Source organism: Lissotriton helveticus, chromosome 10, assembly GCF_964261635.1.
Source record: "Lissotriton helveticus chromosome 10, aLisHel1.1, whole genome shotgun sequence".
NCBI lineage: Eukaryota > Metazoa > Chordata > Amphibia > Caudata > Salamandridae > Lissotriton > Lissotriton helveticus.
Genome location: NC_136071.1, coordinates 236,516,155 through 236,660,333, shown reverse-complemented (window position 1 = coordinate 236,660,333; position 144,179 = coordinate 236,516,155).

Sequence of the window (144,179 nt, the reverse complement as noted above, 5' to 3'; positions counted from 1 at the left end):
CTGTGACCCGCACCTGATCTCCAATCACCATGTTATATTTGTCCAGTAATATTTACCCAATTCCCTAACATCATCCACCTAATTACTTGAAGTGTATAGCTCTTGCTTATCTATTTTGATTTGTATATTTCACATGTTATTTCATTATCTTTCTTTTTTTCTACTTGTATGCCATATTTGCTTTATATTATCTTCTCATGTAAAGCGCTCTGATACCTCTGGGTCTAGCCAGCGCTATATAAAACTTTTAAAATAAATAAATAAAAATAATTAAAAATAAATAAATACCTGGGCTCTAGATACTCCAGAGTATGAGCATTAAGGAATGAGATGTCTCCATTGGGATCTCACTGGCAAGTCCTAACAATCAATGTCAGAGTGGCAGAATAGGTTAGTAATAACCTGGCTGCTATAACACTCATGTTCAGAAAAGGTTAATCCTCCATAAATTGCAAGGTTGCATTCGTGGTAAGGCACCACTCCAGGTTCGTGGAGAAAGGTGATGGTGGTGGTTCAGATCAATGCCTGCCCCCCACATGAGCTCCGTGCCTCCAGTAGTGCAGTTCATTTCCCCGTTGATCTCCAAGAAGTGCGGCAGTTGAGTCTGCTCAAGTCTTTTATTAGCATCAAAGTTAAGGCAGGGTCTGCCACCAACAACCATTCCCGTCCACTTCCCGTCTCCAACCATCTCCCAGAATCCCTGCAACCAAAGTTCTACCAGTGACTCTATCACATGCTGTATGACCTCACTGGCCGCAGTGCATGACCGGAAGAAGCCATAACCAAAATCCAGCTGAAAGCCACCCAGAAGACAGAGCTGGATAATATACTGTTGGAGTTACACTGCAGCCTCCCGTTCATGAAAAAATCTGTCTGCTTTGATAAAAAAGGTACCATCCCATTAACTAAGGAGGTTTTTTAACCTGTTTCAGAATTTTGGGGTCCAAATATTTTGATAGGCTCCAGATGTATTATCTACAAGTATTCAAATGGGAGTTAGAGATTCCTGTGACCTGAAAAAGCACTGCTGTAGCTTCATCAGGAAAGCCTGATGCTCTGCCCATTTGATCTTCATGATTAATGCCCGAGGATGAATGTCATGCAGAAGGTTTGCTAAGTGGTTGGGCTGCGGGATCTGGGATGGCAATGGGTACGGAAGTTGGTTAGCGGGATGACAACAAACATGACGTCCGTGCTGCAAATCGGCCTGAAGGGGACGTGGCTCTTTTGCTTGGTACATGTTCTCAGAAGATGTGGTGGACACAATCACTTTTGATACATGTGTAAAAACCGAGGGGCATATTTAAAATCCCCTTGCGCCACGAGTACAACACTTTTTCCCATATTAAAAGTGACGCACCAAGGCAGAACCCACTCATCCGTGGCTGGGCCTGGGACTTGAGTCAGGTTGATAAGATAGCCCTCTATGCGGCTGATGTCCTGCTTTATCTGGCGGACCCAGACAGTTCTGGCCCCAGATGCCTGGAGGTCCTTTCCGCTTTCGAGCGGGTCTCTGGACTCCGACTCAACCCGGCAAAATCAACTTTGGTCCCTTTACATCCCTCCCGGGCTTGCTTTGACTGGCAGACGAATATCCCCCTTCGGAGGCAATCGTTCAAATATCTAGGCATCTGAGTTACCCTTCTGCCAGAACTCGAATGGGCTTTGAATGTCGCGCCTTTGGTCACCAGGATGAAGTCAGACCTCAAGAAATGGCAGACCCTCCCCCTTAACCCCCTGGGCAGAAGTACGCTCTTTAAAATGATGATCCTTCCCCGTTTTCTTTACATTTTGCAAAACATCACCATCCACCTCCCAGGGAGTTGGTTCTGGGAACTAGACGTCATTCTTACCCGGTTTCTCTGGTGAAGGGGGAGGTCGCGTTTATCCCTGGTGCACTGTCGTATCCCCCCTTCGATGGTGGCATGGGAGTGACTATTCTCCACCTCTACTACTTGGCCACAAGACTTATCGTGATCCACGATTGGTTTGCGAGAGGCTGGTCCGACCCAGCATATCGAGTGGAACTCAACACATCGGACTTCACGCAGATCCAGGCATTTTTATATGGCAACACGGTGCTGCAGACTCTACCCCCTGTCACGAGGACAGTGCTCATGGCGGTGGGACCGGAAGCTCACTCGACAAACTCCGCTCTGGCATGGGGCCTGGTCAAAAGAGGTCTCGTCCCTACAAGGGTTCCGCCGCTGGGACCTCCTTGGGATCTCGTTGCTCAGAGACGTATTGGTAGGAGACCACATTCGATCCTTCGCTGACCTGCAACAACGTCACGCCCTTCTTCATTCCAGATTCCATAAATATCTACAACTCAGACACGCCCTCCATACACACATTCCATCCCCTACCTCTTTTCTGGAGTTCAGCCCGCTGGAGGCTCAGGTGATGATGGGGAACCTGGGGAGGGGGGGGAGCAGTGCTTAATTTGTAAAATATGAAGTGCAGGTGCTCAAATGTTTGTCGGAGGCCACACCCACTTTTCTATGGCCCCACCGAATTCCTCCACTGGCTCCACGCACTCACTATATTAGCTCCACCCACATTGGAAACGTCAGACAAAGGCACCCAGGCCAGAAATCATGGAAAAGTCACACAAAGGCACCCAGCCATCATGGAAACGTCACACAAAGGCACCCAGGACAGAAATCATGGAAACGTCAGACAAAGGCACCCAGGCCAGAAATCATGGAAACGTCAGACAAAGGCACCCAGGACAGAAATCCTGGAAACATCACACAAAGGCACCCAGGCCAGAAATCATGGAAACGTCAGATAAAGGCACCCAGGCCAGAAATCATGGAAATGTCAGACAAAGGCACCCAGGCCAGAAATCCTGGAAACATCACACAAAGGCAACCAGGACAGAAATCATGGAAACGTCACACAATGGCGCCCAGGAAAGAAATGATGGAAACGTCACACAAAGTCAACCAACCAGGCCAGAAAGCATAGAAATATCACACAAAGGCACACATGCGAGAAAGCATGAAAATGTCAAAGAAAGGCACCCAAGCCAGTGGTACTGGAACAATTTCTAGAGTGTTGGTGCTGCCCTAAATGTTACATCACTGAAGAAGTTATAAGATTGTGAAAAAACCCAAACATACACTAAGGACAAACATAGCAAATGAGCCTTGCTCATTCCGGCAGACCTAAAAATTGAAAACATTGCTCAAAGTTGTTGAACAATCACCGACGTGTAATGCCCTGTTTAGGAGCATTATGTAGCAGAGTACCCAGTTTCTTACATTAATTTAGTTTAATAGCGCCTCTCATACCAGTGTAAGTGGTCAGAGCACTTTGCATCATTCACACATTGCATAAATACAATCCTACGTGTGTAACTCAGTATATAGGGAATGTCACATCAGACAGGACCACAAGGTATAGGAGTCACATGTCATCCATGATTGTCATTGTAGGCAATATAGTTTAAGAGTTCAAAGTCTGGAAAAACGCAAATGCAGGGTTTAAAACATAACAGCATTGTTAGGGGTTCTCTTGAATAAGAATTGATTTCTACCCACATTAGACCCCTTTTGCAAGATTAGGATAGTGAAAGATTGGCCCCAAAAACATATAGCTCTAATATATAACTTGCCCTTTGCATGCAGCTCTTTGATGACAGACAGACTAGTTAATAGCTTGCTGTTCTATGATAGGATTTTAACTTACAAACTGCAAGTAACAAAAGGATTTTTCTGACAGAAGCAGTAACACACTGATCGATTTTACATTATATGCACTTTTTGATCTGCATGGTAAACGTTCTTTGCAGCAGGTATATAACCCTGTACTACCTATCAAGCAGTCACTGCTTCTCCTAGACAAAGCTCCCGGCTGTCTCCAGGTAGACGATTAATCGCAAGAGTTATCTTGACACTTTAATTTATGCCTGAATATTACTGGAGCCCAGGAACTCGGCACCAGCTGCTTTTAAAACAAGAATATACTGGCAAACTGACCCACCCATCCCACCCCCATAGTGTTACATGAAAGAATGAAACAGATCTTTGCTGAGGGATCTGTGTTACACCTCACCCCATCGTATCTTTGCCTCATCCCTTCCTACCCCTCACCACCGCACTGCCCTTCACACTCACAAAGTGTATGTGTCTGTAAAACTCTGACATGCTGTGATGAGGAACATTTTAAATGGTCTGACTGCATACTGTGTGTGGTTAGCTGCCTCCCCGGTTTAATTTCGAGGTGCGTCCCCCCACTTCTGTTTTTAGGACTTGTGAATGGTTAACATCATAACGGGCACCTCGAAATTAAAACATGGATTCAGCTAACCACACTTGTTCGTCCATTCTGGCCTCCAAACCAGGTACAAACAAGTGCCATCATTGCGCATGGTCCAATGCTCTAAATTAAGGAATGCTTATACTTTGAACTCACGAGGCAGTGGTCTTTCTCTTGTTGGTGCAGTGTATTTATCCACTGGATTTTCGATCAGTATGATTGAAACTATTAACACGGGCACGAGAATGGAAGGTGTAACGCAATATCTGCCTCACGTTCTTTGTGAATGGTCAAACACAGAAGATGAAGGGTAGCACCGCCCCCCGAAGGCAAAGAGGGCACACGCACACCTAAATATATAAACACTGCCCTTAGGATATCACAATAATTGGGACTGTATCACCAAAGTTAAGGAACTCCTATCGGTGCTTTCTACTTTTTTGAGCATGAACTGACCGTCGTTGTCGGTGGGGTGTGGCAAAGCAGTGAATGGGCGCGCATTTTACAATGTGAAAAAATGTGCGCACGCATGCTACTTGCCGCGCACAGCCACAGCCCCAACCCAAACCCCCACCCCACAGATGAGCGTGGGTGCCCTGCCCTGAAACGAAACTGAATCGATCCTGTAACACTATACATCCAGGCAGCCCGGGCCGGCCCGCAGAACTGCACAACAAATAGCCACTGTGACTCACTGCCCACTGCAATCAGTGCACCCACTACTGCCAACAAAACACGATCGTGATGATCAAACAAGGCGATAAAAATCAAAAACAACCTCTCATGATCTGGGTGACGTGAACATCATCAACAAAAAAGTAAACCAGTAGGCCTCACCTGCGCAGCTTTATTTTTTAATTCATGATTTGGCCGCCGGTCTGATCAAACCTGGCTGTCACAATCAACAATTATATAAAAATTAAAAATTATCCTGCGCCTGCGGCCTACCAGGCCCTGCCCTGCCCCATCAGCGCAGCTTGATTTATTTAAACGAAACCATGATGATTTGGCCGCCGGCCTACCAATCAAGATCATAATGATTTTTTAAAAACCTGACCAGTTATCATCACGCTGCCAGGCCCTGCTGCCAGCCTCGCTCGCCCAGGTCGCCCTCACCTGCTGAGCAGTCCACACCTAGGGGCTATAATGTCCTGCAGCGCAGCAGCAGTAACTGTAGCCAACTTCACCTGTGTCGTCGCTCCCGAGTCCCGACTCCCGTTATAATATTTTCAAAGGGCTTGCGTTGACTGTGGAAACTTAGTGGCTGCTGGTGAGGACGGAGAGGTGCGGGTATGCTGGGGCGGGCAGCGAAAATGCGCGCGCATTAACTTGCATACTCTGCGCAGGCGTCACTGCCTCTAGCCCCAACCCCCGCAGAAGACGACCAGCAAAGCCAGGCCTGCCCAACAACAACTACTGCAGAGTCCCGCTCACTGGGCCTCATCCACGGCCGGAAGTAGTGTGAGGAGGAGGAAATAATTTAAATTGAGAATCGATTGAATCGGACTCCGGAGGAGTCAGTGTCACTGTCAGTCACGTGACGTCACTGACCGACACGACAGTAAGTGTTTGTGTTTACAATTTACAGCATGCATAATAATCGATTCGAGTCAACTGTCTACAACCAGTACTGTCTGTATGACTCGTCTGCGGTACCTTTCTCAAACTTCAGGAAACAGCACAGCACTTGGCACCACAGCAGTAGCACAGTACACACGCTCTCTGTGTGTGCCAGTGCCACGCACGACTAGGACATGTGCACTTCTTAATGCAGCCTGCCTCCGTGACTGTAGACCCGGCCCTCATAATTAGGTGCCGGTGCTAAGCACAGGCAAGCTCCGGCTCAAATTAAGCCCTGGGGGGGAGTGTCCTGCATATACCGGTCACTGGTGAACAATGGTCCCGCATCGCCGGACCGGCTCAGGGCTCGATGGGAGGGATGGTTGGGCCCCCTAGAAGAGGCGGTCTGGCGAGTTGCCCTTATGGCACCCAAAACCCTGACCACATCCTCCAAGTTGCGCCTGGTCCAACTCTACTACCTTCATGCAACCTACCTCACTCCGGCGCGCCTATTCTGGGCCAGTCTGAGATCATCCCCAGCATCCACGCACTGTGACTCTACCCCAGCCGATTTCTATCACATGGCATGGCAATGTCCGGCTGTAACGCCGTTCTGGAGAGGGGTTGAACTCAAACTCACGCAGGCCCTGGGATGGGAGGTCCCCCACAATCCAAAACGCTTGCTGCTGGGGGTGTACGACGGCCTGGATGGCCCTAGGGCAGATAAGCACTTTCTGGGGACGGCGATGGCGGTGGCAAAAAGAGATGTAGCTGCACTTTGGTCCCAGGCTAAGGCGCCAACTGTACAGAAATGGAAGAGAGGAGTGGATTGGTGTGGAGTGCAGGAGGAGTCTCTCTTCGAAGCTCGGGGCTGCCCCAACTTATTCGGGAAAGTGTGGGGTAAATGGTTTAATCTGCTACCAATGTGATGATCTGTCTACTTTTATATATCTGCAATGATTATCTGAACTGCAATATCCAGCCCAGATGGGCCGCCCTTGCCTTGTCGACTGTGTACAATGTCATGTTTCTTCCAATGATAAATGATCTGCTGCCAATGACTTTTCGTGTTATTGAAAAATCCAATAAAGTTGATTATCAAAAAAAAAGTGACGCACCGGCGGCGCAAGGGGATTGTAAATATATTTTCCAGGTCTCAGGGTCTGAAGTGCAGGTTGGTAAGGTCCACGGATGAGGGCAAGGTTTAAGTGCTGAAGAACGCCAGAGTGTGAAAAAGGACAGGCCAGGACGAGACCCGGTGTGATGTCCTATGTAGGGAGGGTCTTGTGTCCCGTAACAAATCTGTAATGTGAAATACATAACTGACAGGAGATGACAGTGCAATAGATGCAGCAGGGATGCAGTGTCATGTTCTTTTGACAAGCTTTGGTTGGAGTACTGCCCTAGAAGCTTGACTTATCTCACCAAGGTATGCCATGCGCATCGAGCGTCTGTTCTAATGGGGAATGGCGAGTTGAGCAAGGTTGCTGGCTGTTTTTTTTGTGAGATTTGTATTCTGTTCAGATAAGTTAAATCAGCACCTTTGATTAAACAAAAACACGTATAAGTTGTAGGTAACAGACATGTCTTTTTACATGTGGTGGGAAAAGATCAGGTTAGTCAGATTACATTTACTGGTGTGTCTTCATCAGAATGCAGCACACATAGAAGGAGGAAAAATCTCGTCATGAGCACAGCTCTACTGTGACTCATTACGAGCTGGACTCGTCATGAGCACCGCTGCGCCGTGGCCCCCCCCTCCTCCTCACACCGTGGGGGAATTACCCATATAGCGAAGGGGCTAAAATAATTCAGCCGAAGTGTCCATCAGTGTTCCTCCTGTGCTGTGAAACAGAAGCCGGGCAGACAGCTAACTATGCCTTCCTGCCAGGGTGCCTGCTTGCCTAAAAGAAATGTAAATATGCACAAAGACTTAATCTGCAAATGTAAAGGGTGCTTGGGAGCCTGTACTGGCTTTAATTGATCGAATCACTCGAAGCTTTGTGATGACAAAGATTTATACTTTTTGAGTGGTAGTGCAAAAAGCTAACAGCTGAGCTGTGAAGTGTGTACTTTTATTTGTCATTGTATTAAAGCTGCGTTTACTATCCCTGAGGAGGTGTGAAGGAACAGTTATGTAAATAAATTGCATTACGTATGGTCTGGGTATTGCTATATCTATATTTTGAAAGCACCATATTATCATAACACCTTTCACGCATTTTGCGTGTAATGCAAGCATAAAATAATATCTTACATATTCACAGTGCTTTCTGTCACAGGCTGTGACCTCGCAGCACTAAAAATACACAAGTCACTGTTCTCCACTGCACCAAACAATATTTAATTCTGTGGCTCTCTGGTTTCAGTGCCTTAGCTAATAGAGGTTTCACAATGACCTATGGTGCATTTCCCACTAAGTAGTATTTTTAATGTATTCATTCATCTTTGAAGCTGCTGTTATTTTATATGTTGCTACCTTACGGTGAAGGACCTAAAAAACATACAGAATACTTTATTTTTAACCACAAATTTAGCATTGCCCCCATGTTCAGACTCTCAAGTCCTCCAACATGACTGAAGTCAACAACAGCAACAAACTAATATAACCAGGAGTCCGTTTTTGCTAAAATAGAAGCATCTGTTTTCATAATGTTAAAAATTAAAACCTTTTTAGAAAAACAGTATGAAAGAAGATTAACGGACCACTTCCTTCACTGGAATTAAAGAAAGCATCCTACTTGGACCACACAGTTCACCATTAAGGATTGTAAATGGTGTGTTTTAATTATGATGAATGATGTTCAGCAACCTCCAGTTCCATGCAACTGTATAAACCAAGCTGTCAGCATGAAATATAGTATGGTTCTCCTCGGATGTCATGCACTAAAGTTGCAGCCAATGCATTACAGCCATTATACCCAGGGTCACTGGAATTATGAAATTGTGCGCCCACTGCAGTTATAGCATAATTATAGATTTGCTGCATTTGCACCATAATCCATCATCTGATGCATAATCTGCTGATTTAAAAAAATAATGTTTTTTAGTAGTCAAACGGTTCAAAAGTTACTAAAAAGCAGTGACACTTGTTGCTGCAGAGCAGAAAGCCCTTTGCAAAGCTGGACTGGTCACCTTTTAGTTACTTATTGCTATATTTGGTTGTTAAACTGGTACTAATGAGCTGCAACCACAGATTGACCGTTTCTCTGGCGAAAAACAGGGCCACCAATCACATTAGTTCAGAAAGGTGTTATCATCCAAGCAAGACTTTCAGTGGGATGAAAAAACTGGGGGTCTCTCAAAGAGGCGTGGCTAATGAAATTAAGGCTGTGTTTTTAAAAACACGTAAGCTAAAAATCTGTGCATCTGTGTGTCGTCCAAGTGATTTTTTGCTGTTTCTGTCACTGTCCTGAGCACCGGCAGGACCCAGCCCACTTAAAGCCCTGCACCCAAATAAGTTTTGTCAAATGTATGTTTTGTTTGTGATAAATAAGGTACCAGTATGCCTATTTGGGTAATTATTTTTGAAGACTTTTGTTTGAACTGTGTGGTCAGCCTCTGATACCGAACCACAGTCACCCGCTAACCTTTGGTTTGCTAAACACAGTTTAATATTATTTGCCCACCGTAAAAAATGATTTTACGCGGGAATTGGGCATGTTTATGGTTGTTGATTGTTGTCGATGATGAGGAGTACCGGGTTCTAGAAATTTTTGTCAGAAGGGGGGTCCTTACGCCCAAAATATTTTGACAGGGGGGTTTCGGCATCAAAAAGTTTGGAGACCTCTGCCCTAACCTGTTATCACAATCCGCCCGACATCCACCCCTTAACTCTTTTAATAGCATCTTGTTTGGGAGTACTATTCCATTGGGTAAAAGTAACACCTGGTATTTAACTGAGATTAAAAACTTCACATGTGCAGTATGACGCACTATGTAAAAACAATGTATTCTTATTGCAGCTAGCTTGATCTAAATTATTATCCATTTTCTGTGTGGTTTGTATTATCGTGCATTGCCTACTTTATTTTAAATAATATGTTTAACTTTCACACAGGTGAATTGATGTTCCCGCCAAATCTCTCGTGTTAACGATTGCGAATTTGGTCGGTATAATTGCTCGCAGCCTGTGTTATTAAATGTTTGTCAGTCTCGGAAAGGGAGCGTCCGACGCTACATGCCAGTTCAATATTGTGACTGTCTGTGTGGGTATCTTTGTTGCCACGATGAAGTGGTAACGGGAAAAGTCATCTGGGTCTGGCTTCGAATCGAATCGAGAGGCTGCAGCGCCACCTACAGAATGTTCTGCATAACAGCCTCGGCTTTCTCTCGATTTTGTGTGTTTTTTTGTGTGAAAGTTAGCCCTTTCCCTTTTTGAACTTCTCAGTCATTTACTTTGGCAGTGCTTAATTAATGTATAAAAATATAGGTGCCAGAATACAAATAGTCTGCTGCAGTTGGCACCACCCACAGCTCCTGCCACTGCAGCAGATTGGCAATACCTGCATTAACTTCCAAACCACTACACTCTTACAAATTTGACATTTTGCACTAGTTCAGATGCTGTATTAGAACGGATGGTCTTGTTACTAAATCGTTCACATTTTTAAAAGTATATTGATATATTTATCATTCTACTAATATACTCTTCTCAAAAATAGCCTTCCTGCTAGACAGCACCACCATGTGGTAGACTCTGATTAATAAGCGCACGTGTTTAGCAATAAATGCCGGTGCCGAGCAATGAACTGCATACACCGGCACAAATTAAGCACTGGTTTGGATGTAAAAAAAACACGGTGTTTACCTAGTACCATGGACCTAGACTATTACCTATCACACGCGAATCTGTGGGGGGTGAGGCGGCTAAACCTGTGACCTAAATGTTGCTGAAAAAGGCGTGCCCTACAGCAGGCGCATTAACCGACAAAGCAATAGTACTGCCATTCAAACATGTGATCAGTACATTAGATAATTATCTGGTCTCGTTTAATAGTTGTATAACCAGAGCTACATCCCTGGTGTGGGTGTCGTAAGTCACAAACTCTCTCATCAGTATGAGTGGTGTGGGGTTTGGAGGGGGTTGGAATTGTGGGGTGGGGGGCAACACATATAGCGATTAAAATCAATCAGTAGTATATTTATCTGGTGTGATACTCTGAGAGTTACTTGAAGGTTGCAGGTTTGATTCTCTTCGCTTCAAGGTCAGGCGTTCATCCTAACAGGGTCGATAAAATCAGTTCCGCTGAGCTGGAAAATAAATAGCGCCTGTTATTCAAAGTGGGAATAAGCTTCATGGGTTTTTAATGAATTTCTGTACTGTATTATGGGAAAGTACGCGTCGCTTCAAAATGATGTCACTCGGCCAGGACTGGAGATGGCTTTTGTGATGGCAGCACTGGAAATATCCTGGTACATTGGCACTGGAGAGAAAGTCTGTCTCTATGCCAGACCCGCAGTGCATTCTCTCAACAGCACTTCTTCACACACTTTCTGCTTCAGTTCAGGAGAGGAAGACACAGAAATCCGTGCAGCAGTGACTGCCCTCTTGTGGCCACTTTTGGTATCGGCAATGTGCTTATCCCCAGAGTTTTTTTTATCCCCTCTTCTTTTATTGATGTTTGTGTTTGTGAACAAATCGGCTGACACGTAACAGGTGTTTTAGGGCCCACTTCAAACGCAAGTATACGTTTGCATGAGTACTAGTTTTCCACACATGTAGACCTACACCTTGGTTCAGCTAGCTGCAGACTTACAAGACCCCCCTTCTCAAATTAAGGGGGTGGAGAGTCTTACGCCTGAATGTATGACTGAATAGTAACTATTAGTAATTTTCCACCTGCCTTCAACCAGGCCAGACATTTCCCTAAAGAAAGTAATGGGAATGTTTAAGTAAATTCATTTTAACATGAAAAAATAAGAGTATTTTTTATTTTAATCAAACATTAAAAAATATTTCCTTCTCCAGCTACGGTTACCTCAGTATCAATGGACAATACACATGCATTAAAACTTAAGACAATATTATATTTATTTTTTATTTACATTATTTTTAAATTAAAGTAAATTAAATCAATTTACATTGCATGTTAAGTTCCCCATCACTAATGCTTAAGTGTATAATTTGTGTTGAATGCGGCATAATCTTGGAGGCAAGTTACGTATCATTATATATGTGGTTTAATTTGTTTTGAACGTAACATTTACTGTTTTATTTTTTATTGACGCGTTACTGTGTATATTAAAAATTGTAACATTTCATTTTTTTATTTTATAAATGTTTAATAATAGACTCAAAAATTCTTTAATTTGATATTAATTTAAATTCTTATTGGATTTTGTTTATTTTATATGTTTGCCATTGTGTTAGTGTTCTTCCCTGCCTCCGTTGATTTTCAAAGGCGTGTATTGCAGTACCAGAGGTTGAGCATGAGAGGCGCTTTTTTTGCACCTGTGACATTTCACATGCACGTTGATGCATGAGGCATGGACCTGGTGATGCACATGATGATGCATGCATTCATATATGTCATCATGCATGTGTTTGCCTTTGAAATCACGTGGCTTTATTTGGTGTGTCATCTCACCTTTTTTTCCCTTTAAAATGTTTTTGACCGATGCTTCACAATATCTATTTCTTTGCCAATGCTTACTTTGCTCTTGATGCTGCTGCGTTTTATACTGTCACTGATTCACTCACTTCTCATGTATCAGTTGTCACATTCTCAGGTTCATCCAGACCTGACTAAGGAAATGCTAATTTCTGGGATGTCTAGTTGGGCAACTTCCAAGACATTTTATTTTACTAGAATTGTTTGTCCAATATACTTACTTACATGTAAGGGCTCTCGTCATCCATTGGGCGGCTATTGTGTCATTCACAATAACAGCTCACAGCATGAGCCAGTTACTGGCTAACTTTGCAGTGAGTGAAGGCATTCTTCCCTTTCACAGTGAGCACATCCACACACAAAGTAGTCCCCTTAAGTGCCAGGGACAACCTTGGCAATGAGTACTTTTTGAGACCAAAAAATATTTTTGCTTTAAGCCAATGTTTTTTTGGGGGGGGATTGATGAGGGCCTAGCAGCTTCCCCAACAATAAAGCTTTGCAAAAAACAAGGGCTAGCAAAGCCAAAAGGCTGGCAGCCAGTGCCACAGATTTGTCAATGCTTATTTTTCATGCTGTAAGAAAGCAAAAAGGTAGTTCTCTACAAACATTTACAGGTTTAAAACATTTATTTCAAAATGAGAACTATTACGAGAGAGGTGTGGCGCCGCGGCCTGGGTGAGGGAGAGGTGTGGCGCCGCGGCCTGGGTGAGGGAGAGGTGTGGCGCCGCGGCCAGGGTGACTGACTCCGGAATCTGTGAATCACGGTTCGATCCCTGGGGCCGGAGGCAGATTAGCCCAGCACCATGTGACTCTGGGCAATAGCTTGCTTAATCTTCCCGATGACCCCCAGCGCCTAAAGACCCTAACGGGTGATGGTTCACACTTTACAAATGTGGATTATTATTATTATTATTATTATTATTATTATTATTATTATATAGGCTTAACAGGAATTGTTTAGGGGCAGACGGACAACTTATCTTTGGTTGTGTACGATTTAAATGGTCAATATAAATGTTATTAAATGAGCAATGTCTGACTTGAAGATAAATATATTCTGCTGTGCAATCTGCTCCCATTCCCTAGTTATGGTTCAGTGAAGGAACATGATACATACTGTTAAAAGAACATTAAAGTCTTTTTCGAGGTCAACAGATCTTTTAATGTGTGTTCAAAATACACTGGCCGAGACTGATATCTCCTGAAATCCAAACCAAAAAGGATTAAGGCCACCAAGAAGGAGACGGCAAGCCACTTGGCCTACTTTCTTTTTCCAGGGCACCAGCACATCTTCTAGATGGATGGAAAATAGATTGCGTCTGACCTCAAAACAGAAGCACAGATTGTTGGGTTTAAATATATATATATATATATATATATATATATATACCAGCATTTGTAAAGCGCACAGCTACCTCCGGAGAGGTGTCCAGGTGCTGGGGGCCGTCGGGAAGATTAAGCGAGCTATTGCCCAGAGTCACATGGTGCTGGGCTAACCTGCCGCCGGTGATCAAACTGTGAACCCCGTGGTCTGGAGTCAGCACCCTAGCTGCTGCGCCACAGCTCTTCCACAATTTAAAAACAGAACAATCATTGACAAAACCAGTAGGTCTAGCCTTTAGGAGCCATTGCGGTGCATGTGGTTTCAGCCAACTGGTATAGCATCACCGATGCTGTCCCGAAAGGCTACTGAACTGAGAAAAAAATGCTTAAACCCCCTAAATTCAAACCCGTACAGTGTGGCTGCCTGTGCTTTATGTTTATATAGATCTCTATGGCCGGCGTGATCATTTTGACCTTTGATCCGTGTGCTAGCACCATTCTAGCATGATTTATTTGTGGATTCCATGACAGTCTAGAGTCGAGTGTTATGCCTAAGTAAGTAAAGTTAGTTATATAATCTATGTTTTGTTCACCTACCTTGGTGTTGCTTCTAAAGATTCCTATGGGTTTTATGGTCATACATTTGGTTTTTCCAATGTTTATTTCTGCACCCTTTTCCTTACAATATGTATTGGAATCATCTATAGGTTTTAGAGACCCCTTGGCATCTGTGAAACCAAGATGGTATCATCTGCTAATAATAGCGCAGCAATATGGGTTCCACAGAGTTTCGGTGAGTCGCGTTTGCATTTTTTTAGAGGGTCTACTACATCATTAATATAGGGTGAGAACAGGGCAGGTGCCAGCTCGCAACCCTGCCGCACTCCTCAATTTATGGGAATTGGTTCCTTGAGCTCAACGTGTGTGCCCCAGCGAACCATAGCGTAGGTATCTTGGTGAAGCCTAACTAACTGGCCCAAGATACCTTATCTGTGGTTCGCTGGGGCACACACGTTGGGCTCAAGGAACCAATTCCCATAAATTGAGGTAAGTGCACACCTTGGGTCTTTATTGAGGGCACAAGGTCGAACGCTGCCTTTAGGTCTACAAATGCTATGTAGATGTGGCCACCCTTAATTTTAATGTATGTCCATAGGATGCACAAGAGTCTAAAGACTTGGTCAACCGTACTTGTACAGGCTCTGAACCCTGCCTGGTGGCCTATTAAAATATTATTACTAGTTATCTAATGGTTTAATCTGCTCAGAACCAGCCTTGCATATTTTTTCAGCATCACATCAATGAGGCTGATAGGCCTGTAGTTCCCAGGTCCTTGCTTGCTTCCTTTTTTTTTGGAAAATGGGACTATTTTGGCCCTCTTCCACATGGGGGAAATTGACGCCCGTAATGCAACCACATTAGTAACTAGGTTAACATAGGGGTCTCACACTTCTTTATCGTGTTCAAAGAAGTCCCTGGGGATTCTATCCAGGCCTGGTGCTTTCCTCATCTTAATAGCGACAATCGCCTGCACTGTCTCTTCTAGGCTAAAAGGGGCCATGTTTCCTGTGTCATTCACTAAATATTGGGGTTCACAGAGGGACCCCTCAGTTTCAGAATAGAGATTGGTGAAATGCATAATCCAGTTGGAGGGGTCCAGATGATCTGTCAAGTAACTGCTTCTTTGTTGCTTCTATTCTGCGTTCTTGATGGTTGTGGGATCTTTCCAACATCTTGAGCTTTTCTGGCTACACAACTAGAGCCAGGTGGACTTTGATTAAGAGCTGTAGCAATCAAACCTTCATCTGCTAAGGGTGCAAATCTGTGGTATACATCCTTTACAACGCAACTTTTACCACGCAGTGCCTTTACGACGCAACTTTTACAACGCAAACTATTACAACGCATTGCGCTGGGGGGCGCTCTAGGATAGGGAGTAGGTTTAATGTACTATCCAACACCTTCCCTACTATCCACGGGGACTGGAGTTGGAATAGTAAATTAAACTATTCACTATCCAGCGCCTAAAAGCACTATGCGTTGTAAAGGTATGTGTTGTAAAACTTGCGATGTAAAGGTAGGCGTTGTAAAAGTATGCGTTGTAACGTCATACATCCAAATCTGTTTGTGCAGGTTGGTTCTAGGTTTGCTCTCTCCCTGCTCCCTCAGGCACTTGAAGCGTTAGATTTTCTCTTGTAAAGTGACCCCACACATGGTTCTAAATCTCTGTAACTACTTCCACTAGTGTTACTGCCAATGATGAAGCTACCTGCCTCTCCACTGCTTGGTCCCGAATCTCCGTAACTACTTCCACTGGTGTCACTGTTAATATTGGACCTACCTGCCTCAGGGCATGGTGACGTACTTTATCCTTTTGATATGGTGCTCCTTTTTCACAACTTCACTATCCACAGGACACAGGAACTCCTGTCTCTATTTTAGGAAAATGATTTAAAAACTCAACATGTTAACCACTAGCAAACATAACTGTACAGTCACTGTCCGAAAGTCTTAAATCTATATTAAGAAATATGTATTAGATAAACAAACCCCCTAAAATAAAAACCTAATTTATAACAAATAATACGGACAGAAAGGCTTTTCCCTATGGGCGAATGTACTCTACCTTCCTTGTGTCTGAAAGGCCAATAGACGAAAAAATATGGTGACCCTCAACCTGGTTATCTATCTTTCAGGCCTTTTCTGTTAATTTCTATTAAAATATGTTCTTCTGCTTGAGGTGTACTTTTACACTGACAGTTGTATAGGTTTACTTATCTGCTACTTGGGCCACGTTTAAAATTCTTTCTCACCTGATCTGAGTTTCTCTTTGCAGATTTGTCAACATCTCCCACCACGCCCCTACCCCCACCCTGTAAAATTGGATTGAGTTTACTATTTGTGTGCATGTTTTTATCTTTCTCTGCCACTTAATGCAATCAATCTATTTTACATTAGCCTCTGTTATGATACGTAGCTCTTGGAAAGTGGTAGGAAGTTGTAGGCATCTGTGGTAAATATTAGGTCGCGGTGGAAACAGAAATGATGTGTAGGTTTGTTTGTAATGTGTAGTCATTTCTCTCGAATTGGGTGCAATGTGACCAGCTAGCCCAGCAGCTTTGACGATCTGTAACATTGCAAAAGCTGAGAACCAGTAGCAAATAGCCATTAAGAAGGCTCTGTTTGCAAAGATAGTACATTTGTTATAGGAACCCTTATAAGCAGTTGCTTACACTAATGCGGTGTTGTGTATGTTGTCTTGTCCTAGGAACCCTCATCAGCGGTTGCTTACACCTCTGCAGTGTTGTGTATGTTGTCATGCCCTAGGAACCCTCATCAGCGGTTGCTTACACCTCTGCAGTGTTGTGCATGTTGTCTTGCCCTAGGAACCCTCATCAGCGGTTACTTACACCTCTGCGGGGTTGTGTACGTTGTCTTGTCCTAGGAACCTTTAGGGGCAGTTGCTTACACCTCTGTGGTTTGTGTATGTTGACCTGCCCTATGAACCCTTATGAGCAGCTGCTTACACCTCTGTGGTGCTGTGTATGTTGTCTTGCCATAGGAATCCTTATGAGCAGTTGCTTAAACCTCTGCAGTGTTATGTATGTTGTCTTGTCCTAGGAGCCCTTATCAGCAGTTACTTACACCTCTGCAGTGTTATGTATGTTGTCTTGTCCTAGGAACCCTCATCAGCAGTTACTTACACCTCTGCAGTGTTATGTATGTTGTCTTGTCCTAGGAGCCCTTATCAGCAGTTACTTAAACCTCTGCAGTGTTATGTATGTTGTCTTGTCCTAGGAGCCCGTATCAGCAGTTACTTACACCTCTGCGGTGTTGTGTATGTTGTCTTGTCCTAGGAACCCTTAGGAGCAGTTACTTACACCTCTCTGGTTTGTGTATGTTGACCTGCCCTAGGAACCCTTATGAGCAGCTGCTTACACCTCTGTGGTGCTGTGTATGTTGTCTTGCCCTAGGAATCCTTATGAGCAGTTGCTTAAACCTCTGCAGTGTTGTGTATGGTGTCTTGTCCTAGGAGCCCTTATCAGCAATTACTTACACCTCTGCGGTGTTGTGTATGTTGTCTTGTCCTAGGAACCCTTTGGAGCAGGTGCTTACACCTCTGTGGTTTGTGTATGTTGGCCTGCCTTAGGAACCCTTATGAGGAGTTGCTTACACCTCTGTGGTGTTGTGTATGTTGTCTTGTCCTAGGAACCCTTTGGAGCAGGTGCTTACACCTCTGTGGTTTGTGTATGTTGGCCTGCCCTAGGAACCCTTATGAGGAGTTGCTTACACCTCTGCGGTGCTGTGTATGTTGTCTTGCCCTAGGAATCCTTATGAGCAGTTGCTTAAACCTCTGCAGTGTATGGTATGTTGTCTTGTCCTAGGAGCCATTATCAGCAGTTGCTTACACCTCTGCGGTGTTGTGTATGTTGTCTTCCCCTAGGAACCCTTATGAGCAGTTGCTTACACAAATGCAGAGTAATGCAACGCAGCAATTTGTGCTGTGTTGCGTTACTCTGGATTTATCAAGCCACTCAGGGAGTCTTAAAGGCGAAGCTAAATCTTAATAAATATGCCCCATAGTGTATACAAAGCCACACAGGTTTTCAGTTTCCAAGGCAAACAACTATTTACCACTAAAACATACATCTTCCCAGCATTTTCCAACACCTCCGGATCATAACAGAGGATAATGTAAAATTTAGTGTTGTGTATGTTGGTCTGCCCTAGGAACACTTATGAGCACTGCTTACACTTCTGTGGTTTTGTGTATGCCTATCAGCCTTAACCCCTTGCGTGCGTTCGTTGGCCAACGGCTGTCATGAGCACTACCTCTGTGGTGCCGTGAACGTCCGTTGGCCGACGCGGCCCCACCCACTCCGCTAAACCACCGCAGCGAAATTGCCGCCACGGTTAAGAACCCTTATGAGCAATTGTTTACACCTCTGTGGTTTGTGTATGTTAAATTGCTCTAGGAACACTTAGGAGCAGTTGCTTTCACATCTGCAGTGTTGTGTACGTTGATCTGTCCTAGGAACCCTTATGAGCAGTTGCTTACACCTCTGTGGTTTGTCTATGTTGACCTGCCCTAGGAACCCTTACCAGCAGTTGCTTACACCTCTGTGGTTTGCATATGTTGACTTGCCCTAGGAACGCTTATGAGCAGTTGTTTACACATATGCAGAGTAATGCAACACAGCAATGTTCACTGTGTTGCGTTACTCTGAATTTATCAAGCCACTCAGGGAGTCTTAAAGGCGAAGCTAAATCTTAATAAATATGCCCCATAGTGTATACAAAGCCACACAGGTTTTCAGTTTCCAAGGCAAACAACTATTTACCACTAAAACATACATCTTCCCAGCATTTTCCAACACCTCCGGATCATAATAGAGGATAATGTAAAATTTAGTGTTGTGTATGTTGGTCTGCCCTAGGAACACTTATGAGCACTGCTTACACTTCTGTGGTTTTGTGTATGCCTATCAGCCTTAACCCCTTGCGTGCATTCGTTGGCCAACGGCTGTCATGAGCACTACCTCTGTGGTGCCGTGAACGTCCGTTGGCCGATGCGGCCCCACCCACTCCGCTAAACCACCGCACCGCAGCGAAATTGCCGCCACGGTTAAGAACCCTTATGAGCAATTGTTTACACCTCTGTGGTTTGTGTATGTTAAATTGCTCTAGGAACACTTAGGAGCAGTTGCTTACACATCTGCAGTGTTGTGTATGTTGATCTGTCCTAGGAACCCTTATGAGCAGTTGCTTACACCTCTGTGGTTTTTCTATGTTGATCTGCCCTAGGAACCCTTACCAGCAGTTGCTTACACCTCTGTGGTTTGCATATGTTGACTTGCCCTAGGAACGCTTATGAGCAGTTGTTTACACATATGCAGAGTAATGCAACACAGCAATGTTCACTGTGTTGCGTTATTCTGGATTTATCAAGCCACTCAGGTTGACTCAAAGGCAAAGCTAAATATTCATAAATATGCCCCATAGTGTATACAAATCCACACAGGTTTTCAGGTTCCAAGGCAACCAACTATTTACCACTAAAACTTACATCTTCCCAGCATTTTGCCACAGCTCCAAACATAACAGAGGATAATGTGAAATTCGGTGTTGTGTATGTTGACCTGCTCTAGGAACCCTTATGAGCACTTGCTTACAGCTCTGCAGTGTTGTGTATGTTGACCTGCTCTAGTAACCCTTATGAGCAGTTGCTTACACCTCTGTGGTGTTGTGTATGTTGACCTGCTCTAGTAACCCTTATGAGCACTTGTTTACATCGTTGCAGCGTTGTGTATGTTTACCTGCCCCAGCTACCCATCATATCCATTGCACTCTAACCTTATTGAGAGATTTAACTCAAAATGAAACCCCCTGGGTTTTCCTGTGACCGTTGTGTCTTTCCACTCTGTGCTTTACAAAACATCTTCATAAATAAAATTTTTCATGTTTGTGTTTGTAGGGATTTGTACTACCTTCAATGCTGGGAACCAGTCGCGGCCGGTATGACTCGGGGGTGGAGGGGCGCGCGGGTAGGGAGGTCGCGCAGGGTGGGGAGGTTTAATTAAAAAACAATAAAAAGTTATGTTAACTTATCTTTGCCGGCCCGTCCTGCGTCATCGGTCTGTGTTGTCCTTTCTGCAACAGGAAGCAGCCGCATGCAGCCCCCCCACTTTCTTAAGCCAATCACAACGCTGCAATGGCAGCGTTGTGATTGGCTGGGACGCCGACCCCACAGATGTCTATGGGGAGGCCGTTTTTTTAATGTTGGCTGCATGCAGCCCACATAGAGAAAATGCAGAGTGCGTATGCCTGGTTTGGCCTGGGGCAGACCAAATAATCAGCGCCCACAACAACAGTGGGCAAGTCACTCCTCCCCTGCCCTCCAGCAAAATCCTGATTTCTCGCAGTCCGAGAAGCAGAAACATAAAATGGTATTCAAAATACCGTTTTATGTTTCTGCTTCTTGCTCTGCGAGAAAGCAGTGTGACGACACTCCTCCGCCCACATGGAGGAGCTGCCCCTGCTGGGAATCAGAACGTTGCATAAAAGGGTCCTGTTTAGCCTGTCATAGGGACAATTGCAAGTTTTTGAGTGCACAGAAAAATTAGAACTGAAATGGCTTTTGAATATGTTGAGTCCTTCAGAACGAAAAGCCCCTCAGATTCTAATTGTAATTGCATTTTTATAGCACTTAGTATCCCTGACAAGGCGTCAAAGCGCTTTTTCTGTGAATAGCACACTACTTCGGAACCTAAAGGGGATTAGTGGTGAATTAGTATAGGGAGATATGAAATTAATTTGCGAGGTGGACATGTGAGTTTGTTATTTGCATTGAAAAAGGATAGTGGAGAGATGGAAGAGGGAAGGGTTTGCATTTATATACGCTTGCTACTGGTGATGAGGTGTCAAAGCGCTTTCCGGCAGGTAGCAAACCCAAACAGGATTAGTGGGGAATTAGTATAAGGAAATATGAAATTAATTTGAGAGGTAGAGATGTTAGTCTGTTGGTTGGATGATGCTCTGTATGCATAAACGATGTAAGGACTGTCATCGATGCAGTCAGAATACATTCTCAAGAACTGGATGACACAATTTTCAGGTTTTCTGCAATATTTTGGTGTCACCACTTTTCCATGAATTTATGCTAGAATATCTGTGAGAGTGGTGCTACCATCACATAAGCATGCATGAGTTCGAATTTCTTTAAGACAAAAAATGGGGAGCAAACAGGCTGTAATTTCTTCAAACCCCAAATCGTGAGATGTGACTCTCCTCCATATCACGAGCAAAGATCACCAGAGTTGATCTGCATTCTGAAGAAAGCTGCAAGCTCATCTCGATGAATTACTGCTCTGCTATTTATGAGACACAGAAACATCTACCTCCATTTAATAACATTGGGCCTCATTTATAAGGCCGTGCGTCACTTTTACGCCGCCGGTGCGTCACTTTTTGTGACGCACCAGCAGCGTAAAAAATGTGCCTTGTTGCACCATATTTACGAAGTGACGCATCTAGGTAGATGCGTCACTTTGTAAACCCCTGCACCACATTATACCTGCGCCAGGTATAATGTATGCAGGGGGACGTTCTGACGCAAGAAAGGGTCGTAGAAGTGACGCAGTGAAATCTATAAGATTTCACTGCGCCACTTCTAGGACACAAATGCGTCAATTTCTTACGCCTGCCTCACAGCAGGCGTAAGACTGACGCAGGCCCTTTCACATGGGACTTGCCCCATGTGAAAGGACACATTGCTGGAGTTGCGTCACTTTTGTGACACACTCCAGCAATGCATCACTTTTGCGCCATACAGATACGTCAGAAATACTGACGTATCTGTAACTCCTTGCGCCATGATGCGTCATACTGTAAATATGACGCATCATTGGTGTTGCAAGGAGGGCGCCGTGAAAAGTGACGCATCGCTGTTTTCACGCAGCGATGCGTCACTTTTCATAAATGAGGCCCATTGTTTCTACAATGCCAAATGAATTGCTGTCTCAATCTATGAAGCCTCGTTCAATCAACTATTGGCAGTCACATTTTCAATTGTGCATTATGCCCATCTGCACAAGTAAAAGAGTAGCTTTGCTACCTTGACTGCAGCTGAGAGTTCTTCATAACATAGAGAAGAAGGTCAAGAGCTATGAAGCATCCAGCAGTTGTCCATTGGGATAAATGGCTCTTATCGTTTACTGATTCAATACAGAGAATTGTGTTCCTAGGTGAGAGGTATTGACAATGTTGTTTTTAATTAAAGTCAGAGAGACTTGTACTTGATGCCCTCACCCACCCTGAAGGATGTCATGCTTCATCATAGGGTGGTGCTCCTGGTTGGAACGGTGCTGCAATGCCCTATGGGTCCCCCGAGAGGTGTGTGCGGGTCAGTAATGATTCTGAGAAAAAGAGGTGGTGAGTGGTGGCTTAAAAATTACTAGGGGGTGTCCAGAGTGAGTAGGTTTAATAGGGAGGACCCCTCTGTCATGGATAGTAATGATTCTGAGAAAAAGAGGTGGTGAGTGGTGGCTTAAAAATTACTAGGGGGTGTCCAGAGTGAGTAGGTTTAATAGGGAGGACCCCTCTGTCATGGATAAAAAACCAAAGGGTTAAGTGTTGCTCAAGGGTAGTTATGGCCCTTAGTAGCTAAAATCATGTTGTGCTATTTATGAAAGTGAAATGCAGTAGGCCAACATGTTTCGCGCTTCACGTGGTCTCAGGAGGAGATCCCTGTCGCTTCTTCAGGACCAAAACAGGGGTGGAAAAGATAATACTGAGTGAGTGATAAGTGCCTCGTTGATTGATATGGTGCCACTGAGAGGACCTGGGAGTCGGTCCAATCTATCGTAAATAGGTAGTTTGCACCATGAGTAACCCAAGAGCATGCTGGTTGTCACAATAGTTTGTTTGCCAGGCATAGTCTATTGCACCTACCGACCTCTCGGTTGCTCAAAGGTCTTATCGTTTACTAACTTTGGTAAAAACGAAGATAAACAGCTTTAAACCCAAGACTCTGCAAAGGTCAAGGATCATCATGAGTACATGAAGATGACTAGACGCTTCCCACCTAACTGACTTTCAGAATACCTAGTGGTTATTTGTAGATTTAGGAGCAGATTTATGATGACTGGCGCATCCCCAGGGATGCGCCAGTCATCCTGCGCGGCTGCTCCGCCACCCATGGTGCGCCGCATTTACAATGCGGCGCACCATGGGGCAAAAACGGCACAGATGCGTGACGCATCTGTGCCGTAAAGGTGGCGCATTGCTGGAGCTGCGTCGCAAGCGCGACGCAGCTCCAGCAAGGCTCGGGGGTGCACCATCTCCACAATGCTGCGTCAAGACCTACGCCTGCTTCAAGCAGGCGCAGGGTTTTGACGCAGCATTGTCCTGAAAGTGACTGAGTGAAATCTCATAGATTTCACTCAGCCACTTTTAGGAGGCGTTCCTGCGCAGGAACGCCCCCCCAGCGCAGGAACGCCTCCTTATGGCGCAGAGCTTTACAACGTGACGCATCTCCTAGATGCGACACGTTGTAAATAGGGCGCATTATTTGCGCCGCCGTTGTGTCAAATAAAGTGACGCACCGGCGGCGGAATGCCTTCATAAATCTGCCCCTGTATCTTTGCTTCTTGCCTGTGCTCTGACAATGACTGCTTGGATTTGTGGTACCTTTTGAGTGGGTAGGCTCCACGAGTTGATGGCAGGAGGTTATTCCCTCTTGCATAAGTTGTTCTTTTGAAATTAACATACCTTGTACTGTGCCTTACGGCATGGCCCTTTGTATGGAACAGATTGTGCATACCTCTGCTATGTTCAATGTACATATTCTGCTTTCATACTGAATATTTCAGAATAGAGCATGTACATCTGCTGTGCTGTAAAACAAATACATGAAAAAACAAATAAATAAACGCTCCTTTTCTCCCCCTTGTACAATCAGTGAAAAGTGCTACCTCTTTGCTTATTTCTTAGGCACACTCAAATTTTGGAAATCTGCAGGATTGTTACAATAAGGTTTTCAGCAGTGATCTGAAGTATACACCACCTTGGGCATCTTTCAGGAAATCTGGCGTTTTTATTCCCAGTTTCTTCCTCATTTCCCCTCCAGGCCCCTGCAAAAGTGATTTAAAATTAATTGACCATTTACATGCGTGCATTCTTCCTCTTGGCCACTTAATGATATTAATGAACTTCACATTATCCTCTGATCCGGAGCTGTTGGCAAATGCTGGGAAGATGTAAGTTTTAGTGGTAAATAGTTGGTTGCCTTGGAAACTGAAAACCTGTGCAGCTTTGTGTAGGAGGCTGGCTTAGTATATGATGCACACTTATGTAAGTGGGCACCCTGTACTAATCCAGACAACTCTTATTGTGAAATTAGTGGTCTTAGACAACCTTAGAAAGCTCTCTAAGTGGTAGCTGTGGAGAGCAGCGTTCAGGCTTAGTCCAGAAGGAGTGTAAAGCAGCCACAACATAATCTTATTGGTATAGATTAAGTGAGAAAGAACCACACAGCATATTTATAAAACTAGGTATTTATTATAAGACACTCACTAACAATACAAATATCTCCTACCCGGAGATATACACAATGCACACAATACTTTGCAGTAAAAACAGGTAAGTAGCACAAATACACAGTGGTCGCCACGGGGAGACCAAACCATATACTAAGATTTTGGCATGCGAAATTACGACTCAAGTCAAGACTATACCCAGAAGATGAAGAAGTGCCTGGGACCCAAAGAACTACCCAAGGTAAGCAACCAGGAACCCCACGGAGGCCGTGTGCAGTGTGGGACACAACCTCGTGCTCAATTCAAGTCAATGGGTAAGTCATGGTTGCAATTTTAAAGAAGAAGGACCCTTCCCAGTGGACCCTGAAGAAACCCTGTGGAAGACAGAAGGTAGGAGAGCCACCCAATTGTGGATACTCTAGGAACCAAGATACCTACACCAGGGAAGCACAACAATACATGGGAGAAGGCAAAAAGGTACTGTGTCGGAACCCGCAAGATCCAAGAGACTTACCACGTCCAAGTAAGTCAGGCTAGACCCCAGGCAAGCAGGGGAGCCTACTGGAATCAAAGAAGACCCTCACCAGGGCCCGAAGACAACCAGCCGACGCAATGCACAGGGATTCGGTTCCAGCAGTGTCAATGAGGGATCCTGGCCTCCGACTCGGTCAGAAGACAGTGCGGGCCTCGAAGACGTTGTAGAACCACCTTGTATGTTACTGAACCTGTTGGAGTCTGTAGGAACCCAGAATCAGCAATCCGGTCAGCTATGTTGCGGTGCCTGCAGATGCAGGGGAGTGACTCCTTCACTCCGGATGTCTTTGGATGTCCACAGGTCTGGGCTGGAACCGGTTTGTAGCACAGACACTGACGGTGCAGCAACTTGCAGAACAACGAGGTCAGGAGCAGACAGAGCCTTCTCGGTTGCCGTCTTGGTCCTCAAAGCGAAGTTTAATGCGGTCAGTCCGACACGGTCAGCACAACTCGGTCAGGATGTCCAGATGGTTGAAGAGGATGCGTAGTTAGATCTGAATCAAATCCCATGACGGATCGAGGGACCCACCCGCAGGTAAGCCCTTAAGTACGCTAAGGAAAGGGTTGGGATGATTCAGGGGTTCCTCCCAGAGGATGGGTTGAACAGTGGGGAGGACATTTCCATGTCCTTTGTCCAGTTTCACGCCAGAGCGGGAGCCAATTGCTCCCTGCGCTTGTTTGAACTGGACAATGCAAGGAGGGCACCAAATGTACCCTTCAAGCAGTCTCAGTGGTGCTGGCAAGTGCTCCCACCCGGCCCCAATACACTAAACCCTATCTGGGAGGTGGTCACACCTCCCTCTGACAGTATATCTTTTGTTCTGCCTTCCCCTGCTCGAGCTTGGCTTAGGAGCAGGAGGGCAGACACATGTCTTGGGTCCGCAGCAGCCCTAGACTGGTACCGGGAGCACTGAGGGCCTCCCGGAGGAGCTTTACAGTGCATGGAATCATACCTCCCACACCATTTATGGTGTGGGGGTATGATTCCAACATATTTGATACCAAACATAACAGGGTTTGTTACAGCCAGTTTAGAGATGGTCATCGCGTAGTGATGCATTGCCCCTCTATATGTTATATGGCTGATGCACTTATGGTCTGGACTCCGTAAGTTATAGGGGTATCCCGCTCATGCAGGGGCTCACTCACACTTCCAACTGAGCACCCTGCTTTCAGGATTGAAAGGCCTGCCTTAGGGGTGACATAGGTTTTAAGTCCAGTGACCTCAGATATAGGGAAACCAATATCTGTCGTAAGTCGTGCTAGCACCAACTTACAGAGGCTGCAATGGCAGGCCTGCAGTTACAGTTTGAGTGATCGCCCATGGGTGGCATAATACCTGCTTCAGCCCAGGGAGGACCCCCGTTGTACCTATGCCCTGGATCCCTCAGTACCATATACTAGGGACTGGTAAGGTCACACCAATATCCAATCTGGGATGTGCCTCACTACAGGTCATGACATCACTTCCTTTTCCAGGTCATTCTAGGAAAAGATTCTATGAAAGATTGCACAATGCAAACTCTCACTTCCTGGCAAACGTGTAGTATTGGATGCTGCAGCTCCTACGTTAGCTCTCACCAGGCTTTTTAGTTCATTGCACCTTTGTTGTTTCTCGGGCCATATTTTTTGTTCCCTACATTGAACTTGTGCTGTGCTGGAACTCTTGCCTTTAGTCACTATGTAGATTTTTTCAACACTCTCATAAAACTAGTCTCCATACCTCTAAAACAGCAATGCCCAGAACATGGTGGAGATAAGTGTGTTACCAGAAGCTTTTTATTGCAATATCTATACTACTGTAAATACATTGATTATAACCAATATAGCTATTTTACAGGATAGGTTTGTTCAGTTCAGATGTTTGTGTCTCCTTTTTTCTTATTTACCCTTGTTTCGTTCATTGTTTTGTTCCTGAGAATAATACACTAGAGGATTTGGATTTCTGGTTTCAAGGAAGCCTGATGCTAAGGCTAGAAGTCCTAAATAACACTCATAGTTGTAACACATCCTTCATTTATACTCAAGGTGACAAGTGGATAACTGTTACATGAAAGCAAAGATATATTGCTCTAATTCGTTTTTACTCAGGTGTTTTCCAAAACATGTCCTTCTAAGATGCAAAGATTTTATCCTGAACATTCCCCGACCCTGGGTGTCCTTCCAATATCCTCTGATCCTGAAGACATGCACGCTTCTGAGCCTCTGAGTATCACATCACATGGAACCAGAACGTTAAGCCTATGAGCATCACGTCAGATGGAACCAGCACTAAAGCCTCTGAGTATCGCATCACATGGAGCCAGCACTCAAGCCTCTGAGTATCGCATCACATGGAACCAGCTCTCAAGCCTCTGAGTATTGCATCCCGTGGAACCAGCTCTCAAGCCTCTGAGCATCACATCAGATGAAACCAGCACTCAAGCCTCTGAGTATCGCATCACATGGAACCAGCACTCAAGCCTCTGAGTATCGCATCACGTGGAACCAGCTCTCAAGCCTCCGAGTATCACATCACTTGGAACCAGCACTCAAGCCTCTGAGTATCGCATCACATGGAACCAGCACTCAAGCCTCTGAGTATCGCATCACATGGAACCAGCACCCAAGCCTCTGAGTATCGCATCACATGGAACCAGCTCTCAAGCCTCTGAGTGTCGTATCACATGGAGCCAGCACTCCACCCTCTGAGTATCGCATCACATGGAACCAGCTCTCAAGCCTCTGAGTGTCGCATCACATGGAACCAGCACTCAAGCCTCTGAGTATCGCATCACATGGAACCAGCACCCAAGCCTCTGAGTATCGCATCACGTCGAACCAGCTCTCAAGCCTCTGAGTATCACATCAGATGGAACCAGCACTCAAGCCTCTGAGTATCGCATCACATGGAACCAGCACTCAAGCCTATGAGTATCGCATCACATGGAACAAGCACCCAAGCCTCTGAGTATCGCATCACATGGAACCAGCACTCAAGCCTCTGAGTGTTGCATCACATGGAACCAGCACTCAAGCCTCTGAGTATCGCATCACATGGAACCAGCACTCAAGCCTCTGAGTATCGCATCACATGGAACCAGCACTCAAGGCTCTGAGTATCGCATCACATGGAACCAGCTCTCAAGCCTCTGAGTGTCGTATCACATGGAACCAGCACTCAAGCCTCTGAGTATTGCATCACATGGAACCAGCACTCAAGCCTCTGAGTATCGCATCACATGGAACAAGCACCCAAGCCTCTGAGTATCGCATCACATGGAACCAGCACTCCACCCTCTGAGTATCGCATCACATGGAACCAGCTCTCAAGCCTCTGAGTGTTGCATCACATGGAACCAGCACTCAAGCCTCTGAGTATCGCATCACATGGAACCAGCACTCAAGGCTCTGAGTATCGCATCACATGGAACCAGCTCTCAAGCCTCTGAGTGTCGTATCACATGGAACCAGCACTCAAGCCTCTGAGTATTGCATCACGTGGAACCAGCTCTCAAGCCTCTGAGCATCACATCAGATGAAACCAGCACTCAAGCCTCTGAGTATCGCATCACATGGAACCAGCACTCAACCCTCTGAGTATCGCATCACATGGAACCAGCACTCAAGCCTATGAGTATCGCATCACATGGAACCAGCACTCAAGGCTCTGAGTTTCGCATCACATGGAGCCAGCTCTCAAGCCTCTGAGTATCGCATCACATGGAACCAGCACTCAAGGCTCTGAGTTTCGCATCACATGGAGCCAGCTCTCAAGCCTCTGAGTATCGCATCACATGGAACCAGCACTCAAGGCTCTGAGTTTCGCATCACATGGAGCCAGCTCTCAAGCCTCTGAGTATCGCATCACATGGAACCAGCACTCAAGCCTCTGAGTATCGCATCACATGGAGCCAGCTCTCAAGCCTCTGAGTATCGCATCACATGGAACCAGCACTCAAGGCTCTGAGTTTCGCATCACATGGAGCCAGCTCTCAAGCCTCTGAGTATCGCATCACATGGAACCAGCACTCAAGGCTCTGAGTTTCGCATCACATGGAGCCAGCTCTCAAGCCTCTGAGTATCGCATCACGTCGAACCAGCTCTCAAGCCTCTGAGTATCACATCAGATGGAACCAGCTCTCAAGCCTCTGAGTATCGCATCAGATGGAACCAGCACTCAAGCCTCTGAGTATCGCATCACATGGAACCAGCTCTCAAGCCTCTGAGTATCACATCAGATGGAACCAGCTCTCAAGCCTCTGAGTATCGCATCACATGGAACCAGCACTCAAGCCTCTGAGTATCGCATCACATGGAACCAGCACTCAAGCCTCTGAGTATCGCATCACATGGAACCAGCACTCAAGCCTCTCAGTATCACATCAGATGGAACTAGCACCCAAGCCTCTGAGTATCGCATCACATGGAACCAGCACTCAATGATAAGCGGATCCTACATTGCATCCTGACTACGGGCATAATAGAGGTCATGTTAGGCATAGTAATTGTTATCCCTTGCATGAGGTCGACATCCTTGGCCCTGAAGTGCCAGGGACTACTATGGCGATATGATTCTTTTGAAACCCAAAAAATATTTTTCTTGTAGCCAAAGTTTTTTTTTTAGATTTATGAGTATTCACTATGTTCCTCAACAATAACGTTTTGCAAAAACCAAAACAAGCATTGACAAAAGCCAAAAGGCTACGGCCTTCACCAGGCCTATTGGTTTTGACAATGCTTGTTCAGTTCTGGGTGTTTATGGCACAGCTGTCAAACAGAGTTAATGCTAACAATGTGCATAGTTGTGGTCTTTAGAGCCACCATTTTAAACATTGACTTCCTTAATCAGCCTTTATCAGCCATTGGCTTGACACTTTGTCAGTCATATCTCAGCTAAACACTGTTGACTAATAATTTCTAACCTAATACAATGATATTTTTGGTGTATCCTTTTGTCTCCGGCAAATGCTTGTATTGACCTACGTGACAGACTGCTTTGCAACAACAGCCCTTTGTGGTCGCTGCTGCGGCTAACTTCTAGGTGTCTCACACTAATGTGCTAATGCTACCTGCGTTAGCACATTTCTCTCATACCTATTGGCCTTGTCAATACTTGTTCTATTTGGTGCCCAAATGCAAAGCTTAGAAACTGTTAGTTACCTTCACCATCCTTTATGTCATTTTCCTGCTGAATCCCTACTCTCTTCTCATCTCATCTACTTTAACGCAAACAAGTCCTTGCGGATCTTGTAATGTGTGTGTGTGTGTGTGCGTATGTATGTGGTATTTCTATAGCATGAACCCAGCCAAAAGTCAGCGTAACCCTTTACATGGTCAAAAACAAACATAACATCAGTGAGTAACAGTATAGGAAGTTGATTTGTTGACTGTTAATGCCAGCGGCGGTCCCTCCATTAGGGCGGAGGAGCATAGCCGCACCTCGACCACCCGAAAAATAAAAGGATAATAAAAAAATTTCTAAACCCGTTTTATTATTGTTTTATTCAATTCCCCTGGACCCGCCCCCAGGACTCTGACGAGTCGACGAGTCTTGGGAGCGGGTCCAGGGGGATGACACTGTGGTGAGGGAGTGGTGGTTTACTCCCTTTGTCCCTTCTCTGCGCATGAGGGCTTGGCCGGCCATTTCAGGCAGGCCAAACCCTCCTGCACAGGGAAGCTTTCTCCAGCCCCAGCTGCGTTGCTGGGGCTGGAGAGAGCAGGCAGGGTCCCAGTCTGCCTGGGAGTGCAAAGTCCCAGCGGTCAGGCCAATCCTGGCACTGCTTTCCTGCGGGGTCATAATTAGCGACAGCGCATTCTGGGAGCTTGAGCCCAGAAGAGTGCGAAGCAGCGAACAGCGGTGATCGGGTAAGTAATTTTTTTAACTATTTTCATTTTGTACCCTGACCCCTTACAGCTCCCTCCTCCAGCCCGCCCACCAATTTGGCAGGGGATGGGCCACTACTGATTAATGCATCATGATGTAGGATTCTTCAAGAAGGTGAGTGTTCAACTATTTCCTAAATTGGAGCAGAGTTGTGGCTGTCCTGATGGAAACGGGGATACTCAATTTTATACATTATTTACATATCTGAAAATTAGGCTCCCTATATATTTTTTCTGGAACCCATGATTCTTTGTAGTTGTCTATCTCTTGACTTCACAGTCTGTCTTTATATTTGTAGCATTGATAATCTCGCAGCTGAGTGCAGCGATCAACATAATAAAATCAATTAGAATTTAGCAGTTGTGTGTGCAGACCAGAATTTACTGGCTCAGAACAATAAAACAATAAAAACTAAAGCCAAGAACATTTTTCAGAATATTTAGTAATAAATCATCCTTAGTACATCACCCACATGTTTCTCAAAGGAGTATGTCTCTTAGTAATGTTGACTTGGTTGGAGAATCTGGCATTAAATTGGGAAATGTCCATGTCTGTGGAGAAGTGTGGCTCAGTGGTTAGAGGCGGCAGACCCGGAATCTGAGATTGACCGTGGACCAGGGTTCGATTCCCCGCCTCGGCGGGTCTCGGGCTCATAAATTCCACGGTCTCGACAATTCTCGCTCCGGTGCCTACTCGACTCATGGGGTCACACTCTGCGACTCTGGGCAATAGCTTGCTTAATCTCCACATCGGCCCCTTGCGGCGGGATGCCTGGCTTTCACCTTGTGGATACCCTGCCGGGGAATACCAGGACGGGTTCCCTAAGCAAGCGCGGAGATGCCCCAGGGTAAGTCCTGCGCTATATAAGTTTCATACATTTACAGTCTGGCATTAATATTTATATATTTTAGTTTTTATGTAGCGTGAACGGAATGCTGGCGGATGTCTCAGCGCTTTACAGGGATGAACATTTAGATTCAGAATGGTTGGCTAAAAACGTCCACAACCTGATCAGAAACAGATAGTGGACGGCTAATAGTCTGAGAGCCAGCGCTTACACAACTAGGCATTAATCCCAGCCTATATCCAGAGCCACCTGCCAGTGAGAGGAGTTATAAGTAAGGTATAAGTAACTTATGGGAGAATAGTCCTCTTAAAAATAAAGGATTAATTACAGTGTGGGTTGAGTATTAGATGGTTGTTGGAACAGTTAGAAGTGCCTTCATTTTAAGTCTGTGGAAAATCAAAATAATCTAAAAATCAATTGATTATATAGAGCAGGGACTGCTCTATGCAATACCCTTGAGGTTTAGGCAGTGACCACCTTTGACCCCCCCCCAATATCACAAGAAGAAAAATGACCTATTACTATATAGAAAATGGAATTAGTAAGTTCCTAAAAGTTCACAACACATTTAAAATAATTACAATGCAACAACTAAAGCAAATACAATGTTATTTTAGTTTCCTCCTGTGAGACATTCAGCCATATTTAGAGATACTGTCAACAAAGACCAGCGCAATGCCATCATAAGAGCGTCTACACAAGGTGGTTCTGTTAGCCATCATATTAGAAAAGGATATTAGCTTGATAAATATTTTCACGCCTATGAATCTAGTCAGAAGGATACAATCCCAATCTGACCTATACTGAATTGATTAACTGTGCTTTGGTTTAATGTACTGGTTAACCAATCAGGTCAAGAGAAAAATTGCTGTTTCCCATGGAAATAGGCCTTGTATTTTGGTTTTCTACTATTCCTACCGCTCCACTGCTCACTTTATTCAGAGATATCGAAGAGGGATCAAATTGAGTTTTTAACCTTATGAATGCCAATGACCTAGTTAGGCTATTGTTAAGACCGAAACATGTTGACATCAGGGTCATAATATCCCTTATAGTTGTTAGTCAGGTGGGAAAGATGAGCTAATAACAGAATTCCTGAATCTGCCATTACAATTCTATTTTTGGCCCAGCAAGGTGACCACGGGCACCATCGTACAGTTAGTTGATACCTGTTGGAATCTAATGAGGACTCAGACCTCAGACATTAGTCTTTAGAGTGGAATAGACCATAAGATGAAGCATGCCACTATGCGTAGATGAGGTTTTGGTGTCCATGTTAAATATAACCTGTATATCTGTAAATGTAACACTTTTGGACATAACACTTAAAGAGGCAGGTTAATAATCCAAGTTTGTTAAGAGACTACATTGCAATATTCTGTTTTGCAGGCATGTTAGTAAGGATGTATTGCAGCCCTAATAATTCCCATCATTCCTCTTTAGAAGTGGAGAATCTCTGCCATCATAACCTAGGGAAGCTAAAACACAAACCCATTAAGGATATGTTGAACCTATAGAAAAGAGGGATATATAGCCAACATAAGAACGACAACTTCCTACGAGCAATTTAGAAAACTGCAAAAAACATGGCTCTTCAGACAAGTCTATGATTAAGCCAATTCTCTAACCTGCTTCCAGTGCCCCCAGCACTATCAAACCTTTTGGTGAAAGTGCACTTTAGAAGTTCCTAATAACATAACATAACATAAAAAAAACATATATGGAGCAGACCATTGGGGATATTGCAATGTGGGAGCCCTCTAAGCAGATAGAAATTGGCTTTGCTCGCAGACTGTTGGCAGTACCAAAAACAAAGCAATTTTCCTTTCTCATGAGGAACTAGGATTATCACGCATTGAGGAGCAGATTGGGTTAGCCCCTTTATTATTATGAAATAAGTGCTGGCCCCAGCCGGAGGCAGCCCTTGATAGATGCTGTATGGCTGATTGGGTAGCCCTAGTTAATCGCATCCCTTGGTTTGATTATCTTAAAAAGCGTTTGGGAAACTAGGCATGGCGAAGACTTATGCCAAGCCACAAAATCTCAATCTGAAGTACAAAGAGACTGTCAAAGAATGTAACCTTGAACATTGTACGGAAACAAGATCAGTGGAGGCTGCAAACTGCCCTGAATTATTCCAGGGTGTCAACTACCAGAACCACTAAACCATGTTTTTTTGGCTTGTGGATCCAATCCAACGACTCTATCTCACCCATTTCAGGCTAAATATGATTCATCTTAAGGTGGCATTCCCCGTGCAAAATGGCTGGCAGCATGATCATACCCCATGTCATTGCAATAATGCCACAACACAAAGTACTAGCCACTTTACATTTTTCTGTTCACTGTATTCTGCTCCGCACTCATTTTTCCTCATGCCCGTACTGCGCAATTCCAACATCAGACAATACCAACTGGGACTGGAATTTCTGCAGAGTTTATCCACTCTGGAGAAATGGTATACCGTTTTAAATTAAATTAAAACAGTTTTGATGATTAGGAAACGTTATGAAGAAATAGATTTTTGAAAAATGTGTCTTTAAATCGATCTCTTTATTCAATTTTAAATTCTTTTTGTACGATCTTTTTGTACAAAATAGAGCGCCAAAGCACCTGTCACTTTATACCGTTGTGTATGTTATAATTGATACCGTCTACGTAGCATATTAGAGACCCACTACCCAGTTTCATCTTTTTGCAAAATTTTCTTAGAGACCTATTATGCAGTTTTTTTTCTCCAATTTTTAGTATTTTTTTAGAGGTTTTACAAAAAATCTGTTTGTATGATCTCTCTGAACGAAATAGAGTCCCAAAGCACCTGTCATTATATACCGCTTTGAATGTTATAAATGATGTCCTCTGCAAAATATATTAGGGTCTTACCTGCCACTTTTATTACCTGTAAAATCTTTTTGTAGCCCTACTGTGTAGTTTTTACAAATTGTATTATTTTTACAGGTTTTATTTCCTTATTTATTAGGGCAAATCGCGAAGAGACATTTTACAAAATCTTTTGATGAAAACTTTGTCTAACTGTCATTCATGCGTTTAGGACAAATTCTAGGGAATATGTTTGATATTCTATGACTTTTATGCCATTGGCCGAATAACGCTTAATAAACCTAGGGATTTGTATTAGTGGCTGAAGCGGAGGGTGATATACCCGAACTCTCAATTTATACCTAGTTATAGCTTTGTGCGGGGGAGGCCGTCCATGTAGAACCCAAGACACCCTCGTTCTCCTCGGGACAGCTTTGTATGTACAGACTGATGGCCACATGCATCAATGTTCCCATTTGCGAATTCTTAATTGCGAAAATTAAGGAATCGCAATTAAGAATTCGCAAACGGCTATGCATTAAAAAATCGCAATTTTTTTGCGATTCCTTAATTTTCCTTAATTGCGATTCACAATTTGCGAATCGCAATTAAGGAATCCCTTTCCATTGATTCCTATGGGCCTAGATGCCCATAGGAATGAATGTGAAGGCATTTTCATTTTGCGATTCGCAATTAAGGAATCGTAAAATGAGATTGCAATTTCAAGGGTGCAGGGGGGGCCAAAGCACCCCCCCCCTGCACCCCAGAAATGTACCTTAAAGTACTTTTTTCACACACACATGCCGCAAGGGCATGTGTGTGTTTAAAATGAAACTTTCAAAAATGCACTTTTGTGCATTTTTGAAAGTTTTCGAAAATTCCCATGAAGGTTAACTTCATGGTAATTTAACACTTCCTATTTGCGTTTTCGCAATTTAAAAAAAATCATGCATTGCATTTAAGAATCACAAAATTGCGATTTCTTAAATGCAATCGCAATTTAAGAAATCGCAAATAAATTGCGATTTCTTAAACTGCGAAAAAAACAAAAAGGTTAATGCATCCCAAAAAAGGGATTTGCATTCACAAACGGCCGAATTTTGCGATTCGCACCGTTTGCGAATGCAAAAACCCTTGATGCATGTGCCCCACAGACCTCAAGTGCCCTGACAGACCATGACATGCCAGGCACAGCTGAACAAAGCCAGATATAGCCATCACACACTAACTTCACAGTCAAAATCATATAATTTTTTTTTTACAAAAAGAGGTTCTACAGTGGAACAAACTGTGCCCCTGTCCCACGACTTAAATTTGGTGTTTTTTATTTTTATTTGGGTGTTTGAACTACTTGATTTGCAAACATTTCTGAATTCAAACAAAATGATTTTCCTTATTCAGTAGTTTTAATTTTCTTGCTAAAGCAACACTGAATAAAGCTGAGAGGGCAGTTACCTGTCAGCATCTTTTGTTTATGCCCATGCCAATCAACAGCCAAGAGAGACACAGTGTGCCCAAAGAAGGCGCTGTCCAGAGTGCACCGCGAGGAATGTACAGCAGCATTCCACCAAGATCACACCGACTGTCATGCTGCCTATTTTGTGACAAGCAGCCGAGATTTATGGAGTACTTTACCTGGCCAAACCAGTTCTGCTTCTCACAAACTGAACCGCAAAGGGCTACTAAAACCGTCTGACTGCCACACGCTAAGGGGCGTGGTGTCTCCATAAAAGCAGACACCAGTTCCTGGAGCTAATAAAAGTCACTTGTTGAAATTGCAATTAAAATAGCGGTGAAAAATGCTTCCAGGTGTTCGAGATTATTAAAAAAAAGTCAAAGTGAAAAAGAATCTTTTTTCTTGACAGAAAGCAATCCCAGGAATAGCAGTGGGGTCTGGGAAATAGAGCTTGTTACTGATGACCAATGCACCCGGTGCAAAAAAAGGCGGGAAATTATTATGTAACTGATTGCCCGGTCATTTATCAGTGCTCCCTGTCCAACCATTTGGCCTGGGCCTCGCGCTCACTGCAGGTATTAGATTAAATGCCCGATTTAGAATTGGGTTCATAAAATGCTCAGGCAGATGCCACACTAATGCCACTATAGGCGGGTTCCTGAGAGGGACGTCACAACAAATTCTACTATTTGTATATATATGTATATACAGATAACTCTAACCACTAGTATATGTAGTAGACCTTTGTACTCACTACCATTCCTCTGTGATTCTTAGAGTTTATCCATTTGTATCTCTTCCTTGTGTGAATTTACAACTTGTACATTTGAATTTTTTTTCCCTGTTTGTATCTTTTATGTAACTCATGTAATCCTAAATCCTTATGTATCGCAATGGGTTATTTTATAAAGCGCTCTGACACCTTCGGGTAATGTTTGCGCTATAGAAAATCGCATTAAATAAAATAAAAATAAAATATATTCTGTATAAGTGAAGACTGTAGCTGATTGATGGGTCTGGTGCAGACTGAGTAAGCATTCTCAAGAACCAGAAAAGTGGGAATCCAGACCAGTTTCGGCACATCTCAACCGGCTCATACAGATCTGAAGCCGTCATCAGGTCTAGGAAGGCCAAGGGTCCACAAGAGAGCACTGGATTGCAAAACAATATCTTAAAAATGGCCCTGTTGCCTGGGGGAAGGAGATAACCCAAATGGCAAAGTGTCATTTAACCTTTGTCACAGAAAGTCCTTTTACAGGAACTAAGTGCTAAATTTAGGGAAGAATCTACCGGCTCACTGTTCCATCATAGTATCCTTTATCTTCTCTGATTTTAGTACTATCTCAAGAATTTGGAGGATTTCTGTTACCATCTAACTCTAAATCAGGCTCTTGGTAGCATAATATTCTTTTTACTTTCAATAATGCCCGAAGTTGCCCCGCTCTGAAGGGGGTGCTAGTCACCAGGTAATATAAGTTGAAACCATTGTTAGGAAATTGTTCAAACTGTGGCTAATAATAATCAGTTGCATTCTGGAAATATGGCCTGGTATAAATTCATTCTATTCCTTAGACATTCTTCACAAGGGGGGGGGGGGGTGAAATGTAAATGAAGTGCTGTGAGGTTTAAGAATCCATTTTACAACAAGAGGCTTCTTGATTGGGCACGGCAGATGGAAGACGGCTGAGTATGGTGCGCACATACAAGAATGCGAACCATGACTTAGAACTGTGGCCAGTGCTTAATTTGTAAACAAATATGTGCCAGGGACCTGGTCAGGAGGCCAGAGCAGCTTGCACTCCCCATTGCCCCTGCCAGCGCTGCCAACGACAGTACCTACACAACTACTAACCATCATAGGTCTACAAGTGTGACAATTCAGACGGTTTCAGGCCCCCAAAACTATAAGAATGGCTTGGGTGGCAGGGATTAGTCGTTTTTAATGTGTATTGAATTAAGAAACAGCTGTTGTTCTGTGCATCTCTAATTTACACAAACGGTGCCACCATGTGGCAGACCATCATAAGTGCTGGTGTTGACCATAAAGTGCCAGTGTTGAGCACCAGTAACCACAGGCTCAAATTAAGCACTGACTGCGGCGCTCCATGTTGAAGGACCTGTTGAATGTGAATCGGACAGAGGACGGCTCCACCTGCGCCAACCAGGTGAGGGGGAGTAGTACGTCCCTAGAAACAGACAGGACTGGTGGTGTAGTGACTGAGTGTGTCTAAAGTTGGAGGTCTGGGAAGGTGGAGGTATTGTGTACAGTAAAGGGCTTGGTGTCTGCTCCCTGTACCCCCTGGCCTGCCCCTAGTATTTTCAGTTGTGCCATTTTGCTGGAGTTCTTGCTTCCCTTCCCCCGCTATTTTATGCGTTTGTTATTTTATTAGTTATCAAGTTGTGCTTTGCATTAATAAATATGTAGACGGATATGTGCTGCCGCCATCCACTTTTCTGATATGTAAAACAGGATATAGTCATTGATACTCTGTGTTGTTTGTATTGTCTCCTTACGCTATGATTCTGTACTGATTACAAATAAAAACATGTTTACAAAAAAAAAAAAAAAAAAACAAGAGGCAAGCTGTAAAAGGGGGCAGTAAGAAATAAAATGTAAATGGCCCATTTTCTGAGTCTGCAGCCATAGTGACCCATGTACACTAGCCGCAGAAAAAAACCCATTTACAATTATGATAACATGTACATCGCCCATTATATTAGTGCTTTAGCTGATGATAACAGTGTACATTTTTATGGTGAAAAAAAGCCCCAGGGATCGTGGACTCTGAAGAAGAAGGCCCATGCTGTGAAAACATCACCAGCAGTGCCAGGAACTCCTCTTCTTGGAGTTCCACTTCTAAGAAGCTGAAATCCACCTGTGGGAAAATATTTGCTTTCTAAACACTTGAAGCTCTTTTTTTTGTTGTTGAACCCATAAGCCACATTGTGCAACACAATGTCTGCTATTTGTGAACTATTTTTTGAAGCCGGCATGGACCCAGTGGCATAGCAAGCCCTTTAGCCGCCTGTGGCGGTCCCTGCGTTTGCGGCAGCAGGGCTCGAGTTGGGGGTACACGCAGGTACACGGCATCCCCCCACTCTTTTCACAGGGTGGGCGTTGTCCCCCCTGCCAAGAAGCTGGGCCCCACAGAAATATGCTGAACTTGTCCCGGGACACGTTCAGCACGTGACTTCATGAGGTCATTTGCATATTGTCAGTCCCCCCACTTCTGTGTGGCAGCATGTAAGAGCGGGGGTGGGGTGCCCCCAAAACTCGTGCCACCTAGGGCTGACCCCCCCCTTGCTACGCTACTGCATTGACCCAAATGGAAGCCCGCCCACTCAAACCACAAAGTCCTGCCCCTCAGGACATCATCAGCGGGGTGGGTCTTCCTGGTCTGTGTCCCCAGGCGGTAAACATCACTTACAACGAAACTTTTACAACGCACTACCATTACAACGCGGTCATTACAATGCAAACTATTACAACGCATTGCGCTGGGGGGCGCTCTAGGATAGGGAATAAGTTTAATTTACTATCCAACACCTTCCCTAGTGTCCACGGGGACTGGAGTTGGAATAGTAAATTAAACTATTCACTATCCGGCACCCAAAAGCGCTATGCGTTGTAATGGTATGCGATGTAAAAACCGCGTTGTAAAGGCAGGCGTTGTAATAGCCTGCGTTGTAACGTCATACATCCTCCACAGGCCTCTGCTTGGAGCCACTGACTCAAAAACTTTAGCGAAATGAGTGAACTCATTGGTTGAAACTTAAGTATCCTTTTGTGCATGCTGTGCATTCTCTGTGACAGCTCAATAGGACACACAACTTAGTCATTGTTTGAGACAGGACTTCTCCATCTCTGTTAGTGGAGACTAAGTAATAAATGAATTGATAACTTTATTAGATATTTCAAGAAAATCATAAAAGCACACCATATAACAACTAACTCAGTAAAGCAGAGACAGGTGAGCCATCATAATCTCAGGCAGGGAGAGGATGGGAAGGTGGCCCTTCTGACGCTGCCCTGAAGTAGAAGAACATGTTCAATGCACTTGAGATACTTCTGCAAAGTGAACAAGGTTTGTTGGGAACATTCCACACACACCCAAGGTGAAAATAATACACTCTAGAAAGTGACAAGCAAACTATGTGACCACACTTTGAGCTGGTGGCCACAGAGCCTGCACCTCAAAGCATGAAAACGAGCTTTCCAAATGCTAACCAGAATAAAGGTTCTACTTGATGTCGATATTGCATTTATTACCTTCTTTCCATCCTTTTGTAAGGACCTTGTTCGCGCTATATAAACGTTATAAATAAATAAATTAAAGGAAGAATAGACAGCAGAGCAGGAGCAGAAAGGAAGAGCAGTAAAAATCAAGCACCCAAAAATGTTCACAGGAAGGTGCACAACGGCATGCATTAAGAAAATGGTTCCTGTCCCTGTGTTTGTTCTGGACTGCATCTGGTGCAAAAGGAATGTATATTGTGCTGAACAAAATCTCAACATTGAGAAGCAAACCATTATGAAAAAGTCCATTCTTTTTTATAATGAAGAAAAGTGTTCCAGTGTTAGACCAATTAAAAATAAAATAAAACATGAATTCTGCCTTCAAATTAACATTATAGTATTTATTGTCCAATAACTTCTTACTTTTCAAAACTGGACATTTAATGAAGTTGGTATGTAAGTAAACAATTATGAATACTAGATGCAAAGGTCTGCCAAAGACTAAGCCATAACCTGATGTATGGTGTTAAAAAAAACACAACACTTGGCATAGCTTAAAAAGTCTAACATGGGTCCAATGCAAAATCGCCAGTGAGCAATGAAAAATAATGCAAGAGTATTACTATTTCAACGGACCGGAGCTTCACCCTTGATCAGCTGGAGCATGTAATTCTAAAATTCATATTCTATGATTTTATAAATTTCTCTCAATGCAAGTGAATGGAAGCTGAAACATATGCAATATAGAAACTTGTAGATGCTACTAATGGGATGCTACTTGAGAAGTGTCAGCATCTTCTCAAGGGAACAGCTGCTGCCCATGCAGGTAAGAGCGGAGGGCCGGTTGGGCTGGGGGGCCTGTTTGACGGACGATGAAGAGGGAAAATTAAATATATAATTAAATCTCCCTCTCCATCGTGCATCCAAATCCCCCACCACCTGGCCCCACGCCTCACCGCTCTTACCTGCACGGGCCGCGGCTGCATTGGAAGTAATGTATGATGTCCTTGACAGAGAGATACAATTCAAATTAGCTGTACCAGCCTTTCCTACATCCTAAAATCCTCACCTCGTTGTGCCAACTTCAGAAAGAGGCTGGGCTTTATTTGAACAGTTCCATGAATGTTCATTGCACAGCGTAGAGTTACACAACCATAGTGCAAATGAGTGACATTGTGCAATATGTCTCTGTGGCCTGGCTGGAGGTCCAGCCCTTCCTCCTACCTCTGCTGCATACAACTAAGCACTGTACGCAGTTGGTGTTAGTTGGCCACAAAGGTTTTAGTGCAGCCATTGACCAGAGGCAAGGCCCTGTGGCCAACCAAGGCCATGTGCAGCAAGGGTTGGGTGCAACAGATTTGAATGCACTATACCATGATAAAAAAACAAGATTCAATGGCAATCTACACCCAAGGTATATTAGAACATTTGAATGTTGAACACTCTATTGAATACAATGGAGTGCTCTGGGCTTCTAATGGTAGATAGAAGCCCTTAGAGCAACATTCCAATGTCTTTTGTTCTCAGCTGCTGCCTCTCGGAGCCCGAGGGGATTGAAACCCCCTCGGGCTTCAAGAGGCCTTTGTTTTTGGTAAATAGAACATTTGTCCCTCTAGAGGCGGAATGTTCTAATAGCCTTAGAGCCCTTCTAGCGGACTATACTTGCCATTAAGGACCCGCTCCCTTGTTAAAGGCCCAAGCCAACGCTGCAGCAGGCCTTTAATGGCCGGTAGAGCAAGCCAGGTCGGGCTCTAAGGCTATAGAAAATGATTTCTTCTGTACAGAATACATTGCATTTAATGCTTAAATAACAGAAATGAACTAAAGAACCCAGTTCAATTGAAATGATAGTGAAAAACCTTGAAACAGTCTATGGTAAGTTGAGCAAAACAATGCCATGCCCTGTCACGTAAGCCATAACGTCCACCCCAAATGCAGTGTCCTTGACCTCACCGTATTTATAGCAATAAATAAAAGTATTGACAACAATCATTAAATAGCAACCTGTATCCCAAAAAAAAAGGGAAGGATGCTGTATCCATTTTGACATTATCCATATTGTCAATGTTAAGGTGATATAAACCATCAACAGTGAAGTCATAGATATCATTTATGGTGTCATCTGACACGTCACAGGCAAGTCATGAGCACTGCATTTGGGGTGGGAGTTACAGGTTATTTGGTGTGAATTTAAAGGGAAGGTACAAATGTTGTGTTTGATATCCGAGCTCCCATAGGATTTTGGAGAACTGAATTACTCAAAACTAGAATCTGACTCATATGGTCTTTGTTGTGATGTGTATCTGATCACTAGTTTTTGCATTATAAAAGGCTTAGAGTGAACCATCAAAAGTTAATTATTTGTATATCCTGATTGTTAATTCTCAGACTCTGTGGATAAAGGTCAGCAGCTCCAATTTTAGAAAAATACACAAATGTAATTGCACAAAGGAAAATGTTTTCCCTTTGTGCAATTTATGATGGACGTCTCCTAGGAGGATCTGATTAGCTGGCCACAAACGAAAATATTCCTTGTTATGTATGAGGGGGACGGTGTTCCAATGGTTCACCTCATTTTTGGAGGACCGTCAACAAACGGTCTGGGCTACTTCGAGCTCCGCTGAGATGCCGCCACTGGGAGTCGGGGTCCCACAGGGCTCTGTGTTGAGCCCGACCCTTTTTAACATCTTTATGACCCCTCTGGCGGAACTCGTGGAGGCCTCGGGGGCCCAGATCGTGTCCTATGCGGACGACACGCAGCTTCTCTTCACCTGCAGGAAAGATCAATCATTCGACGGGGAGAGCATTCAGGGTTGTCTGAAGAGGGTCTTTGGCTGGTTTCAGCAGAATGGTCTTAAGGCCAACTCTAGTAAATCAGAGGTTCTGCTTTTTGGGTGCGCGTCGGAACCGGAATGGCGTGACTGGTGGCCGGCTGACATGTGCCCCCCCACCCAGCTGTCTGTGGCTGCCAAAAATCTTGGTGTCAAGGTCGATAATGACCTCACGTTCAGATCGCACATTCTTGGTCTGACGGGCACCTGCTTTGGCATCCTTAAGATGCTCCGGAAGTTCCTACCCCTGCTCACAGAGGAGCATAGGAAGATCATTGTCCAAGCTCTTATAGGATCTAGACTGGACTACGCTAATGCTCTCTATTTAGGGCTTCCGGAGTATCTGATCCAAAGGCTGCAGGTGGCGCAGAACTCTGCGGCTCGTGCCATCTGCGGCCTTCCTAGGCGGGCAAGAACATCGGGGGTGCTACAGTCACTTCACTGGCTCCCTATCCGAAAGCGGATAATGTTCAAAACGCTGACGTTGGTGCATAAGGCACTTTCTGGCTCCGGTGCTAAGTATCTGCAGCGCAGACTGGCCTTCTACCGTCCGGCCCGCTCCTTGCGGTCAGAATCTTTGTTCCTTGCCGTGGTGCCCCGTGTGAGGAAGGCTCGCATCGGGGGTCGTTCTTTCAGCTTTAAGGCCCCCCAGTTGTGGAACTCTTTGCCCCTTGCTCTACGCAGCATTCCGAGCCTGCTCCTGTTCAGGAAAAACCTGGCTTTTTAATCTTTAGGCTATTTTTCTTTTCACCTCACTTTTTGTTTTTTTTTGTCTGTTCTGTTATGTTTTTTTTAACTGCTGAGCCGCCGTCTGAAAGCGCCGGGACACTCTTGTTGAGTAGCCGTGCGCTATATAAATAAAATCATAACATAACATAACATAACATAACATTAGAGGATGGCAGGTATTTATACTAAAAGGGTTGGGGCGGTGTGAGGTGACAGGGAAGCATCCCCTGATCTCAGGGAGGAGTTGTTAGTGTCCCACTGTAGTAGATCCTGTCCCTAATAATAAAAAGGCCCACGTTTTTCTTGCAGGATTTTTTGATCCAATTCTGCATTTATAAAGGCTGTGAGTGGATGTTTGGTATAGGATTTATGTTCTGTGGCTCCACTGGGAGTCTGCTGTGTGGGCCTTGACACAGGCCAAGTCCTGCAGCCATATCCCCCTTTATGATGTTGTTCCTGAGCTTTATGTCCCAAAAAACTCCACCTGCTCTGTTTGCCTTGTTTTGAATGATCCCGTTTGTGAAACACTTGCAGAGGGGCCTTTGGCCGTCTTGGTGGCATCTGCATGGTCTAGGTCCAGACCCACCCCAGAATCCGTTGCACATGAGTAGAGGACTGGCACAGCAGGATTCAGTCAGAAGGGGGCTGGTGAAGCACCAAGAGCCATTACCCATTAATACTACAGCCTGTGGCCGGCGGGACACAGCATGTTTGGTGTTGGACATTTCTAGAGGCCGGAAGCTTTGGTCCGCTCCTTGCACTTGGCCATATACTGTTGAACCAATATTGGGAACACAGTGGATTCAATGCAGGGCCGGGTCTCAAGTCAGAGTTAAGTGATCGCTAGTTTTGGCTTAGAGCTTAGCCACAGGCCAGGTGCTGAAGTCAATTCCCACTACACACTAAAGAAGATTGTCACAGTAGGAGATGGCCGCATGGTACGATGGGTGCCAATTGGGTGCCCAGCGGCTAGTCCATGCACCCAAACTCTGCCATGTACCACCAAACGCCATTTGCAGCAGCTTCAAATACTGGTTGCATGGATTGGGCACAGATCATGCAACTAAGACCCTATGTGGACAGTCGAAGGCCATTTACAGTGGAGAGGGAGCAGATATTGAGATGTGTGAGGGACCTGGCCATAGCTCAGACTAGGCAGCCATAGTCCGCTATGTACAGCTATGGCGTTTGTGCAGAAGAGTTTGGCAGCAAGGGAGGGCCCTGGGCTGGCTGCATGATCTTTTATGTGCCCATCCCCGCTGTTCGCTGTCAAAGACCAAGCTCAGAAGGGGCGGCTGCACTGAGGGTTGGGCGCAGGCCTTACCAGCAATCTCCAATGCAAAGAGCTAAGGGAGGCTGGGCGCAAGGGCACATTCCAGGCGGATGACCTGGTCTACAGCAGTTGTACAAAAATATGGGAGTTGGATGTAGAATATCACACATTCACAACTTTGTTAGTGCCAGGACTCAGGGTATGAAGTCCGCAGTACCAGAGAAGAGGCACTATTGGGTGCACTTCCCTTGTCGATCCGCACACATACACAGACGTGGTCGCCTTTGGTTTCTCTCCTCCAACCACTTTGGGAATACTCATTCTCAGGTTGGACATTCACTCACTGATGACATAGGAGGTACAAGCATTTAAACCATCAGCCCTGTATGATGGTGCCTGGCAGCAATTCGGTTAGGTGCACGGTATCTCCACTGTATGTTTAGTTCTTTGTCTTCTCCCTTTTCCTTCACTTAGTTATTCTGCCTCCCTTTGGGACACTCGGGTCATTGAGGTAGAGAAACTGTTTATTTCTATGTTGATGTGTTGGTCTGTGATTCCTACTGTTTATTCCCTCCTGAATCCCTCACATTCCTTTGGCGTCTTTGGGTTCTCCACCAGATCACGGATGCACTAATGCTCATCAAAGCAACACCCGCCTGGGGGCTTGGCAAGTATTTCGCATAAATGCATACAACCCACCAGCGTCTGTCTATAAACTTGTGCTATCTTTTCCTGATTGTCCTATCCCAGACTCCAAAGGGCCTCTGCCCAAATACCCTGTGACTGAACAAGGTCACAGTAACCACCGGCCCATGTGTCTCTCCCCTCCCCCACCCCCTTGCTTCTCTGTGCGAAGACTTAATTCATTATAACCTCTTGTCAATGTGAGGGTGGATGGACTCAAGCTCTCATTGGATCCATGCTTATGTCCAAGCCTTGCAGTTATGGCTTCAGTTGCCAATGATGCATTAATGTATGTTGAAAAGAACCTCAGATATTCCCTGCCAACACACACAGTTGAAATGACAATACGGGTAAGAGCCAAAACCTAAGGGACAGAAATTGACTACTTATGGTTAAATGAGCAAAGCATCAAGGTGCACCTCAACAATTACATCTTCGAAGACAATGACGTGTATGTAAGAGCCTCACTTGGCCAATGGAAGTGGGGCCAGGGTTCATGGATGGGCTATGTGCTGAGCCAAGCTGAAAAATCATGTAGGCATTCAAGCCATAATGCACATGGCCAAAGCCGTGCACAGCAACATGCGTCCATATTGGGGATGCGTGCACGGCCAGGGCAAGGCCTGCACTCAGTGCCCATCTCCCACATTGGGCGTGGGCCCAGTGTTTTAGTGAAAGTAAAGTAATAACAATAAATAACAGTGTAGAGCACCACATTCTCAATAAATAAAAATGCAAAATACAGGAATTCAGAGGATTCTACCCAGGGGCATTGGAAGAGGCCACAATGTTCCTTCTTGGTGCTCCACCCTGGTCTCCTCTCTGCCAGTCTAGAGCCCAGGACTGGGAAGGTCCACAAAGGGCCATTTTATTTCTTCAGAGTTTTTTCAAAGTCGTCAGATGTATGCAGATTTTTCAATGGGTACTTGCTTTACGATCTTGTAGCACCTTTGAACTCGAGGTAAGTCAGCGCTTGTGCACACTGTTGCGTAGCTATGGTGGTATTCTATGAAAATATGGTAGTGACATAGGATTTCACAAATTGTTTTTGGATCAGAAAGATCTTAACAAGTGGGAAAAGCTAGATGGGATCACGCCTGATCTGAGAAATTTACATGGATTTAGACATTCAAGAAAGGATCAGCTGCCTCTTCCTCCCAATATGAGGCAGTTCTGTCCACCACGGCAATTTTCTGTCCTTTAAGATTATTAAGGAAAAATATCACAAAACATTTCGCAGCAGCAAGAAAAATCGAAAAAAAATAAACTTGCTCCATAAAGTAGAATAACTTAGACCTACTGCAGGCTACAATATACAGAGAAAAGGCTGTAACCCAGAAGATGTACCAGAGATTTGTCCTTTCAATAGTTGTCATGCTGTGCAACAGCAGGATGTGGGGGCCTGCTGGCTAACCCCTGACTGTCACCTGCTCTGCATTAGTAAACAAACACCGGGGTGGTGATTTGCAAGTACTTCAGAACATAAACAAGCATAATTTTCGCATTTTCCAAGGACACGACTTCGCTAGACGCAGCATGGTTCCAGCTAAACTAAATGGACATGCTGTACATTTCATTAAAATGTTTTGATGGAAAATCAAGCCCTTCAGGGCGAAGTGATTTGCGAATGTACATTGCAACCTTAGATACACATCAAGTTGAATTGCAGCCCCATATTTGGCAGGAGGCCATGTGCCATGGGCTGAACTGCCAGTCGGGCTAGTGTTTTTTAGCCATTAGCATTCGCTGAGCCGGTACCAATGGCGGGCAACAGTAAGGTTGAGTTTTGAGAACCACTGATCCATTCTGGTCTGCCCATACATCACTTAATGTCTGGTTTGCTTTATTCTGACTTTATGATGTTGCACCTGAGCTTTAGGTCTACAAAAATTCCAACCTGCTCTATTTGCCATGTTTTTAATGATCCTGTCTGTGAAGCGCTTGGAGTGGGGCCTTTCGGCCATCTTGGTGACATCTGCCTTCTCTAGTTTCTGCTTTCTCCATTTTAGAGTGGGTGTAAAAGGATATCTGCTGATGTAGTAAAGTTGCTGGTTGCCCCTCATATTTCTGAGCAGCATATCTATTTGTTAATCAGGTACCACATGCTGGTGGGCGGTGACTGAAACTCATCTAATCTGTATGATCCCCATGAATGTCTGCTAAATGGATGAGATCCCTGCAGAATTTTGGCACTGGTGCAACTCAATAGTGTTCCAGCTCTCCTCTGTTATAGTTGTTTTAGCAGGGACTCATTTTGGCCATGTTGCATCTTTGTCGCCAATGTTCTTTCTGTTTTACCCCTCCTCAGCCTAGGTATAGGTTGATGTGTTGAAATGTCATGGTTTCTCTTTTGTTTTGCTGGAGTACTAGACTCCTGTGACATTTGTCAATGAATGTAGTGATATGCAGTCCTGCTGCGGAAACCTTGCATGCATGGTGTAATGTTGCCTTCTTCCTCTTATTTCCAACCTGGGATACACATGCTCCAGAGCACTCATTTTACCGGACTCACAGGTTAAGGTCTCTGCCTCCTTGCACTTATGTGCATGTGTTCTGGCCTGTAGACGTGCACACACCGACATTGTGGGATAGGGAGCTACAGGGTATAAGATCTCAATATTAAAAGTCGGGTTTAGTCCTCAACAAACCAGTCTCTCCTCTCCGATCGGTCCCAAGAAACGCCGCAAGAAGGCCATGTCTGCCGCCAGATGGAAATATCACCAGTATAAAAATCAACAACTGCTTCAACATGGGCAAAAAACTGACCTTTTACTCCGCTCCAACTCCCATGCCTTGAATCCCATCCATCCTCCTACTTCAATCCATCCTAACATCTTTTCCTACTCTTCCAGCTACATACCTTCATCTCCATAAGACTCTAACATATCTGGACTATTTAATATCTTCTACCACTCTCCACCATCCAACTCTATTACTCCTGTCTTCCTCTCTGCCCTACACTAATATATCGGTACAAAAGGGGGTGGTGAAAAAGGGGGTGGTGATGGACGGAGCATCTGAATCAATCAAACACTCACACCCGGTCAAAAGATCTGGGTTTAATCCATCACCGTTCTTTAGCCCACCGTTCTTTAGCCCATGTCTTCCCTGGACCGGAAACAAGCTTCCGAGGACAGGTTTCTGGCATTCCAGCCGTCTTCAGCCCGGCTTGCTTGAATCCAGTGGCAAAGTGAGCAAGGGACTCACGTCTGAGCATACCCTGCCACACTTATACCTACACTAATATATCTACCCCTTACTCTCTACTCTAGCCGCCTCACCGCCATCTCAGAATTCTGTAGAATCTCAACTAAACATGCTTGATTCTGACTTCAGCCTCCAATACCTTTCAGTCCATCTTGTCTACCCACCTCTAAACCTAGTGTACCCAGAAATAAACCCCCACCACCTGGCAAATGAAAACGATGGACTAGAATGCTGTTCTAAGTAATTACCAATGATTGAGATGCAATTCAAGTATTTCACCCATTACTTTTTTGCTTTCTTCAGTGCAATGCCCAAAGACTGACCGGTGTGCCCAGACCTGGGACCCATGCTCATGGTGTTATAAGACTCAAGCTGCAGCTTACTGACAAGGCCCAAATAGTCCCAAACTGGTGTTGGGGTAATTGCGTTCCCATCCATAGGGTTTCTGGTCTAGTAGTCAGTGGCGGTTGCTACCTGGGTAAATCGGTGAGTCGGCAGAGGAATTAAAAGAAATAAAACTTACCTGAATCCTGACGTCTACTGCCTCGCGCCGCTTCAGCTCAACTTGCCAAGGCGACGATTCCCACACAGGCTCCCAGAGTGCCCTACGCAAATCCAGACGCTACTATCACGCTAGTATTACCCAGCATGAGAGAGCGTAGGGATTGGGTGGAGCAGGCTGGTTCTGCTGCCCAGCAGGGACTGGGAGCCTGTGCTCCTGAGGCCTGTGGACAGCACCAACCAATAGCTTAGAGATATCCAAGTGTGCACGTAGGTTTGGCCAGCCGTGGACGGCCGGCCAAACCTAAATCTGCACTGCTAGTGCCCTGAGCCCACCACTCCTCCTGCTCTCGGAAGCCCCACCCTCAAGACTCTGCGGCAGCTCTGCAATAAAATATAATGATGATTTATTAACTGCTTTATTATCATTTTATTTTAGGTGCGCCTGCTGGATCCAGCGGTGAGGCAACGCTTCTCCGCCATAACGGAGGAGCCGCCCCTGCTGGTAGTTGGAGCAGGCCTGTTCCTATTCTGCAGGACCAAGGCTGATTTTCATATTTCTCATTCCTGTCTGAGGTGGCATAATAGGTAAAAAACAATGTACTGGAATATGATCCCAAGTAATTACGATTGACTTATCCTTCACTTTTCTGCAAAATCTGTTGTAGCAAGCGCTATATAGAACACAATCTTATATATTTATTAAATGAAAAAAAAGGTTCTATTAATTTTAATGGTGTTTGTACCCTGGCCTGACTGGTGCTTTTGGAAATGCTATGACATCCCAGCTCTTTAAATGTTTAACATCTATTCCAGTTCTCTCACACAGTGAGAAAATGTGTGCTGATTGCAGATTACAAACCATCCGCTATTGCCTGGATTATTTATCTCCTGTCGTGTTGCTTTCTCCAAATTCTGCAACCGTCATGCCCTGACTGCTATCACATTGTCTGTGCACCATCTGACAAGCTTCCTTTCTTTTCATCTATTGGGATTTGCCACCTCATCTGTCCTTTGTTGAGGAGAAATGGAGCCACACTCCTTGTGAATTGATTATTTCCAACTGATTGATTTGAATGTATAATGAACTGGTTCATCGTGTTCATTGTATCTTTCCCTATGGGTTTCTGCATCATTTTTTCCTGCCTTTTACTTTTCTCTAGCCCTACCTGTTAGCCATCATTTTGGCACTAATCAGCAATGTGCAATCTCCATATATTTACGTTTTAGATAAAGTGCTATTTTAAGAACACTGAATAAATAAATAAATAAGTGCATAAGGAAAGAAGACAGTGGAGAAAAGTGTGTTGAGTGAAAGCAGAGGAGAGGACGATAACTAGAAGAACTAGACACCAGTAGGAACAAGCATTGGCAAAGTCAATATATTTCCCTATGGAAGAGCTATTGGCTTTGCCATTGTATGTTAGCCATGTTGTACACTGTGTGGCTGCTGTTCGGTATGGTAAAAGTTAGTGGTGTAAAGTAGAATGGCGTGGAGTGTTGTGTAGTGGCATAGATTATTGTGGAGTGGCATTGAGTATCAGAGAGTTTTGTAGAGTGGCATAGAGTGTCGTAGAGTGGAGTATTGTAGAATGGAGTGTCGGGGAGTAGAGTGGAGTGGAGTGCTGTAGAATGGAGTTGAGTGTCGGAGAATGGAGTAGAGTAGAGTGAAGTAGAGTGTTGTAGAGAGGATTGGAGTGGAGTGGTGGAGAGTGGAGGGGTGTAGAGTGGGGCAGAGTGGAGGGCATAGAGTAAAGTGTCGTAGAGTGTTGTGGCATAGAGTGGAATAGAGTGTTATAAAGTGGAGAGTCGTAGAGTGAGAGGCATAGAGTAGAGCAGAGTGGCCTAGACTGAAGTTGCATAGAGTGGAGTAGAGTGTTGTAGAGTGGATTTGAATGGAGTACCATAGAGTGGAGTAGAGGGTCGTGGTGAAGAGTGTTTCATACGGGGTGGACTAGAGACTAGAGTCTAGCTAAACCTGGAGAGCCTAAAGCAAATAAAGCCAGCAAATCGAAAGCCAGAAAGAGTGAGTTATAAACCACAAAGCCAAAAGCCAATAGTAATCAACGAGTGGAATGTATTCCTAGATCTACTTTCTGAAAGTCCCCAAGATATCTTTAGCAAACCATACAACTGCGCTGTCTGGTAGGCTGTGACCTAAAAAGCGATGGCAAAGCCAATAGGTCTGGCATTGTCTTTTGCCATTTTGGCTTTGCCGCAACTTTCATTGTTTGTGAATGTTATATATATATATATATATATATATATATACTAGCAGCCCGTCCTGACGTTGTCCGGGTATGAATTGCTGCCGGCCAGTAGTATCTTGTTTTGTAGGATTTCATTTTGATAGCATTTCTTATCTCTGACAGGCATGTGAAACGCTCCGATTCACAGTGCACTGCTGATGCACTTAAGAGTGCACGTTCAGTAGTGTGTGAACTCGAGTTTCCCTACTTTATTTTTCCTTGCAATATTATATAGCGCGAACTCGACAACATGGCATGAGCACAATTTACATTACAGAAGAACACATTCATTTGTGGTAGGCACGGGGAGACAAAGCGATTTGCCTGGAATCACAGGATGTTGAGCTGATGCCGAGATTCGAACGTAGCTCCCCAGCTCTAAAGTTCGCAATTCTAGAACTTGTGGCGTGAGGTGTGTCTGAAAGTGTATGTCGGTGCTGGCCATCAATGAGAGAGACCTGTGCATTTTTCAAATCGGTGGTGAAAAAATATGAGTATGTTGCTCGAGATGTGGGCCACCGTGCCACCATTGTACTTACCGGGGGAGGGTAAACTCCCATTATTCTGCAACTTTCTTTCCGCATACCATCACTCCGCATACTTTCATTACGAAAGTACCATGACTCCACAATGCCAATATAACGCATGGCATTACATTTTATATGCTTTTACCATGCATACATTTACAACGAAATTCGTTGTAAATGCATGAATGGTAAAAGCATGTATTTTTTTTAATGTTTGGATAAGGTAAGTATGGGTATAGGGGTATATGTTTTGGGGTACTGAGGTATATGTTTTGGGGTGTTTGGGTATTTTAAGGGTTCAGATATAGTTTTGGGTTATGGGGTACAGGGGTATTTTTAGGGTTCAGTGCTAGGTTTGGGTTTTGGGGTACAGGGGTATTTTAAGGGTTCAGGTCTAGGTTTTGGTTTTGGGGTATAGGGGTATTTTTAGGGTTCAGGGCTAGGTTTGGGTTTTGGGGTACAGGGGTATTTTAGAGTTCAGGGGTAGGTTTGGGTTTTGGGGTACAGGTTATTTTTATGGTTCAGGGCTAGGTTTGGGTTTTGCGGTACAGGGGTATTTTTAGGGTTATGGGGTAAATGTAAATGTAAATGTAGTTGAGCTTATATAGCGCACAGCTACCCGCAGTGGGTTTCCTGGCGCTTGCTTAGGGAACCCTTCCTGGTATTCCCCTGTGAGATAGCAGGGTATCCACAAGGTGAAAGTCAGGCATCCCGCTGCGAGGGGCCGTTGTGGAGATTAAGCAAGCTATTGCCCAGAGTCGCAGAGTGTGAACCCGTGAGTCGAGGAGGCACCGGGGCGAGAATTATCAAGTCCGTGGAATTTTTAGCCCAAGACCCGCCGAGGCGGGGAATTGAACCCTGGTCCAGGACCGATCTCAGCTTCCGGGTCTGCTGCCTCTAACCCCTGAGCCACACTTCTCCACAGGTAGATTTGGGTTTTGGGGTACAGGGGTATTTTAAGGGTTCAGAGCTAGGTTTGGGTTTTGGGATACAGGGGTATTTTAGGGTTCCGGGGTAGGTTTGGGTTTTGGAGTACAGGGGTATTTTTAGGGTTCAGGACTAGGTTTGAGTTTTGGGGTACAGGGGTATTTTTAGGGTTCAGGGGTAGGTCTGGGTTTTGAGGTACAGTGGTATTTATAGGGTTCAGGGCTAGGTTTAGGTTTTGGGGTACAGGGGTATTTTTAAGGTTTAGGGATAGGTTTGGGTTTTGGGGTACAGGGTATATTTATAGGGTTAAGATGGGTTAGTGTTTAAGGGTGTTGGGGTATTTTAAGGAGTATGGGTGGGTTATGATTATGGGCAGGGCCGTTTCTAGGTGTTTTGCGGCCCTAGGCAAGAATTGAAAAATGCCACCCCCAGGCCCGGACTGGCTATTGCGGGCACCGGGCAATGCCCCGGTGCGCCGCAAGGGTGGGGGCCGGTTTTGGGCCCTGGGGGCCGTTTTTGTTACAGGGCCGATTTTGCTGCAAAAACGGCCCTGTAACAAAAACGGCCAAAAACCGGCCCAGGCAAAGAGCTTGGCCGCACCCGCAAGGAGGCCGGCCGAGCACTTTGCCAGCGCCGGTTTTACTACCATCACTCTCAGGCCTGATTACTCTCGCCCTCTGTCATCCAGGCTAGAAGAATTAATGCATTCAGACCTGTCAAGAATCATGCATCAGGCGTTAGACTAACGCATTTCAGTGTGGTGGTCCGTATCACCACACTGAAATGCAGTGTCACGCCTTATAGTGCCTCAGCTGTCAAGCGCCAGGCAAAGCTGCCAAGGTTTCAGATTGCCATGGGTGACATTTTCATAATTTCAGGCTAATTATGAGTGACATTTTAACAACTATGTGTGACACATTCTCGCAAGCAAAATTAAGCAATAAAGACGACGGAAACATAAATATCAGATATTAAACCCATATGAGCAACGAGAAATTCTAAGAGGATCTTAAAACTGTTGCAAAGTACCAGAAATGTAAGGGCATTGACGTAGTGCCCTTGTAATTTGATCATACTGTTAAGCTGGGCAGGACTGCCTGTGCTGGAGATATCATTGTTTTGTCTAGCGTGTGGCGCCGCCCACAGCGCTATAACTAGGCAAATTGCAAGCAGCACTAGTCAACCCACACAGGCACCCTACCCCGACTCAGTTACACTACACTAAGGTGCGCTAATGCGTCACTGCTCAAACTGAGCAGAGAAAGATTGCCCGATGCACACTTCTCAGACTACAGAGGCACGGCAGGCAGCTCAGAATGTACCCAATCTTATAGCACCTATTACAAGTAGCGAGTGTAACTAGATATTGGGCTCTCTGAGGGCACACTTACTTCTCTTGGAGGTGGGAGGGCAGTAAGTGAACCTGCGCCACGGCAAATAGCAGGCCGTGGCTAGGAGGGAGCCTCTACGGTCTTGTGGTGGCCTTTGTTCTGATCGTAGTGTGGGACAGACTTTGGCTGGCAGTCTCCGTTTGTGATGCCCGAGATCAGCCACTGAGCTAAATCTTCTGAACTGCCACGGTGTAAAGTATGTAAGATTGTATTTATACATCCAGTATAAAAATGTAGAGGCAGGTGATATTTCTGAAAACGTTGTTTATTCCAGAGAACGGCAAATCACGGGAGTGCAGCTGTCTTCAAGTCGGACCCACAGCTGAATGGCCTTTCCAACAGCTGTGTACCTAACTGGAAGTCAGGCTCACGAGAGATGCATCAATGGAATCTGTAATGAAGGAAATAAATAAAAGACTATACAGTACACACGGCGACCCGCATATTGTTTCTGAAAGAACTCTGACGTCTATTAATTACTTTGTACCACTTTGCAATGCAGGCCGAGCTCTAGCAGCTGAGCCAGAGCCCCCAAGCCTGTCAGGAGGACCGTGCTGCCACTGCAGCTTTAACTGGTGCATTATAACAGCCCCTCTTTAGATATAAAATAACTTGTATTTTGCCGCCCTCCCCTTTTTGCCGCTTTAGGCAGCCGCCTAGGCCTGCCAAATGGTAGAAACGGCCCTGATTATGGGGTGCATGGGTATTTAAAGGGAGCAGAGTGGACACCCGGAGCTGGAATGTACAGAACCTGGGAAGAAAAAGCAATGAAATATTGGGCACAGCGCTCTCTTTTTTCCCCGTAATCCTGCTCCCCACACACGCCCACGCCCCCAGCACACGCCCACAGCACACGATATGAGACATGGCATGAAGGGCGGAACGTACCACACGCCCCCAGCGTTTGTCACTCCCCCAGCACACGCCCACAGCACAAAGCAGACACGCCCACAAGGGAATACTTTGCTGGCACGGTTCTTTTACCTTTTAAATGTATATGGTGGGCGTCTGCATAGCCTATGTCCTTCTGCTGCAACTTCCCTTTCCAACGCTGTATTGGGTGTTGTGATTGGTGCTGTGGTTCCTGAGATTACCCGCCTCAAAGGTTTGGGCTCTCTCTTTATTATATTAGAATGGATATATATTTATATATAATCAAGACAGACAGTGCAGTCAGAAGGCGTAACATCTCCCATGAAAATTACTTATGAATAAATCCACATTTGGTATCACCCGCTGAAGGTTGGCTTGTTTGCTCCATCTTGACTTCATCTAGTGTTTCCATTTATCTCCTATGCCATCCTCCGTCCATTCTCTATAATCATAAGTGGACTCCACCATAGCATCCCTAAAAGCCCTTCTCTAGTTGTTCCATGAAACTCCAAACTCGGCTAAATCTTTTAATTGCACTAACCCTTTTGGCATAGGCCTCTTCAAATTTCCTGGTACGGATCATTTTCTTACGCCATTCTAGATATGCTGGGACTCTATTTGTCTTCCAGTTCTGCAGAATCTAAGATCGAGGCACTAGGAATGTACTAAAAATAAAAGCTTTCTTACCTTTTATATTTAAGGACATTTGACAGGCCAAAAAGTGCCACTTCTGATCTATTTGACTCTGTAAGCCTCTACTAAGAGCACAAAATATTTTTTGCCAAAATTGGGTCAGAAATGAGCAGGTGAAGAAAGTATGGAGCCAATCTCCTCCACCTAATTGCCGGCTACAAAAACATCTGTCTTCCAATTCCGGATACATCCTATGGAGGGCCTTAGGTGTATTATACGCCATCCATCATGACAGAAAAGATATACGCTTGAAATTCGCAGCCCTTAGGACTTTTATTCCAAATTCTGGGATCAACTACCACTCGATCTCAGAAAAAGAGCATTATGTTGTCTCAGTAATTTTTACTAAAAAACACTTTTTTTTTTAAATGGCTCTCCCCTTGTTCTGCAGAATTCTATACCAATTTCAGACCCCACTCACCCTTGCTTTAAAAAAAGCGACCGCTAATGATGATGATGGACCAGCGGAGAATATAACAAAATACTTTTTGACTAAATGGATAATTTGTAGAAATCCCCCCAAAAATAGCTTACTACAATCCCCGCACCTAGCTAAAATGTTCTGCCAGGTGATACATCTCTCTTGCAGCAGACAATGGCCCAGCTTGCTGAAGCCAGTTTCATTCCAGAACCTTAAGTGACTGGACCGAATGTATAACCCTAAGTCCCTACATTCCTCTAATTGTAGATATTCATAAGCCGCAGTCGAAGCGTTAGCAGAGTATAGTGTCTGAAGTCTCATATAAAGGTCTTGTAATGTCGTATACCTAGTTTTTTGTGGAGTTTGGCTTTCTTTATTAAGACCGGGAGCTATGATTCCACCTCCTTTACCATTTTATCCCCCCAAAAATATCTATGGATCCCTTAAAATCATCTATATGAACCAAAAAATCTAGGAGAGAGGCTTCATAATAGGTACAAATCTTGGGCAATGCAAGCCCGCCCTGGTTTATTGCCAATTGCAGTACTCTATATTTTACCCCAGGGACCTTTCTACTCCGAACAAACTGTCAGAAAAGTACATCCAACTCTTTAAAAAATGCTGTATTGATTTTTATTGGGACATTTATAGATTAATAGAGGTAAGATTGACATTTTAATTCGGGCGGCCCTTTAAGAGGGAGAAGAGACCATCTGTCCAGGAGATCCCTAATTTTTCTTAACATAACATCATAATTGAGCTTGTAGAGCTGAGCATAGGAATTTATTACATAGATGCCTAGATATCGAATCGAATTACTTGACTGCAAGCTACCAGGAAAAACATTACCTGAAGTGTTAAAGATTAATATTTCTGGTTTTTTATGATTAATTTTGTACCCCTCAATAGCTTGAAACTGTTCAAACTCGGCCATGAGCCTTCTTATATTTTGCTCTTCAGGCCTAAGATATAAAATGATATCGTCCGCAAAGAGTTTAAGTTTAGACATATCTTCTATTGGTGGTTCAATTCCCTGGTTTGCCCTTATCCTTGTTGCCAGCGGTTCGCTAAAAAAGGATAAAGTCCAAGTGATAAGGGACAACCCTGACGAGTTTCCCGATGTATATCAATAGTTCCAGCTTTGCTAGAATTCACAAATATTTGCTCCTGCGTGGCCTGATATATATTATGCAACATATTAATAATTGAGCTAAGAAATCGCAACCTCTTAAGAGCAAAAAACAGAGTATCCCAATTAACAAGGTTCAATGCTTTTTCCGCATCTACCATAATTATAAGTGCAGGTGTCTGATTGGTGTTAAAAATATCATCATCATCATCAAAAGATCTTTATTTCGGCCTATATGGCCATAAAAGCACGAATAAAAATATAATACATTTCATTCAACTGAGTAAAAACAATAATTGCTGTATGTGGAGCACAGAATTACACAAGAAAAGCATGTACATTTCAGTAGTGTTACATGGAACACTCGGCTATCCCGCATGCCAGCCTCAAGGGTCCAGAAATTAACTTATAAATATAGGATTCAATAAAGTGCATTTTCAAAACAGGAGCAGCATAAAGGCCTTTACAGTTTTCAAAAACCGAGTTCATGATGCTAAAATAGTGGCCCTCACCTAGTAGCTTTCGAAAGTATATACCAATATAAAAATATAAAAACAACGTATACTGCACATTATTATTAAAAATGCTCATTTAAAAATCTTAAGATAATTTCATTCACATAAAAAAAAGACAGAGTCCCGTTTTATAGATTAAATAGTAATGGACCAGCAAAACCTATAGGATGGCTCTACATGCACACCACATACAGAATACAAAATGTGACATTGAAAACACAATCGGCATGTGGGTGTCATATTTCAATATCCTAAAAACTTCAGTGCAGTAGATGGTTCCCAAATTTCTACATAAATGTAAAAGCCATTGCTGTCTCGCCTTCTTGTATACTTGACAGGAAAATATTACATGATGTTCCATCTCCGCTGCATTGCTACAGGCCGGACACCCCAAATTGGACAAACCCACCCATTTATTTATAAAAGCACACAACGGGAGCACCCCATGCCTAAACTGCAAATATAACTTCTGGCAGGACGGGCTGTATGTAATCCTAGGCAGGCTTTAGTCTGTACTGATCTTTTACTTCTAGAAACTCTATTGTCAGTGAACCAGACATAGACCTCCCCAGTATAGCTCTCTATATTGTAACCTAAAAATGTGGTCTATTGTAGAAATCTTCTCTCTAAACCAGGCTTGAAGGGACTAAGAACATTGTACTCCTCCATCCAGCTCTGGAGTAGCCCTAACAGCACACGGGTAAATATTTTTTGGCTTACATCAATGAGTCTGATAAATCGCTAATTAACGGGGAGGAGTGGAGATCCCTGTTTATAAATTGGTTAAAAATATCAATTGCATGTATTAAAAAAGTGGTAGTGGAAGACATTTGTCCTCCTGGGAGGAAGCCAGTCTGATCTTTATCAGTAACCTTCTGAGCGATAGGGGTGATTTGGTTAGCCCAGACTTTCATTAAGATTTTATAATCGGAATTTAATAAGCTAATGGTTCTATATGAGTTGACGTTGTGGGGATTCCTTCCCTTTTTTGAGAAAACTAACAATAATCAATCCCTTAAATGTTGGTGGATCCTCTAGGCTGTTTCTCACCGCTTTAAAGAGTTTGACTAGTAAGATTGTCAATTCTTCCTGAAACATTTTATAGAACTCAATTGGAAGCCCATCGCTCCTGCAGGCCTTTCCAGATGGCATTGAGGCTATAACTTGACGAATTTCTGCTGCTGTAATATCGACCCCCAATTCCTCTGCCTGAATATTAGAATGTTCTGTTAGCTTAATATCTAAAAAGTGCTGATGTACCGCTTCTTTTGAAGCCGTATATTTAGTCGCATATAATTTCCTATAATGATCAAGGAAGATTTTTGCAACCTCTTCCTTCTCGGAGGCCAGGACCCTGACACGGGTTCCTGCAATTCGGTAATTATTGCAACTTCCTGGTTCACCCTAGATGACCAGGCCAAAAATTTGCTGACCATCTGACTTTCTTCATAAACTCATTGTTGAAATGTTCGCAAGCTATTTATCTCTTGGAGAACAAAGAATTCCTTTAGCTCTTGTTTTGCACTAGGCAGCTGCAGAACTGCAGCCGTTCGGTCGATCGAAGGACCAGCCATCCTCTGAACTGCGGTATCAACCATTAGTTGGAGTTGAGAAATTTGCACCCGGTGCCATCTAGATTGAGCGGCCATAAAGGCCACCATATGCCCAAGAATAACTCCCTTAAAGGCACACCAACAGAAAATAGTGTTGCCGAATCTTTATTAAACTGAAAAAATTCTTTGATCCATTTTTTAAATATTTATCAGCCATTACTGATTAGAGAGAAAGAAACAATCCATCTGCCACCTGGATCTTTCCCCTCACTTTACATCTAACTCTATCTTTAGACTAATGGCTGAATGATCTGAAAAAGAGTTGGCCCATATTTGAGAATCAAGACACCTATGGGAACGAGAACTAAGAAAGTAATCCACACACGAAGCGGATTGAAATTGTCGAGAGTAATAATTATATTGTAACATTCCTAAATTGGCTCTATGCCATGGATCAGTCCGTTGATAATCTTGGGTCATCACATCTAATACCCTTTTAGTATTTGGCTTCAACTGTTTTTTCGTTTTATTCGAGGTGTCCCTAGCTTAATCCTGAATATATTTAAAATCGCCCGCTACTATTGTGGGACCCTCTGCACCTCCCATCAAATCATTGATTTTAATAATTCTTCAATCCACCCCATTCCAAACTACCCCACTCTATTCTAATTTACCCAACTTTGATCTACCCAATCTATTCCTGTGTACCACCATAATCTACCCCACTCCACTCCACTCCAGTCTACCCCAACCCACTCCAGTCTACCCCCTACTCTTCCCCAATCTATCTCTCTCTACTCCACTCCAATCTATCCAGCTCCACTCTGCCCAACCCCACTGCACTCTGCCTCCCACTCCAATATACCCACTACAATCCACCCAATCTACCCCACTCCACTCTACTCCAATCTACCATACTCCATTCCACTCTACCTAATATACCCCATTCCATTTCACTCTAATATACCACACACCACTCAAATCTACCCCACTCCAGTCCAATTTAACCAACTCCACACCAATCCACCCCACTCCAGTTTACCCTACCCTACTCCCCCCTAACTTTCCAACTCCAATATACACTGCTCCAATCTACCCCATTCTACTCCAATCTACCCAATCTATCCCACTCTAATCTACCCCACTCCACCCTAATCATTCCATTCCACTCCAATCTACTCCTCTCCATGCCAATCTACCCACTCCACTCCAATCTGCCCCCCTCCTGTCTAACCTACTCCATTCCAATACACCCCAATCCACTGCACTCCACTCCATCCCAATCTACTCCACTCCAACCAAGTCTATCCCAATCTACCCCATTCCCATCTACCCCACTCACCTAGTCTACCCCCTCCACTCTCCCACACTCCACTCTACCTAAATCTAACCCAGTTCACTTCACTCCAATCTACCCCACTCCAATCCACCACACTTCATTCAAATCTATCCCACTCCATTCCAGTCTATCCCACTCCAGTCTACCCCACCCCAGTCTATCCCACCCCAATCTACTCCACCCAAATGTACTTCATTCCAATCTACTCTACCCCGATTTATCCCACTTCACCCCACCCCGCTGCAACGTTCCCCACCCCACTCCAATCTGCCCAACTCCACTCCAGCCCACTCACAACCAACCCACTCCAATCACCCCTCTTCAATCTATCCCACTCCATTTCAAGCCACCCTACTCAAATTCACCCAATCTCCCCCACTCCCCTCTAATCTACCTCATTACACTACACCCTTCCTCAATCTATCTCACTCAACTCCAATCTTGACTCCACTCCAATCTATCCAAATACACTCCACCCCACTGCAATCTACCCCACTCCAATCCACCCAATGAACCCCACTCCATTCTGCTCTATCCAATGTACCCTACTCCTCTTCATTCCATACTACCACAAGCCACTCAAATCAACACCACTCCAGTCCAATCTAACCCACTTCACTCAAATCCACCCCAATTCACCCCATTCCAATCTACCTTACCCTACTCCACCTAAAACGACCCTACTCCAATTTACCCCATCCAATCCTCTCCCGTCCAATCTACTCCACTTCAGTCTACTTCACTCCACTCCAATCTGCCCAACTCTAACCCAATCTACCCCACTCCAAGCTACCCCCTTCCATTCTACCGCAGCGCATCCCAATCTACCTCACACCATTCTATCCAACTCCACTCCAACCTACTCAACTACAATCCACCCACTCCACTCCAATCTACAGCAATCTACCCCACTCATATTTATCTCACTCCAATCTACCACACCCCACCCTAATCTACCCCACTCCACCTAAATCTACCCCATCCCATGCCAATCTACCCCACTCCACCCTAATCTACACCATTTCACTCCAATCTACCCCATTTCACTCCAATCTACTCCTCTCCACTCCCAATCTACCACACTCCACCCTAATCTACCCCACTCCACCTAAATCTACCCCATCCCACTCCAATCTACCCCACTTCACCCTAATCTACACCATTTCACTCCAATCTACCCAATTCCACTCCAATCTACTCCTTTCCACTCCAATCTGTCCAATCCAGTCTACCCTACTCCATTCCAACCCACCCCAATGCACACACTCTTCCCCAATCTACACCACTCTGCTCCAATCTACCCCCAAATATCTCATATCACTCTACCCAATCTACACCAGTCCAATCTACCCCATTATAAATCTACCCAACTCCAATCTACCCCACTCCACTCCAATCTACCCCACTCACCTAGCCTATCCAACTCCACTCTACCCAAATATAACCCAGTCCACTTCACTCCAATCTACCCCACCCCAATCCATCCCACCCCAATCTACTCCAATCTACCCCATTCCAATCTACTCTACCCCGTTCTATCCCACTTCACCCCACACGGCTGCAATCTACTCCACCCCACTCCAAGATGCCCAACTCCATTCCAATCTAACCCACTCACAACCACCCCACTCCAATCATCCCTCTTCAATATACCCCATTCCATTCCAAGGTACCCTACTCTAATTCTCCCAATCTCCCCCACTACACTCTAATCTACCCCACTACACTACACTACACTCTTCCTCAATCTATCTCACTTGACTCCAATTTCGATTCCACTCCGATCTATCCAACTCCACTCTACCCCACTCCACTCTACCCCAATCTACCGAACTCCAATCCACCCAATGAACCCCACTCCATTCTGCTCTATCCAATCTACCCTACTCCTCTTCATTCCATACTACCACATGCCACTCAAATCAACACCACTCCAGTCCAATCTAACCCACTTCACTCAAATCCACCCCATTTCACCCCATTCCAATCTACATAATCGTACTCCACCTCAAACAACCCTGCTCCAATTTACCCCATCCAATCCGCCTCAGCCAATCTACCCCAATCCACTCTAGTTTACTTTACTCCACTCCAATCTACCAACCCTACCCCACTCCAATCTACTCCCCTCAATTCTATCCCAGCCTATCCCAATCTACCCCACACCACTCTATCCAACTCCACTCCAACCTACTCCACTACAATCCACCTACTCTACTCCAATCTACAGCAATCTACCCCACTCCCATCTCACTCCAATCTACCCCACTCCACCCTAATCTACTCAACTCAACTTAAATCTACACCATTTCACTCCAATCTAGCCCACTCCACTCTAATCTAGCTCACTCTAATCTCCCCCACTCTAATCTACCCCAATTCTTGCCCCGCCCCCTGAACACCGCTGAAAGAGCCTGCCTGCTGTCTGTTCTGTGGGAGACATTTGCTGACCTGCGAGCGTGAGCTCTGTCCGTGTGAGGTCCTTCTTGCTGGGGCAGCTTTTCCCGACACCAGACCTCGCGGAACCCGCTCCGCGGGTCCCGCTTCGCCCCTGTGCCTGGGCGCATCGTTCTTGCTCACTGTGACCGGGGGATTGCTGGAACTGCGGAGAGCAGGGCTGCGAGCGCCAGGTGAGGATCAGGGACTCCATTGCCCAGGAGTCCCTGCGCTGACATCATCCCCTGCACCTGGACGCTCTCCCTGCTTGCCCCGCCCCCTGAACACCGCTGAAAGAGCCTGCCTGCTGTCTGTTCTGTGGGAGACATTTGCTGACCTGCGAGCGTGAGCTCTGTCCGTGTGAGGTCCTTCTTGCTGGGGCAGCTTTTCCCGACACCAGACCTCGCGGAACCCGCTCCGCGGGTCCCGCTTCGCCCCTGTGCCTGGGCGCATCGTTCTTGCTCACTGTGACCGGGGGATTGCTGGAACTGCGGAGAGCAGGGCTGCGAGCGCCAGGTGAGGATCAGGGACTCCATTGCCCAGGAGTCCCTGCGATGACATCATCCCCTGCACCTGGACGCTCTCCCTGCTTGCCCCGCCCCCTGAACACCCTCCTCTATTATCAGGAGCAGCTCTTCCCGTGGCGCGGGAGCGCGCCGGGAGAAGCCCGGGACAAGGGCGGGACCGTCTGTGTCCGTCCGGGGCTGAAGGTGGCTGGGCTGGGCCCATTCTCTTTCGCCAGCTCTTTTTCGTTAGTAGCTGAGCCAAGGATTAGATCACCACCATGCCCTCACCTGCACTATGTGAAACTCCAACAATGGAGGGGGGAAACAGCACTGGGACTTTGGATAAGTATGTTAAATCTGCCAAGGGAGAAGGGGGTAAAGAAAGCTCCCTGGAGAAGCGTAGGGCAGAACGCCGCCGCTCCATCGAAACCTTGAAAACTAGACCCCTCAGTGAGATAACTCCCTATCCCATCTCCCAAGAGGAAGGTATCCCTAATGTTAGTTTGGACCTATTAACTCAAGATGGCGTCCCCCTACTGCTAAGGGATACTATCATCACCCAGGGTACACTGCCCGATGAGATTACGGAGGCCATACCACCCTTAACCTCTACTAATAAGGTTGTCGATCTGGCTACCCAAACCCCCCCTCCTTTAAATAAAACCAAGAAAAACAAATCCAAACACACTGTAGTGGTAGAAATGCATGGCCCCCCACCAAGTAAGCGTAGAAGACAGACGACGAAGGGACAGGGGAAAACCAAAACTTCCTACTTAGATTTTGGTAAAAAACATAAGCCTGTACTTATTCCCACTGGGGTCAGAGATAATGCGAACACTATCTCTACCAAGGATACAAGGGCTACCACTGCTGTCACGAGCAGTGACTCAACGGCTAACGCACCCAATGAAGCTCCCCCCTTATTTCTTCAGGGACCTTAGATTTTCTATTACGTTCACTTTTGCAGCCCATCAGCGAAAGCCTGAAAAAAGTAGAGAGTAGACTTACCATCCTAGAGGCAACTCTAATTACCCTGAATACCATGGTCAGTAAGCAGACCAGTACCATGGGGTCCAATCCACCTAAAGGAGCTCTCCCTAACAAACAAAATCTCCCTCCCCAAGCAGGAGAATCACAGCGCGCAAATGTGGGAGCATCACAGGGCGCTACCACTGTCCCCCCCTTACAGTCACTTATGGCCATTTCAATCCCGACCCCACGAAGTATCCCAAACATTATGCCTCCTCAGCTAACAGATCCGGCCCTTCCCAATCTAGACCCTGGTATAAATCATGGATTTCCCCCCATTGCTAGCATTCCCTCGTCCCCCCCCAGCTATCCCGCTCAAAGACCGCGGAGACCAGATCTGCCACCGGAAGCCAACACTCTTATGGTAGTCTTAGCGGGTGCCCCCTCTTTACGAAGGGGCGAAAACGAAGATTTCCAATCCCTTAAAAGGAGAGTCATCAAATGGCTCAACTGGAATAGACCCCTACCACAACACTTGAACAATGAGATTGTTATGGTTAGAAGGGTGCCATGGTTGGGGAAGACGAGGAAAACAATCATGGGGGATTGTATAATGGTGACTTTCAGGGACCCCGGCACTGTTCTACACATCTGTGCTGGCTCAAACAGATCATTGGATTCCACCATACAGACCTTGCCAGTTTCCTTCTTTTTTCCACCTACCCGTATGTACGATGATCGGCCACAAGGAAACTGGACAAGGGTGGAACGGAGACCAAGATACAGAGATCATGTCCGATGTCCAAATTACCAGCCACCTGAAATACCCTATTTTCATTTGAACCGCTTCAACTGTTTGAGCGGGCTTGATGGGGTTGATTGACTGTCCACAAACAACCCTGCGACCGGGGATATTGGTCCTTGTAATCTCCCTGAGCCACTTGAATCGGTTTTGGACAATGTTCTTGATGGAACAACTGGTGCAATATCTGGAACTGTTACCCCCCATTCTCCCATCTTGGCAACTCCAACCATCGAACAACTGAGACTAATTTGCTGGAACGTAGTCGGACTAGCCAACAAGCTGGCTGACCAAGATTGGGAAACCTATATTGAGACGGGGGATGTTTGCATGTTCCAGGAGACCTGGGCAAGGGAAGATTATGGGCACAAAGGTTATCAGTCATTTTTCATCCCGGCCAGGTGGGAGGGCAAAGGTCGTCCCTCAGGAGGGCTCACAACCTGGGTGGCATCCCACCTAGGTTGTGAGGCCACACGGTTACCGGTCCCCTCCAATGACATCCTCGTGGTTCTATTGTCTTGGCCAAATCTTGCGAAACTTGTCCTAATAAACATCTATTCTAGGCCAGTTGGAATGGCCAGGGAATCGTCCACTTTAGATGAACTTTCGGATTATTTATCCGAATTCCCAAGTGATCTACCCTTTGTAGTAGGAGGGGACCTAAATTCCCATTTCGAGCCACTACCTGGCTTGCTAGAGGGTTTCCCAATGGAGGAAGAGGCTAGGTGGTCTGTGCCCGCGGTAGAAGCTCCCCCCCGAAGGCATGGACTCCTGTAGCATTGCAGATCACAGCCCTTGCCCTGAAGTTTGGAATTAGAGCCTGTAATGGGCGTATTAGATCTGACATACCCAGCAGAACCACCTACAATAGAGTGGGAAGAGAATCTCGCTTGGATTATGTCTTGGTACAGATAGCAAATTGGCCGGCTATCCGGGACTTTAGGGTCAGGGAAAGGCTAGACAGGGATCACAATGCCCTTGAACTTGACCTCACCCACCCCGGGCGCCGAACCCACACGGCATCAGGGGAGGGGATCCAACCTGAACTTCTACTGGAAAACAACAGGAGAAGGATCAGGTGGGAACAACTGGCCTCAAGTGAGGAACAACTCCTGAGGCTTTATGCAGGGATAATACCCATCTTGGAAACTGTGGGAGACTTGGCTACCAATGTGGGAATTAAGGATTTACAGGCCAAATTACATCAGGCCCATGAGGATCTCATAAAGGCTGTGGCCCCCGTCCTCTTCAGTAACGTGCAGAACTCAAGGAAGGGGCAGCCATGTAAATCCTCATGGTACAACGCAGCCTGTAGAAGAGCAAAGGGGGAACTCCTTAGAGCAATCAAGGAGGGTCTAGGCGGGGAACAGCTAAGAGAACGAAGATGGGCATACAAAAAACTTATCGCCCACGCCAAAACTGAATGGGAAGAGAGTCAGTGGGAAGAGCTCACTAAGTCCTTAGCGACACAGGACCACCGAATGTTTTGGAGAATAGTAAGTGGGGGGGCGGGGAATCTACACTCGGCAATTGAGCCGAATATCGCACCGGAGGTGTGGCAGACACACTTTCAATCCCTTTACAGCTCTGAACCGGGAGAACCCACCACTGACACCGGTGTTGGTTGGCCTGATTATGAGGGAGACCCAATAACACTGGGCGAGGTTAGGGTTGCAATAGCAGGACTTACCTCGGGAAAGGCGCCAGGATTGGACGGCATACCCGGGGACCTGTTTAAGCAGGAGCCCAATGTTTGGGCGCCCTATCTTGCCACGTTGTTCAATGGAGTCCTCAGCGGTATGAAAATCCCTAGTACTTGGCTGGGGGCGGAGGTGGTCCCCATTTTTAAAAAGGGCTCGCCTCTTCTCCCAGCCAACTACAGACCAATCAGTTTAATTGATGTGGCGCAGAAGCTGTTTGGCAGGGTATTGTTGAATCGGCTCCAAGAATGGGCAGAAGAGTTGGGTGTCCTTAGCCCGTATCAGGCGGGATTTAGAAAGGGTGTTTCCACGGTGGACCAGGTTTTTCGATTGAATATTATTTACTGGAGGGCAGCGGTATTCGAAGGCGGCAGCCTATACACAATTTTTGTGGATTTGCGGGCCGCGTTCGACTTGGTGCCCAGAGGGAAGCTGTGGAGCGTCTTGGCCGAGATGGGGGTTCCTCCGGACATCCTGATAATCTTGCAGAGACTGCATGAAAATAATTATGCTCGAGTGAGGTGCGGGAGGTCTGGGGCTTTGACTGATAGATTCCCCGTTGACCGAGGGGTTAGACAGGGTTGTGTGCTGGCACCGACCCTGTTCTGCCTCTTTGTCAACGGGGTGATCGCCCACCTAAATGCAACTGAATACACTGACGCCCCCAGACTAAACGGCAGCAGGGTCCCTGCAATCATGTTTGCAGATGATACCCTGCTGCTGTCTAAAACCCCAATGGGGATACAGAGGATCCTCGATTCATTTGTGGCCTTTTGCACTGACAGAGGCTTAGAAATTAATGTGGCCAAAACTAAGTTTATGGTTTTGAACCCTAGTCATAAATTGCGCCCAAATCCGCTATTGGGAGCCTCACGGCTCGAGAGAGTTTCAACCTTTGAATACCTTGGTGTAACTCTCAATGAAACTATGTCTTGGGGATCACACCAGAGCAGGGCCAATCTAAAATTGATACAGACCACAGGGGGTATTATGCGGATGTTAAATGGTTCCACATACCGACCATTGGGGTCGCTCACCCAGATCTACAAAGCGCAAGCCAGGGGTGCTACTATGTATGGGGCAGAACTGTGGGGACACACATCATGTCGCAATCTGTCTTTAACAGAGAACAAATTCATCAGACAGATAGTCGCACTTCCACCCAGCACCCCGCTCCTCCCTCTGAGGTTAGATCTGGGTTTGCGCCCCATAGCCGACGAACTAGGCTTGAGACCTATAGCCTTCTGGCGAAGGCTGTGGAGTAGTAACGAACTCCTCGCCTATAGGGCGGAACTAATGGAGCTATTGACCCACCCGAAAGCGCTATTGTTCCCCTAGATAAAATACATTCAAAATTCTTGTATAGAACTGGGGTTCCCCGACCTTTGGTCTAACCCTGCTAATGCCTCATTAAATATCTCAAGGAAAGGTCTGGCTAGTGCTTATCATGAACATAAATTAGCCATGGCCTTAGACAGTCAGTCTGAAGGGTCACTAACTTCCGTCTTTGTGCAAAGCAAGGATTTGTACAGGCAGGAGAGAGTTTTAGATGCCGTCTCTCCCGTGTTGGCCAGGAAGCTGTTTCTCCAATGGAGATACGGCACACTGCCTTTACGATCCTTCACTAGTTCCTGGTCATCGCCTCCCTCCACCAAGCAATGCCCGGCTTGCACTGCGGCAGAGGAAAGTGATTTACACGTGGTTTTGTTTTGCCCAGCTTATAAGGCAGCGAGGAGATACTGGCTCTTACCATTGATCAGAAATCTGGGTGGCAGGGAGTACCTCCCAATGTACAGAATCTTAAAAACCGATCTTTCCAGTTTAACTGTATTCGCACTAGCAAAGTTCCTCACTAATGTTTGGCACACTCGCACTCGCATTTTGAAGATGCAGGCTCCCTCATAATTTTTAAGTTCACAGTTTTTAAAGTAGTTTTATAGTATGCAATTTTAAGGTTTATATTGTCATTGATTATGTGTGATGATTTTATAGTGATTATTCATGTTTTATTGTATATCTTTGAGGGCCAATGGCTGAAATAAAGATTGGAATGGTAATTCTCCCAATCTCCCCCACTACACTCTAATCTACCCCACTACACTACACTACACTCTTCCTCAATCTATCTCACTTGACTCCAATTTCGATTCCACTCCGATCTATCCAACTCCACTCTACCCCACTCCACTCTACCCCAATCTACCGAACTCCAATCCACCCAATGAACCCCACTCCATTCTGCTCTATCCAATCTACCCTACTCCTCTTCATTCCATACTACCACATGCCACTCAAATCAACACCACTCCAGTCCAATCTAACCCACTTCACTCAAATCCACCCCATTTCACCCCATTCCAATCTACATAATCGTACTCCACCTCAAACAACCCTGCTCCAATTTACCCCATCCAATCCGCCTCAGCCAATCTACCCCAATCCACTCTAGTTTACTTTACTCCACTCCAATCTACCAACCCTACCCCACTCCAATCTACTCCCCTCAATTCTATCCCAGCCTATCCCAATCTACCCCACACCACTCTATCCAACTCCACTCCAACCTACTCCACTACAATCCACCTACTCTACTCCAATCTACAGCAATCTACCCCACTCCCATCTCACTCCAATCTACCCCACTCCACCCTAATCTACTCAACTCAACTTAAATCTACACCATTTCACTCCAATCTAGCCCACTCCACTCTAATCTAGCTCACTCTAATCTCCCCCACTCTAATCTACCCCAATTCAATGTGCTCCACTTTTCCCCTGTCTGCCCCACTCCACTCCAATCTAATCTAATATATCCCAATGCAATCTACCCCAGTCAACCCCAATATATCCCAATTCAATCTACCCCACTCCAATCTACCATGCAAATCTACCCCACTCCACTCTACCCCAATCCGCCCCTCTCCATTTCGCCCACCCACTCCATGCCACTAACTTGTAGCCATGCTGAACAGCTACCACACTGGCGTGCAACATGGGTACAAAAACACGGTCGCATAGGCGAGATCTATTGGCTTTGTCAATGCTTGTTATGTTTTGCAAAGCACAGTTCGGCACAATTAAATCAAATGATTTGTATGCAAACACGACTCAAAATAACCTAAAATCAGTAGGGTAAAGCTCTTATACACAAGAGCCTTCCAAGAAAATGTTTTGTAGACAGATTGTCACGGGTTGCCAAGAGGTGACAGTGGGTCGCAGGAGTTGTTTTGGTATATTCAGGGTGAAAGTCTCTGCAGACTTTCCTCTGGCGGGAACGAGATCCAGCCGGTCTGCTCCTGCACAGAACTGTACCAGGAGAAGTAATTAGGCCGGAAAGAACTTCCGCAGACTTTATGGCTGCTTTCTGAGAAATCTCTGCGCCTGCCCGCTGCGCCCCCGAGAGCTGGCAGTCCGGCCTGTGTGGCCTCCGTGAGTCACGCCGCCCACAGCGCGGGAGAATCGAGCTGTGTTCGAAACTGGTCTGTTGACATTGTTTACAATGCACCCGTCACCTTTAATTATCTGCGCACTTTATTTATTTGTCTATTTTATTTTTCGGATTTTTATTAGCGCCAACTAGACCTGAAGGGCGCCAGAGCGCTTCACATGAGAACCTTTTCAATACATAAGTCCTTTTGTTTCGTTGCATCGCATTCTGCCCCAGATACTCAAACAAATGAGCCTTAGAGCCAGTCAGGTTTGAGTGACAGGTGAATAAATATAAACAATGGACGTCAGTCGATTTGCTTAAAACATTGCGTGTAGCAGACATGACGACATGCAACCTTTGACTCTCAGATATCACAGGGTTGACCCCTTGACCCACCAGCAGCTGCTCCACAGCCTCCTATTTGCTGCTGCCTTCACTACCCTCAGCAAGGCCGGTGCCAGAGGTTTCAAAGGAGTACCATGGTGGTAGACAGGAGTGGCTCAACATAAAGGAGGTCAATGGCCATGAAGGTTTCTCTAATGTCTTATGGGAGATGCTAGCTAAGGCATAGCTGTAGATCCAACCTAGAGAAGCAGACGCATAAGCACAGCTTAGCAGATGCCCCAAAAGGCATACCTGTAGATCCCACTGTAAGAAACTGACGTCTAAGAACAGCTGAGCAGGTACCCCAAAAGGCATACCTGTAGATACCGCCTTAAGAAACTGAAGTCTAGGGACAGCTTAGCAGATGCCCCAAAGGCATACCTGTAGATAACACCGTAAGAAGCTGACGCCTAATGACAGCTGAGACGATGCACCAGGAGGCATACCTGTAGATCCTACCGCAAGAAGCTGACATCTCAGGACAGCTTTTCCGATGCACCTCAAGGCATACCTGTAGATACCACCATAAGAAGCTGACGACTAGGGACACCTGAGACGGTGCACCGGGAAGCATACCTGTAGATACCACCATAAGAATCTGACGTCTAAGGATAGCTTAGCCGGTTCACCGGAAGGCATACCTGTAGATACCACTGTAAGAAGCTGACGTCTAAGGACTACTTAGCCAGTGCACCCAAAGGAATACCTGTAGATTCCACCGTAAGAAGCTGACGACTAGGGACACGTGAGACGGTGCACCGGGAGGCATGCCTGTAGATACCACCATAAGAAGCTGATGACTAGGGACATCTGAGACGGTGCACCGGGAGGAATACCTGTAGATACCACCATAAGAAGCTGACGTCTAAGAATAGCTTAGCCGGTGCACCAGAAGGCATACCTGTAGATACCACCATAAGAAGCTGACGTCTAAGGACAGCTGAGACGGTGCACCAGGAGGCATACCTGTAGATACTACCATAAGAAGCTGACGACTAGGGACACCTGAGACGGTGCACCGGGAGGCATACCTGTAGATACCACCATAAGAAGCTGACGTCTAAGGATAGCTTAGCCGGTGCACCGGAAGCCATACCTGTAGATACCACTATAAGAAGCTGACGTCTAAGGACAACTTAGCCAGTGCACCCAAAGGCATACCTGTAGATTCCACCGTAAGAAGCTGACGCCTAAGGACAGCTGAGACAGTGCACCAGGAGGCATACCCGTAGATACCACTGTAAGAAGCTGATGCCTAAGGACAGCTGAGACAGTGCACCAGGAGGCATACCCGTAGATACCACCGGAAGAAGCTGACGTCTAAGGACTGCTGAGCTGGTGCACCTAAAGTCACAGCTGTAGATACCACCATAAAAAGCTGAAGTCTAAGGACAGCTGAGCTGGTGCACCAAAAGGCTTAGGTGTAGATACCAATAAAGGATCAGATGTCTATTGATGGCTTAGTAGATTTAATCTAAGGCACAGCTGTATATCCCACCTACAGGAGCAGACATCTAACCAAAAAGGACTACTGAGGAAGAAGGCTTTTGGATGACCACACAGTCCAGTGCTTCATTCCCGATTTATTGCGCCTTGTGTTGTTTTTTGGTTCCTCTTATCGATCTATTCTCCTGTCTTTCCACACTTTAAAGTGGATTACGTGTCATTTAAAAATTGTGCAAATAACCTACATATCACAACCATTGACCCAGATTGCAACACTAATGTAAAGGAGACATATGCGATATAGGCTTCTTTCAACTATTCGCCGCAATGTTGTACATGTGACTGACCCCACAGTGATGAAGCAAAGCATTTTATTAAAGGCCACTACCCAAGCGAGGTGTCAACAATGCTAATGAGCTCGTAAACTGACACAACTGGTACCCTTACGTAGAGGCAAATTCTAGAACGCAGTAACTCACAAGGTTTGGAAATATCTAAAACACATAAACCATGTATGTTGCAACCATGAAGGTTATCATTGAAACCTGTGACTCAGCTTCCCTTTTCACCTTCAAAGTCCATGTTGATGGTATCTTTGGGTCTGGCTCGGTGGTCCCCCGAAATGTCTCCTGTTAACTTTTCTCCAAATAATTACTGGGAACTGAGGTGGAATTAATGGGGAATTAAGGTGGGATTTTTGGGTTCCCCTAAGAAATTAATAATTACCGGTTGAATCAGTAATCTTGGTCTTCATTCCGCAGTAATTCCGTATGTTTCTCTGATGTTTTACCCATAGACTCCATCTTACTAGGCGCTGTCTTCTAGTGAAAAACCACCAGATCTAAGTTACATCAGATCTTTTAATTGCTTGTAATTGCTTCTGCCCCATCAGAATTAAAAAGCTCATCGGAATGAGGAGTGTTATGTAATATAAGCATATTTTTCTGTAATACCTAGATGTATTCTTTGTGTACACAACTAGCATCCTACTAGCTGCTTCAGTGCCAGAACCCAAAGTATAATAGCAAAAGTGCTACTGAGAGAATTGTGGCAATGAGGAGAATCTTTCTCTGGTAAAGATGCTCTTCTGTCTCTTACATGTTTGGTCCAAAAACATTGTCCTTTACTTGAATCATCACCATTACAATTTGACTTGTACAGCCCACTCCCACTCAGGAGTTATCATTGTTCATTGTAATGATGTTGCAATACTGTTATGACAATTAAAAGTAGGGGGCGTGGCTTGTGACTAGGCAAGATGGCCGCAGCTTAGGTGAGCTCCGAGGTCCTCGAGATCCCCCACCAAAATCCGACCAGTTATCCTGCCCATTTTAAGCGCTTACTGCGCATATTCTCTTACCGGAATACGTCCGGACCAAGCGGCACCGACCGGCGTTCTCCGCGACCCACCTCAGGCGGAGATACGCCATGAAGAATTCTGCGGCCTACTCATCCAGCCGAAGCCGGGGACTCGAGTAGCTCCTGGACCCGGAAGCCGACACCACTGTTGATGGGCTCGCCCTCTGTGACCGCATCAAGACCATCCTGCCCATTATAAGCGCTTCCTGCGCATATTCTCTTACCGGAATTCGTCCGGACCAAGCGGCACTGACTGGCGCTCTCCGCGACCCGGCTCGGCCGGAGATACGCCGTGAAGAGTGCTGCGGCCTACTTGTCCAGCCGAAGCTGGAGACTCGAGTAGCTCTGGGAGCCGGGAGCCGGCACCACTGTTGATATGCTCGCCCTCCCTGACCGCATTAAGACAAGGCACACAGCGGGAGCAACGGCAGCACGAGCACCGGAGGCGCCGCACATGGACGTCTTGCCACGGGGCCCCTCATCGTCTGGTCATTGACCACGGACCATCTGCACTGGCCGGTCACCCCATTAACACTGAAGGCAGCGAGAAGTGATCTGCGGCCGATTCGGGGCCGACCGGGACCCGCCACTCAACCGCCCACTGGGCCCGGATCAAGACACGGTCAACAGCGAGACACACGGTGACACGACTACTGGTAGTGACACGACGGAGCATCCTGTCACTGGGGCCAATATCTCCATGGCATCAACTGCGGCATCAGGGTGCTGAAGGTAACCCCTAATATAACGTGGGCGAGGGCAGTGAACTGTGACCGGTCTTCTGGATACCGGGTTCAACCAAGCACTCAACGCCCCCCCCCCCCCTCCAGAAGGGCAAAAAGCGAGCGCTGGCATAGGGGCTCAGTGACATACTGGTGGCGCGAACAGTGAATACGGGACCCAGGGGGCGCGGACCCACAACCTCCCCACGGCACACCCCCCCGGCCCAGCAGGGACGAGGGACAACCACAAGCAACTAGTAGTGCCCAGCGGGCAGCACCCAGAGAGGACAAAAGTGGACACCAGGCTTTGGCACCGTGAGAGGACAATCATGAGTGGTAGAGGAGTGAAGGGTCACTTACAGGCCCCAAGATTGGACAAATATGCCTATCATAAAGAGGGAGGCGACGCGACGAAAGGGGCGACGTCGCAATCATCCACACAGTCATCACCCCCCCCGGGGAGACCCTGGGGAAATCACCTTGAAAGATGTCATGGCGACGCTGCAAGTAATGCAGACCTCGATGGGCACAATATCTACTGATTTCTCCTTCATGCGTGCAGATCTCGCGAAGGTGACAGACCGCCTAGGGGAAGTGGAGAAAACAACAGCGGAGCTCTCGGCGGGTACAGCGGATCTCCAGAACAGACTGCACAAATTGGAACAAGACAACACAACGCTTAAAGCAAAGCTGGACGACCAGGAAGGCAGATCCAGACGCAACAATGTACGCTTGGTTGGTGTACCAGAGACGGCAGGGGACCCGGCCCTCGACCTCTTCGTAGAAGACCTCATACAAAACCAACTGAAGCCACGTGGCTTATCGAAATATTTCTCAGTGGAACGGGCCACTGAGTACCAGGAGGGAAGCCGCGACCGGGGAAGCCGCCACGGCCCATCTTGGCGCGCATTTTCAATTTCCGAAACCGAGACGCCATCTTGCAAGCGGCACGAATAACCCCTCCGATCCGGATCGACAACTCTGAAGTCACCTTCTATCCGGACTATACAGCAGCGGTGGCACAACAGCGACGGTACTATGTAGAAGTCAAGCAGGAGCTACGGAAAAGAGAACTCAAATACTCCATGATCTTCCCAGCGCGACTCAGAGTTGAATCCGAGGGAAAGGCTTGGTTCTTCGAATCCCCAGAAGAGGCGAGGGAATGGCTGGAGGGCTGGCGACCGGAAAGAGGTCCGAGAAACAGAGGAGCGCCCCGAGGGGCACCAGATGAAGGTGCCCAACGATCACCAGAGGACCACTGACAGGAACTGACCTGAAGGACTCTATCCAGCCCGTGAGGACACCAAGGGACTGATCTATTCCTCACTGGAGTCAATCATTGCAGTCCGCGCAGGACGGACTAACTTTAATGGGTGGTGGGGAGATACTTGATCTCATTGTCATTGATATGGGCAGAGACTTTGAACGGCCACAACTGAATACAATGAGAAGACGGCGAGAGGTAGGAGCTATCGAACCTAATATGCACTTATGGGACTGACTCCGACTGAGGGACTGTGGAGGGTCTGGGAGGTCTCATCCTCCCGAGTTATGCAAGTTACAGGGGAATGTACGCACTCTGCTCAGTTGGGGAGGTGGTCAGGTTTGGATCCACCGGGCAGGGAGGCAGGGAGGCAGGGAGGGGGGTGGGGGATTTTTCAGTTTTGCATCGGGTGGGGAGGTGGGGAGGTGGGTGGGAGGTTCGGACTTTGAAAGTCCTTGTTGGTTATGTTACCAGTTGATTGCTCTTCAATCTCTCCATGAATGCATAGCAATGTCACTACGGGATACACTCAAGCGAACACACAGTTTAGGTCTAACACTAGGTTTGCTACCCGTGCATTTCTTCTTTCCTGTACTGCTGTCGGTTACGTGAGCGATTCTGGCACCACCCACACGGGCGAGTCCAGCGGGGGCTGCCCTTCATTTGGCATCACTGCAGTGCAGGCACAACATTATATGTTCACACGGTACACTCATACTCTATGGCGAATAACGGAGTGGTGGAATACGGTTCCCAACGGGTCACAATAGAGTCTCCCCCCTGCAAATCATCTCATGGAACGTAAATGGACTAGGGCACAAAATAAAAAGAGGACTGGTCCTGCAGTACCTAAAACGGAGGGCCCCGGCTGTAGCTATACTCCAAGAGACGCACTTGATGGGATCAGCCTGTAAGGCGCTGAATCGTTGGGGCTATAAAATGGTCGCGCATGCAGAGTTCTCCTCAGGGTCACGCGGGGTTGGTATACTAATACACAAAAGCTACCCACTGATAATTAAAGACACTTGGACGGATGACCAGGGACGCTTCGCGGCCATAGCCTGTCAATGGGAGGGACTCAATTATAACATTCTGTCAGTATAAATTCCACCGGCATTGCACCAGAGTGCATTCCGAGACCTCGGTAAATTCCTGCTCGGTCTCCCAAAGGGGGAACTCATTATAGGAGGGTTTTTTACGCAGTAATAGACGCTTCCGTCGATCGCAATCCTCCCCGAGACCCTACTAGACCTAATCAGGCCTTTAAAGAATTTCTAGATGTGATGGGACTAACGGACATGTGGAGACTTAAGCACCCCACAGAGCTCCAATACACATTCCACTCTGGTGCACACAACAGTCTTTCCCGCATAGACTACATGCTAACATTAGCGGTCCCCCTCAAAAAAGTGATATCGATAAAACACCTACCGAGAGGGATCTCGGATCACTCCCCGGTTCAACTCACTTACACGACCCACCTCCCCAGAAGACAGAGACTCTACCCTATTTATCCAGGTTATTTTAAAAATCACAAAATAGCTAAAGCATTAGCAACCGCCACCGACCACTATTTTGCGTAGAACCTGACATCAGTTAGTTCACCCTCCATCCTCTGGGAGGCGTACAAAGCAATCATTAGAGGGCAGGCTGTATCCACTATCACTAGGCATAAAAGGGAGCAAAGAGAAAACCTTGATTTATTGGAGGTAGCGGTGCAGAGAGCCGAAACGGCACATGCATTGGACCTGACCGCGGTAACCACCCACACCCTAGCGATGGCGTCTCAAGAATACAAAGCATACGCGGAGGACATGGCAAAAACTAGATATACTGACATAGTACACAGAGTATACAAATTAGGAGATAAAACGGGAAGAATGCTCGCGTGGTTAGAACGGAGGGAAAAAGCAGACAGATGGATAGCCCAACTCACTCTAGCAGACGGCTCAACAACCACTGACCCCCGGCTCATAGTAGAAGAACTGGCCACCCACTATGAAAAGATATATACCCCACGGGGCACGATGACCGACGAGGATTGCAGAGGATTTTTAGATAGCATACCACTGACCGCACTCTCACCAGAAGATACACAAGCACTAGAATAAGATTTAGCACTGGAAGAGGTGGGGAAGGCGCTGGCGGCACTCCACACTGGCAAGGCGTTGGGGCCAAATGGCCTCCCGATAGAACTCTATAAAAGACTCTCGCAAAGAGTTACCCCTCATCTCCTTTCCATGTACAATGAGTGCCTGTCACACGGTACACTCCCTAGAGATCAGAGATTGGCGACTATCGTGGCCATCCACAAACCTGGAAAACCTCCGGAACAGACATCCTCCTACCGTCCGATATCGTTAATAAATGCAGAGGCCAAAATTTTAGCAAAATTACTAGCACTCCGGCTACAACCGCATCTCACAACCCTAGTCCACCCGGATCAGTCCGGCTTTATGCCCGGGCGCAATACCTCTCTCAATTTAAGACGCCTTAATGGGGTGCTACACCGCATTCCACAGCTGCGGGAAGATGCGGCCATTCTTTCCTTAGACGCCACAATGGCATTTGACCTGGTTGAATGGCCTTTCCTATACGCAGTACTTCAAAAGATGGGGTTCGCCCCAACAATTCTGCGGCTGGGTTAAGTTATTATACACGGCACCTCTGGCCCAAGTTGTGGCTAATGGGCATATTTCAAGGGAGTTCGCACTGGGGCGCGGTACACGACAATGGTGCCCGTTGTCCCCGCTCCTTTTCGCACTCATATTAGAACCATTGGCGACCAAAATTCGGAACGAACCACTCATCCGCGGAATTACATGGGAGCAGGGCTGGGAAGACCGCATATCACTTTATGCCGATGACGTTTTGATCTATCTGATGTCCCCCACAGAGTCCTTACAGGCACTAATGGACGTACTCCCTGCAAATGGGGAGGTCTCGGGGTACACCATTAACTGGGCAAAATCACTACTGTATGTATTACAAGGCCAACTATCGACACTACCCCCCAACTGCACATTACAAACAGTGACTAGAGGGTTCAAATACTTGGGCATCTATGTCACCCTGGAACATTCCCTATTCATAGAGGAAAAACTAATGAAACCCCTCCAGAGACTCAAATCAGATGTCATACATTGGAGAGCTCTCCCGCTGACGCTCTTGGGAAGGGCCGCTCTTTTCAAAATGCTCGCACTCCCCAGATTCCTCTATGCGCTCCACAATACACCGTTCCTGGTCCCTCTTTCCTACTTCAAGGCTATTGACGCGGAAGGGTCCTCCTTGATGTGGGATAGGAAACCAGCCCGGATATCCCAGGCCAAACTGGTGCACAGCTGGTACGACGGAGGCACTGCCTTACCGAATGTTAAACTATTACTGGGCGGCACAACTGATGGTCGTTAATCAGTGGTTGCACGCTCCACAACATGACCCAGCATACAGACTGGATAGAAGTACACTTCCCGTGGAACACTTGATGAAGGCCCTCTATACGAACAAAAAACGACATACACTTACAGACCCAACAGAACACACGATCAACATTTGGCATGTGGCACAGAGGGCCCTGGGCTGGGAGGGAGTGCTCACGGTGGCTACCCCCCTTTGGGAAACAAGCCGCCTAGGTACTCTGGCTAACACCAAGGGCTTCAGGCCATGGGACCTCATCGGTATAACAAAAATAGGAGACCTGTGGATTAAGGAGGAGGTCATATCATTTGCTGCCCTGCAAGAGAAATATGGAATGGCAGACACCGAACTATATAGATACATTCAAGTCCGACACGCGCTCCAGAGTGCAATCCCGACAGGCACTAAGCTAGCTGACTCATCTCCCCCTGAAGACAGACTACTTACTGACCATTTGGACAAAAAAGCTATCTCACAAACATATCGTAAACTTGTCAACAATCTCCCAGACCCTATGGTTGTCTAACGCAGTAAGTGGGAGGTGGAGCTGGGGGACATAGACGACACAGGGTGGATGGATGCACTGGCATCGGCTATAGAGGCGGCTATCCCATCAAGGCTGAAATTAATACAACTTAAAGTGCTACATCAAGTATACTACTCACGCACCCTACTCCACAAGTTGGGACGGGCACCGGACCCGCTCTGTCTAAGAGGCTGTGGCATGGCGGGAACATTCTTTCACACCATATGGGAATGCCCTAGAATACAAACATACTGGGAACACATACTGGCGGGTGAGGCAGATGTCCAACTAGACCCCGGATGGTGTCTCTTAAATATTTGGCCCCCTACAGACCTTAGCCTGGGACTCCAGACCTGGGCTACGCTCGGATTAGCCATCGCAAAGAGGAACATTGCGAAAAATTGGGGTTCCGGAACAGTGCCCACACAGACACAGTGGGAAAACTACATGGACGTGGCGATGGTGGCAGAAAGGGTGGTCTATACACACAGGGGATGTCCCAAGAAGTGGTCTAAAGTTTGGGAGAAATGGAATGAATCCCGGGGACACATTTGCGACCCGCCCCAGCTGTCAACGGCCCATGAGCATAGTCCATGAGAATAAGATATACTGGTACAGCGTACCTAGAATGGTTCGTGAAGGGATGCCAGGGGAAGGAATGAGGTCTCGACATTACTCCATGTACGCCGCCAGAACAAGCTGTACTAGCTGCTTTCCATGTTTAGCGTTGTATAAGATGTTAAAATGTTTTGGCCTGGAATCCGGGTGGCACAATTGTACTGCAGTGGGAGGATGTGTTGGAGGGGGTGCCGGGAAAGTAATCATTAATGATACAAGAGACTGTAGCTGACACTGCCTCACTCGGACAATGGAGAACTCGCTTGTATATTCCCTAACTGTCAATGGAGAGAACTGTTATGGGTTGATGACATGATTCATGCAAACAAATGTATAATTCTGAAGTGCAAATGCAAAATAAAAAGTTTAATAAAAAAAAAAAGTAAACAGTTTTGTAACATGTGTACAAAAGAAATTTCACTGAAAATAGATGTCCCATTCTATATGTGCGAATACCACACACTTACCTTTCCAGATCTTGGACCCATAATGAGAAAGTATTGGTCGTCCCATCATCAGGTGTATGATCAATGGCTTTAAACAGCACAAACTAAAATTCACAAAAATGTAAAATGGAGAACAGAAGTTTGAAGATCTCAAGTTGGTGAATCATGTGTTGAAGAAATTTCAATATGTTAATAAACATGTTGCCATGAACATGTTGAGATTTACATGTAAAAATATACTGGTTCAAAATGGAATCCCATGTCCTTTATATCAAGTAACAAGTAACGTTTTACAATTCTTAAAGCATTAAGAACTGTATGAGCAAAATTATTACAAAGAAAAACGACAGGGAAAAGAGTAATGAAACCAAGGGTCAAGGAAATATGTGTTCTATGTCTACTATGAGATGCAAAGGAGAGCCACGAAAAAACTATAGGAAAAAAAGTAAAGTGATGCTGGGGGGGTTGTCAGTCTAGGGCTTAAAAAATGGTTACTCTTGAGTGGACATCAGTGGCCTTGAGCAAAAAAGCCTATAGTGGTACAGGTCAGATGATAACCAGGAGGAACAGAGTGGAAGATAAAAGGAAGAACTGGGTGGTGGGGGTTATAACGTTCACACCATAAAAACGTCTTAATAAAAATACAAAAAATGAGGGGAAAGGTAGATGGGGACTGACCACCTAAAAAAAGTCACGAATAATAGGAGTAACGCAACACCTGACCAACATGAGTTTTCGCCCAGAATGAATTAGCCAGGTTGGGTTAATCAGCCTACTGAATCCCATTCATGGTGACACGTACACATAGATCTGTTCACCGCAGAGAAATAATCAGAACCAGTTTTACTAAGTGTGATTTCCTCTGGTTTCACATACAAGCACTTTGAACACCTCCGAAACCTGAGGGCCTGCAATAACAGGGTACTGTGACCTGGAGAGACAAGTAGAAATGGATGGGTATGAGCTTCTTGAGTCAGCCGACCTGGCTTAGCTTGCGATCGGTCATGTCCTTCGGAAAAAACAAGTGAAAGGTGTAGGGTAAAGGTTCAGGTTTTGGAGAGGGTAGAAGAACTTCATAAAGGTTCAGAGATTTCATTGTCAAAATCTTTACATGTTAATAAAAAACAAATTGCTTTGGTGGTTCTCGACTCTGAATTCTCCATTTGGGTGTTTATGCTGCCAATAATTTTCAGTCATGACATGGGTCCCAAACCTTAACACTGCTGTCGGCTACCACACACAGGGGCTGATAAATAAGTTGGACAGTAGTGTGGGCAGTGGTGTAGCTAGGTTGCCATGAGCTCTAGTGCAAGAATAGCAACTGGGCCCCTTGGCTAGTGTTTCATCTAAGTGTGTCATCTGCATTAGACACTCCTCAACCTCTCTAGACATAGTCTGCTTCTGCCACATAAAAAGCACTATCATTCTACACACACTATTGTATTTCCACTCCCTGCACTGCATCTCTGCAAGTCGTAGCCATAACCTTAAAAAGCATTATCAAAGCCAATAGATCTGGCTCTTGTAAAGTGCACATACACAAAGATATAACATGCAAGGACCTCACACTGCTGCCCTCACATAGGCACTCCCGCGTGCTGCTCTCACTCAGGCATATGCCTAACTCTGCAGTCGCACATCTTTAAAACTGTAGACCCCTTACCCTGCACTCACAAAAGACAATGTTCATCCTGCTTACACACATTCAGCTCCCTTACAATGTACTCACAAAACATGGGGGCTATCCTATAGTCACACCAGCACACTGCTCACATGCAGGCCCACCGCGCACTAGGAAGGAGCAGTGTCGGCACAGATGGTGGTATAGCAGGCACAGGTTGAGTGTCTACTGCATGGGTCACTAAGGGCAATTCAAAACTGTTGAGGTAAGCTACACTGAAGCCTGAATGTCGACTGAGGTTAACTAATCTCCCATCAGCCACACATACACAAGCACTGTAGACTATGCACGTCTGATCCTTGTGGGCATTTGCAGGGTCTTGAAATAAAAAAAGTCCCACTACTCTTCTGAAAAACAAGGTGGTAGTTTTCTTTGTAGTGCAAGCATTTGCTAAAAGAAATAAAGAAAAACAAAAGAAACAAGCATTGGCAAAACCAATAGGTCGACCTATGAGAGAGCTGTTGGCTCTGGCAATGTGTTTTAGCCATGTTGTACACCAATGTGATTTCTGTTCAGCATGGCTAAATGTTAGTGGCACAGTGTGTGGTGGGGTAGGTTGGAGTGGGCTAGATTAGAGTAGCGTGGAGTTGGGTAGGCTGGGGTAACGCGGAGGGGGTAGGTTGGTTTAGATTAGCGTGAAGTGGGCAGATTGGGATAGCATGAAGGGGTATATTGGTTTAGAGTAGAGTGAGGTAGAGTGGGGTAGATTATAGTGCGGTATATTGGGGTAGAGTGAGGTAGAATGGAGTGGGATAGATAACTGGGGTTCTTATCATAGGTAAGCAGCTTTCGATGTTGTCCTCTGCTTGGTGGCCTGACGCGCTGGGGATGCTGCAGGGCCCCAATCTAAAAGTGAAGAATTTAGGTATCTGGTTCAATGCAAAGTTACCGTTCGATAGATAGCCAGATCTTGAATCTAGTAGGGAAGTATTTTGGGATCTTAAAAACCGTAAAAAAAGATCCCGGGTCATCTCCCAGAGACTATAAGGAAAACAGTAGTCCAGGCCCTGATTACATCTAGGCTGAACTACTGTAATATACTGTATCTGGGAATTTCACAGTCTCGACTGGCAAGACTCCAGCGTGTTCAGAACGTGGCAGCACGTCTGCTGTTAAATCGTCCAAGGCAGTCTTCTATGGACCCTGCTATTGCTAAAATACATTGGCTGCTGGTGGGAAGAAGGCTCTCTTTAAAAGCCATATGTTACTGTTACAGAATTTCTAACAATAAAGGTCAGCGCTATCTCCATTCTCTTTTCAAATCTTATGGCCCTAGAAGGAATCTAAGATCAGCAAAAGCTCTCCTGGCCTGGATTCCTGTGGTTAAAAGAGCACACATTGGGGGATGCTCTTTTAGCTTTTTAGCACCCAGGATGTGGAATTCTCACCCCATTTCTCTCAGACAGGAAAAAAAAATCATCTTTCCGTAAAAAATTAAAAACTTCGTTATTCAGATCAATTTGATTGAGGCTGCTGGTCAGTTTTTGGATCTGTGTGTTGGAGCAAAACCTCAGCACCGGAACACTTCATTTGAAGTAGCAAGGCGCTTTATAAATTACTTTCTTCTTCTTCTTGCTATTATTATTATTATTATTATTATTATTATTATTATTATTATTATTATTATTATTATTATTATTATTAATAATTATTTTTTTTGTTAGTGGTGTAGAATGGGGTTGATTGAGTGGAAAAGAGTGGGATAGATTGGAGTAGAGTGGGGTATATTGGAGTGGGGTGGATTGGAGTGGAATTGGGTGGGGGAGATTGGAGTGAAGTGGGATACATTTTGGTGGATTGGGGTTGATAAGAGTAGATTTTTGTGGATTGCGATAGATAGAAGTGTGGTAGATTGGAGTAGGTTAGGGTAGGGTGGAGTGAGGTATATTAGGGTAGACTGGAATGGTGCAGATTGGGGAAGAATGGAGTGGGGTGAATTGGGGTAGACTGGAGTGGAGTGGGGTGGGTGGAGTGGGGCAGATTGAAGTGGAGTGGGGTAATTGGATTGGGGTAAATTGTGTGAATTAGAGTAGGGTAGATTGGAATGGAGTGTGGTAGATGGGGTACAGTGGAGTGGGGTAGACTGGGGTAGATTGAAGTAGGGTAGTTTGAAGTGGGGTAGATTGGAGTGGAGTGGAGTAGGGTAGGCTGGAGTGGAGTGGGATGGAGTGGAGTGAGTGGGGTAGAGTGGAGTAGATTGGGCTAGACTGGAATGGTGCAGATTGGGGAAGAATGGAGTGGGGTGAATTGGGGTACACTGGAGTGGAGTGGGGTGGGTGGAGTGGGGCAGATTGAAGTGGAGTGGGGTAATTGGATTGGGGTAAATTGTGTGAATTAGAGTAGGGTAGATTGGAATGGATTGTGGTAGATGGGGTGCAGTGGAGTGGGGTAGACTGGGGTAGATTGAAGTAGGGTAGTTTGAAGTGGGGTAGATTGGAGTGGAGTGGAGTAGGGTAGGCTGGAGTGGAATGGGATGGAGTGGAGTGAGTGGGGTAGAGTGGAGTAGATTGGGCTAGACTGGATTGGGGTAGATTGGGGTGGGGTGGGTTAGATTGGAGCGGAGGGTGGAAGATTGGAATGGGGTAGATTGAAGTGAAGTGGAGTGGGGTAGAGTGGAGTGTGGTAGCCCCACTCCACTCCACTCCAATTTAGCCTACTCCATTTTATCAAGATTGGAGTGGAGTAGAGTGGATTAGATTGGAGTGGAGTAAAGTGGGGGTAGTTTAAGGTAGAGTGGGGTAAATTGGAGCGGAGTAGATTGGGTGGATTGGAGTATGGTAGACTTTAATTGTAGATAGGAGTGGAATGGGTAGATTGGAGTGAAGTGGAGTGAGGTATAATCTACACGAGTGGCGTTGGGTAGATTAGGTTGGGGTAGATTAAAGTGGGGTGGGGTAAAATGGAGTAGGGTAGAATGGAGTGGAGAGGAGTAGAGTGGAGGGGTGTAGAGTGAAGGGGTGTATTGAGTGCAGTGGCAAGCCATATCGTAGAGTGTCTTATAGTGGAGTGGCATGGCTTGGCATGGAAGGGCAAAGTGGAGTGGGGTAGGTTGGAGTGGAATAGGGTGGGGCAGATTGGAGTGATGTGGGATAGATTTGAGTGGATTGGGGTGGATAGGAGTAGATTTTTGTAAATTGCGAGAGATAGGAGTGTGGTTGATTGGGTTAGAGTGGAGTGAGGTATATTGGGGTAGACTGGAATGGTGTCGGTTGGGGAAGAATGGAGTGGGGTAGACTGGGGTAGAGTAGGGTAGATTGGAATGGAGTGGGGTAGACTGCGGTAGACCGGAGTGGGGTAGACTGGGGTAGATTGCAGTGGGGTAGTTTGAAGTGGGGTAGATTGGAGTGAGATGAGTAGGGTGGAGTGGAATGGAGTGGGATGGGATGGAGTGGGGTGAGTGGGGTACAGTAGAGTGGAGTGAGCTAGACTGGAGTGGGGTACATTGGAGTGGGGCGGGTTAGATTGGAGTGGACTGGAAGATTGGAGTGGGATTGATTGGAGTGAAGTGGAGTGGGGTAGAGTGGAGTGTAGTAGCCTCACTCCACTCTACTCCACTCCAATCTAGCCTACTTCATTTTACCAAGATTAGAGTGGAGTAGAGAGGATTAGATTGGAGTGGAGTAGATTGGGGGTAGATTAGGGTAGAATGGGATACATTGGAGCAGATTAGATTGGGTGGATTGGAGTATGGTAGACTGGAATGGTAGATTGGAGTAGCCCACTCTACCACACTCCAGTCTACCCCACCCCATCTCAATCTACCAACCCACTTTACTCCCTCCACCCCACTCCAATATACCCCAATCCATCCCACTCCAGTTAAATCTACCCCGCTCCAATCAATCCCATCCCATCCCAATCTACCTCAATCTACCCCACTCCATTCCATTCTACCCTACTCTAATCCACCCAATCTACTCCACTCCAATGTACCGGCCTTCATCCTAATCTGCCCCCTCCACTCCAGTCTACTCCACTCCAATCTCTACTCCAATATATCCAACTCCACTCCAATCTACCGCAATTGACCCCACTCCAATCTACCACAATCTCCCCCACTCTGCATCACCCCTATCTCCCACACTCCACTCTAATCTACCCCTCTCCAGTCCACCCAATCTACCCCACTCTACTACATAAAGATCAACCCCACTTGAATCTCCATTCCACTTTACCCCCTCCACTCTACCCCTGTCTACCCCACTCTGCTCTACCCTACTCCGCTGTACCCTACTGCAATTCACCCAATCTACTCCTCTTTACTCCACTCCAATCTAGTCCACTCCACACCACTCTACCCCAATCTATCCCCCACCACTCTACCCCACTCTACTGCACTCCAAACTATCCCACTCCAATCTATTCTACCCCATTCTAACCCAGTCAAGTCTACCCATACCCATTCCAATCTCCCACCCCCTCTCCAACCAATTCCAATATACTCCACCCCTCTCTACCCCACTCCAGTCCAGCCTACCCTACCCTACTCCACTCCAATCTATCCCACTCCAACCTACCTCAATGTACTTCATTCCAGTCCATCTCAATCTACTCCACTCCATTCCAATATATCCTACTCTAATCCACCCAGTTTACCCCACTCCACAACACTCCAATCTACTCCATCTTCCCCACTCCATTCCAATCTACCCTACTCTAATCCACCCAATCTACCACAATTCAAGTACCCCACTCCACCCTAATCTACCCCACTCTTCCCCAATCTACCCCACTCCACTCCAGTCTATCCCAATATACCTCACTCCACTCTACCTGATTTACCCCACTCCTATCTACAGCACTCATATCTACCCCACTCCACCCAAATCTACGCCACTCCACTCCAATATACCCCATCACATTTCACTCCAATCTACCCCTCTCCACTTTATTCTACCCCACCTCATTCCGATCCAGTCGACACCACTCCACTCCAATCTATCCCACTCCAACCTACCTCAATGTACTTCATTCCAGTCCATCTCAATCTACTCCACTCCATTCCAATATATCCTACTCTAATCCACCCAGTTTACCCCACTCCACAACACTCCAATCTACTCCATCTTCCCCACTCCATTCCAATCTACCCTACTCTAATCCACCCAATCTACCACAATTCAAGTACCCCACTCCACCCTAATCTACCCCACTCTTCCCCAATCTACCCCACTCCACTCCAGTCTATCCCAATATACCTCACTCCACTCTACCTGATTTACCCCACTCCTATCTACAGCACTCATATCTACCCCACTCCACCCAAATCTACGCCACTCCACTCCAATATACCCCATCACATTTCACTCCAATCTACCCCTCTCCACTTTATTCTACCCCACCTCATTCCGATCCAGTCGACACCACTCCACTCCAATCTATTCCACCCCACTCCACTCCAATCTATTCCACTCCACCCAACTCCTATCTACCCCGCTCCATCTGAGTCTGCCCCAATCTACCCCACTCTAATCTACCCCACTCCTATCAACCTCACTTCAATCGATCCCACTCAAATCTATCCCACTCAAATCCACCCACTACACTCAAATCGTCCCCACTCTACTCCACTACAATCTACCCCACTCCAGTCTACCTCACTCTACCCTGATATACACTACTACCATTTACCCTTTCTATCCCCAAACTGCCCTATTCCACTCTAAATCAATCAACCCCACTCTACACTACCCAATCTACTCCACTCTTCACCAATATACCCCACTCCATTCTACCCCAATCTACTCCACTCTATGCCACTCTACTCTACACAAATCTACCCCACTCCATACTACCCCAATCTACCCCATTCCACCCCACTCTAACCCACCCCTCATCACACCACTAACATTTAGCCATACTGAACAGCAGCCACACTGGTATACAACATGGCTAAAACACATTGCCAAAGCCAAAAGCTCTCGCATAGGTGACACCTATTGGCTTTGTCAATGCTTCTTAATAAATGCGACTCAGTGCAATGATATAATCTGATGTACAAATGGGGAAATGTTTAGTAAAGAAACATACTTTTTTGAATGTTGTATATACTCTATCATATTTTTACATAATATTTATTGCACGATCTCCATGCCAAATGTTCCTATGGCTCCGCTCGTGCTTGGGCTCATTAGAGTTAAGATGAGCTCTTAGAGCTAAGACAGATTGTTGGCTCAGCTCTCCCTGTTACTTTATTGGCTTGCCGACTTTAACTACAATACTGTGTATAACAGTTACTCAAGTTCCCCCACTCTCAGTATCGCACTCTGGTGAGCAACATCTTGTTTTCCTAGATTCTGACCAGTTTCTATGGGTCTCTGAAAGATAAGTATTTTGACTTCTGGTTTTAATAATGAAGAATTTTGCATTAGCGACTCTAAGAAGCAGTTTTAAAGTACCTTGTGAATTTTTCGTGTAAAATGAAACAAACACACAAATAATTCACATTCCCTGTTCCAGTAGTTTGTCCTAAGTAGGTCTATGTTCTTCTGTTAACTGCATATTCTGCTATCCAATCATAATACTGAACATAGAGATTACTGTTACTATCTGTAGTGCTAGAGGCATTCCTATGGGTTGATACCATGTGATGACCTTTGACTACCATGATTTTTATTGACTTTTGGTATATTACATAATCTTTTCCTGCATATGCCTTTTTCCTTGAAGATTTATTTTGTATCTCCCGTAGTTTTAAAGTGGGAGCTGTCACAGAGTAGAACAGCTTGCCAAGAAGAGAACGTGTGGGATGTGCATTTGAAAACATGAGAAAGAGAGATGTGGAATATACTTTTTGGTCTCGAAGTACAGTGTTAAGAGCATTGGTGCTCAAATGTGCGTTGTGTGGTACATTGATGGATGGCGTGTAAGATGCTATAGGCAGTGGTACACAAATGTGCATTGGGTTGTACATTGGGAAGTATTAGGAAGTTCTTACTATTGGCTTTGACATGCCCTCATGTCATCTTGAATTCTGACTCTGTCTTGCTTGAGCTATTTGTGTGCACAGGCAGGCCCACAGATTACTAAAGTAGCTTGGGTTATTCACGTTCAAGGTTGCTTTGTTTTTAGAGAGGTGATTGTTGAATGTACAGCCGGAGACTTTTGTAAGCTTCGTTAAGATAAAGACTGGAACATGTGGGAATGCAGAAGAAACCTGGGAACTCCTTTTGCTTTTGAAATGCTTGCATGGAAGGTGGCCAATTCCAGTAGGTTTCCTTGGCACAAAGGGAAGGCCTCTCGGAACCTTCTAGTGTGTTTTGAGACTATAAAGCTGAGGGCTGTTGACTTAGAGACTGGGATTGTTTTGGAGTCCGAATGGGGATGGACGCATCTACTTCGGTACAGCAGAACCCCAGTTTTCTGAGGCTCTTAACCCCGGCTGTAAATCCCTCTGTCTGGAGTGGGCTAAGATGCAGTGTTTGCAACCGGTGAGGTGATTTGTTTCTGATTGTTGCCATTGTGATGTGTGGCTGTTTGCGTGCATATTCTGTTGCCAGGGGCTATCACAGTCATTGTGATGCATGTCTGACTGTGTGCACCTTCAGTTTCCAGTGGCTATAATCATCTGAGGTGTTTTGTTTGAGTATTGACTTTGGGAAGAGTGAGTGAGTCTGAGTGCATATCCAAGGTAATCATCTGATTTTTTTAGTGTATATATATATATATATTATATTACCTTCTGGCGGTCGCCAGTAGGTATAAATAGTTAGGACCTAGTTACCATAGGAAATGGCGAACATTCTATTGGGAATAACTTTGGCGCCGATTGAGGGATCTGCCTGTAATTTTCCTCAAACTTGCCTCGCTGCGCTCCGCTCCTTCCCTGAAAGTTTTGGGGGGATTCGTCAAGTGGGGGCCGAGATAAAAGGGGGGTCCCAAAACATGTTTTCCCCATGTTAATTTCCATAGGGGCATTCTGACAAGGCTACGGCTGAACGGAATTACACAAAACTTGGCAAAATGGTAGAGCCTGGTATGGAGCAGTACCTTTTGTATGTTTGGTGTAAATTCGTTCAGTAGTTTTTGAGAAAATTGAATGTGAAATTGAGTCCTATGCAATTTTGCATTGGACCTTTAGACACAGCTACAGCCCGAACGGCTGAATGGAATTACTGCAAACTTGGTAAAATTGTAAAGACTGATATGCAATAATTTATTTTGTATATTTGGTAAAAATCCCTCCAGTAATTATTGAGAAAATCAACTTTTTTCAAATTATATATCTATAGGCGGGACACGGTGCACGCCCGTGCGCGCACCGTCCTTGCACGTGCGCGGACCTTAGCGTGCGCGCGTGGAATTCTGATTGGCTGTTGGACGTCTGTCAACATTCCAAAACAGAAATTGTTGGCAGCCATCTTGTGCCTCGGTAGACTGAGGCACAGGAAAGCAGAAAAACAAACATGTAGAACTCAAAAAGGGGGCAGGGTAGAAGCACCCTGACCCCCTAGGCCTGCTCAGTGGGTCCCACAAGGACCCCACAGGCCCCACTTTTCATTATTTTGTTTTGAAAAATCGCGGGGGTACGCGCACCGTGCGCACACCGTGCGAGCATCCCGTGATTAAAACAGTAAATTAGGGTGCATATTTTTTTTTTTTAAAAGATGCAATTCTAATGGTTCATAAAAGATCATTGAAAGGAACATTTTACATGAATAGCTGTTATATTGAAAGCTCTAACAAGCTTCCTGGGTTTATTTGCAACTTAGTTTGATGAACTTTTCAATTCTGTTCTTAGGTGGGAGTTTCCATGGTAACAGGTTCAGTGAGCAGTAGGGGGATGGGTGACTTTTATGTGAGTTTGAACGCGTGGGAGTGTAGAACCAATTGGAATGTTAGTTTAGTTTTGAAATAGTGTATGAAGTAAGTTGATTGGTTAAGAGCAGAGATATCTGTGAAAAACAGTGGGAAACTGCCATTTCTGCTTCCAGTCTCTGAGGTGCAGATCAGGGATTCTCTTTAAGAAAAGCTGCTGTGTTTTTTGACACTGTTCTCTTTTTTCAAAAGCGATTTTCAAGGTGAGTACTGGTAGCAGTATTGGGAAGCATAAGAAACATATTGGGCTTTATTAGTGTTGGTTTTAAAAAATAAGTGAGGTTTCTGCATTGTATTATGTTTGTGTGTTTTTCGAATTTTTGGTGTGGTGTTGGGGCCTGGCCATGTTGCTGGGGGTCAAGGTTACATTTTGAATCCAGGCAGTGTGCTCAGGCATGCACCTAGTAATGTAGTGCATATTGAAATGGGCTGTGTTCTGTTTGAAAAATGATTTACCATGTTTAATGATTTTTGGAGAAATGTGTGGTTATAATATTTTTGAAAAGGGTCACATTTTGCGCAATGTTTAACATGGGTTTGTGAATTCAAAGGCTTTATTCGAGGATTTGTCTCATAAAAGCACAAACATACATTTAAAATACATCATTAAACAATTATTTCCTCGTTAAATACAATAGTTTAAAAAGGATTAAACAAACATACACAATTGGTTAAAAACAAATAGATATAAAACTTGATACATATTTACACGGGTGCCAGTAGAGATGCTCCATTCAGTGTACTCTTGGGAACAGCCCTCCTTCTAATAGACCATGCTCAACCCAAATACTTAGCTGTTGCTAAAACTACAGGCATATGAGTGGAGGTACAGATGATTCGTAAGGCCTCTACACCCCTAAATGTTCCCAGATTTTTACAGACAGGAACTAGCCGAACTTTCCTCGGGATGGCATAGGCTTTACAGGAGAATAAAAAGTGGCCTATACTTTCATTTGGTGCTCCACAGGCTGGACAATATAGAGTGGAGGGGCTCCTCCACCTACCTGTCAGTGATCTCAATGGAAGGGCACCTGATCTTAACTGAAAGAAAAGCTTCCTGTCCCCAGGGTTGGTTATGCTATCCCAGTAGGGTTCCAAAACTGGATACAGTTTAGCTTCCACAAAACGCCCCGTCATGGAATCAGATTTAGTTTTACTCCAAACCCTTGCAGCTACATGATCCCAGTACAGATCTTTAATCACTTTTTTGCTCGGAAAGAGCTCCCCAGTTGGGTTATCCCATAGATTTGAGAGACCAAGATCACATAAGGAAGACCTAAGATTTTTTAGCCATTCTATCCTATGAAAGATATCAGCATTTATTATGGCTAAAAACCCCTCTGCGTAATGCAGGATCTCCGGGGTAGTCCAGAGCCGTCTCCAATAAAGAATCGGGCGCAACCTCACTAGATCACTAACTGCTCTCCTCCCCAGGTCAAGACCAATGTTTAACATGGGTTTGTAAATATGCCCCTCTTTTTTTCTGAAATATATCTCTCTTTTTCTAGATTGTTTCTTGTGCTTTGCTCAAATGTTGGTATATCGTGTTTTTATTAAATGTGACAGAAAGGGATTGTAAATATGCTCCAATGTTTTGTCCCTGCCTGGACCAGGCCTCAAAATCTTGAATTAAAACATTATTGAGGGCAGGGATGTCAGTGGATTGTGCTGATTTGTGTGTGTTTTCTGAAATTTTGGTGTCGTGTTGGGGCCTGGCTATGTTGCTGGGGGTCAAGGTTACCTTTTGAATCCAGGAAGTGTGCTCAGGCCTGCACCCCGTAATGTAGTGCATATTGAAATGGGCTGTGTTCTGTTTGAAAAACGGATTTACCATGCTGTTTGATTTTTGGAGAAATGTGTGGTTATAATATTTTCTAAAAGGGTCACATTTTGCGCAATGTTTAACATGGGCTTGTAAATATGCCCCTCTTTTTTCTGATATATATATCTTTTTTTCTAGATTGTTTTTAATGCTTTGCTCAAATGTTGGTATATCGTCTTTTTATTAAATGTGACAGAAAGGGTTTGTAAATATGCTCCAATTTTTGTTAAAGGTGATGCAAGGGGCTTTAATGTTTAACATTAATGCTGGTATAGAGATTGTGTAATGGTTTCATTAGATGTATTATGCCCAGGGGTAGTGAGTGGTGCATATTAAAGAGGAGCATATTTACAAGCCCCTTGGTATCAATTGAGATAGAATATAGAAAAAAGGGTATATTTACAAGCCTCTTCTGCACCACTCACTACCCCTGGGCATAATGGGTGTAAGCAAGGCAAACTGGATGCAAGCCTGAGCACATTGCCTGGATTCAAAATGGATCCTTGACCCCCAGCAACATGGCCAGGCCAGGGTTTGTAAATATGCTCCAATTTTTGTTAAAGGAGATGCAAGGGGCTTTAATGTTTAACATTAATGCTGGTATAGAGATTGTGTAATTGTTTCATTGGCATATTTACAAGACATGAATGAAACTTTTACAGTATTTTTGGGGGTGCTGTTGGAGCCTGGCAATGTGGGTGGAGGCCATTTTGAGGTCTGGTCCAGGCAGGGCCTGGCCATGTTGCTGGGGGAGGCAGGGCTTGTACATATGCTAATTAAACCATTACATGATCTCTATACCAGCATTAGTATTTAACATTGAAGCCCCTTGCAGCACGTTTGTATCACCTAGTCTGCATGCATAATATGATTGCTATGTGCTATGTTAGCAGTGGTCTATAATATGTCATATTTCTCTTTTCAACAGATTGTAAATATCTACAGAGTCATACTAGATTATGGATACCAAGAACTGGCGAAAATATTTTTTTTAAAAAGGAAGCCTCAATTAGAGGATATAAAGAAAAGACAACTATGGACTCTCGCTGGACTCTCTCGGTTTTGAATGGTCAGGTTCCTCTAAGCATTGATGCTTATATTAGTGGTGCTGTTGTTTTAGAGGAAGTGCTGGGAGCAGAGCCCTGATCCTCTGATGCTCTTTTTATTGCAGTTTTATTCCAGTTATTGGGATGTAAATTTCGGACATGGCGTTCCATGCTAAAAGATCCAAAGTTGTATTTTTTTCTTTGCATTCCCTCTGGAAAGTACTGTGCCACAGATTTTGCATGTTACAAAAGGCGCATTGAACTTTTTCTGTCCTTCTGGGAATTCAAAAAACTACCAATCTATGGATTCTTTTGTTGATCTAGGGGTTTCTTCAACAAAACCCATCTGATGATGAACTAGAATAATCTTCAGGTTCCTGCTGTACAAACAATGAAAAGAATCTATGCAAAGAATCTTCATCTTGAGAATGCTCAGCTTCCTCATGTTCTGGATGTTCAGGTTCTTGCTGTTGAGACATTTCAAAAGATTTTCCAAGAGTAAAGTGCAAATGAAAAAGGTGTTGCTTCCTTGAAAGCCAAAGAAGAATGATGAAGAAGATGGGAGGGGTCTTTCAATAATTGGAGTAGGAAGTATTATAAACCAATAAAATGTTTTGTTATGAGGTCACATTGTTTGACGTAATCTTATGGTATGAGTTGCTGGGAGCAGAGCACATTTCTCTTTTTCTCTCTTTCTGGGTATTTGAAAAAATTATGTTCTATGGATTCTCTCTTTGTTCTATGGGTTTCTCAGGTTCTCTCTGTCTGGGTATTTAAAACAATTCTGTTCTATGGATTCTCTCTTTGTTCTATGGGTTTCTCAGGTTCTCTCTCTCTGGGTATTTAAAAAAGTTCTGTTCTATGGATTCTCTCTTTTTTCTATGGGTTTCTCAGGTTCTCTCTCTCTGGGTATTTAAACAAAGTATGTTCTATGGATTCTCTCTGTTTTCTATGGGTTTCTCAGGTTCTCTCTCTCTGGGTTTTAAAAAACCATAGGTTTCTATACAAACATAGAAAATTAGTTCTTTTTTAGCTAGTAGAGGTAGTTCTAAAAAGAACAGTTTTTTGTCTTTGTTTTGCTGTTGATTTAAAAGAAGTGCTGGGAGCAAAGCACATTTCTCTTTCTCTCTCTCTGGGTATTTCTCTTTCTCTGGGTATTTCTCTCTCTCTGGGTATTTCTCTCTCTGTGGGTATTTCTCTCTCTCTGGGTATGTTTCTCTTTCTGGGTAAAGTTATATGTGTTGTTTTATACTTGTTTTAATAAAGTTAAAAATGTTGTTTTAAAGTTGCTTATTTAAAGTTATATATAATGTTTAAAAGTTTTAAGTAAATAGTGAGTGGTACATGTTCTATGGATTCTCTCTGTGTTCTATGGGTATGTCAGTTTTATGGGTTCTATGGGTTTCAAGAGCAAAGTGTTTTATTAAAGTTATATATGTTGTAAGTTATATATGGTGTTTAAAAGTTGTTTAAATAAAGTTACATATGTTATTTAAAAGTTTAAAATAAACATGTTCATTATTATCCAAAATAATGTGTACTTTTATATTGTACAATGGATACATGTATATAATGATGGACAACTTTTGAGGGTTACATATTTCTTAAAAAATGTGTGGTATGTGGCACATATACATGCCCTAAAACCATGTAAATACAGATTCGGTTAAAATACCAAATCTGTAAATTGTAATGTAGGTAGCACTGTTGACAGTGCTAGAGGCCTGTAAGAATTCGTTATTTACCACTCAATACAATTGGGTGGTAAATAAGGAATTCCAGTGTACATGGACATCTGTGCATGTACACCTGTGCCATGTGGCACACATACATGCCCTAAGGGCATGTATGTGTGTCACCTTGCACACAAGTCAAAAACAGGGGTGCTACAGGGTGTCAAAGTGACACTGTGTTCCCCCTGGCAGGATTCGGTATTTACCGATTCGGTAATTACCAAATCGGTATTTGCCATTGATTCCTATGGGCTTCAAGGCCCATAGGAATCAATGGCAAACACAGATTCGGTAATTATCGAATCGGTAATTACCGAATTTTACCGAATCAGTAATTAATTCGGTAAAAATACCTACATCCCCATTGCCAGTTCTTAAATACCGAATCGGTATGATTCGGTATTTAAGAAATGGAAATCTGGGATTACCTACATTGGGCCCTCGGTATTTATGAGTAAGTAAATCGAGATTACATACATCTGGCCCATTGAGTTGTAACATATTTATATACATATATTATATTTTAGTGCTTTGGAAGTAGTACAGTATACTATAGGTAAACACCTTATAGGTTTATGCTGTACCACATTCTTATAGTTTTGCACTTTGACATTCACTATGACAAACTTTTACATACAAACATAGAAATGTAGTTCTTTCTTTAACCAGTAGCGGTACTTCTAAAAAGAACTTTTTTTTTTTTGGTTTTGTTTTGCTTGAAAAACGTAGAAAAATGAACTTTTTACACAAAATAATTGTTCAACAGGAACAAACTATGAAATTTAAAGAAAAAAATTATTTCGTGCATCTGTGGTTCCTGTTTTTCTGTAAAATTACTTCAATGTACTGTTGTCCGAAGGCTACTAATTTACTGCAATTTATGCATTGCATCATTAGATTTTTGAGTTCTGGCTGAATGTTCGCCACCGTTGAAGATGGCATTGGTGGTACTCCGGTTCTTGCTGTAGATGTACTAGGAGAAGAGTCCTCCTCCTGAGATCTTTGCACCACAGCTCTGCTCCAATTATTGGGGTGCATATTTTTTACATGGCGTTCCATGGTGTGGGATCCAAATGAATATTTCTTATTTGGATTTCCTCTTGATAACACTGTGTCACAGATCTTGCAGGTGACAAGTGGTGCATTTACTTTCTTTTGATGTTCTGGAAAACTGAAAAATTTCTAGACTATGGACTCCTTCTTCTTACTTGGGTGAGGGTCCTCTTCAACAAACTCTTCATTAGAAGAATGGTCAGACTCTGGATGTTCAGCCATTTGGAAGTATTTTTCTGTAGCTAGGAGCTGTAGAAAAAAGGTGTTGCTTCTCTGAAAGCCAAAGAAGAATGATGAACATGGGAGGGGTTTTTCAACAATTGGAGTAGGAAGTATTATAAACCAATTAAATCTTTTGGTTTAAGGTCACATGGTTGGACGTAAGCTTACGGAGCGCTTACGTTGCGTTTACGGGGCGCTTACGTAAGCTTATGTTGCGTTTACGGGGCGCTTACGTCATCTTACGGAGCGTTTACGTAGTACGCACCCTCGTGAGATTTATAATTGCTTAAATAAAGTTATATATGGTCTTTAAAAGTTTAAATTAACATGTTCTTTATTATTCCAGATTATGTGTACCTTTACATTGTGCAGTGCATACGTAGATATAACGATTTAAAGTTTATAAAACTTTCGGGGGTAAGAGCTCAGAGCTTTTACGGTGCGCGGACGGAGCTCTTACGTTGCGTGCACGTGCGACGCACCCTCGCGAGATTTGTTACTACTTTAAAAAGTAATATACTGTTGTTAAAAGTTTGAAAAAACCATTTTCTACATTAAAGCAAATATTGTCTACCTTTAAAATCAACGTTAAAAACGTAGATATTATGTTTTAGAAATTTTAAAAAATTTGTCGGGGTAAGAGCTCGCAGCCTTTACGGTGTGCTTTCGGAGCGCTCACGGTGCGCGGACCCTGTAATCATATTAAAAAAAAACTTGAAAAAAATATATATATATGCACTGAAAAAACTATAGGTTTGAATCCTTACATAGTTAGGTATTAGCAATTAAAAAAACTTGCAAATTCACCCAAAAAAACATAGGTTTCAGGTCATATATAGTTAGGTATTAGCATTTAAAAAACCTTGGAAATTCACTGAAAAAACTATAGATTTCAGGTCATATATAGTTAGGAATTAGCATTTAAAAAACGTGCAAATTCACTGAAAAAACCATAGGTTTCAGGTCATATATAGTTAGGTATTAGCATTTTAAAAACCATTGAAATTGCTCCTATATGGTTAGTTGGACTAACTATATTTCGCGCACCCGCAATCCACTGCTGATGATGTCACATATTACATCATTCATGACATGGTCAGTGACATCACTGATGACATCTCAAATGACATCACTGATGACATCTCAATTGACATCACTGATGACATCATTCATGTGATAATACAATGCACCTCCTCACACTCTAATCTAACCTTTGATGCACCCAGTCTTAAATACAAACTACCATTCTTGAAACCATTGACACACCAATACCAGTTACTACATACGCACTCACTGATTCCTAGGTCTACACACACATCCACTCATTCACCCATACAATCACTCATACATACAGTCACTCATCAATACAATACTATCATATGCACTTATACACCTATAGAGACCCTCACACACTTTCACTCATCCATGGAGTTTCTCACTCACCTAGTCAGTCATGCAAAGAATCAATCACACTCCCATTTCCTCATCTATACAGTTATACACACAACCCCTTACTTATTCAAACATATACTAACACATACTTACTCTCTTAAACAATCACTGATACAAGTACACATTGATCCATACAGCCACTTGCATAATCACTGGCTCTCATGTATAGTCATTTATATATACCAACTCTCACATGCACTGTGTTTTACATATGTACTTACTTGGACATGTAGCACTGAGATATACATTCACTCACCAACACACCAATGCACACAGTAAACCGCCCATACAGCTGTTTCCATATGCACTCTTGAACTCATACACCTAGTGAATCAACTGCTCACACATCTATGCACAGAGTCACACACCTCCCAGTCACCCACACACACACTCAGTCTCACATACAAATACTTGGGCAACCAATCAATGACCCATATAACGACTCATATAGCTACTGATCAACACATACAGCATCTTACACAACAACAGACATACTGATGCACACATTCAGACAGTTTAGTCACTAACCCATGCATTCAGTAAGACACATTTAATCACTCACTCATACAGTCAGTCACACGCCTGCTAAATCCTTCATCCAGACACTTATACATCTACTCATTCTTCAATATGTAAAACATATTTAAACTTTACAGAAACACACAGTCACTGGATGATGTCATCAGTGATGTCATCAGTGATGTCAATTGAGATGTCATCAGTGATGTCATCAGTGATGTCATTTGAGATGTCATCAGTGATGTCATCAGTGATGTCACTGACCATGTCATGAATGATGTAATATGTGACATCATCAGCAGTGGATTGCGGGTGTGCGAAATATAGTTAGTCCAACTAACTATATAGGAGCAATTTCAATGGTTTTTTAAATGCTAATACCTAACTATATATGACCTGAAACCTATGGTTTTTTCAGTGAATATATATATATATATATATCTTTCTGATTTCTTGCAGGACGTCCAGTATAATTTGCTTTATTTCATTTCATATTATTATCAATGCATTTAACTGTTGCATTTACCAAGTGTGTTATTATTGCTTGCATATATATACATTTGAATGTTGTTCATTTAACATCTTGGAAAGCCTTTCTGTTAGAGAGCATTGCATTAATAAAACCCCAAGCCTCATTCTGAAAAGAGGGTCTTTGATGTGCTTCATTTTATAAAGTGAAATCCCTTTCCAAGGGATTTTGCGTTGTGTCCATTGCTTCGTCGTGTTTGAGCAACCATGTGGGAGAGTGGTATTTTTTATTATCTGACTAAGTGTGAAGCAAGACACTATCTTGTCTTCAGAAGCCATGCAGCAGCACTTCTTTTTTGACCACTGCTGATGGCAGGCAGCCAGGACCGAAGGCATTCATAAAAGTGAGCTTGCGCACTGCTCAGCCAATTAGTGTGCGCATAATGAGACCTTCTCAGTACCCCACCAGATGCTTCAGTAGATTCTGCTGCTCGGAGATTAACACCTGCAGCACAGGGAATCAGACAGAGCTAACATCAAGCGCCAAGGGATGTAAGAGCTCCTGTGGCACTAGTATGCGGTGGTGCTGGAACAATTTGCAGACTGGGGTGCCTCCATAAATGTTACATCACTGAATTGGTAGAGATTCTGAAAAATCCAAGCATCACACATTGAATAAGTGTCGCAAATGAGACACTCTCATTCAGCTGGAGAGTGGTAATGTGCGGTATGTAGCTGGTGTTGCATTTAGGAGTACACATTTATAAACAGCACATTTTCCATTTAAAAGACCTCTACAATGGCACATACATTTTTTTCTGATAAAACTGTAAGCACACACGCAATTATTTGTGGAAATCGGGTTTCAGCGAATATTTGTCAATGGTTCATCACCAAGTAAAGAGCCTTGATTTGATCCTATTAAAATCTTTGTTTTCACTACACCTCATTACATTTCAATTTTGCTGTGTATTAGAAGAAAATAACATCTTTCAGCCTTTCCTTTCACACAAGCAAGATTGTCACATTTCAATTTACAAAATCCTCACACTTTGCAAAGCAATAAGATTAAAAAAAACCTGTCTCTATGTTAAAAGAATAAACATCAATTTGTCAGAAGACTAAACCGATATTTGATCTCTATCTTTAAAAACTGAGCAAATGTTACAATATAAAAGATAAATTTAAAGTCATCTTTAATGCTCATTTGAAAAACCAGTGTGGTGATTTTGGGGTGCACTAGCACCCCCCAAACTGCTACTTCCAGCGCCTGTGCTTTTAGGTGCCCTCTCAGAGATCAAGGGTCTATTGTAGTTGGGCCCCCTCCCCCCTCTGGGTCTCTGTGCATTGCACTGGCTGCACCATTGGTTGCTACACCCCTGACTAAGCCACAGTAACATCACATACACAAACGTACTGTTACTGTGTGGTAAATCTGCCACAGTACAATGCAAGTACTAGTTGAACTTATTTGAATGGAGAATGATCATGTGTGACTGATTTTTCCAATTGTAACACCACACAGAATTCCCAGTTCCATGGAGTTTAACACATACATTTACCACCTGCTCTGAGCAGGTGGTAAATGTATGTGGGGACTTCTGGGCGGGTAGGGTAGGGAACAGGAAGGTGTTTTATGGCAGGTGGGAGCATTGCTTCTCCCTGTCAGCAAACAAACAGGGTATGAGGCTAGAGCCTAATAGCCCAATTCACAAAGGTAAAGTTAAAACAAAAATCTAACATTACTACTTTTTGGTATTCACAAAGGTAAGTTACTACAAGTAACTTTACTACTAGTAAACTACTATTAGTAAAGTTACTTCTAATAAAATTACTGGTAGTAAAGTTACTAGTATTAACTTACCTTTATGAATATTGAAAAGTAGTAAAGTTTGACTTTTGGTCTAACTTTACCTTTGTGAATCAAGCACCAAGCCTCAAGAGATTTTTCTGACCAAAATTACAGGCTGATAAAATTGGGTCTCGTTTTCCCACATGTGAAAAACCTGACACACTTGGAATCAGGAGGAGCGAAATTGCATGAGGTAAGTCTGCCTGCTTGCCTTGTAATCAGCCCCATAGTGTAAGCGCATAAACAAGACTTCAACTCACATGACTCCTGCCATAAAACCGCAGTCTACAACTTGTTCCAACCCGCATGATGTAATGAACTGAGAAATGTAGTTGTTTTGCTCCTTCCAGGAATGGAAAGGAACAACATACATTTGCAGATTTGCATTTCTAAGCATTATAACAAACAGCAACCATGCAACTTGATGTGGCTGCCAAAGCTCTGCTGGGCAACACTTCTTAGAACTGACCAGCCTTCTTTATTGTCTCAAGTCATATTTCCACTTAAAGTCTTACTTTTGGTTGGCAATGTGATTAAGATCCTGCAGGGTTGACACTCTCAAGTAAGTACAGGTGTAACAGCCCACAAGCAATCTGAAAAATGTAAAGAAATGGCAACCTTTAAAATAGCGACATATGTCCATTAAGATGTTTTTGATAAGTTATTCCTGCTTTTGAGTCTCTTGATTAATGATATTTCAAAGATTATATTCTACTTGAAGCAACACAATTAGCCACCTTGATTCAAAATCTTACTCATTTCAATGCCATAGTTCCCCTGAGAATCTTTTAATAGGAAGATTAATGGGAAACGCCACCAAACAAACAGCTATTGTGATTATTTTTGCTCAGTAAAAACAAAGTGCTAAAAGGTGTTACCTACAAATTCTTATAACCTGGATGGTCTCAATCTTCTTTAAATTAAATTCAGAAAAGACTGACTTAAACCCAATTTTCTGAGAAAAGCAACATTTATTTATAAATCGATTAAAAAAAAAAAAGGTGGACAGCTCCTTTTCCTAATCTGGCAAAAAAAGAAAACCAGGCAACTTTTATCTAGTCTCAAATTTCTCCATGAAAACTCTTGGCCCTATTCACAAACTACATTATGTAGTAGACAACATGCAATTAACAAATCTATGTACGGAGACTTTCTTTGCCCCTTTGCCGTCTTTTGTATGTGGTGATCTTTCCACATGTAAGTCAAATTTTTAGTAGTAAATATAGGAGGGACACAGGAATATTCAGGGGAACATCCTTTACAACGCGGATGTTACCTCGCATTGCAGTTACGACGTGTCTTTTAAAACGCAAGTCGTAACCACGACTTGCGCTGGAGGGCGCTCTAGGCTAATGAATAGTAGATTTACTAATCCAACACCTTCCCTACTGTACGTACGCTGGTGTTGGAATAATAAATGTAACTATTCCTAAGTCCAGCACCCCTACAGCGCAAGTTGTGGTAACGACTTCCGTTGTAAAAGACGCGTTGTAAAGTACCGCGATGTAATACATCGCGTGGTAACAACGTACATCCGAATATTTACACCTACTTGGGAGAGACCTAAGAAGGGATAAAGAGAAGCTTAGAGAGTGACATGCAAATACAAAGCACAAACCCACTCAAGAGTAAGCCTATTGCTAATCATAAACTGTGGTTCTAATGTTGTTACAGCCAAAGAGTTCCCAAAACTGTCGTAAATGTACTTCTGCCCATCCTTAGAGTAAGACTAGCACCACACCTGGCAACTCACAGATATTGCAACATACTCCCATGGAAAATAATAATCAAGGACTTCAAATAAGATCTCATAGGAAATAGTATTAAAAAAAATACAATTATTTCCTCTTTTAAATATGTATTAGTTCGGTCAGAATTACCATACAAAATGCCCTTTTTGTATTCTAATACTTTGGAACTCTTCGCTAAATCTTCACTAAACTTACCAAAAGGTGCTCTTTTTTTACCTAGGGCCAGATGTACGACCTGTTTTTGAATGTGCAAACGGGCTTGCGACCCGTTTGGGCATGCAAAAACCTACAGGGCCATGCACAAAGCCTATTTAGCGAGTCACAATTCATTTACGACTCGTTAAATAGGCTTTGCAACTCGCTATTAGGAAGGGGCATTCCCTTCCTAATAGCGACCGCAAAGCCATGTACCAATGTTTTGCGGTCGCAAAACACTCGCAAATTACCACCCTCTCCAAGAGGGTGGTAATGGAGTCGCAAAAGGGAAGGGGTCCCCAGGCGACCCCTTCCTCTTTTTGACTGGCTCTGAATATATTTTTTAAGGGAGGCAGTGGTCACAGGGACCGCTACTTGCCCTTAAAAAATTAAACGAAAACGCTTCATTTTTTTTTTTAATGCATCGGGAAACGGGCTACATTAAAAAAAACTGCTTTATTGAAAAGCAGTCCCAGACATGGAGGTCTGCTGAGCCCAGCAGGGCACCATCCCTGGGAGGGCCAGCCATTCCCAATGGGGTCGCAAATTTCGAGTGACTCATTAATATTCATGGGCCTCGCATTTTGCGACCCCATTGGGCATCGCAATCAGTGTCTCTGACACTGTTGTACATTCCAAATTGCAACTCGCAATTTGAGACTCGCAATTGAGCACAAATTTCGAGTTGCAATTTGGAATGATCGTACATCAGGCCCGTAGTTTGTATATGGAAAGTTTTGGGGTGATCTGTCAAGTGGAGGCTGAGAAAAAGGAGGGGTCCAAAATGCAAAATACCATGCATTTTCCTTAAACTTTTTTGAACAGTGCTACCACAAAATCTGCTGAACGGAATTACACTAAATTTGGCAGGAAGATAGATCATGGTTCAGAAAGCATGCTTTTTGTGATTTTGTGAAAATTCATTAAGTAGTTTTTGAGGTAAAAGAATACAAAATATTTGAATATCTGGGCCGTTGGGTTGGGGAACTCTGGCAAGAGTCCCTCAAATCCAATTTAAAAAATAGAGCATTCTGATTGCCTCAGGAGGGCTTTTTATCCTTGGGCCAATTTCCTCCCATGGGGGTCAGGCTTAAGCGGGGGAGAGTGCTGTGATTGGCTGCCTGCAACATAAGGAAAAATGTTGTAGCCTGCAATTACAGGGCTTGGGGACTTACTCCCCTGTTTTTTAGAAAACAAAATAAGGGGCAGGATGGGGATACTCTGTTCTCCTAGGGCCAAAATAAATATATATATTTAAGCTTTTATCCTGCAGGAGTCAGGCTTTCTTTTAAAAAAATGAAATGGCGTCCGGGAGCTGCCATGAATAACAAAGTGGAGTGGGGCACACAACCCTCATCCTCAAGTCCTCAGCGAGCCCTGGGGACCCCATCTCCTGGGCCAAAATGTAGGAAAAAGGGAGAGGAGCGTGCGGCCCACCTCCCTAGGTTGATTTCGACCCTGGACCCAATCCCCTGGAGCCCATACACGATCAAAGGGGAAGGCGGGCATATACCCCACCCTCCCCAAGACTCACTGAGGCCCAAGCGACCCCATTCCCCGGGACCAATTCAACATTAAAGGAGAGGGGACTCACATTGCCTCCCTCCCCGAGCCTGTAAAGGGACCATGGACCCCATCCCCCAGCGCCAAAATCTATTTGTAGGGGAGGGGGCACAGATCCCCTCCCAGAGCCTCTAAAGGCCCCTGGGACCCCATCCTCAGGGGAGGCTCTATTGTGGTGTTCCACAAAGCCCACCCCCGGGACATCATTTTCCTGCCAGAGCACAGGCAGAGAAACTTGTCAGATCCCACCTAGAGGGAGCTTTGAATGCTTTCCCCAGGTAGTAGCAGACTTCTGGTACCCTGCCCACACGATTTCTCAAGCCAAACGGGAACAAGCGAACACAGCTGCTCCCACCGGACTGGAGCAATGCTGGCTCCCATAGCACTCGGGATGGGCGCATGCTGGGAGATGGAGGGGTTGTCGGGCCCTGGGGCTCCCCCCATGCTCTCAGCACAATGTGCAGTGGGTGCCCCGGGTGAGCACCCTCATGAGGCCTTAGGGGATGGGAACCCTGGGGATACTATTTGCTCAATGATGGGGACAGTGTGCCCATTTCCCTTAAAGGCCCCAGGGTCGGGCTCCCCTGGGCCCCTTGTGGCTCGGAGAGAAAGGGCTGCATGCCCCATCCCCTTCATAAAAAAAAAGCCACTGAGGATGGGGTCCACAGGGCCAGCAGTGGCTCAGGGAGTTGACACCCCAGCTCATAATTTTGGCTTGGAGAGATGGTGTCCCCGGGGCTTTAAAGCTCGGGGAGAGGGACTGCATGCCCCCTCCCCTTAACAAAATAAATAAGGCCATGGAATAGGACCCCTGGGACCCACAGTAGCTTGTTGTGGGGGCCATGCGCCCCCACCTCTTCATTTAAAAAAGGTCCCAGGGATGGGCTCCCCATTCTGATTAGTTATCATGTCTGTTGCCTTTCTCCTGTTTATCCTCCTTCTTTTTCCTGTGTTCGCTTTGTTTCTAGTTCTGACTGTACCTATCCGGATCTGTCTTGTATATTCAGGCTCCCTGTCTTGTATTTCTGTGTTCCTGTTCTAGCTGCATATTCTTGTCCTAGATAGTGTGCAGGTTTCCTTTTAGTTTTGTGTATTCCAGTCCTTTCCCTGACCCCTAGTCCAGTCTAGATTTTCCCTGAACCCATTTCCCATTTCTGTGTACCTTTAACTGTTCCTGCTTGTCTTGTGTATTTATATTATTATGCTGCTTTTCATTGCTTCCAAAAGTACCAGTTAGACTCCAAGCCTTGTGCCTTTGGCCAAGAGAACCCCCCAGTGCTCCTCCATTGGAGTTTCTGGGTGTCTTCCTGAACTCTGTGAAATTAATCTGCTCCTTTCCTTCTTGTAAGAATTTTTTTTTGCCTCCAAAGAGATCCCTTCCGAGGAGCAGGCATACTATTATTTATTATAGTTTGTTTTATGATAGTTTGTCTATTGTTTCCCTGCTTTTACCATCCTGTTGTTTGTACTAGTGTTAATTTGACAGTTTACCTTGCCGACTTCCAGTTTCCTATTCACTGTCTGTTCTAACCTGCTTCTGCCCTGCTACTCTTCCAGCCATCAGGTACTCTCTTGTGTATATTTAACCCTTCTCTAGGAAACCTTTGTCGCTACATAGCGCAAGCACCCACAATGCCTTATCTTGTCCAGAAATCAGTTTGTGTTCCGGAAAGATTGTCCTGAACTGGCTAGATGCCTGAAAGATGATGAGCTCTTGAAAAGAAACAAGGGGAACCCTACTCACATAGGAACCAGGGCAGACAGTTATATCAAAGAACAACGGTTCCTGTGGTGTAATACTTATTAATATACACTTAACATATGGCTTAATAGCGATTAACACTACCACAGAGGATTGCTGGGGATGGCTGAAAGGAATACATACCCAATTATATGCATCTCTAGAATGTTTTTACTTCATTTTATCAGTCAAATTCAATCACATTTAAGTTGCTACACAATCATGTGAATACAAATATAGTGCACAGTGTCCCAAGTGTACATATGAAACCAAAATCACATAAAACATAAGTTACAAAAAGGCACAAAAGGTTTCTTGTTGGATACAAAAGTAAAGGAAAATGACCAAACAGAGCGTCAATAATAATTATAGTGAGTCTACACAGTCGTAGGCACTATTTTAATGGTTCAATTCCTTTTTGCGTCGACGGCATTTCGACCCTCAGGGATGCGGGTCTCTTCAGGACAGGGCAATAAGGGACATCTACAATTAAAAGGACGAAGTGGGGGTGAGTATAGTGTATGGCAACTATTAGTTGTTATATGTATAGACAAGGGACCAATAATACCTGGATACTGTCTTGTATTCACCCAAGCATGGTGAAGAATAAAAATGACTTACGTGTGACCCAGCCGGGTACTATTATGGAAAAAGGGAAGACCGTAACATGATCAATTTCAATTGAGAGGGACTATTTATTAGCCCATAGTCCTATTTGTTATATGTGACTTTACACCATATTGTGTGCCAGTATGGTTCTTACCACAGGTAGTGGTCAAGAAACTGGGATGTAGTACGTGCACACAATAGTGCTCGCAATGTTTTTTAGGAAAATGCCTGTTAGAAACAATATTGTCCTTTTAATTGTAGATGTCCCTTATTGCCCTGTCCTGAAGAGACCCGCATCCCTGAGGGTCGAAACGCCGTCGACGCAAAAAGGAATTGAACCATTAAAATAGTGCCTACGACTGTGTAGACTCACTATAATTATTATTGACGCTCTGTTTGGTCATTTTCCTTTACTTTTGTATCCAATAAGAAACCTTTTGTGCCTTTTTGTAACTTATGTTTTATGTGATTTTGGTTTCATATGCACACTTGGGACACTGTGCACTATATTTGTATTCACATGATTGTGTAGCAACTTAAATGTGATTGAATTTGACTGATAAAATGAAGTAAAAACATTCTTGAGATGCATATAATTGGGTATGTATTCCTTTCAGCCATCCCCAGCAATCCTCTGTGGTAGTGTTAATCGCTATTAAGCCATATGTTAAGTGTATATTAATAAGTATTACACCACAGGAACCGTTGTTCTTTGATATATATGAAAGATGATGAGGGCTGAACCTGAACCCCGCTATATATGTGTTTATATAAATATATCTAGATCTGGCCTTCAGAGAGCTTAAGCTTTATTTTAGCCATCTGTTATCTAAAAGAAATCATCATTTTGTGCTTAAATGAATTTACAACAAAGGATAAGGATTCAGATTATGCATTTAGTGCTAATGATTATCATAGCCTGAGATCTGCCCTCCTGCCCGGCTTTAAAGTATGGTGTGAAGGAGCACTGTAGATTCTCTGACAGGAACTGAATTCTTAACAGTTAGTGAGCACACCAACACCGTCCTTGACTCACCGTTGTCTCTTTAATCAAGGTGAAGTCAGTGTTGGCCAGTGGCAGCTCCTCTGCTGTGGCGGAGGAACATTGCCTCACAGCTTTTAAGCAGCTGGAAGCAGAAACATAAAATGATAATAACTTAGTGTTAATATCATTTTATGCTGCTTCCTGCTGCTTTGCGAGTGGGTGGGTGGGCGGGGCTGCTCTGCTGTTGGAGCTGGGCGGAGGAGGAGTGGTTTGTTCACTCCTAAGTGCGCAATGACTGTTTGTTCGGCACTCTTGGGCCGCCCAAGCCAGTTATGCACACTTTCCCTGTTCTCCATGCAGGCTACATTACAGCCTGCATGGAGAACATGCCCAGGCACCCATTCCATGGTTGAGCATCGAACCAGGATTCTCAAAACCAATCACAATGCTGCATTGCAGCTTTGTGTTTGGTCAGTGGGACCTGCTTCCTGCTCCTCGATGTTCAAGATGAGAGCAGGAGCAGAGATGCGGGACCTGGCCGGCAACAAGGTAAGTAAAAAAAATGTTTGCACCAAGCGCTGAGCAATGACTGCTACTGGAATGGCATTCTACTGAGCAATGCCTGCCATTTAGGTGACCATTTACTGATCTTCTGCGATGACCTTCTACTTATCAACTTCTTCAATGGAGGGGATCTTTCTCTGGGAAATGCCTTCTACTGTGAGGTGGTAATGGCTTATATGTTGATGCGATGTTCTGTTCAGCAATGTCTTATTACTGAGTCCTCTGTTCATGTCTTTGTACTCAGCTCATTCTGCTTTTCAATCCTGTCTTGCCTATCTTCTGAACCCCCTGTGGGTTCTTGAGCCCATCCTACTTGAGTGGCTCTTTTAACAACACCTAGCCTTTAACTAAGAGTTGGCTTTCTGATCAGTTCTCCCCTCCTACCAGTCGTGAGTCCTGCATTTCAACTCAGCCCTGATTTTTTGTAAAAAATGTTTTTTATAAATCTGTTTATTGAAAATTAAGATGACACTTTACAATAATTGTTATATATTTTAATACAGTGCAATGTCTTCACAATGAGTCATGGTTTATCACATCTTTTTCTGGCTTCTTACTTTTAGTATTCCAGCTCCTATCCTGTGTTATTCACTCTTCGATCGAGGTGAGGAGCTGAGTTACCGGCGGAGGTGCACAAATGTTTCCTCTGTAAGCATTCCACTTTCTCCAAATTTGTGACCACTTTTTGGGACAGCCCCTTGATTCATATATTGACTTTTCCATTAACAGGCACCAGTTCATATCCCTCTTCCATGCATTAACCGTTGGTGTTTCATGTGCTCCCCATGTTCTGGCAATGTTTCGCTTAGCAACTATCAATCCCAGCGTTACCCAGGTTTGATTTTTTGTAAAATTAATTATTTAGGAATATTGAGGTAAATCTCTTTGACCAATAAGAGGTTTCCTGTTCCTATGCACCTCAATGACTCTGTAAGCAGGAGAGGTAGTGAGCATCGACAACCTTCTGGATTCATTAGCCGGTTGTTCCGTGCCATTCCCGGGAGGGATCCCTCACAGTGGACATTGTGTACTAAGATATCAGATCCAGAGGCTTCAACAGCCTCTTTTAATCCCATAAAGCCCTGGTCCTCTTGAGATTTGCATCACTTTCCATGACTTCATTTCCCAATGTCTCTAAAGAATTCAGATTAGAATTCAGAGGTTTGTGAAAAGGGCAATGCTCCCATTCCACATATATGGGCTGCATGCTCATCCGCGGTATTAACCCTGTGCGTTTCAACAGAAAAGCTCACTGAACTACAGCTCAGTGAGTCCTGACTATCGCGGACTAGTGCACATTGCACACTGAAGCGCCTTTAGGAGCTTGAGAGAAGTGAGTGAATTAAAGTGTTTTTTCTAAAGGTGCTCAGAGGCATAACTTCAATGCTGTAACTGCTGAAGATGCATCAGTTTCCTGCAAATGTGGGGATCCCCAATTTAAAGGTTAGTCAGTTGCACTGGAAATGAAGTGCTTATTTGCTGACTGAGACTGAGTAGAGGCCACTTTAAAGTTGCCTCTGAGTCAGGTTGTAGGCCTGAGTGGATTTTCAATGACGCCCGACTAATCAGAGTAATTCCAGTAATTCCGCGATACTCTTTGATGCAGAATTACCGATAATAACGCAATTACGCCCACTTGCGTCATTAAGAGTAATTTGGGGGGGAAATTTGTACCGCAATAGCACATTTAGTGAGTGCGAGCGGCTGCTTGTGCTGCTGTTTATCTTCTATTGCATTTAGTGATATTGTTTTCGTACAGAATGCATCCTCACGTCCATTTTGGATTCAAGGGGGTGTTTTTGCAATAAGAAAACAGAGCTAAATGCAGAACTACTCCGCATATAATGCAACGTAATCTCACAGAATTTTGGGGAAATTCCACTTGATTACACTGCACCGAATTATGGTAGTTTCTCCCACCCTTATCAGATTGTCCGAGAACCTGGGCTTGCTTTTTCAGCACAGGGCACTGTATGAAAGCTGATCAGACGCTGGAATCCCCTTTTACTCAATTCACTGGGTGCAAGTTTTGGAGCATATATAATTAATTCTAAAGTTTAGTTGTATTAAACATTTTGTCTACCCAATCTTAAGAGGCCACTGGGAGGGTGTGAATGTGATGAAGACGAAATTTTAAGTCATCCAATGTTTTGCTAAATAAATCTGATAGCGAAAAGGCTCTGGAGGCAGCTAGAGCATGGGCAGTGATGGTGGAATCATTAAAGAATCCAGTGACTGAGGGAGGAGGGGATTTAATAGGGGAAGCCCATGCAAGTGAAAGGTGAGGCCCGTAGCTTAGGAACCCAAAGACAAGAAGCGGGGCAGAAGACACACAATGGTGGAAGCCTTCCTGACTGGACAGGCACAAGCCCCAAGACCATAGCGGTAGATAGAGGCGTAATCGGACACACATCTCCCCGTTAGGAGAATAAGATGATACCCACACGACACATCTGGCGGGGGAGGGGAGGGAGGGTATTGAATTATTTTGTTATGTTAGGATTCTTGGTTGTTTGGTTTAACTCGAACAGAACTAAGCTGATAGAATCGGAAGTATGCTTGCATAGAGCACCTACTAAGAGGCAGGGGATGATAGGGTAGTTAAGCCAACAGCACGGAATGAGATTTGTTACTGCAATTCCTGTTGAACGTGAAAACATATATCTGTGTTGTGTATTGTAACAATGTCATCAATTGTTAAGACATGCAAGACTGTATGCCCAAAGTTCAATAAAAATCTGTTTTAAAAAAATCCAATGTTTTGCAAAATATTCAGTTGAGGCAACTATCAGCACATCTTCAGGTTAGCTGTGGCTGCATCCGTGGCCCGTCCTAATGGGCTGAGGTGCAATTCCCCCTTATTGTTCGGCCACTATAAATAATGTCTGTCATCCCAAGCAATGATCAGCCTGATAGACACTTCATTTTCAGGTCAGGCAGCCAGGAGTTAGACATGCGCCAAATGTGCAAGCTCCTGGCTGCCCACCCTATCTACGGTGTACAGTGGATACACCTTAAATAGGGAAGTGGGATTGCTCTAAGTTTTTGGCAAATGTCCAGCATCCACCAAACTCTAAATAACCCTGTTGTTTATTACATTTGAGATGAATGTCTCTAAAAGACTGGATGGAGGTGCAAAGCCCAACGTCTTCTTGACTTAGTTTTTTTTTTTTACAGCACATACTGTTGCCACCCTGAGACGCTACTACTAAATGATCCAGACAACCAAACTTGGCGCTTTGCAGACCACTTTTATGCCGGTACCAAGACATTTGAAATGGTATTACAACCAATTCTCATCCAATGCGTATACAGCATCAGAGTGTAAGGACATGCACTTCGATGGATCTGCTTCACTCTTGACTGGAAGGACCCAGTAAGTCGGCCTGATACCGCACACCTCAGACGATCACTACCTCACCTGCGCAGTTCCACAAGGATCCTCCCGGAGCCCAACCGTCTTCAACACATACATGATCCTTCTAGCCTCCATCATCCACTCTCACAACATCAACGTCCTCTTCTATGCCGACGAAATGCAACTCATGCTCTTCCTTAAAGACAAGATGCCCAGTACCCGGATCAAGTTCCAATGCCTGCATGACTGAAATCACACACTGGATGAAGACCAAATGTCTAAAGCTGAACACCAACAAGACCAAAATCCTGATCTTCAGAAAGAATAGTTCAACGTAAGACTTCTCCTGGTAGCCAACAGAGCTAGGACCAGTGCTTAATATGTAAAAGAAAACAAGTGCCAGGGCTCTTGTCAGAGGGACACTGCAGCTTGCACCACTCATTGCCCCAGCCATACTGTCAATGGTAGTAAAAACATAACTGCTAACCATCACCCTCCTACAAGTGTGACAATTCAGAATATTTCAGGCATCCAAAGCTATAAAATGGCTTGGGCATCAGGTAATATTAATTTTGAATGTATACTGAATTAATAACGGACTGTTGTGGTCATCACAGACAGCTCCACCTTGTGGCAGACTGTCACAAGTCCCAGTGTTGACAATCAAGTGCAGGTGTCAAGCACCGGAAACCACCGGCTCAAATTAAGCACTGGCTAAGACCAACTCCCACCCCACCACTCAAGCTAAGAACCTTGAGATTGTCATTGACTACAAACCCCACATGCCCACTCCAGTCAATGCTGTCACTCCCCTGATGCTTCCATACTCCAAAGATTCTGAGGAAGATTTTCAAATGGCTCCAAATCATTACCAGGAAAACCGCCAAGTACGCCCTGGTCACAGCAAGCTCGTCTACATGAACACCGTCTATCCCAGGATCAACAAAAAACTCATCAGAAGGATGCAGACCAATCAGAACTCAGGGACCAGAATCACTCTCAACCTCCCTGCTGCATTCACATCACTCCACACTTGAAGGAGCTCCACTGACTCCCCATACAGAAATACGCACAATTCCAACTCTTCACTCCCACTTTCAAGGCACTATATAACACTGGTCCAGCATACATCAACAATTGCACCTGCTTTCACAAACCTTTCAGACATCTCCGCTTGTCCGTACTCCTACGTGCACACATCCCACACATATGGAAAACCAGATCTGGTAGTCAAGCCTTCCCCTTGCCCTCCTCCTACAGTGTGGAACAACCTGCCTACTCTTCGCTTCCTAAATTCAGCAAAAGATGAAGACCCAGACAGTCCTAGACTCACTCCTGCTCAGCGTCAAGATACCCTCTTGGGTGATAGCGCACTCTACAAATCAGCATAACAATTGAATCTCCTCGAGGTGCTTTAGTGATTCTATAGTATTGTTTGATGCTGGTAAATTTGCAGGTTTGAAAATATTAAACTCTTCTTTGAAGGTAGTAAACTCGAGCCATTCCCAGCTTGCCCGCCAGTTTGCATCCATCTGCTAGTGTTGTAAAATAACGTAGAAAAACTACCCATTTATTTCTTGGCTACCCAGTCCAGATTTGTGCCAAATGACAGAGTAATTTGTGAACAATAAAATGGGTGAGCTCTAATGAAACAACCAAGAAACAGAAACATCACAAGGGGCCCTTGAATGAAAAAACATGAATTTAAAGATAGAGATTTAAATATCTGCCTGAAAGTACTTTCACTTATTTTATTCTCAAACATTCCCAATAGTATGTGTGCAAAGTTGCACTATGTACAGGTTTCCAGGCTTACAACTAAGAATGTACTTTGACAAGTCTAATCCTTCTTGTCCATATGCACATTTTATTTCTCAGTCGGGAAAAAAATACCCCTTTGGAAAAGCACTTCCCCTACACCTCTCACTAAGGGGGAGCTTTACTAATATTTGGTGCAACGCAATGCAGCAAGACAACTTGCTGTGCTGCATCAAATGTAAAGGGCAGGAATGTGTCATACCTACTATGACATGGCGCAGTCCTTCTCTCTCTCTTGGCTGGCTCATTTGTGACTGCCAAGTGCCAATGCAGGCACCCTTGAACTGTGGTGCAAAGGTGCTTGCATTATAGCTGGGATTGGCTGCACAAAACAATACTCTGATGCTTTTTCATCTTTCTGTGTGTGCTGCAGAATCCAGCACATGTAGAAAGAGGAAAAAACTAGGAGGAATAAACATATGTCTCCTTGTTACGCCTCCCCTGGGAAGGCATATCATTTTGATGTATTCCTAGGTTTACTAATACTAGTAAATTTGGGCATGTGCCAAAATCTTTATGTGGATGGGTGGAACAACCAACGGTCCACCCATGGAACACCTTCCTGGGCAGAGTAACACAAGGCACCCACTTGTTCTTCCTTCATCTACATCAAACTTACTATGCCACGCAGGGAGACCCATTCCCCTTCCTGTCTTTGAAGGGGATTTACCCCAGCCTTTGGCTGGTATAAAACCCTGACCATTTCCATTGTGGAACAAGCATTTGCAATGCAATAGGTCTCGCATTTACGCAACTTTGAGCTATTGGCATTGTAAATGACAATGCTTTTTATTTATGTTTTGGTTTTTAAAACATAAATAAAAGCCATTGTCATTTACAATGCCAATAGCTTAAACTTGCGTAAATGCGAGACCTATTGCATTGCAAATACTTGCTTCCTAATTATTTACATGCTGAAAGCAGAGGCCTGCCATTTCCTTCCGTTTTCATTACTTTTTTTACAATCTCGGCATCGGCGCGGGTGCCATGATTGCATCAAAAGTAAAGAAATAGAAAAAAAAAAGCAAAATAATTATTTAAAAGCTGCGTTCTCGGAACGGTCGCGGGGTGGCCAAACACGGCAGAAAGCTGGCATGACATGCTGAATGTAGCAAAGCACGTTATGCCTGCAAGTAAGAAACTCAATAAAGAAAAGAGTGCTTACAGACTAAAATAAAGCATCCTGTGTAACCAACCGAAGTAAAGGGGCCGGTCGCCATGGGAGGTTACTAATGAAGACAAGGCGGTAATGAGGAGGGACTAACAAGCCTATTAACCATCAGAAGCCTGCATTTCCGAAGGACAAAGACACAAGCCAAAGACAAACATGGGTGGAGAGTGGGCATGGATTCTACTCCGTACTCCACTGTAAGTCTCGCAGAGCAGCGCATGCATGCTGACTCTAGGCTTGACCTAAAAAGGTTTGATTGCAGTTTAGGAATGACCACAAATGTACTTCTGAAAGCATTCCAAAATTTTCAAGACAAACCATACCTAAAACAACATACCTACCCCTAACTGGGATTTACTACTGCGAAATTCTTCTCTACACTGTGGAGATATTGAGAGTAGTAAATGTATATACCCCTCCTATGCATCTCTTTGTGAATTCCTGACAGGCATGGGTCTTATTTGCCTTCATGTTTTGTTTGCCCAGGATTTACGATCAATCCCCTATTTATGTTACATGATGACACCAGGGCCGGACTGGGAACCAAAACCGTCCCTGGCAAAGAGCTCGGCCGCCCTCCCCCTTCCCCCCCGGGGGTTGGGGGTGCCGCCAAGTTCTTTGCCAGGGCCGGTTTTCGGCCGATTTTGTTACAGGGCCAATTCCGCTGCCAAAACGGCCCTGTAACAAAATCGGCCCCCAGGGGCTCAAAACCGGCCCCCACCCGTGCGGCGCACAGGGGGATGCCCGGTGCCCGCTACGGCCAGTCCGGGCCTGGATGACACCCATTCAAATATACTTCAGAATAGGAGACATGTGAATTACCATGGGAACATACTCCTACGTGCTCCCCCAACATGAAAGCCTGTGTACCCCTTCGAATATGGAGGTACTTCAAAGGTTCAGCAAGGGGTCTTGGTCAGTCCAGTAGTCCACACTTGGGGCCTCATTTATGAGGTCCCTAGCGGCACTTTTGCGCAGCTGGAACGTCACTTTTTGGATGCTCTGGTGGTCAATGTGCCGCAGCATATTTACAAGGCCATGCAAAGTTTCTTTGCATGGCTTTTCATGGCCTTGCAAATATGTACCCCTTTTATGTAGAACACTGCGTGAAAGGGGTGTTCCATGGGTGTTGCTCTGGGTGTTCCCATGCAACACCCACAGAATCTGAAGTATTCCCAGATTTACGAAGAATCGTAAATCTTGGACTGCGTCAGATTCTAACGCCGCCCCACTCGTGGCATTAAGGAGGCGCAACAAGGAGAAATATCATTATTCTTCCTCATTTTTACCTCTTTCCATGTAAAAACACATCTTGTGATTGTTTTTGTGCAGGGAGGTGTCCCTTCCTGCACAAAAACAATCAACCCTACAATGCACACACCCTTGCACCATGACCCAAGGGTGCCTGTGTTTGTGCATGGCCGACCATTGTGCGCCAGTGCAGGGGAAAAGGACAAGAATGTGTGGAATCTCAAACATATGGCACCTTTCTGCCCTTCACTTCTGATGAGCAGCGCAGCAAGGATCCTTGTGGTGCTGCCCTGTGCCAACACCTCATAAATGAGGCACTTAGAATTTACACTAGTAGACAGCAGTGTTGTGGGCTAGCGTCTCGGTGTACTCGAGGGTTACGTTACGGTAAGGACTAGGAACATGGACAGGCTACAATAATGGTTACATTTCAGGTTAGTGTTAAGGTAAAAGGCCAGGTAAATGGCAACAATAATGGTAAGTGGGAATGAAAGGGCTAGGGAACAGATAAAGAAACAGACATTGCTATGGTTAAAGTAATTGTTAGGAGTCAAATGCAAGCAGTGGTAAAAAGAAAAAGCCAATAGTTCTCACCTTTGGGACAAATTGGCTTTGCCAATGCCTTTTAGCAACGCTGTGCCACGTGGCCCAAAAAAAATTAAAGGCATGCACGGCTACAAAATGATGCATGTGCCATTTTTTTTTTAATTTATGTATCTGAGATAGATTGGTAAATTACAAACATGAAAAAGAAGTCACAAAAAATACTTTTTAAGGTGGAGGGACCGGCAGTAATTTGTTGCCTGGTCTCCCAAAGAGAAAAAAAAAGAAAAATGTAAAAAAGTAAAGATGAAGGGGCAACAGAGAAGTAGGTGAGGGGAAGCAGCAATGATTGTGCAGGGGATGTGAAAAGTAGCACATGAGGGAGAACAACACAGTGGTCGGGGAGAAGCACACAAACTAGAAAGAACAACAGATTGTGGGGGAGGAAGGGAGCTTAGCCATGGAGAAGTACATGAGAGAGAGCTTGTAACACGAGGAAGACAGCAGCAAGGAGCACATGGTGGTGGCAGGGCCGGACTGGCCGTAGCGGGCACCGGGCAATCCCCCATTGTGCCGCACGGGTGGGGGCCGGTTTTGGGCCCCTGGGGGCCGTTTTTATTACAGGGCCGTTTTTGCAGCATAGCTACAAAATTGGCCCTGTAACAAAATCGGCCGAAATCCGGCTCCGGCAAAGAGCTCGGCAGCATCCCCAACCCCCGGGGGGAGGGGGGGACGGCCGGTCACTTTGCCAGGGCCGGTTTCGGTTCCCATTCCGGCCCTGGGTGGTGGGTGCTTGGCAGAGGGATGAGGAACACCAAGGGAGAGAGCTGGAAAGCACATCCAAGCATGATGCGTTTAAGCAAAAAGAATAAAGTAGCTCCCTCAAAGTTGATCAGCCAATCATGGAGATACAAGGAAAACCATCTAGAAAGAAACACACAGATGAGAGTGACAATAAAGCCAACTAATGGTAGGCAATGGGCAGGTAGTAAATATTAGTAATTTTTTGGTAAGCCCACAGTAGATCTTTTGAAGACTCAAACTAAGAGAGAAATGAAAGAATTTAAGATCAGGGTTAGGTTTAGTGTTAGGTTTAAGGGTATGGTTAAGGGTATGGTTAAGGGTAGGGAAAAGGTTTGCTTTAGGGGAGAGAAACACAATGCTTATTGTAGTTGCTTAACTTTCAAATTCATTACCTGTTAATAAAAAGCTATGCTTGCAGTAGGTTTGTTATTGTAGATTATCTCCTTTGGCAGTTTGTTGTCATTGATTCTTTATCTTGACTTAGATCCAAAATTTGACCTTACTGCTAGATATCACACTGTGTTGTTCCATAAATAAGACTTAAACTCTCCTGACTCTTACCATGAAAACAACCACCGCCTTGATCTAGTAAACCAAGGAATGTAGATCTGCACGTTCCCAGAGTTAGTGGAAAAGAGCATCATAACATACAAACTCAGGTTTATGAACATTATAAGAGGCCTCAGCTGTAAAACATAACTTGGCTGCCAGTGTTGTGCTCACCAGCACTTCTTGGAACTGGACAACTTTCTCTATTGTCTTTTTCATAGGCAATTGCCAGTCGTACCTCCTGATTTATGATGTAAACTTGGCCCGTGTGTGTAATGTTCTTAACTAAGAATAGGCAAGAAATCACAAACATTTAAATAAATGCATATTAAAACCAAAAAAAAATGGATGTGCTCTCTAACACTCTTCTCTGCTTTAAATTCTGAAGTTATTGCTTTTGAGACGGCCTGAACAAATCAAACTAATAATTTTAGCCATGCTTTTGCAATATCCTGCTAGTTTCTATGCAATAGATTAATTAACATTCATACACAATGAAGTGCGACATGTGGACCTGAGAATCCAGAGAGCCCAATGACTGTATCAGGGTCTTTGTCCCCTGTGCCAGCCATGGACACTTCTCCTGTGTCTCCACAACCTCACAGGATCAGATCTGGGCAATTAATTTGAGCACCAAAATGACTTATTAAAGAGTTGCAGTGTATACATGTATTATTGGTACTTTTTATTTAACAAAGGGGAATGTAGTGTCTTGTGAGTTAGAGGTGACAGGACCCTTTTGGTTCTTGACATACTCCATAGAACAGTGATGTTAGTGCATGGGTGATAGAATTCATGATGTAGAATGTTTAGTTAATGGTTACATGCTGAGGAATAAAACAGTGGAATACCAAGCTCTATGTGTGGTGGGATCATTTGCATGTACCCGGGCTGAGGAGGACACTACATGTTACACCAACCATGGAACAAAACAAGATGGAAAGCAGCATTAACCAAGAGAGCATGTAATCCATGTTTAGCTAACTTGCACTATATTGTAAATAGCACTAATACCTCATAAACTGTGCTTGTTCCAAGATAACTCCTGTAATTGCATATCATTACACGGTTACCCACTCACTGAAATACTTCTTTCATATTCGTAGCAAGCCAGATGCAGCTGGGCCACCGATCTCCATTACATCAGTTGGGGTAAAATCCTTTTGTGGGGGCTAGTGTCCCTTCTGGGTGACCAATCCAGAGTCTGACAGCACTCAAGGACCCGGCTGACTCAGGTGCAAGTTTTGGCTGTCGAAGATCGGTCTATCTGGCCGGCAGCTATCAGCTAATTCTATGGTGCCAACTTGACCGTGTAGACTTCTTTCGCTCTTTTGTCCCTGGAGCTGGTTCCAGAGGATCATTCATGTCACTTCTTTGGTCTGTGGCTGGGGATCAACTTTTCCCCGACCTAGGAGCCAAAGTCACAGTCCAAACATGCTAGCCCAATGTGAAGCAGGTGCAGTCCAGCAGTCGGTGCAGCCTCCCTTTGTGCAGCTCCGTGGGCTGCAGGGCAGTCCTTCTTTGGTGCTCTTTCCAAATCCAGCATGGTCTAATAGTCCAGGGTACAAAAGGTGCCCTATTTATCCCGTTAAAGTGTCCGGAGAGGACCACGCGGTCACTAGCCAATGGGATATGAGGTCCATTCCCTCTGGGTGATGACTTCCCAGCTATGTTTGGCATCTGGCACTCCCAAAGTGCACCATTCTGGCCACTTTTAAGATGTCGGGACACTTCCTTAGATGTTAGGAGCTCAGTAGCCCACCCTAAAGGTGTGGCTACCTGGGGGCCACATGCCCACAGGAAATCTGGTTTGGGGATGGGTTTTCCCTTTCTGGCCCTGTCTCTGACTAGTCTATAGGAACAAAAGGCAGCCCTTTGGGAGTGTTATCTCAATTATCCATCAAAGGTGGCTTCCCCTTTGAAGCTTCCCCTTTGGGTTAACACCCCAAGTAGCTTCCTGCAAAGGGGAGGTAACACGTTACCCTGCGTCAGGATGTGTTTGATCCTAAACCTGGGAATCATTCACACTAATCTCCTTGCAGGCAGAAAGCTGTTTGTGGGTTGTAGCCCTTGTGAGGCTACTAGACCACTGGGAAACAGAGCAGCAACTTTCTAAAAATTGGCATACTCTAATAGTGACATTAAATTAGACTTGGGCATCAGGTCAGGTTCAATGCAACGATTAATATGATACCTTACAGTACCCAGTTAGGTAGTCCCATTCAGGAGTTAACCTGCTGGGGTGCCAGCCTGCACCCTGTATTAGCCAATGGTGCTAGTAACCTTTCCACAGCAAAACCACAATTCTGAGGGGTTTTACTGCAGGGACATATATAAGGATACATGTTACACTTAATAATATACAGCTCCCTGTCTTAGGGCTCCCTAGGCCTTCCTTAGGGGATACTTGAATATATTGTTTAGTGAAGTGGTGGCTTTGCCATCAGTCCACAAATGTAGGGATGAACATGCAAAAAAAGGCATTTCCTCACAGTGTGCATTGTACTGAGCAATGCCATGTACCGGGACAGCTTTCTCCTGAAAAATGCAGTATACTTGGACAACCTTCTACTTAGCAATGCCTTCTACTGAGGTGACCTACTGAGCAATGACATCTAATTATGTGGCCTTGTACTGAACAATTCCCTCTACTGAGCAATGCTAGCTATGGGATGGCCTTATAGTTCAAGTTCAAAAGACCTTTATTCGAATTTCATAAAATTCATAAAAGTACCACATAAAAACAACAATTCATTTGCATTACACATTATTACAAAATTATCAAGTTTAAAAAATATATATGATGCAGTACGATGCAGTTCTAGTGAGGCAAATTTTCAAGGATTTTCCATCATTTTACGCACTCGCGTTAACAGTCTCAATAAAGTGCTAGTGCGAAAAATTAGTTCATCTGAGTCCAAAGAAACCAACATCAAATAAGACTTTTCCAGCGAGAGGGGTCGGTGTTTCCTAAAGTATGGGGTTAAAAACCAGTTAATATATTTTAAGTAAAATTTACAGAAGAATAGGAAGTGTAAATCATTCTGTGTGTTGACACCATCACAAGGATGGCCTTATACTTAGCAATGCATTCTGCTTGGGTGTCTTCGTACTGTTCAATGCCATCTACTTTGGTGGCCTTCGAATCAGTGCTTTCAATGGAAATATAGAAATGCAGGTACTGACTCTTTAGAGTACCTGTTTGTTTGCTCCTGAAAAGTACCAGTACGCTCCCATGCATTCCCATTCAATAATTCCTGCCTTTTTACTGAGTCCTTGTCCTTTTCAGGTCTCGCTTGAGACAGCGCATGCCCTGTCTCTTAGAGACATTTAGTAAGTGGCTTTTAAAACTACCACCAGTGGCTTTTGCTGGCCTCAAGTTTGCAGTGAGACTCGCGAGCGCGTGCGCAGCCACCAGCTTTCAGTTCCCGAGACTCCATCTGGAGGGCGAGCACTTTCACTGTTGCCACCACTGCGGCTTTCACTTTTTCAGCCTTTTGCGCACCACTTGCGTGCTTCACACAACTCCCGGGCTTGCTGCTTTAACTTTTTCAGCCGCGCGCGCACACCACCCGCGTGCTTCACACAACTCCCAGGCTTGCTGCTTTCACTTTTTCAGCCAGGCGCGCACACCACTCGCGTGCTTCTTTTAATTTAATTTAATTTTGATTTTCCCTGTAGCTGCTGGGCGTGCCGTTGCCCGTATGCACTGAGCTCTTTCTTGCCCGATGCGTTGTATCCTACCCGTGCATTTTAAGGATCTCTCGACTTCTACGGGATGCGAAGTAAAGTGACCTTTTTAAACACGACTTCTTGCTGAACCCTGGTCTCTGTTAAATAGAGCCCAGCATGTCCGCCTCCGGCAGTCACATCCATAAATTATGTATAAATTAGCCATTAATAATTAAAAGCGTGAACCGGAGAAATGGGGCGTTTCAGAAGACCCTGGATGTAGGCTAACTGGCAGCAAGCAGTGCTTAATTTGTAAAAAATTAAGTCCAGGTGCTCACATTTTTGCAGGAGGCCACACCCACTGCCCCCCGACTCCACCCACTACCACCACTAACTCCACCCGCTTCCTCCATTGGCATTGGTGAGAACCAGATGTAATGCCGAATCTGAATTTCAGCAAGGGAGCCTTCCTCAAGTAAGATTTTGATATGAGGTTTCCCCCGCCCCGTGAACATTTTGAAAAAGATGAAATCAACAGTGCATTTAAAGCACATTTTAGGAATTGCAGGGCATAAAATGGAGGTCTGCAAATTTCCCATACCCAAGTCAGAAATGTCCACCTATGAAGGCTTCTGTTTGATTAGCTTATTACATATGTCATGCTGTGAAAGCCTCTGGCATATTCACACCATAGGGCAGCTGATATTTGTCCAGTGTTTCAAACCTTTGGCAAATGCATAATTCTGTGAACAATGAGTATCCAGTAGTGCAGGCTTCAGGCAAATGCACACCATGTGACCAAGGCACACTTATCCAAATTCTAAATGTTTTTACTAATCTAATATTTATAAATAGTGACCTGTGTTTTCAATACAGTAACACAGCAGCATGCACTAATATTGCTGCAAATAGTCTTTGTGGCAACCTCCCATTTCTTATTTGTACTGTGCTGTTTTGATCTAAAAGAAACTTTATCGATGTTACATAAAACATAAATGCGCAACATGTCTCTGTAAAATGTCCACGATAGACTCTCAAATATCACCCACATTAAAAAGGAAAACAGTAATTTAAAAAACTGTTTAAGAATTAGTCAAGGTAATCAGGGCTAGACTCTCTGCAGAACATAGCTGCCTTTATAAGGGACCCCCCTCAAAGGCTTGGGCCATGGGCCAGAGGCTGAGCCCACTTTCCCCATGCCTTAAAACGTCTGTGCTGCTGGGTAGGCCAGTGATCTTTGTAGGTGTAGTGCTGCTGAAAAATTATCAACAGCATGTGCACCAGAAATGGTATCTGAAAGTACAACTAATGTAAGAGGATACACAGATGTGAGCTGAAAACAAAGAGCAACACGTGAAGCCAAATGGGGTGAGGGAAACTGAATTAAAGGGAGTCAGAAAGGATGTAATGAAAAAAGTAGACAGAATGAGTGGAGGCAAATGAGGTGGAAGCATACAATGCGAATAGAGATTGAGAACACGAGAGAAGACAGCCTGAAAGAGAGACACTGACATGAAGAAGAGAAAGAAATCGAGGTAATGAGATGGATGAAGAGAAAGCAAGTGCTATGAAGGGTGCAAGCAAAAGAGAGGGATAGGGACATATGGGAGAAAGAGGAGGAGGGCCTAAAAAGAGGGAAATGGAGTACATCTGTTGAAAAAAATAATGGAAGCTGGGAAAAGTTGAGCAAGCAAAGAAAGACATTAAACAACAGTGGATGGACAGGCAAAGTAAAGAAGATGCTGATACACAGGAATGGAGGCCGAAAAATATTTATTGTTTTGCCAATAACAACATTTTTGTAAAGAATGTTGATGCCCTCTTTGCTCCGTTAGAATGCTGGTTAAAAGTAAACAATGATGCTCATGACGTGGTGCACTCTGGTTTTGTATGGAGTAAAAGTTGATGGCTAGATCAACTGATGGTTCTTAATCACAGGGGAAAAAAAACGCCCACATGTCGCCAATGGAAACCAGGTACTTTACTGGTGTTGCTAACAATCCATCTAAAGGGATGCAGTTGTGTATTTACTTGATGGCTCTACGTCAGTAGGGAAAGGCTAATCCAGTCGTGCTTTCGTTTTAGTAAACTGTGCAATCTCACTTTACTGCAATGGGTACAATTAAAGTCAACCAAGACTACAGATCCCAGAATGCACTGGAATGTTAAAGAAAATCCAATGTGAGAGTCCTGTCTCAAGTTACAAGAAGTCATCCAAATCCCCTAAACATGGACCACGTATGGAACTGTGTGAATGCCTCAGCCCTCTGAGCACCATGGGTGGTAGGCACAGTGTAAGAAGTCACCCGTCCTCAGGGTCGGGGTGAACTTCACACCTGCCTCAAATGAGAAGTTTTCTATCGATTCTTGTAAGTTTATTGGACACAGTGGAAGCACACGGTGTGAAAAGCAAGGCAAAAAAGTGGCTGTGCAGGGACACTGTGTCTAGTTATTGGTTAAAAGTCGATATAAACAGGGATCATGGCGAAGAAAATGAGGCTTTTCTCTTTCTTTGTGGATGATGTATTCTGCCTGCTCCTTGGTTATATATTTGTTTCTAGGGTGTCTCAGGATGTGGCTGCTGTGCTGTCACCCCAGAGACCTTTTGCTGTCTCACACGCAACCACTTTCCCAAGGAGGGTGCACCTTCACAGGTTCAGAGTGCTACTCCCAGGCAGGTGGGAGTCAAAGGCCACGATATTCCACCTGGAGGGGATGTACATCTGCAGTGAATCCGATTTCAGTGGATACTTACTCAGGTGGCCGGCCTTCAGTGTGTAGGCCTCATTGCCCAATACCCTCAGTACAGCTCCATGTAGCTCCACAGCAGCGCCTCGAGGCAGATGGTGAAATGGAAGTTCCCGTACCGGTAGTCAGGGTGCAATGCCTTGGAGTTGAGTTGCCCAGCATGTGCCCAGCATCTCTGAGCTCCTCTAGTCTAGGGAGAGTTGACGGTGGTGGGTGCGGTGGCACAAGCTGGGCTGAATGAACTCCTCGCAGCACTATTTTTTTTTTAGTTCAAAATAGTTTATTGAATTTTCATAATAATGAACAAAAACAGACAATACAGAAAATAGTTAATAAGCGAAAATACCTATTCATAATATAACATTTACAATAACAACAGTTGAAATACAATCGGTAAAGTAGTATAAATATTCATCAAAGAAGGAATAATAAACAAAAAGGGGAGAAGGGAGGGGAACCTTATATAATTACTATTTCATCAATTATAGATAGACCTACTTTTACCAGACAAGCAATGTAATATAATGACAGTAAAAAGATATATCAAATAGAAATATACAATTATGAAGATAAATATATATCAATCGGTTGCCAAAAAGATTGAGAAAAGTTAGAGGTATGATTAATCCCATTCAGGGATAACTGAGCAATTCTTCTTGTAAAAATGACCCATTACCACCAAGCATGAACTGATAATGACGAAATATCCTTCCAGCAAAAAGTTATGGATTTTAAAGAAGCAGATATTAAAAAATTAAAAAGTTTACCTGCTATTTCAGTTAAATTTTGCAAAAGACCAACAGATTTACATATTAACAGTTTGTAGGAAACAACATCATGGAGATTCAATATCTTTTTTATAATATCCCACACATCAGACCAACATTTAAAAATTAAAGGACAATCAAACAGCATATGCTGTAACGATCCAGGATATAATTTACAATGCCAACATGTTTTAGATTGTAGAAGTTTAGCATGAAATAAACGTACTGGGGTCCATAAACAATTGAATTAAATATAAGAATTAGTTTGGTAAAGCGAAACAGGTAGCCAGCCTGAAATACTATTAAGCCAAATAATCTTCCAAGTATCATTAGATAAAGAAAGTGAGAGTTCATTATTCCCAAAGACTGAGATTATATTTAAATTGTTTCCTATAGAATTAGATTTTTTTATATAAAAGAGAAACAGTATGTGATGACGTAGATACAGTTTGAATATATACTACTAAATCTGCTTTAACATTAGATGGAATACCATGAGGGAAAGTATCTAAAATTGAATTACATAAATACTCCCTAAAGCCTCAAAGGATATGAAAGCATTGTTGGAATAGACATCTTTAAGATTACAAAATACCAGCATTAATCCAATCTTTCCAGAAATTAACATTTCTATTCAATTTAATAACATTACTATGCCATAATGACAAGTCTTCAGTACTAACCAAAGGAGATAGAAAAATTGCATCCAAGTCATTAAAAATCAGTTTAGTGGATTTAATAATAACAGATTGTTGAATTATTTTTGATTTATTATACACTGTTAGCAAGGTGGGTAATGGAACAGGATTTACTATAGCTTTCTCTATATGAAGCCAAATAGGAGGATTATTTAAAAAGGAAGGATTAAACCATATAGAACTTTGTTTCAATATAAATGCTTTGTGATATGGAAAAAAGTCAGGCAAGCCAAATCCAGCATTATATTTGAGTATTTTAAATTTTTTATAACCAATACGAGGTGATTTATTGTTCCAAAGAAATTTGGAAAGAAGTCTATCAACATCTTTATAACATTTTAATGAAAATTGAGTAGGAATCATATTAAGGGTATAACATTTTTTAGGAGCAATAGTCATTTAAATGGAGTCCATTCTACCCCACCATGAGAGATGGAGTGAAGACCACTCAGACATTTTTGTCTTTAATATAATTTAAGATAAAGGGCCAGATGTACGTAAATACAATTTACCGATTCTAAAATACCGAATTTTACCGATTCGATATTTTAGAATGGGTAAATGGTATGTAGGTATTAATTCGGTAATTTTTACCGAATCTGTAAAATTCGGTAAATACCGATTCCGTATTTACCGAATCAGTATTCCCCATTCATTCCTATTGGCCTCCAGGCCCATAGGAATGAATGGGGAATACCGATTTGGTAACTAACGAATCGGTAAGGGGGAAGACCTACAAGGGTGGCAGGCTGTCACATTGACACCCTGTTGCACCCCTGAATAGTGCATTGGTGCACATGTGGCACACATGCATGCCCTAAGGGCATGTATGTTTGACACATGGCACCGTTAAAAACAGCACAAAATTGCTTTTTTAACGGTTTTCGTTATTTACCACCAACTTGTAGTTGGTGGTAAATAACAAATCCTTACAGGTGAAAAGCACTCACTTGAGTGCTTCCTACATTTCAGATTCAGTAATTCACCGAATCAGTATTTAAGAATTCGGTAATTTCCCGAATTCTTAAATACCGATTCGGTAAATTATCGAATCTGAAATGTAGCCACCTACATCCCAAATGCCTAATTCCGGTCTGTAATTTCGGCTCTTACCGACCGGTATTAGGGTTCCTACATCTAGCCCAATGTTATTATTCAATGTTAATGTTGCTTTAATGGAAGACTAAAATAAAATACCAAGATATTTTAATTTGTCCTTTTGCCAAATAATATCAGTCATAGGTAATATATCATGAGTACAAAAGATGTTTAAGGGGAAAAATTAAGTTTTATTAATATTAAGGGCCCGATTAAGATGGCGGTTTTCCCGCATCCTCCGGGCCGGCGGAAGCCACCGCCGGCCCGGAGGATGCGGGAAAACCGCAGCGGACTGAAAAAGACCCCCCGCCAAATTAGGATGGCTGGGGGATCGTTTTTCAGTCCGCAACTTTTCCGCCGCGGTCGCCTCCCGTCCGTGGCGGAAAAGCACTAACATGGCTGGCGGTGTCTATCAGACACCGCCAGTCACATTAGGATGTCTGGAGGAACATGCCTTTACTCGGTGGCATTTCCGCCGTGCAAAGGCATACGGATTTTTGTTGGGGGCCCGTTGCGGGCCCCCAGGGGTGAAGGGGGGTGGGGGGTGCACATGGGGGGTACCTATGGTACCCCCCTGCATTTGCCTGCGCAAAGCGGCAGGCACCGCGCGGTGCCTGCCGCTTTGTGCATGCAAATGCACAACTTACATTTTTATCATTGCGGCGGGTGCTGCAATGATAAAAATACAGGATGTGACCGCCAGGGTGGCGGTCACATCCTAATTTGCACGGAGGGACCGCCGCTGCCCCTGCGGACGGTCCCTCCTACTCTATGGTGGCGGACATACTCAGGTCCGTCCACCATCATAATCGGCCCCTAAGTTTGTATCCAGAAATCATGGAATATTTTGTAATAATTTCTAATAAGGAGGGAGCTGAGGATATAGGATCACTACTAAATAAAAGCACATCATCAGCATAAGCCAAGGTTTTGATAATTACATCCTTCATTGTGATTCCTTTAATATTGTCACATTTTCTTATATGAGTGAAGAAGGGTTCTTTCAATACCAATTAGAAATAGAAGTGGAGAAAGGGGGTAGCCTTGTCTTGTGCCTCTAAAAAGGGAAAACTGACTTGAAACTTGCCCATTGATAAATAAATGAGCAGTGGAAGCAAAACAGTAATGCAGAGGACAAATAGGGTTCGTGCGCTTCCATCTTCAGAATATTTTCAGCATACACAGTGCTTTTCTATTGAGCTTATTCTGTTTTATGCAGTTAACAGTGAAGCAATGACTATTGGCTGTGAAACCACACATTTGGAGTAATGAAAAATGCTCAGTCTATATTCCTACATTTTGCTGAACACAAAAAAGTCACACGCAACTGCTACACAGGTTGCATCAGGTGTAATAGAGAAATCTGCCTTTGGCATTCTCAGTCTTTATGTTTTTTTAAACACACAGGAAACATACCTTTTCACACTGAGTTTGTAGATCAAAATGAAACCAGAGAAGCTGAACTGTGAATGCTGGGAATACGTATCAAAAGTTTTTTTTTTACTCTGACAATCCTTTCCTCCTCATAATCTTTCCTGCTCAGTGATCCTCCTCGTATGTCAGACCCATCACTGTTTAATAACATGTCAAAAGCGAACAACCCCAAAACAAGCATTTGCAATGCAATAGGTCTCGCATTTACATGAGCTTAGGCTGTTGGCTTTGTAAATGACAATGCCTTTTATTTATGTTTTAAAAAGCATATAAAAAAAGAGGGCATTGTCATTTAGAATGCCAATAGCTCAAACTCGCATAATTGCGAGACCTATTGCATTGCATAGCCAATAGGTCTCGCTTTTGGGACCTTATAAGTGTTTAGCCATGCAACAGTTGATGCTGTTGCACCTAGGATATTGTGCTGCATAACTAAATACTTATAAGGTCCCAAAAGCGAGACCTATTGGCTATGCCAATGCTTGTTCTACTGAGCTGTGAGTCTGGTATTTCTTTTTTCTCTTATTGAAAAAAATCTTTATTGATACATTCCAATGTTAAGGTAACAGTATCAAAGACAGTACTCAGTTCAAATAATCAAGACAAGAAGCCATTGTGTAGTGATGTCACACAGTGGGGATGCCAGTGTGTTATGAGCTCTAGTGCAAGGAAGGATGTGAGCCCCTGGCCTCTGTCTGAACTGCAAAATAGAGCAAGAATCAGGGCCCAGGGGTCCCCTCAGGGCCACTGTGCCTGCTGTGTGAATGGAAGCTATGCCTTTTGATGTCACACTTACATTACTACATGCATCTTCTGTATGTTCTAGGAGTATGGCACCTCTTTGCTATATATTGTGTTCTCCATGGTGGTAGCAGCAGCTGGAGCTTGGACCTTACAGCTGCTGCACAATAACTTTCCATTTTCCCAGCCAATTGTCATAGTTTGTATTGGCGACCAGGATGGGATGTGAACCCACACATGCAAAACACAATGAATTCACTTGGTTCAGACATTAACCAAAAGGAGGCTCAGACAAGCTTTTTGGTGGCCTGCATGGATGCGGATGTGGAGTTGCTTGTACAGTCATGTAACATATGTAGTGCTGCAGATAAATCCTACCGAGCACACGTGGGACCATTAGAACCCATGCATTACCCCAATTCACCCTACCATATATTAAGAAGGTATTTCATTGGGTCATTCTACAGATTTAAAAAAATGACTCCAACTAGATTATTTTTAGAAATGGTTTTGGTGGTGTTTTGTTTAGTAGACGATTCCACTACTGAGAATGTTGTACACTTACTTAACGACATATCCATGAGGGCAGGTTTCCCTGCTGTTTAAGTACCGAGAATGGAGTACAATGTGTTCCTTTCAGTATGTGATTAAGCACCAGCAAACTTCCTTGTACCATCCACAGGATGAGAAAACAAATCGCATATACATGGATTGTATTCAGTGGGTGTTGGCTGATTTCATGGCACCACTCAGAATGGCATAAGATAATGCCTTGGGTTCACAGTACAACACAACATGCGGTGATTCAGGAGACATCATTTTAATTCTTGTAGGGAAGGTTACCCTCCTCATGCCTGGATGTGCATGTGGTGTGAGCGAAGAGCGAAGACATGGGAGAAATTATGCAAAAGAATGGTGAGCTTGAAAATTAAGCAAAATCAAGACAAAACAGACTATATCACAGCTCGCATAATGGTTGAGTCAAACCCAGTCTCGATGTTTGCGATACGGTCATGGTCAAAACTGCTCATCACACACATGAAGGTGATAGACGGTTTTGGATCCTTTTTGGGTGGTAAGGCCTGGATTAAATGTTGTAGTCATGGAGGCAGATGGTGGACCTGGGATAGACTTTGCAAGGTACCTGATGTGCTAAATGAAGGAAAGGGAGGTATTTGTGGTAGCTCGTGGTATGTCAGGGGGCAGGTTGAAAATTCTTTGAGATTTCCTGAAGGAAGAAATGATGAAGAGTTGACTGTTCATGGAAGAACTAATGAAGAGAATGTTGCAGACACCAATACTGCTCTTGGTCCGCCTTCCGTTGGTGAACCTCCCAAGACGCCTTCCTTTGGATCAATATCACTGTTTTCACTCAGGCAGTAGGAGCTGTGGTCTTACCCAGGAAGCTGCATTGATTTGTGATGGAAAGGTATATGGTCATGTAATGCATTCAATACCTACATCATGGGCTGCTTTTTGGTATTGTTTTTATGTTTTTCTCCATACATGTCTCTTATTTCCTTTTTTGTTATTAATTGGGTTGATAGCGATGTCACACTTACATTGCCATGTGCACCTTCTGCATGTTCGAGGAGGTTTCAATCCTTCCTATATTCATGTTTTGGCAAATCGCAGCCACCAATGCTTTCAGTGCCAGCATAATAGTGAAGAGGAAAGGGAGCATCCCCATCTCATGCCTGTCAGTATCCTGAAGGGTTGGGATTAAAGGCCTCTACAATTTACTGTATCAGTGGGCCTGTTGCAGAGCCAGCTTATTTGCAGGATTCTACCCACTCCCTGTCTTCACTGTAACCCCATTCATCACAGTCAAATGCCTTTTCAGCGACCAATGGAACCACTAGTTTGTCCTCCATGCATAGAAGGTGCAGTAGCGGCCTCTTGTGTGTTCTAGAGCTGCGGTGAGGTGTGAATACTACCAGTGAGCGGAGTCTGAGTTGTGATACGGAATTCTTTAACCTGTTTGCCAGCTCCTTTGCAAGTATTTTCATATCTACATTTATCGTTACTATGGACTGATACCTAGTACCCCATAATGAGGCGTTGGCCCGAATCACGGGTTGCACAGTACTGGGGTGGGTTTACAGGATGGTAAAATTGCATGTAAATTTACAGTTAATTTGCATTAAATCTGCCCGGTATCATGCAAATGTGAGTTAAAGCCCATTTAATGGGGAATTACTCTGTATTTTTCCTTCTGTACCGCTACACTGAATTCCAAATTTCATGGGGTTTTAACCCATGCATTTGCGACCTCCTTTGAGGAGATAAATGTTGGTAGCAGGCTCTGAGCAGGGTCAGATTGGCCTATAGGACAATATGGCAGTGCCCATGGGGCTCATCTAATGATCAGTGTGTGGACCAGATTTTGAAGGTTTGTGCGCCTCTTTTATGGTCTGGTGGCCTGGTTCTTACTGTAGATTTCCCTGATTAACCACAAACACTGCCTATAGACAGTGGCATAACACAGGCTCCCGCAGACCCCACGTTGCGGGGGGGCCCCAAGCTCCAGGGGGGCCCTCAGCGCAGTACTCTGGCCGGAGAGCTCCCGATTTAGTCCGCAGGAGGCCCCTTCACGTACGTTGCCGGCAGGCCCATCAAGTTTTGTTTCACCAGTGCCTATAGCTACCTAAAATGCATGTAATCTCCCATTTCTTGCAAAACACCTATATAACATGTCTTTAAAAGTTCAAAGCTGCCCTATTTGCAAATGTGGGCAGCCTTTTTTTAGCTATCTGATTCGCTAATGGGGGACCATTTTTATTTTGGTGCCTGGGCCTATTCCTGCAGAGGATGATAGAAGGTATGGGAGTGGACACGAGGGAAGGGGAACCAATTTGTCTAGCTTGGGGAAGCATTGTAAGCTTTTCCTGTTAGAAAACAAGTTGACTGACACTTATCTGCTGCAGCCAAAGTCTCATGCAGTTTTTAAAGGTGTTTTTTTCGACCAAAAAAGCAGACCAGGTCTTCCACACCAAACCCTAACAAATAATAGTCACGTTGAATGAAATTGATGCATGAAAGAATGCGTTAATTTTGTTCTGCCTGACTCTTATTAGGACCCTTTTGGTAATAAACAATATTTTAGCTCTGTTGAAGTCAAAATTCGGGCCACCCTCTTCACCAACAGCTTTAAACACACACATCAAAGGGACATTTTAAGATTAATTTAATTTTGTAAATTTCAGTAGGGGGCCTTTCCCTTGTAACATGCCATCTAAAGGTTTTCTAATTTCTGCTTTAGTTGCATCCCGCTCTAAATGGGCATTCACTTCATCTGGAAGTATTGTTACTTCTGCACATGAACACTGATGCTTTTGATTTTGGATCCAAGTTGTTGGAGTGCTTGAGACAGGGGCGTAGGCGTAGTCAGTAAGATTCAGAGGATGTGAATCTCAAATTTCCCAACTAAAAAAGTAGTGGGCCACAGGGTGAATGTGTGAGGTGACCAAGGTTTGGGATTGACGGTTCCCACGAAGAGCAGTGTCAGTTCTGATTTACATTAGATGGGCCTATGGAGCTGATTTTGAGTTTGATGGACAGGTACTCTAATGCGATGGAGCATTCCGTCCACCAATCTCAAGGTCCCCCTGCCCGATTTAGAGGTGGGTGGACTGCAAATAAAATACTTCAGAAATGTTCGACGCCAACAATCATGTTGGTTGGAGTCATCCGTAAAACATTTCCAAGGTTAGCAAGAACTGCCATGACAACACTTTCTGCCAATGTAGAGAGACCTCCGTCGGGCTGGTGAACATCTCTACATATGGCGGGCAGAGTGAATGCAGTAAACTCCCCCACAACTCCTCTGCCTTTACTCCATTTGTTAAAACCTAGATCACATTCTCTGTCCTGAGTGGCACTGAGGGTGGAAAACAATAGCTTGGAATGCTGCTCTGATGTATTGTTAGTGGTTAGACTGTTTACAAGCATTCGTCCCATCACCTTTTGGATGCTTGATTGCCAGTAGTATGGCTGGAAACATGAGAATGACATAGCTTTTCAAACCTACTACTGCATATGTTTGTGAATTCTAATATGTAGTAAATTGGCATTCATTTAAAGAGAACTGCTATGGGTGCAGATTTGCTACTTTTCTGGTAACGCGGTCACTAATGGGCAAATTTACAAAGAAATGGTGTCACGAAACGCAGCAAGAAAAGTTGCTTTGCTGCCTTGTGTCATCTGAAGGGAGCAGAATTGTGCCATATGTTGAAAGAAATGGTGTAGTTTTGCTCTCTCTATGCTATGGTGCACTGTGTACTACCTAGCACGAATGCAGTTACCCTTGGGCCATAGTGCAAGAGTGTCTTTGTTGTGGTCAATTAGTTGTTGTGCAGGAAGGGGTACAACAACTATCTTAAGAGGCTTTTTCCTGTTTGTGTGTGTGCTTTAGAATGCAGCACACATGCAAAGAAGGAATAACAAGGAGAAATTAATATATTTCTCCTCCTTAAGCAAGCCTTAGGCAGATGCACCATTTTATTGCAAACCCATGTCTAGAATTCTTTGTCAATAGGGGTTTCTGTCAAAATCCATGGATGGATGCACTGAAACTCCCTATGTGCCAACCATTTTATGCCTACCTGAAGCAAGGTAATGCAAAGCAGCGCTATGCTCTGCGTTTAATTACTTTTTCTTATTAAGCCACATACGTAAATCAACATTTGCATGGCTTTGTAAATACCAAAAATAATTTTATGCAAGGGATGCATCTAAAAGGTGATGCAACCCTAATGCTAAATCTTTGTTAATTTGGGCCTAAATATATTTAAGCTCATGAGCCACAAAATGAAAAAATGTAAATCTCTTAGAAGAATCAGGATGACAAAAAACCTGGCACAGACATAGCAGACCAGATTCAGAGCCCCCACACCCAACTACCAAGCCAAGCATGTACAAGCCCCTGATGCTACGCCCCTGGCTTTAGCTCACTGAAAGAAAAAGACACATTCAGGCACTGTCTCAGTTGGTCGCATCAGAAGCAGTCTCTGCTTGCCAAGTACTGCAGCTGTAGTGTACTGAAATCTTCTTTGGTGTAATTTTGCAGTTAGCAGCCACCTGGCTTTCTCCCCTGCCTCATATTGTTTTCATTTCTGGAGCATAAGTGCATGTACCGCCTGCGATGCAATTAGCAAAATGACATAATATTTTGCCTTAAATAAAAATCTCTGTGTGATTAGGAAATCGTTTTCATCACACGTGGCTCTGACCATCTGTATACAGTCCTCTAGCCTAGTAGCCTTTGGGATTCTTTCATCTGTTTTCTTTTGCAAAGCTGTATCCCTCATTTCCTCGTGATGTATGTTTACCACATACCCTTAAACTCTGTGCAGGAGTCACAGAACTTTCATTATTCCCCAATACATTGCTAAGAAGGAACACAGCAATTCTTCGTCAGTGATCCTTAACATCAGGAAGTATTCATTTTACAGGTCTCAGCTGGGAGCTTGCAAGGAGAAGTCTGGGAGAGGGGAGGATGTAGCCTTATGGCTAAAGCAGTTGACCTTGAACCTGGTGAATCAGGTTCAAATCTCGGCAACGACGCTCAACATCCTGTGATTCTGGGCAAATCACTTAAGGGCCAGATGTAGGTAGCCAAATACCGGTCGGTAACGGCCGATTTTGGCCGTTACCGACCGGTATTTGGCTTTTGACATGTAGGTGGGTCGGAATTTACAGAATCGGTATATTTACCGACTCAGTAAATTTACCACTTCGGTATTTTTCCGAATCTGTAAATATACCGTTTCTGTAAATCCATATGTAGGTGGCACAATTTGCAGTGCCACAGGCCCTTATGATTTCTTATTTTACCACCCAATCCTATTGGGTGGTAAAATACAGAATTCCAGTGTACATGCACATCTGTGCATGTACACCTATGCCATGTGACACACAGACATGCCCTTAGGGCATGTATGTGTGCCACATGGCACACAAGCCTGCATTTCGGGTGCTACAGGGTGTCAAAGTGACACCCCGTTCCCCCTGCCAGGATTCGGTATTTACCGATTCTGTAAATACCGAATCGGTTTCCCATTGATTCCCATTGGCCCATAGGAATCAATGGGAAATACCGATTAGGTATTTACAGAATCAGTAAATACCGACTCTTACAGAATCGGTAATTGTAAAATTAAAATTACCTACATCTGCCTCCTTCCAATTTACCTACTCTTAAATACCGATTCAGTATGATTCGGTATTTAAGAGTAGGTAAATCGGAATTACCTACATCTGGCCCTAAATCTCCCCGTGTCTAACAAAACAAGCATTTGCAAAGCAATAGGTCTCGCATTTACGCGATTTCAAGTTATTGGCATTTAAAAATAACAATGCCTTTTATGTATGTTTTAAAAACCAAAACATAAATAAAAGGCATTATCCTTTAGAATGCCAATAGCTGAAACTCTCGTAAATGCGAGACCTATAGCATTGCAAATGCTTGTTATAGTGCGTTGATGCAGTAGAGCAATGGGGGGGGGGGGGGCTTGAAAAACAAAATGCAAATACAGAACGTGAGCACATGCCAGATCTTATAACCTGCTTAAAACAAACGGGGAAGGACTAAAACGTATTTGGCCCTGTGCAATAACCATAAACAATAATAAGCAAAGCAAAGAAAAGAGACTATACTGGTAGAGGGAGCGACAAGTAGATCTAAATTTAGGGGAATACATGTAGGCCAACCCACGGTAAAGGAAAGATGAATACGAACAGGGGAAAGGTAATGAATGGATTCCCTCTGGAAGAGGACGAAGTGTGTGAACTGAAACCTGCTTGATTACAAGTAACTGGTTTAACCTTTTGGTAAGTGAGCCACATGATGGGAGGTAGGGGATGCGGGGATCTGACCAAGATCAAATGATGTCCTCTAGTAGGAAACCCGGGATTAGACCTGCGCCCTGACTCCTCTGCTGACTCAGCCCGCCCAAAAGAAGAGAAATATTTACTGCTGGGAAACTCTTACACATTTATAATTGTGTGTCTTTGCCTTGATATTCGACAAAGAGATGCCCAATCATCGGTAATCAGTGGCGTAACGAAACTTGAGGGGGCGCCCAACAATCACTGCTACCAAATGTCAAATACTATCTTTTAATTGATGCATCGTCTTCTGCCCTGTAAGTGTAGTAGTTCTTGTGCATCCAGCTCCTATCAATTGAAAGTACTAAGATTTCTCAGCCCAGGATAAAAGGCCTTCATACTTTGCTCTTGCATAGTTTCCATGTCTGTGTGTATGTATCGCCCAATTACCTGTCTTCCTCAGGGTGATTGTTTAGTGAATGAATGAATGAATACATTTTTATTGCGTGATTGATTAAAATCATTGCAATTCCTCCTCAATAAATAATTGTTAGGTGTCTTTTCATTGTGGGGATACCCCATGTCCTTACTTTTCTTGGTGCAAGTGAATGTGCGACAAGCCCTAGTATCTTGTCAATTCGTGACAAAGTGGAAAGAGTGTGACAAAGAGAAGGCAGCACTGTTGGCCTATCAGGATTCTTTACACCCACGTTGCAAACTGAAACCTTGCGAATCACAAGACTTCTGGGCAGCATATCTTGGGGTTAGGCATCCCAATGTGCAAAGACAGAATGGAATTAGGCGCCCATATTAAGGTTCGGCTCACACTTGAGTCCGACAAAAACATCTTACCAAAGGCTGCTGCGAGGAAGAAAAAGATCGATTTCTATATGCAATTTATGACTGACAAATAATGACCAGAACTACTGAAATTATGCGTTGCCGCAGCCGCTGTGTTCCCTCTAATTATGGATATTGTCATATCTGACACGTTATCCATCATCTGCAGATTTTAACAGAAAAATGTGTTTCTAGCCCAGACGGATCAAAAAGTATTAAAAATACAGCAAGACCTGTTGCTGCAGATTTGAAGACCCTCACAAAGGTTGAGTGATCACCTTTCAATTGCTTATTGATGGCATGGCTATTAAATTGCCACTAATGAGGTGAACATTTGCAAATCCAATCTATTGGTTTCGAAGGTTGCGAGGCCCATAAAAAACTACCACCGCCTCTCTAAAAATGTGACAGGATGTCACCCCCTCATGGTGGCATCGGCCACAAGGATGTGGGACTCAGTACCGCTGCCTACCCCTGCCATAGCTTGGATGGGACGCCTACAATGTGCATGTTTGGTCCTTATGTATTGAAACTGGTTCTTATGTAAAGCGCTCTGACACCTTCGGGTAAAGTCCGCGCTAGATAAAATCGCATTAAATAAAAGGCCCGATTATTGATGTTCTCTTGTTCGGTAGGTACCGGAGCCTTCTGGTAGCACTAAAAGTCAAATTATGATGAGAGGTGATCAAGCAGGCAGGGAGGCTAAGAAGCCAAGGTGCTGGAGCAGGCAGGGAGATGAGACACACACTGTCGTGCCTTGAGAGTGGCACTAGGACCCTGGGACACAGGGTGGGGACAAGGGGACACCGGACACCACATCCGGTCAGGGGAGGGGACCAGGGGTCAGTTGGCAGCAGGACCTCGGAGCGAGAGGTCAGGGGTAACGAGCATGTACCAAGAATCAGAATAAAGGAATCCATTGAAAAGCCCTACCGTCTCCTGTGTTTCCTGAGGTCAGAGGACACGACATCTGGCAACGAAGCGACGAGCCCATCTGCGTGCTCATCGGGAAAAAGAGCGATTTTACACCAGGAGCCCACCCTGGATCGCATCGTGCCCAGAAGAAGACGACTGCCACAAGCGCCGATAAAGAAGAAAAAGCGACGTGGGAGCCCACCCCAACCGTCGCGAGAGAAGACTGATCAGGCCGGTAAGCGCCGTGCAGAGCAGCGCGAAGTTTAAAGAACTGGCCCGAGCTCACGTGAGAGTCTCGGCGGCCATCTTGAAGTCAGGCACAGGAGCCAATCGGAAAGCAGGAACCTCGGGCGGCCATCTTAAGGTCAGGAAAGGCCCGAAAAGAGTGAAAAACGCCGATTTTAAAAGGAAAAGAGAAAAAAAAGCACGGGCAAAGACAAGAAATAAGGGAAATAAAGGAAATAAAGCAACAAGAAGATAGAAACAAAAGGGAAACAAAAGAAATTACTGGGAAAGTTAAAGAAAGAGAAAACAGACAAGAAAGACAAGTCATAAAAGAAGAAGAAAGAAGAAATGGCAGACCCAAAGCCAAGTGCGCAATACAGAAGACCACTACCATTCAGCTTTGCTGAACCACAAACAGGAATTAGATGGGAAAAATGGATAAGACGATTTGAAAACTATGCGGAAGCGACGGATGTGACGAAAGCAAAAATGAGAGGGCTATTTGTAAACTTAGAAGGAGATGAAGTGGAGGACCTCATGGTAACTCTGCCGAAAGAAGAGATTGCCACCTATGATCAGCTGAAGAAGTGCCTAACGGACAAATTTGATCCGCAGCGAAACGTTGATTTTGAACGATACACCTTCATGATCGCATTCCAACAAGCAGAAGAGTCCCTGGATGACTTTGCGACCAGGTTGCGGAAGCTAGTGACACACTGCGCTTTTGACAAATTTGACAATGAACAGGCAATAAGATTGCGCATCATCGAAGGTTGTCGTGACATTGCATTTCGCACAAGGATTCTAAAGGAACCGATCTCACTAGAAAACATTCTGGCACTAGGAAGGGCCGAAGCGAGGGCGACCGCACATGCCAACGAAATGGAATGAGGCAAAGGACGAGGCACAGAACAGATTCAGCGGATGACGAACAACCGCTCAGGAGGCTGGAGAAAAGACAAAAATGACCAGACGGCGAAAAAGCAGACAGAAGGAACCTGCTACAGGTGCGGACTAGAGTTCCCGCACAGAGGACCATGCCCGGCTTTCGGCCAAACCTGCAGAAAGTGCAATGGAAGAGATCACTATGCCAGTGTATGCCAAGGGAGACAATTCAGAAATGACCGGGGAAGGCCGGGACGAGCAAGAATGCCAACAAACAGACACATCAGACATGTCGAGTCAGGAGCAAGAAGCTCATCAGTAGAATCTGAAGAAGAGGAAGAAGAAAAAAAAACGGAACGACTGTACCTCATGACCGCAGAGTCAGAAACAGACGAGGAAGATGAGGATGAAAGAATATGCCTGATAGACAAGAAAAAGATAAAGAAAACAGAGTCAGTCAACATCAAGGTCGGGCCACACGAAGCAGAATTTGTCCTGGACAGTGATGCAACGTGCAACATCATGTGCGTCTCTGAATATGACAAGATGGAAGTAAAGCCGATTTTAAAACCATCTCGAGTCAGAGTATTCACGTGGGGGGCCAAAAGACCAGTAACCAACATGGGAAAATTCAAAGAAGAACTGACATACAAAAATCAAAAAACAACTGAAGAGATACACGTACTGAAAGGAGACATCCCGGCACCATGCCTACTGAGCAACGTCACGGCTCAAGTGATGGGTCTCATGGCCATGACATACAACATGTCAGAAAAGAAAAACATTCTGAAGGAATACCCAAAATTACTAAGAGGACTAGGGAAGCTGGGAGACCGACAAATAACACTGCACATTGACGAGACAGTGAGGCCAGTCGCACAGCACCATAGAAGAGTGCCAATACATCTGCAGCCACAAGTAGCTGAAGAGATCGAAACCCTACTAAAACAAGACATAATAGAACCAGCTGAAGGACCAACGCCCTGGGTATCGCCAATCGTGGCTGTGCCAAAGAAAGGCACCTCGAAGATAAGAATCTGTGTAGACATGAGGATACCGAACAAGGCCATTGAAAGTGAGCGACATCCTGGACCACACTTGGACGACATGATCAGCTGTCTCACAGGCACAAGGCGCTTTTCCAAGCTGGACCTATGTAAAGGTTACCACCAACTAGAACTGGATCCTCAGTCTCGATATATAACAACGTTCTCCACTCACCTAGGTCTGTTCAGGTACAAACGTTTGAGCTTTGGAATATCATCAGCAGCAGAGATATTTCAAGAAACAATAAGACAGATAATAAGGCCAGTAAAGAACAGTTTAAATTACAGTGATGACATTCTAGTGTTCGGAAAGTCGGATGAAGAGCATGACAAAGCTCTAAGAGAAGTGTGCTCACACCTGGAGGAATGTGGTTTGACGCTGAATGAAGACAAGTGTGAGCTAGGGTGAAATTAACTGATCTTCTTTGGCCACATCTTCTCCAGAAAAGGAATGTGGCCGGACCACAGCAAGGTGGAAACACTGGAAAAAGCAAAACAACCAACGGACGTAGCGGAAGTAAGGTCATTTCTTGGCCTAGCAAGCTACTGCGCAAGATACATCAGAGACTTTGCCACTGTAAGTGCACCACTAAGAGAGCTAACAAAACAAGGACAAAGTTTCCTGTGGACTGCTGAATGCAGCAAAGCATTCGAAGAAATACGACAAGCAGTCACAGCAGTAGATCATCTGGCCTATTTTGACCCGAGACTAAGCACCGAGCTAACAGTAGACGCCAGCTCAGTGGGACTGGGAGCAATACTGGCGCAGCATCAACAAGGGAGGGACTCCCCAAGGCAAATAGTGGCATACAGAAGCAAGAGCTTGTCAGAAGTTGAAAAAGGATACTCGCAACCAGAGAAAGAAAGCCTGGCAGTGGTGTGGGCCTGCGAACATTACCATATGTTCATCTACGGGAAGCGATTTACAATAATAACAGACCACCAGGCACTCACAACAATCTATGGAAACCCAAATACAAAAATACCGCCCAGGATAGAACGATGGGGGATCCGGCTCATGGACTACAACTTTAAGATCATTCACAAGCCAGGAAAAGAGCACAACCCAGCGGACTATGTGTCGCGGCACCCTCTGCCACAGGCATCGCAAGCAACAACGATGGCAGAAGAATACCTCAACTTTGCACTGAAACTCAGCACCCCAACAACAATCACATTAGAAGAACTACAAGAGGAGACAAAAAGAGATCGCACCATGCAGGAATCGATGAAAATCACCAAACAGCAAAGATGGAGACATGTAAACAGCAACAGCCATGTAGACCAAGGGGTAGAAAAAGAAGAACTATTAGCTTTCAAAAGGGTACATGAAGAACTATCGGAATGCGGAAACGGAATAATGATGAGAGGCACACGAATAGTGATGCCCAGGACACTGAGAAAAAGGACCGTGGAACTGGCACACGAATCACATCGAGGAATGGTAGCAACAAAAAAGATGCTGCGAGAAAAAGTATGGTTCCCAGGACTAGACAACATGGTGGAAGAAACGGTGATGCGCTGCCACATCTGTCAAATAACAGGACCGTCATCAAAGCCCGAGCCACTACAAATGTCTCCATTACCGAAAGCGGTGTGGACAGAACTGGCAGCAGATTTCTATGGGCCTTTAGAAACAGGAAGTTATCTACTGGTGATCATAGATGAATATTCAAGATTCCCAATAGTGAGACCAGTAGCATCAACGTCAGCAAACGCGACCCTGCCTGTGCTAGATGATGTATTTGCTGCGTGGGGCTCACCGCAAACACTAAAGACAGACAATGGCCCGCCATTTTCTGGCGAGGACTTCAAGAAGTTCATGGCATACCTGGGAATAAATCACCGAAGAATAACGCCACTGTGGCCGCAGGCAAACGGCATGGCCGAACGGTTCATGGGAACAATCAAAAAGGCGATACAGAGAGCAAAGCTGATGCAAATATCAAATGGGCAGGCCCTATGTCAGGTGCTAAGAGACTATCGCAACACACCTCACAGCTCCACGGGAAAATGCCCTGCAGAACTGGTACTAGGGCGCTCAAGCAGAACAAGACTGCCACAGCTAAAGGAGACAGAGCAAACAGAACAAAAGGACATCACGACAAGAGACAAGGACCAGAAAGCGAAAATGAAGGCGTATGCTGACCAGAGAAGACATGCGACAGGCACAACAATCAAAGAAGGGGACACTGGGCTAGTGAGACAAAGACAAGTAGAAAAGTCGGACAGCGCATTCGCAAAGGAACCTCTGAAAGTGACTGAAGTAAAGGGGCCCATGATCACGGCATCAGCGGGAAGATATCACATTACACGGAACAGCTCCCACTTCAGAGAACTAAAAATAAAGGAAGAAGAGACACCAAAGCAATAACAGAGTGAAGACACTACACCAACAGAATCACCAACTGACGTCAGAGAACAACGACCAAGAAGAGAGTGCAAGAAGACAAAGAGACTGATTGCGGAGATGTAAAGAGAGACAATAGATGGACAAAAACATGAAGGAAGGAAAGAGCTCTCTTCGCACATGTCCATCTTTATCTGCATTCTCTCTCTCTCTCTCTCTCTCTCTCTCTCTCTCTCCCTCCCTCTCTCTCTCTCTCTCTCTCTCTCTCTCTCTCTCTCCCTCCCTCTCTCTCTCTCTCTCTCTCTCTCTCTCTCTCTCTCTCTCTCTCTCTCTCTCTCTTGTTCACAACAAAGGGGGAGATGTCGTGCCTTGAAAGTGGCACTAGGACCCTGGGACACAGGGTGGGGACAAGGGGACACCGGACACCACATCCGGTCAGGGGAGGGGACCAGGGGTCAGTTGGCAGCAGGACCTCGGAGCGAGAGGTCAGGGGTAACGAGCATGTACCAAGAATCAGAATAAAGGAATCTATTAAAAAGCCCTACCGTCTCCTGTGTTTCCTGAGGTCAGAGGACACGACACACACTAACACTAATATGTTTACTTTGAATTTGAAGAGGTTTATTGCCGTCGGGCCCCACCATAATGCCCGTCCTCCCTCCCTGATATAATCAGTCCAGATTACCAACCCGCCACCACCACCCACTGAGACTCCGACGGTCCTCGCCTGGCTCGCCACCACCCGTGAACCACTCCTCCTCCTGCCTACTAGCCTAGTCTCGGACCGTCGGACTCGGATGCACACTCACCTGACACCTGACCTGAGGTCTGGGGCCTGGGTCTGGCCTGCAGCTCAGAGTTCTGTTAGGCGCATACCCGCAGGCAGAGGCTGCGGCCAGCGCAAGGCTAGCCAGGTAGGGGGCCGGGGTGCAAATAATTTAA